The 144179-nt window shown below is 38.5% G+C and overlaps 2 protein-coding genes across 5 annotated transcripts; both read right to left on the bottom strand.

Annotated features, from left to right (window-relative positions):
- Positions 1-47628: 47628 nt before the first annotated feature.
- SLC26A7 (solute carrier family 26 member 7) lies at positions 47629-126498 on the bottom strand. Of its 3 annotated transcripts, XM_015855986.2 has the most exons (21): positions 126006-126498; positions 107674-107749; positions 106752-107049; positions 95618-95728; positions 93848-94020; positions 90044-90208; positions 84563-84715; positions 83350-83432; positions 81924-82071; positions 79535-79648; positions 76343-76420; positions 75363-75458; positions 67601-67707; positions 64252-64318; positions 59508-59645; positions 57641-57689; positions 54543-54643; positions 53188-53242; positions 52996-53099; positions 52755-52866; positions 47629-50936 (listed from the first exon to the last, which is right to left on the bottom strand). In XM_015855986.2, the coding sequence occupies exons 3-21, from the start codon at positions 106939-106941 to the stop codon at positions 50908-50910; spliced, it is 2073 nt and encodes a 690-aa protein (XP_015711472.1). In that variant the 5' UTR covers positions 106942-107049; positions 107674-107749; positions 126006-126498; the 3' UTR covers positions 47629-50907. The 3 variants fall into 3 exon arrangements, with proteins under 3 accessions (XP_015711472.1, XP_015711473.1, XP_032298683.1); XM_015855987.2 differs by lacking the exons at positions 107674-107749; positions 126006-126498 and adding an exon at positions 107153-107642; XM_032442792.1 differs by lacking the exons at positions 52755-52866; positions 107674-107749; positions 126006-126498 and having other exon boundaries at positions 106752-107639.
- A 1834-nt stretch (positions 126499-128332) lies between these two features.
- On the bottom strand, positions 128333-137185 carry OTUD6B (OTU deubiquitinase 6B). 2 transcript variants are annotated; one of them, XM_015855967.2, is made up of 7 exons: positions 137014-137185; positions 135806-135960; positions 133626-133721; positions 132767-133079; positions 131991-132049; positions 130700-130806; positions 128333-130444 (listed from the first exon to the last, which is right to left on the bottom strand). In XM_015855967.2, exons 1-7 carry the CDS (start codon positions 137102-137104, stop codon positions 130360-130362), a joined length of 906 nt encoding a protein of 301 aa, XP_015711453.1. In that variant the 5' UTR covers positions 137105-137185; the 3' UTR covers positions 128333-130359. The 2 variants fall into 2 exon arrangements, with proteins under 2 accessions (XP_015711453.1, XP_015711452.1); XM_015855966.2 differs by having other exon boundaries at positions 131991-132052; positions 137014-137184.
- Between the last annotated feature and the right edge of the window lie 6994 nt (positions 137186-144179).

Here is a 144179-nt window from a genome sequence, read left to right as displayed (position 1 = left end):
AGTAAACCAAAAGACCCATCTGGTTTAACAGAGACTGAAGGAAGGCAGGTGGCTGACATGTGATCACAAGTGAACTTAAATGGGATCAAACTATGAGCATCCTCTGAAGTCTCTGTTCAGATCACGCCTGGAGAGCATTTTAAGGTCCAATTTAAAGGGTTGAACAAGTAAAAAGATTGCTTACAAGTGCTGAGTGTACAAAGAGTTATGTCGTCTTTCTCTGAAATGTTTGTGGTTTTTTTTTTTCATTGTAAAACTTGTTATCATATGGGTCAGCCTATCTATTGTACAAGTTCAAAAAAATGCATGAGATGACATCTTTTGCAGTTGGAAACACCAGACTCAGCTTCGTAGGAGCCATAACGCAGCATTACCCAAGGGACCAACTACTCCTTGGGCCTGGGATGTTTGACTTAACTTTCAGTACTAGGAAAGAGTTTTGTGATGGATGAGTGGCACACAGACTTGGCTTGGGCAGAAGTTTCATTCTGAAAGCAGTCACAATTTGCAGAGCCTGCTGCTGTTGCCTTGAGAAAACTGAGATGGGAAGAGAAATGTTTTTCCATCTTGCTGGTACTGATCGCTGTCCGCAGCAATGTGGGTCATACTGTGGTCTCGAGGATCCCAGGAGAACAGAATCACAGAATTGTAGGGGTTGGAAGGGACCTCTAGAGATCATCAAGTCCAACCCCCCTGCCAAAGCAGGCTCCCTACACCATGTCACACAGGTAGGTGTCCAGGCAGGTCTTAAATATCTCCAGAGAAGGAGACTCCACCACCTCCCTGGGCAGCCTGTTCCAGTGCTCCGTCACCCTCACTATAAAGAAGTTCTTCCGCACATTTGTGCGGAACTTCCTATGCTGTACTTTCATCCCATTACCCCTAGTCCTATCCCCACGCACTACTGAAAAGAGACCAGACTCACCACTATGGCTACCACACCTCAGGTATTTATAAACCTGGATCAAGTCCCCTCTCAGCCTTCTTTTTTCAAGGCTAAACAGACCCAGTTCCCTAAGTCTCTCCTCATAGGGGAGATGCTCCAGGCCCTTCACCATCTTTGTGGCCCTCCGCTGGACTCTTTCCAAGAGATCCCTGTCTTTTTTTGTACTGGGGAGCCCAGAACTGGACACAATATTCCAGATGAGGCCTCACCAGGGCAGAGTAGAGGGGGAGGATCACCTCCGTCGACCTGCTGGACACGCTCTTTTTAATACACCCCAGTATGCCATTGGCTTCACTGCCCTCTCATTTCTAGCAAAGTCAGACATCCTTTGCAACAGACGAGATGTGCCTCATGAGGCACAACTACTTGTCCTGCTTATTGTGTTTGATCTGGAAAACACATTGTGAGGAAACAGAGATGCTGCCATAGGAAAACATATCTGGAAGGATCGAGCCTGTTGTTTTCCTTAGTTACTGAGAGGTGCTTTGAAAGACTGTTTTGCAGACCCTGTCTTGGCACTGTACTTTAGTGAGAAATAATACATAGAAGTGCTCTGCTTGGACACAGCCATATGTGCCAGGTCTGCTGCCTGTATTGGGCAGCTCTCCCAGCTGACACCACCTGGCCCTAAGGCTGCTACTGCTCAATAGCAGCAATCTATGAACTTCAAACTGATATTTAATATTCTTCAGATCAGCTAAGGATTCAATGAAAGAGTCAAAGAAAGAACTTAGGCTCCTAGATCTTCAGTCCCTGCTCTAATAAAGGAGTGATTAACATTACAGTTTATTATTACTTTCAATTTCAACTCCCATATGAAGCTAGAGGAACTGCAGAACTAGTCAGAATCCTATTTTCTGCCTGTCAGTTAAACATATGAAGTCCCAAGACAGTCTGACTCACCTTCATATATAAAAGAAAATTCTTTCTTCCAACGCACACCTGTGTCTTTCTTAAAATGTGTCTTTATTCTGAAAAGCAGCTGTCAAAAAATTTCATCCTCTCACTCAATAGATTCATATCACGTCTGAATTTATATCCAATGTATTTAGTACTAGAATATGTTTTTACGACATTTTTACTTTCACCTCAGTGTTTGCAAAGGTATGAGAGAAAAAGTGGATTTCTGTTCTGGCTCATGTATCACAAAATGATTTGTTAAATGCTTTCCAATTTTGGACCAAATGCTGCCTCCTCAACTATTCCTTAGCAAACTCAAAGGACAATTTATTTGCACAGGTTTAATTGTGAGCAGAATTTGATGTAATGAAGTTTTAATGGCAAAGCTGTATGAGCCAGAAAATGCACAGCTTGACTTTCAGATCCCAAGCTGAGTCTGCAAGTAGAGATGCTTCTAAACTGAGAAAATGTCATTCAAGTCACTCAGGCACAATAAATGTGAATCCCTCACCACCTTTTTCATAGTCTAGAGCATGCTTGTGTGAACACTAATGTAGGACTAAGATGCTGATGGTTATTTCTGCATAACCAGGATAGTAGTTAACAGCAAAACTCAATACTCACAAATGGCCAAATGTGTTCAGTTCTGAGCAGAGGTTCAGAGCACCAAAGCTGCCTCAACTTTCCAGTTCTACTGGCTTGGCTAAAGAATAATCTCTCAGACTGTCGTGGCTGCAGCAAGACTTCCAATCCTCAAGAACTCATCTAGAGAAGTAACTTCTAATAAACTCTAAGGGAGTAACAGTCTCTGAACTGGGGTGAAGGAGAATGAACTGTGACAACAGGCAAGGAGTTCAAGACTGAGTAAGTCTCTTATGTGATGACAGTACATATAGCAACATCCTTAGGAGAAAATGGAAAAGCAAAGACTTCTCAAGTCTTCATTTAATTTACTTGTGTGCTCTGAAGATAATGATCTTCATGGGTTTAAAGTCTGTGCACTCACCATTCCTGCCTCAAGTACATTCTCTAGGCAAAATCACCTAAATGCAGCAGATAACAGTATCTTTGTTTACAATATTCTTAGTATCCTAAGTCTCTTTGCCTCTAGGAATGCTTCCAAGCAAAGCCAAGCTGGCTAAATAGTCATCTGAAGAATGTGAGTTGGGAAGTTGAGAAGGTGCCAGGAGGTAAAAACCAGCCTTGGTAACTGGCTATCTTTTGTGCATGGGCAGATAATTTTATTCTACAATTAGTTGTCAGTCAGGACAACCATGTCACTGAGTAGAGCTATGTGTATCCCTACTGCAGCTTTGTACTTATTTCTCTGTTGTGATTTTAACATAAGATGGCATTTCCAAAGGTTGTTTTCTTAACAATTATTTACACCTAAACAAAAACATTAAAGAAAATTAATTATAGGCCAAATCTGATGTCCTGATAGATGATGCCATTTTATCTATTATCATCTTGTGAATTGATGAAGACATCTTCCAAAGTGTTCCACATTAGCTCAACTCGGCTGTCATGTAGTCAGTTCTAACTTTCCTAGTTTTGCAAAACTATTTTTCCCTAATATATTTATTAATTTGGACAAACGTACCACTGTTACTGCAGTGATGACTTATTTACTTAAGTCTGTGTAGTTCCGTGCTGGTTTATCAGCCATCCCAATGGACTAGCAGGCATTGACCTCAGTATCTTCAAAGCATTGTGTGAGGTTTTAGCTACTCATTTCTCATTAAACTCATTGATACTCAAGTTAAAAGCTGAACAGTTTCTTCTTGTTACAGCACTCTTACCTGTAGCTTAAAGACAGGCAAACCTGTGATCATCTTTTTCTTCAGGGGCCCTATGTTAACCTGAAATTCAGTAAATACAGTTTTTATTACATAACACAGTCTTTTCAAGTCAATGCAGCACAATGCTCTTTGTTCAGCTTCACAGTAAAATGACAGAATATACTCTTCTGACATGGCTGTGCATCTTTCAGTGATGGTGTGCCATATATGCTATGAATTTGACTCTCAGCAACTTTACTGCATATGCAGTGTATAATTAACACTATTTACATAAAACTTCAGTATTCTCAACATTTTCTAAATTCCCACACTTCCAGTTAAATGAATTCCAATGCCAACATTTTAACAATGTTACATAATAAAAAAATAGCCAACATTTTTTAAAAGCAGTTCCCCCGGGTATTTTGTCGTTGTTGTTGTTCTTTAAATTAAAAATAGATCCTCAAGGAAAAGTTTTCATCAAACACAAAATCTGTGCACTATTTCACCATTTTTATTGCATGTGTAACCCTAGAGTACCACTTTCCCACTGCACATTTACGCTTGCCTGGGAGAGGAGGAACCTAGTCAAGAAAGTGAGGGCTCCCATTTTCACCATGTAAAATGGTGAAATGAACTGAGATAGAGAGACAAGTTCCTACTCAGAGCACCCTGCTCACTCCCAAGGGAAAAAGGTAAGCAATGACTTCATTAGCTGCTGTTGGAACTCTGACCAGAGCTTCTTCCAGCCTGATTACCCAAAATTAGAGAATAATAATATAATAATAATATACATGCCTTATGTACCCATTTTCCAAAGAACACTCCAAAGTGAAGGGCGGTATCGTCTGATAAAACAATTTCCTTCTCTCTTTTTAAGAAGCTGTTTCTCTTCACAGACACATTAAAATTTGTTTTGTTGATTCTATGGCCTCAATGTAAGAGTAAATAATGCTACATGTATGAATTAGAGCTGAATTCTGTTAGTGCAGAACTTCAGATGAACTCATATGTTTTCTGCAAAGAACTGGCCTTTAACTGTAGATTCTTCTACCTAATTAAATTGGCTACTAGAAAGCCAAAAGTCTTTCAAGTAATTTAAATGTAGTAGGTAAGTTTAAATCCATTTCTAAAATACACTTAGATGATGATATTCTCAGTAATTAAATACTTCATCACTGGAAGCCATAATAAAAATGTACTAATTTCAGTTCACTGTAGAAGCTCAAAGGCAATAAATTATAACTCTCTATCACACCCCTTTTATGATTACTATTCTGCTATGGAACTAATGTGTTTTCTCTCAAGGCTAAGCGAATATCTTTCGTTACCACAACCTTATCAAAAATTTTCATGAGCCGAACAAAAATCAGCAGTTGGTTATGAAATGTGGATTTCTAGATTCTAAAACAGCAGTGGCAAGCAAAGAAGCTGGTTTCAGTGGTCTATATTTACACATTTTTATTTGCCATGTATTCTACTGATGGTAAATAATTACTTTCAATACAAGGGGAGAAGTACTTCTGACAAATGTTATCTTTCTGATGCCTACCTGCTTCTGAATGGGTTTTGAGATACTGAAGTCCCAGTGACTTATTGCTTTTAAGAATGAAGGAATCCTGGCTGTCCTGAGAACATTATAATTGATATTAGAAAAAAAAAAAACAAAAACAGCAGAAAATACAGAAAAAAAGAACTCTGTTCAGATATCCTTTCTGATATTTTTATTCTCCAAATGCATTATCACAGGTCCCTGCTCACAGATCTCTATCGCTCAGAACACAAAAAACAACTGGCTGTAGCTACTCTTTCCTGCCACATTCTTTCCTTTACTCTTTTCCACAACTCAAAGTACCTTCTCTCACTGCTGAGTCAGAAATCAGGTTAAGAATCAGTATTGTCTTAACTTTCTATAAAATGCTTTTAAAATGGACCACAAGAAGAGTTCTAATCCTTGCTCCTCATAGAACATAAACCAACATTAAAGTTGGTTGCATCACAGATTCATTTCCTAGACTTGTTGCGGTGATGAGTAACTTGTCTGCAAAGCTATGACTCTTGAACTCTATTTCTGCCTTTTAAGTGTCTGCAATGTATCCTCCAAATTGCTGTCTGAAGAGGAAGTGGATGCTTTGGAAACCATTAGGTTTCCAATGAAGAAGGGAGTGTTTATTTGGTTAACAGATTACAAGCAGATTTCAATGGCTGGACTGGAGTTGTAAGCCATGAAATGCAGGGTTTGAGGTAAAGAAATTCAGATTCTTACGTGTTCAAACTTTTTGCAAGACCTTGAGCAAATCATTCAGACTGCTATTAAAAGTTCAGTGTTCCCAAGGAGTTACGTCAAATTTTTTCTGTTGTTAGGAATGGCACATCCATCTCAAGGCATCATTCATAAAGATTCTTTAAATGCTCAGAAGTGTCCATATATTATAATAAGATCCTAGAAATTCTCTTGTTAGACTCTTCTTTATTTTTCAGGATATTATATTTGCATATGATTTAAAAAGCAAAAACAAAACAAAAATTATAACCACTCATGTAGAGAAATAATGCTTTCTCCCTGCCTAAACTGCTTCTGAAAAAGAGAAAAGTTTAAGTTTCTTTTAAGAGCAGTTATTTTCTGTTTCATTAGAGACANTTTTTTTTTTTTTTTTCATTAAAAAACCATCTTCTTTCTGTGGAAGTTTTGGTTTCTTGGGGTTGAAACACTGAATTTCTGAAAACCAAGACTTATTCCAGGACATTGAATCTCCCTCGGAGCTCTGCCAGCCGTTCACTTAAAGGGTTTTCTTTTTTTTTTTTTTTTTTTTTTTTTTTTTTTTTTTCCAGTGAAAAGCCACAAATACGGGCAGAAGCAGGTCACACATTATTTGAAGAGATAACATTTAATTTTAAGGACAAGGCAAGGAATCACACCGTCACACTTCCAACTGCCCTCCTACCAGTAACTCCAGCATCTATGGCTACTTTCTTCATAGCATCTTTTTATGAGCTGCCTTCAGGAATCTGTGTTCAAAAGACTCTGGAGACCTTAGGGGTTATTGCTGTCATACCTGAAAAACATTTGACCGAGTCAGCATGCTACTCATGCCCTTTGCAGAAGGAAAGGGGCAAGCAGGTCCTGCAGCAAATACAAACCAGGTCTTACAACTAACAACCATTAAATAGCACAAAAACACTCGAGTTTCTAACATGTTTACAAATTGCAAGAGGAACATTTTGCAGAATAAATGCAGTCCTGGAGCTTAATACTCATTCTACTGTTTCATTACTGCCCCTGTTTCATATTAGCACACCAAGCAATTTGTATGCATCTATGGACGTTTTAGTAATGTATACCCAAAGCAATTGCCAAATGTTATTCAGGGCTGCTAATACGTAGTAGTTCTAATGAATAATGTTTTTGTTAAGAATGTGGCAAACTGCTATTTACTCAGATGAATTCCAACCAACCATAATGCCTGGGTCTTACTTCTGAGGTACGAATGCAATAATTACCAAACACAATTCTAAAATGCAATTTGTTAACCTGGAGGAGATTGTGAGATCGTGACACACATTTAAAGTACCCATGAAGCCATTCTTGTTTTCTTTCCCCCAACAAGTCTTTGTTTACATAGGCAGAATCTTCTGTCACTGTTTCCACCAGTCCAGTGTCTCCACATCCTCTTATGCTGTATATGTCAAGACTTGATACCCAAACATGAGACATCAAATCAGGTAGCAAGACTACCTGGAAGATAAATGAGGAAACGAGCTTTCAAAATTCTTCAACTCTTCTTCACCTTCCAGCTTACTTCCAAAGCAAGCTGGCATCAGAATACATCCCAGATCCAATAGGGAGTAGTTAGCAAATAACAGCTGTAGAACCAAAAGCTTTGCGTTAGAAATAAAAGCTGTGCAGTTTGCTAGTGTGTTCAGTGAGAGAGCTGCACAGCACTATCTGAACTGGTACATTGAATTACTGAACCATAAGATATCCTGAGTTAGTAAGGACCCACAAGGATCATCAAGTCCAACTCCCGGGTCCACACAGAACCAACCAAATTCAGTACCTAAGTCTGAGCGCTGTCCACACATCCATGAAGCCCGTTCCATGCCCACCTCCCTCTGGTGCAGACCATCCCTCACCCCCAGCTGCCCCCCCCCTGACGCAGCTCCACGCCATTCCCTCAGGCCCTGCAGCCGCCATCAGGCCTCCCCCCAGCTCCTCTGCTCTGGACTACACCAGAAGCAGAGCCAGCAGACTGAGCACTGTAGGGATGGAAGGAGAACAAGAGCAATGCTGAGGGACAACACTGACTGGACAGTGATAGAAATACAAAATGCAATATGAAATCAATATGAAATTCACTATTTTTCTATGCATGAACTTTAAATAAACATTCAAGGTTAATGTCTTACTGCGTCACAGTGAACTGAAAATTCAATTAGAATGTTACAAAAATTCTGAGTAAATATTGTAATGGAGATGGAATTAGATCTAGCACTGACAAATAACAACTAGAATGGACAGCATTCCAAAACCAGTATTTTTAATACAGATGAAATAAAATTCACAACAAAATAGACACAAACAAAAAGATTAAGAACTGAAACAAATTCATTTCCATGGAACTAACATAGCATGAGCAGTACAATATTTTGGAGATTGGCCTAAAAAAGCTCCAAATCATGTGATTCTAAATCTAAACGTGGATCTAGATGATTTGTATAATGTTATATGTATGTCATTAAAGTCTATTCAGAACATGCACTTTCTGCTGTCTCTTTGCTGAGTTTCTACAGAGCTTGCAGGGTTGCAGAGATGCTTTATGGTGACAGAGAGTTGTATTTAAACTCATGCGCAGATAAGAAATTTGCAGCCTCATAGCTGGGAGACAGATGATGCTGCAGGTGCCTCAGTGCAAATGCAAGTGCCACACTATTTTTATCATGACTCATCTGGGAATTTAAAGAAGAGACAGCCTTTCCTCCTGCAGCTGAGGGAGGCCAGGAAAGAAACCTCTGGAGAATACAAGAAGCTGGGCTGGAGAAACATTTTATTTTTGTGTGACTCATAACTTTTAGTGTTTGAAAAGTACAGTAAATAGCGAGGCATGGGAAGAAGAGTACTTGAGCATATAAATAGTTAATGAAAGAAGGATGCTACATGTTATATATGACTGTTTGTTTGTTTTTTCCCCTCATATTGCTGTAGAGTTTTCGATTGCTAGATCAAAGTGATGATTCTTGGAGGAACTTGTCACTTTGTCAGGTACATGTCTGCAGAAAGGCAATCAATGGCTGAGGAGAGCAGTCTTTATAGCTATACAGCAGCCAAGATCTCTAGTTGTGACACCAGTTATTTTGAATCCAGTGCTTCCAGTTTGGGTCTCAGAAAAATAATTTAAGGCCTAAAAAGCAACAATTGGGAGGGAAAGTGTATGAGAGAGTTTTGTCCATCTACTGATTAGTTTGTTGTTGTGCTTCTGCAGCCTATTGCATTAGCCAAAGTGAGGGGAGGGCAGCAGGAAACTGTGGCAGACAGATGGGGGATAAGAGGCTGGTGGGCTGGTTTTGATTCCCCAAAAGTGCAATGTTAAGTGATATAGGGGGAGACCTGATCTGGAGATAGGAGATTTCTGTGGTACCCTGCAGCTTTACTTGCACAGACTCATTGCATAAGTGAGAGATTTTGTGTCTGGGGAATGCTCTTCTGATCAGAGGAATAGATGGTCTTAAGGTTTTCAGCCATACAAATAGGATCTCATCCAAACAACGTTTTCATCAGGAGAGCATGATGAATTGATTCAAAGGGGAAAAGAGACTTAATTTTATCAGAAAAGGTCAGTGTTCGTGCACGGTTTTCAAATATAGGTGCAGAAAATGAAGGTTAGGCAAGGCTGTTATAAATGACCTTCTCTTTAAACTCCAAGTAGTACATTAGTGTAGATTATTAGCACCCCCTCAAGACACTTTGCTGATTTTACAAGAGTTTCAGGACCTTCCCCAGGGATGTGACAAGGCCTGACTAGGACTGATAAGGCTGTCTGGGGCCTCTTCCCACATCATGCAAGGAAGGGACAGCCCTTGGCTGCCACATCTCTGAACCAGCCCTGAGCCCAGCAGCCACACTCCTGGAGGGGGGATGCCTTTGGGACCTTTGTTGCCCCTTTTATGAGACAGGTAAGAATTCCTGAGAATGCCTTTCTTTTGGCAAAAAGAAAGGAAAGTACTACCCTTCTGATGTCATATAGCCTAATGGTAACTGTCCCATCATATGTGACTTGTTCCTGTGATCCTTTCCATCTCAAAAGGATGGAAGACAGGACTATCATTAGGAAATAAAACATGGAACAAATTGTGCGAGGAATTATTTTCCAAAATTATTCAGTCATGAGCCCTGGAATCATCTCTATAGCACAGCTCCCAGTGAATCTCATTCCCACATCGCAGTATCTCCTGCTGCTTTGCAGAAGATGATGAAATAATGTGATTGGTCTACATTGTTTGTGTTATTTTACCCCAGAAAGTATAATCTTGTAGTGCCTTAAGCATCTTCTGCATTTCTTGGGTCCTGATGAATTTTGGGTGTGACTGTCTGCCAGGGGAACACTGGAGATGTGAATCTTGCCCATGAAGGCATGCTTTTTACCTCCATGCACCCACCACACTGGAGTAGCACTCCGGGTAAACACAGGGGATCCAGTCTGGAGGATCTGAATCCCACTCAGTACTTTCTACATTCAAAATATAACAGGCACTGCCTGGAGTATTTTAACAGACAGCATTCAAATTAGATGTTGAATACAGTTTTAATTCTCACGTATCTCTTCATTTTTGTTCCTTCACAGACATGACCGAATTTAGTTACATGTCATTTCTATGACCCCAACTATGTAACCTCTGAGAAACTAAATCTTGAACAAGTCCAAGTACTCTCCTTTGGATGCCCAATGGAAATTAGAAAGTCCTGAATATTCAGCAACTTTTAGTCCATAGCGTGTTGTCTTATGGCTCCAGTCAACAAACTCTACCTTCCAGAGCACTTGGCTTCTCTGGCCTCCTGGCTTTCAGAAAACTGCACTGGGAATTCAGAAAACAAGGAGCAGTCAGATCAGTGAGCCTCAAAGGAAAATAAGACTTGACATGACTTGCTTTGTATCACAAAGGAAACCCATGTTAAATTAGGACTCGGTTTTCTAAACTTGCATTTGACTAAACTAATGATCAAATCATTTCTTTGCCTGCAGGTCCTTGAATCAGACCTCAAACTTCTTGGAAAATTATGCATGTATCCTTCAGCTAACAGACCCACTTCAGTACACCATCATAACTGCACACCAGAGCATTCTGTTCTGTTCATCAAATGCGATGAATACAGAAAAGAAGTTTGAAGTTCACGTAAGCAGTCTGCTTCGAAGTGTGCACACATAGCAGCAAAATAAAAATCTTATATGTAGTCTTAAATACAGTCATTTTTTTCTTTAACATATGAAGGATGAAATGTGAAACCTACATTTTGGCTTTCAAAATATGTAGAATAATTTTAAAATGTCTCATCCAACTTTTTAAAGTTGTTAAAGGAGTACACTTAAAATCTCCCTCCTTCAGCAACATGCATGCTATTATTATGTTCCACAAGCAAATTAACTATGAAAGAACAATTACGCACTGCCTTTCATGTTAGGTGAGCAATTTCCAACTGTGGAAAGTGTAATAAGTACATTTCCTTCTGAGAGGGGTGTTTAGAGTAGCAGTGTTACACATCCACTCTGTCCTTACATTTTCCTAGCAGTATTAATGCTGTAAGGAACTCAGAAGAGCCAGACTTATAATCTGAAAGCCAGATTTTGAAAACTTCACTCATCTATAAGTTCTTTCCTCAGCTGTGTCCAGTGTGTTAAGAATCCTGAGTCTGTGAGATACAGAAGTGAAAACCATCTGGTGAGTGAGAGTGCTTCAGCCAGAGAGGATTCAGAATCTCTTGACACTACCAAGAGGAGTTTAAGACATGCTATACAAGGCTAGAGCAGATTAAAGGCTGATGAAGGGACATGGGTAGGCTCAGCCCCACTGTGCACAGGGTAGGGGCACAGTGAGCTGCCTGCGGTGCCAGCCAGAATGATTAGCAGCAGGGCTGCACAGAGGACCCAGTGCCTGCACTGCAGGGATGTCCCCAGAACACTGCATGTCGTGTAAGTGACTGGGAAGCCAGAGGGAGGTCAGGACACTTCCATTCACCTGCCAGCATCATGGTAGGGCTACAGGACAAAGCAGGCAAATCCTAAGAGGCCAGGTGTGAGTCCACACTTGCATCCTCCTTAAAACAGTAGCCACTTCTCCATGCTGTGGAAAAGTTGCGTACAACAAGGAATATGCAGAGTGACAGCAGTTGGCAGCTGTTTAAGCCCAGGCAACTATTTCATCGTTAGTCTAAGTACATAGTCATTCAAACTGATCACATTTATTGCTGATTTTGTTTATACTTGCGTATACTAAGGGGTTTCGAGCCAAGAGTAACTCCCTTGTTCAAACCCAACTCATTTGCAGCAGAAGTGATCCTCAACTCTGCTGCATCTGTGTGCACCCTTGTGAAAACAGAGAGTGGGTGGCAACAGCAGCGGGAGCACTGCCAATCTTGTCTTGCCAACGCGGATATATGCTCTAAAATATCCAGGGCTACTGTCTACTGTACATGGGGAACTGCGGTGAAAAGGACAAGCAGATGTGATTTACCTAATTGATGGCCTAATTAAGATCTGAAGAAGAGGTGGGTGATTTAGAGCTGTTGGAAAACAAGTTATTGAAAGGATTGGAAATTAATATAAAAGGTCTCAGTCAAAAAATGTTTTTAAATGTTCCAGACCTTATTTTCTACAAAAGCTCTGCCAGCCTATGATCACCACGTTCAGACCTGAGCCAAAAGAGCACAGCTGGGGTTGCCACTGAATTTTCTTGTTCTCATCTGCTTGATGTGATGTTTATCCCTTAGATTGTGGCATTAGCCTGTAGACAAAACAGAGTGTAATACTTCTTTCACTTCAGTGAAACACCCGCTCTTATTATAGCATGTTTTGTTCAGCAGTTTCCACTCAGATGAATTCTTAAGCACTTCAAAACTAGTCACTGTGGGCTGGATGTAGCTTTAGGAACAAGGAATTGCCATGCCCAGCCATGATGTGATCCCTCTGGGAGTTCATATCCTCCTTATGTCTGCCAATCTATGGGTTTATTTCCTGCTTCTATTTTTCCAAACAAAAACAAATGCCAGTATCTCATAATGTCTCTAATTCTAGCTACCAGTCATAAATCCAAGCAGCACTGTTGGAGAAGCCAGCAGCTGGTACCCATCTCTAGGCCAACTGAGTTCCACTTGCTTATTATCTCTTGGACACTTCTTCCTTTCTTTTTGAGCTGTCTTTTCTTTATTTATCCTTTGATCAGCAGGCATGCTTTTTGCTCATCAAAGACTTATCTTCATTTTTGTTGTCTATCCTCAAGTCCAATTCTGTAGTTCTGGTGTTGGAAGTCACCAAGTAAAACAGAGAATGCTTCAAAGGTCTTGAAACCTCAGGATTCTTCTAAAGCCTGAATAAAGTCAAGATTGACACATTTCAAATGAATACCATTACAAAATGAGAGCAAGAGTTCAGTTGAGCTCTACAAGTGAGGTCCCTCAGGTGCATACTTGGACCAGAATTATTTAATATCTTTGTCAAAGACTTGGACAAGTATGACTGAGTGCACCAGCAGCAAGTTAGAGGATGGTAACTATCTAAGTGGTGCAACTGATGATCCTTGGAGGCATCCAAGATCAAGCTCTATGGAGCCCTGGGTAGCCTGATGTAGTGGGAGGTGTGGAGGGAAGGCAGTAACTGCAGGTGACAAAGAAGGATCTTGCACAGTCTTTGAGCCACTTAGCTGTTTAGGAAACCGTTTAATCCAGGAAAGCTGTGGTGATAGCATCCTGGACAAAGCTAGCTTTGAAGTCAGCTTGAGTATCACAACCAGGAAAAGGAAGTGTATGAGAGACAGCAAACTTGCCTTACTGTGTAAAATGAACCTTCAAGCTACACTTATTTGTGTCTGGATAGCTCATTAAACTCTGATACAGTGATTCGGCTTGTTGTACATGAGAATCTCACATCTAAGGGATACTGCCTTTGCTCTGATCAGCAGAGACTGGAAAGACATTATCTCTTAGAAAAAGATGATCAAAGAATTGGGGTTCCTGCATTAGTCTGCAGGTATTTCTGTCTGTCTTCCCACATAGAATTACCCAGATTGGAAAAGACCTCGAAGATCAAACCACAGCCTAACCAGAGTACCCTAACTCTAAAAACCCTCTGCTAAATCATATCCCTGAGCACCACATCCAAATGGCTCTTAAACACATCCAGGGACGGTGATTCAACCACTTCCCTGGGGAGTCTATTCCAGTACTTGACTACCCTTTCTGTAAAGAAGTGTTTCCTAACATCCAACCTAAACTTACCTTGGGGCAACTTGAGGCTATTTCAACTCATCCTGTCACTTGTCACCAGTGAGAAGAGACTTGCCCCACTCTCACTGTAAGCACCTTTCAGGTACTGGAAGAGGGCGATAAGGTCTCCCACATGTATCCATAGCAATCAGATTTGATATGGAACTAGAGGTTTCAAAGGTAATTAACATCTTTAAAGACTATGGCCAGTTAGTTAAGGGGGCAGAGATCCTGCAATACACTGAAATGAAAATAGCCAGAGAATCTACCACAAGGAGAAAAGGAAAACTAATAAACAAACCAACAAAACCAGTTTTACCCTAAATATCCATCAAAATAACATCTTCTCAGACACCAACGTAAATGTCAAAGCATAGCTTAGTAGAAACTCAGACTCCAGTAGTTCTGATGCTCACTGAATAATTTGTTCTCTGCGGGAAGCCTTCTCCTTTGAACCTGCTTTCCCAGCCTGGTCAAAAAAAAAAAAAAAAGAAAAAGAGGTTTTAATGATCTTCCCAGTGCACAGCTTGCCTTTAAAGACTTGAGAAGTTGTTTCTGAGAAGGTCTTGAAAGATATGTTTGCTGATGGTTGAATCTATTTGGAGTTTAGGTTGATTCTAATTTACTTTTATGGTGAAGAAACATGTAGTATTGGATGTTTTTTTTTTCTTCTACATTTGTATTAGAAAATGAAATATAATGTATCTAATAACAAGCATTATCCTTGTTTTAGTAGCCCATGGAGATCTAGCACATAAAATGAATTAGCACAGTATCACCAAGTGCTGGACTTTATTCAGTTAGCTGAAGGTTATGCAAAATCATAATGAGAACTGCTAATTTAAGCAAGAAGCACATTAGTCTCCAGTCAGCCTTTTGCTTCCTTCTCCTCAGCACTGTGTTTATTTCAGTAAGCCTGTGAAGTTTTGTTGTCCAGAAATGTAGCCTATATACTTCTGAGAAATATGAGAAATTGTTGCTGTGGCTTCACCACTGGTTTTGAAGTGAACCAAGCTGTTTGCTGTTTTCTCACTGCTAATTCTCCCATGTTTAGAACTGATCGCACTCAATGCAGTATAAATGGCATTTTTTAGAAGTTTGGACACATTTAAAGAGGAAACTGCATTTTAATTTTTCCTCTTATCCAATAAACTTTTCATATTAGAAAAAAAGAAACTGGGAAAGATTCTTCATGAAATATTCATTTACTGCTAGAGTCAGGAAGGTACTTGGCATATACTTCTAACTCCTTTAGACTTGCCTTCCTCACTTGCTGCTTTAACCTGGAAGTGCTTGAGGTACATGGGCTCTACTAAGTCTCTGACACAGGGAACTTCCAACATGCCAATGATGCCAAATAAAATTTAAATCTTGGAAGTTCTGGGAAAACTCCCCAGCAAGATAGCAGTAAAGCACTGCCAAGGGACAGTGAAACTGCTCCATTTGCTAAAAAGGGGGATCAGCCCTACAAATTCTGCCACTTAAAACCAGTGTTTTCTTCCTATCTTCATTATAATCTAGACCATGTGCTAAACTTCAGGTTTTCATCCAAACTCTTTTTCTGGTGAAGACCTTGCATCTACCGTCATCTGATCCCACTGAGAAGTACACAGCACAGTTGAGCTCAGATCCCTGCTGGGACCTGATAGTGCAGTCATGACCTGTTAAAAACTTGCCTGTGATAATTCTCCATTCAAAGCAGAATTTTACAGCTTTCCATAAATCCTGTAAATTACTAAAAACAGCTTATAGGATCTGAAAGCCTTTGCAGTATTTATCTACCCAAATTTGGAGAGATTTTGAATGTTGCAGCTCAGAAGTCATTGAAACTGTGACTGTCTGGACAACAGATAATTGAGAATATATTAAAGGGAACAACCTTATATATATATATATATATAAAAGATACAATTTCAAAAGCACCTTATTTCTGCTAGAAGCCAAGTACATTTCCTCTACACTCATCTCCTGTGAGAAATATCCTGGAATTTTTCCCCCTGTAATGTTAACTAGTCTGCTGTAAGAGAAAGCCCAGATCACTTTGAAGTGGTAAGTATGCTTAAATTTGCTGCAGGCTTCAGTATCCCCGAGGGTCCTAAGGCCTACAAATTATTTTTACTCATTTAAAATGAAATAGAAATTAGAAAAAAAAAGCCTCAATATAACTAAAAAGAAGACACCGGAAAGCTTTGTACCCCCTTCACACTCCCTGTGGTATTCTGTCCTCTATCTAATAGGATCTCCCCTATCATTTGTTCTGAAGAAAACCATCCTTTCATTCAGAACACAGTAAAATTTGACACATGGTCGGGAAAAGGCAAAGATTATGACTGCCATAACTCAGTGTCTGATATGAATTAAGGATGTTGGTATGTTTGTTTGCATATTCTGCCAGTAGTGTATCTCCATACATTCTATAGAGAAGCTCCAATGAAACTGCTTTTATATAGCTACTTACAACTGCACCCACAAGTATATCTGCAGCAAAGGTGACTTGTTTTGATGCAAGTAGCTGCAGAAACATTGCAAGGAAGTGCCAGAATTACATTTTCTCTTACAGGAACAGCATTCAGCTGACAGCCTTCCCCCACCTTCCTTTCTATCTCTTCTTGTACTTGTCTGACCAATGCAATTGAAGATGTGCTTGTTTGCATGGCTGTCTGGCCCTCCAGTTGCCCTATGAGAACAGCAAAAATTATTGTTTTGAGATAGTTCTCTCTTTAGTTTGTAACTGATTTTAACTCAGGGAACAAACATGTCAGCTGGACATTTCACACCAGTAGATTAAGCATCACAACTGCATCCTCCAGCCTATGGAAAGGTCCTACTAGTTTGGCTAAATATTCTTTAAAAAGGAGTAGAATTTCTTCTAGGAAGTGCTTGTTATGACGTGTTTGGTTTAGGTACCTGTCCTACCAGCTCTCCTTAATTTCCATACATTTATTCCACCTTTCAAGTATATTAGTTCCCATGGCAACCAGGATGCCACTGGTACGAGAAAATGCAAGGAATTCTTAATTTCTCTTTAAAGTCCATGTATAAAATGGAAAGTTATTTACACTATGGTTATCAAATAAAGAAAGTGTTTATGGGCCAGCTTTGGATTCACTAATGTGGGTGGGACTTCTGCTACTGCCTTCAGTTGCATCCAGTATGGTCCTTATGCTGCACGCCATATGTCTCGCTAACCACCACACAATCCCTCACCCCAGACTGCTAGCTCTTCTCTTTTTTGGAAGAAGAACTAGTGAGACTGATTCATGCGAAGTATCCTCATTGCTTATAATGAAGATTAAAAGCATAATTATTTTTAGGAGCTCCTCAGTGGTATGAATTTTTGGATTTCAGAGAGAGATGTCAGATGATCCAGTCCTTGACTTTTAAATAATGTTTTCCTCAGGTACTTCACTCTCTTCTGTTTCATGTCACTGCACCCACCTCCTACTGACTCCTGGCTGCCATTTTAAAGAATAGCTGGGAATTATTTCAGACATGTAGAAGATGGGGTGTGAATCAGTTCGAGATCTCAGTGGGCTGTGGGGATGAAATTGGCAATTGTGAAAAGCCTTCCTACACGTTTTCCATATATTTCATATGTCATCCCACAAAAGGAATGAAAATAGAGTCCCTTTTACTGAAGCTGTGAGAAGAAGGGGACAGAAATCAGTGGAGTGAGTAAAATGTGCCAGAATGCTTCCATTTTACACAAGATCTGCTCCAGAAAAACAGAGAGTAGTCATCTCCTACACACAATATTTCTTAAAACCTGTGCCACTAGACCATAGAGTATGAGAAGAATCTAGATGATGCTGACACTAACACAATGTTTTCATTATTTATCACCTGCAAATAGTGTTCAGGACAAAGAAATTCAGAAGTACCAAGATTCCTACCCTAGAAAGTACAAGAAAGCTAAAACTAAGCAGCCAACAGCATGATAATAAATATCATTGATATGTGTGAGATGGTAGATGGACCTCACTGGAGTTCAGGACAAGGTAGTTAGAAATGTTTGGAAGGAGGAAGAGACTTTCCTTATGCATCACAATGAAGAGTGACTTGTGTTAAAGGAGTATCCAAATGACCATGTAAAAAAGACATTTTCTGCAATAATTTCAGGCCTCCTAAAATACAATGTCTGAAGCATGCTGAGGTCTGGAAGCCTTTCTAAACCAACATGGCATCTGGTTGGGGCGATCCTTATGAAGGCAACTAAGGATCATATTGAGAGATCATATTAAGTCTCAAGAAACAGCATGTGTTTGTCAAGATCCATCTTTGTGGTAGTGAAAGGTGCTAAGATTTCAAAATATTCAGTGCTAAATAGGGAAGGCTACAAGAAGTTTTAATGTCTTATATTAACTTTCTCTTGAACTCTATTCAGCTCTGCCTGACTCCTTATGCAATATGGGACATATTGATATGTGTCAGTTCTGTCTGGAGGGATGTACCAAAAATATATCAATCTTGGTACATTATGAGACTGAATTGAATATTAAATTGTTATTCTACATAGGCAACACATTGCCTAGGTTGACTCACACATACAAAAGGAAATGCCTGACTTAATTTCTGTGTTTTTCATGTTATTTCTGTGTATTTCTGTCATTCTAAGAGGAATGTGGTTCACTTTCACGTGAAGCTTGTTTCTTGGGAAAGAGAAACAGTGACACCCTGTGGTTCAGCTGAGGGAAAAGTGTGTATTTTGTTATTACTCTCCAGATGTCATTTCTCTTTTTCTATTTCACTTACTAAGAACGTGAATTTTCACCATGAAGAAAAAACACCTTACTGAATAGATAGCCTCAAACAACACAAATGCCATAAACTGCCCATCTATGTTATTTTACTGGTGTCAGCATAATGAAGATATTCAGTGAAATTTCATGTTTAGCTGAATGCTAATCAAAATACAATAGGATTATTTTAAATTATGTAGGTAATAGTTTTAAAACCTGTGTGAAAACTCGCTTTCATGTGGAATGCTCTGGCCTTTTCAGACTTTAAAAACAAAGTCAAATGAGAACTAGAATCTAGCCCTTTAGAACTTACCATCTTTGGAAATTCTTTGATTATCATTGTTACCAGAATGTATTTGAAAGAAATGACCTTAATCAGAATATGATGGCAGATATCCAGGGTAAGACAAAATCACTAGCAGATGAAATAGTTGAGCAAAGAACGGTCATATTGATGGGGAAGGAGGGGGGGGAAGAAAGGAAATCATTCTGATATGTTGATTTAAAAGGTAATTTCCTTACATCAGACTCTTTTAAGCTGTATTTCTTTTGTTGTGATAAAACTTCTGACAACCCTATACTGATTGATAGAAATAAATAGAACCTTCAGACAGAGCTGCAAGATAATTTTCCCAAAATGATTCCAACAGAACTCCACAAAGACCTTTCTGATGCTATCATTGTATCACAAACCCCATTCCCATAGGAGAAAAGGACTGCAGAATTTCTTCTCCCCGGCATGAACTTCATTCATATACTGATGACATCCTTAAGAACTGAAGACTATTTTCTTTTTAGACATATGTTTGGGAAAAATTACTTCTGCAGTTTTCCTCACATCTTATTCACACTGGATTTTTCCTACAATACATTTTGCGCCACTCTCATGCTTCTCAGTCATGAGGTTGTCCCTTGCATTTGACTTGCTTCTGTTAAAAATCCAAGGTACAAAGAGTCACAGGTACTGTTATATAGCAGCACCCCAGTTTCTTCTATAGCCCTTTATGGTGGCAGCAATACGAAGAGCAAATGTTCTCCTGTCCCCTGACTTCCTAAGCACAAGTGGCTGAATGGATGGATGACAATGATGCAGAATGAAGTTGGAAAAGAAAAAAGCCTGTTCAAACAACAAGGCTGAAACGTGTTTCTTGAGCATAAGTGATTTTCTCCAGGGTTTCAGTTTCATGACTTTTCTTCAATACAAATAACCTCCAAGTGCAAAAGTGTGCACATAGGAAAGGTGCACCTCAACTCAATGCAAATGTTGCATAGAGTGCAGACATTTCTGATGGAAGGTGGGAATGCCAAACTACGAGCTGTAAAGAGAGCATTATTGCCAATGGATTACTTATAACCTTTCTTACCATTCACAAGGTACACACTTAGAAGCACTTTTTTTCCTATATGGAAAGCCAAATAAATAAGTAAATCCCCCCACATGGCATAGAGAGTATTCAGTGAGACTGCTAATTTCAGAGACAAAAGAATATGCCATTTAACATTTACATGTATTTCATTACGTTTGACTGGCATATGGTGATCCATAAGCTTGCTGCTAATATAGTGCTTGTGTTTTTTAATTAAATCGATGGTCTTAAAAAAGGTACCTATTCTCCTGAGTAAGGTATAATCTCTTCAATTTTGAATATTGCTTGGTCTCCCACCAGCACTGCAGTAGTCCTAAAATTGCTTCAGACTCTAGAAGTTGCTTCAGAATAATTTTTAAATATAGGCTTGTAAAATTATAGTAAAGGACAAAGCAAAACTATAACCAGGGATTTCCCCAAAGAAAAATGAATGAAAGAACAGTGCAGGTTATAATTCAAATTGTCAATTAAATCTGACTCAGAGGAGCTTGAAAATTAAGTTTTTAATTTCTAAGTACTCCTTCCACTAATCTGTTTGTGAACTTTAGACTGTCAGCTGAGAAACAAAAAGAGAGGAAAACTAGAATCTTTTGAACCAGGGATTTAATAACTCCCCCAGGTCACAGTGCTCATTATAAAGGGAATGAAGTGCTGGTTCTTGGGCAACAGAGCAAACATCTGCATCCTGCAACAAGCCAGGTGCTCTAAATCAGGGCAAAATCAAGGCAGCCCAAGCAGCAAAATCTGAGCATGTCCTCTGTCTATCCAGCCTGCTTGGGTCCCTGCTATGATTGTGCTTACAGCTGGAGCGACCTCCCAGCCGAATAAGCACACCTGGAAACACTGATGGGCAGCAGCTGTCTGGCACCCTCAGCGAAATTCCCAGCAGGCGTCAGGTGTTTGCCTGACTTTTCCTAGGGGAGCTGGATGCATGTGCACTGTGCAAGCTTTAAAATGTCATTGTTAGTTTGCGTGTCAGTGAATAACATTTAGGACTTGAATCGAAATGACAAGGGAGAGATGCGTTCTGCAAGAGGTTCTGTTATCGGCAAAAATGCTCACTGCATTTTTATCGTGAATTTACTTCCTGTAAATCTTTTGACATTCTCTGCTTGTGCACTGCAAAATGTTAATTCCCACACTACTGAAACCTGTGCACACCCATCGCTGTAAGTAATGTATCATCTCCATTAGATTATCTTTCCCAAACACTGGTTTCTCAAAGCACAGTACTGATTATCACAGATTTCATCACGTAATTCTGAATAATAACAGTTTATGAAGAGCTCTGTTCTACAAACTCTGTATTTGGTCACTAAGACCATATTCAGATTGCCTTCTGGCCCCTGAAATGAAGAGAGGCATTCAAGATGCTCACTGTAGTAGATACCTATGTATATAGAGGTTTGCATGCATGTATACTTTTTACCAGTAGTGTATGTGTAGGAATATTCACAATCCTGCATAAATTCTCATGAACAAAAGCTTTTACACTCAAATGTTTGCAAGCCAAAGGCAGAGCAAATGCCACCAAAGGTTGCTTTTATGAATGGGGATCATGTGCTTTTATTTTACTCCAAAGGTTGATGCGTCTGGGAGCTATGTTGCATTTCTTGAACAGTGCATTTTTGCTTTGATATGATTTCATTCTCAGCTTGGTCCAGGAGCAGTGTATTAAACACTTTTTTTTTTTTCCTTTTGCTATATGAACAAAGCGTTGGTTTTGCTATGCTGCCCGTGTCACAGTCTGTAAATGCACAACAGACATCTTCCAGCTTCTATAAAATCACCTTCTGGGGGAAAAGATATGCAAGAGAGGACATTCCCCATTTGTCTGGATTGTTCCAGGCATGTCCTCTTTTTACCGCCGTGCTGAATCTTAGGATGTAAGAAGTCCAAAAGCAACCAGAAATCTCGCATTGTGTACATGTGCCATATGCGCTTCTCCCGGTAGTTTATAGACTGTACAGATGACAGCATAAGCGCAATAAGTACTGGATCCATCTGACTGACTGTGTGTGCACAGCTGCACAGCACATGCACAGCACATCAGACATGCTGAGGATGGGATGCACTTCCAGTGCATGTGTAGGCCATCTGGGTGGCGCCTGCACACATATTTCTGGGCAGGAAACCCTTGTCACAAATGTGGCAGCCCTCACATAAGCCAGGAGCAGCTCTGGTAACAAGTGCCAATCACTGCCACTCTCCCATTCCCTCCCTTAGACATGTCTCCAACACTGCAGATTGGAGATGTACTACTTGTCCACATCACACTGCTGAGAACTGTTGTGTCTACATTTCTTCCAACTGTGCTATTCAATAACACCTTCTTTTCCCACCTCTACTTTAGTGACATCAAGATTAATTCACTGTGTATCATTCTTTAAAAGTGCCTTCATGAAAAGAAATGCACAATGCATTTAATTGCTAGGTACTATTGGAAATCCCAAGGGACTCATCCAGTTCCATGTTCTTGACCATCTGAAAGACAAGAACAGCCAGATTTAGGGAATGAGCCCTGTTATGCAGAAGACACACTCATGAGTCTTCTATGAGGAGACCAGGATCAGCCACTGATCAGCTGAAGACACCTCTTACAGAGATCAGCTGCATTTTGGCAAAGCTGCTCTGAAACCCTTTGCCACACGAAAAGCCTCCTGTAAATGATTTGGCTTGTCTTTGATCATTTCATCGGGTTATATGATATAAACATGACGCATTTGTTCCTTACTGTCACACACTGCTCTCAATTAGTCACCCACAAATTAGTGGTAAAAGTAAACAAACACTTTGCCGGTCTTTTTTGCTTCTCCAGTTTTATGTTCAGTGATGAGAAGAACGTGCTGTTTGGGGATGAATGATTTTTATTCTCCAAACTTCTGCTTTTTCTCAGGACGCTGTCTACAGAACAGGACTGTGCAACCTCAGCTCTGCTTTTCTGTACTGTAAATGAAGTTCAGATTTGACTTTTGACTACATTTACATGTGACTTTTGGATGAGACATTTGTTTTCTTGAAAGGTGCTTTACACCTATAGCTTTCAGCCTTAAAGTAACCTAAAGAAATATATTTGCCAGAGTTACAATTATCCGTCAGCCTTTCTGGGGAATAAGTACCAGTAAAGAGTGTGGCACCATACCCACATTTATGTCAGTTGGACATCATAGCAATTTCATTTCAAAAAAGAATATATGAACACATATACATATGAATACTTAACATATTTCCAGAAAAATCATCCAGTTTTGTGCAACTGACTGAGTACAAAGACAGCTGATATTACAGTTATTACCATAGCATTGCTATAGCCCATCTTACAGGTTTAAAATCAGTAAGTTAGAACAACTCAAGCAATTTTGACACTGATTATGGCTCCTTACAGCACCTCACTGTGCTGCAGTAGACCATCTGATTGCTATCAAAAGCTACAGATCTGTATTAAAGACATGCAGATTTGCTCTCAGAGATGCCACATTATGCTTCTCAGCATGTGCACCAGTGATAGTAGGTCAAGGGATAAAACCCAAGATGTTTGCTTTTTCATCTTGGTTGTGGAGACTTGAAAACCTTGGTTAATGGTATTTCAGTATCAAGAGCAGTCTCAATAGATCCACATCATTTTATCATTGTTAGATTATATTGATCAGTGGTGCACATTTTTTGGAGCAGGTGGGCCTGGTATAGCAAGTGCTAAGATGTTTTAATGACTCCGATAGTGCAGTTGGTGGATATACAAGCAGTAAGAGTTGACAGAAGATCAGAATTATTTTCTTTATATTAGCTACTGCATTTTAATGTAATTTGTGTCTACCTAGAAGCAACTATTATCTGGAGGAAGTCTTTAAGACATTCAGGTATAAACTTTAATGAAGACTTTTATGTTAAAAATAGAATTAATATTTGTCATACTTCCTTCTGGATAACTTCACATGTACACATAAAGGAAAATAAATCTGAAGAGGTGAAATTTATTAAACCAGGAATATAAGAGGCACTAGCATTGGCTCAACATGCAGAGTTCAATGTCTCCTTGAAATCTCATGTCTTGCATTCATTAAGTCTATACTTTTCTGAACCATGTGCGAATCCTACAAACTGCCTCACATAATTCAAATCTGTGTGCAGTTAAGAGGAAAAAGCATCTTTGCATTGAAGCTTACTTACACCATAAAAAAGAAGTTATATCTGATTTACATCACTGCAAGAAAACAATTTCTGTTCACCCTGCATCTAGATCCAGAGATATTTAAGTAGCTGAGCTTTCTTTGAGCGACTGAATAGGGGCCAAAATAAGACTTCCAATGAAAATCTGCATTTTCCACTTCTATCAGTAGCAGCAAGACTTTGCCACTACCTACACATCCTACATCACCCACTATGACCACCCAGCTGGGCAGTTTGGTTCAGCTGTGGCTTCCAGAAGGCACACATCAGTGAGGACAACAGTGGCCTTGACAAGCCTTCATGCTTTCAGAGCCACAGCCAGCATTGTAAAACAGTAAAAGTAAGAGCCACATGGGGAGTCAAAGGTAACCATCATCATGCCCGTGCAAGGGAACTCAGCTGTCGAGATCACCATGACCTGGCATTTAGTCAGGTGTACACAAGGAACACTGCAGTGTTTTCTTCCCCATTGCTTCTCCTAGCCTTCATGTTGCTGGCACGTCTGCTTGCACAGAGAAGAGAGCAGCTGTGAGCACGATCAGAGTAACCCGAGGGAATGGAACCCCAGTATAAAGAACATGCTGTTTTACTCAGACACTTTTTCATAAAAATGAGAAAAAAGCTTAAAACAACATGTATGTCGTTGATGTAGTTTCCCTTGGATCAAAAACAGAGCCCTAGAAACATATTTAATCAGTTTTGCTGTCCCTAGGGGTGTTAATATTTGGCATGCTCCCCCTTTCAATTAAGAGCTGTTTCTCTTGTTCTTAAATAAAACTAGCCAGGAAATTTCCATGAATGCTTTCTCATAGAAAATGCATTTTCTGCAAAACTGAACTTTACTTTGAGGAAATATTAATATTCCTAGAGGCTTCTGAGTCTTTACTGCTCAACACTGACTCCAAGGGAGATGTTTTGTTTAGTTAAAGCATTTCAGGTCAGATCAGTTAAGCTTTGCTTCACAGCCACAGAAGTCATAGCAGTGCCTCATGAGAGTTCAGATAACACTTGCCCCAGCTGCTGAAGTTTTCTGTTATACACCATAGACATTCCTGAAGCTGAAACATCATTAAAGACCTAGTTCAGTTGGAGATCCTAAACCACACTGGAAAAATGGAAACACTGCATCCAAGCCACAATTCCCCAGAGAAGCTCATAGGGACAACATTTTAGTAGAAGTCAAGACACGAAAATTAGACATTTTTATTTGGAAGTGATAAGGTATTTAACTTCCATTAAGACAATTGAAAAGATTTGCTGAAATGTGTTTTAACTAGTTCTGTAAAACAAATACTGGCATTCACTGCTTTTGTCCTTTTAAAGGCAAATAAAAATAATCCTTCAGGGTTGTTGCTGTTCCACCTTTATGTGTGAAGAAAGTGTGAAGAAGCCTGGCAGGACACAGCAAACCATCTCCCAAATTGCTGAAATTTATGGTCAGGATGGACCACCGCCTCTTTTAATGCGTTCTCCTGCACATCACAGAGTACTGCATCTTGTCCAAGCTTCACATACTGAGAGAGTCTAGTAACATGTGTGACTAAAGTAAAACTGATGTTGAGTAAAAGCAAGTCTTCCAGAAAACCATTCAGAATTGTTTAGGCAATATCACTGGGGTCTATTGTTGTTTTTTTCCCCTTTCTGCTCAGAGTATACTTCTTGTTTCTTGCTTACTTCATCCAGCCGGAACTTCCATCTGTAACACTTGTTGTGGCCCTATCTATTGGATTAAAGATTACTTCTACATCCATTTTTCTTTTTCCACTCAAGCATACTGAGATTCAACTTTGTGAATGCAAAGTAACTTGTCTAACTATCAAATCATTTTATCTAATCTTTTACGTCATTTTCCTTTCCCTTTTTCCATTTGAGAAACATTTTGTTTAAAAAGCTGTTGTAAATGTATGACACATATACTTACATTACTTATAGCTGTGTACACTCTGAGGAAAAGTAACTCCAAGCTGAAAAGTTTCTCCAAGCTGACCTGCTTGTATCCTTGGGGACTGTATAAGTCACTTGGCCTCATCATCACAGCAGTAAATTGTCATGAACTTTAATGAATTTTCTTGTCCCGTATCTTAAGTTCCTTGCCTTATGGCTTCAGCTCCCTTCCATATATTTCATAAACTCTGATAGGGCATTCTAATTTTTTATAAAGTACTGCAATTTTCTCTTGGCACATTTACCATACAGGCATAAACTTAATATATTTTATGCTCCAAAAAGTAATCCAAACTTTGACTTATTTTTATGTAATATAGACAATTCTCTTGAGAGAAGGATTTTTATGAAGAAGTGTTGGTATGTCCATTCATTCTTCCCTCTCTTCTCCATCTCTTTGACAGAACAATACAAAAGCAAGACGGCCAGAATACAGTCAAGTAAAAGGGCAGTGGAGATAAGTTTTCAGTTTTTTTTTTTCCTTTTTTTTCTTTCACTTGTTTTCCTGTTCATTTTTTTTAAAAAATAATTTATTTATTAATGAAATTCTACAAGAGTCATGGTTTCATAATATGAATATATAAAAACATGTGTGTGTATGTATAATAATATATATTATTATTAATAATAATGATAGTAACTCAATAATAAGCTCCATAATGATGGCAACTCAAGAAGAACCATGAGCAGTAAAATGCCTTTCCACAGGAAAGGGCTGACCAGAAAATAGAACAGAAGAAAGTTTATAGAAAGATGGAATAAAAGGTCATCAAGAGAATTGTACTGAGGAGACTGTGAAGAAAAAGAGATCTGCAAAGTCAGAGCTATGCAGATCACAGATACGCTCATGTATCGTCACAGAAATAAGTGCTTCAGCTTGGAGGGCAGTTAATTGCTGGATGAGACAGAGGTCCTAAAACAGTGACACTCCCAATCACATCTCTGTGCCCCCCAGAACAATCTTGGCCTGAGTCACCGATGACAAGGATTCTTTCCATGCACTTTCTAATCTTAGGTACCTAAGTTGCTTCTAACCCTCACTCTTTAAATTATCAATTGTTACAAAGCTACCCACAGATTTCCCACAGATTTCAACAAATAGAAAATTTCACCCACAGTGCATTTATTCAGCACAATTGTCAACAGAAGTTCTACAAGTACACCCCTTTCCAGAGAGAATCCAGTTCTCTCCTGTGGCCTTTGGTTCTGTATCCAGCAGAGATGGCAACGAGCAGCAGGACTACAGGGGAAACAAATGCTATGGGATTAAGCATACCCAAGCAAGGTCATATTTTCAAATACCTGCATTTCAGTTCAGACAGCATAGGGCTGATAGAAAGCAATTACTCAGAATTAACTATGAGTGACACTCCTAAGCTTTCAGCACTCAATGTTTGGAGGGCACACAAACAAAAAGCAGTCCTTGATTTTTCATGCCATGAACCTGCAAGGAATGATCACTTTGCACAAAGTAGTTGGGAATTGGCTCTCCAGGATTTATTAGACCTCTTCTCTTATATGTCAGCCAGGGATCAAATCATCTTTGTTTGCATTTTTTAAGTTTAAGGGAGTAGTGTATGGTCTGTATGTTGACTTTGTGAGTACCTGTGACTGTGCATACTTATATGTAGAAAAGCTTAGTGTAAAGCTTGGGATAATCATTTAAATATTAGGCAATTCAAACAGAAAATTTCTACTCCTTTCACTTCACTGCAGAAAAGCATGACAAGGAGCAAAACCCCAAGCCATGCTCAATGCTGGATTCTGAATGCTGGCTCTGAACTGCCAGTGGACATTACATCAGACAAGCTGTGAGCACAAACGAAAGTCTAAGGAGTTACAAGGTCAGGAAAGTAAAAAAGAATCAGGGCCACTGCAAGCTTTATAAGTCAGTAAAGGAATTTTAAAGCCATATGCTGCTTAACAGGCACTGGGGTAGAGGGAACGTGAGACTGGAGAAATACGATCTGCAGATCAAGTCCCAGTAACAATTCTGGCAGCAGCAACATTCACAACCATCTGCAGCCAGTTTAGCAAACAATCTGGAACACCACCAGGAACAAATTAAAATAGTCAATCCTGGAAGTCATGAAAGCCTGTATGAACAAGAGCCTGAGCAAATGAAATGGTGTTTTCTTGAGAATATCTTGCAATGTTCTCAAAAACATCAAAAGATTTTTTTTTTTCTGCCTTCTCTTTCAAGTGAAGACAAAAAGCTGAAAGGAGGCTCATATAAGCAAGCAGAGGGAAAGGCGTTTCAGGACTGGAGCTCCAAAGCAATCAAAATGCCACAGATCTCACTGTCAGTAATATTAATACAAGGCAGGAGGAGTCCTCATGTACTCCATGGGGCCTCAGACCCGGATATTCCCCTACACTTTGCACCACATGTTGAGTGCAGGAGCTGGGAAGCAAGTGTGCTGAGAAATCCCACGGAGAGGGGTGTGGGTGAGAAAACTGGCTAGCATCTGTGCTGCTCCAGCACACAGCAACTGAGCTCTTGCTACATGGATTTCATTGTGCAGCACCTCCCAGTGAGGGGGGGAAATGTGCTTGTGTGTAAGAGGTTAGGAACTTGGGACTTTGCACCAACAGGAAACGGAAAAGGGAGAGAAGTGGAAAACCAGACTTGAGTAGAAATTGCAAGGAAGCACACCTCTGCTAATGCTATCCAATGTAGAGCATGGGCTTATGGTTATCTGGGGTGGCAACCTGTTGTTGTGCCCTACACGTCATGATCTCAGTGGTTGAGGCCAAACACAAGGACCTCTCAAGGAGCTCTCTTCCCAGGGCAGTCTGGCCTCCAAGTACAGATGGGAGCACAAATGGAGCAATCTGGGCCCACTACTCGACCAAATACCAGAGTATACAAGATGCAAGGTTCATGCAGGCTCCTTATGGAAGAAGACCATAGCATGATACAAACGTGATGTAACCAGGGGAACGGCATGAGAACAAAACTAATTTCAGATTAATTCTGTGCTGAGCTTTGTATAGTTTTAGTCACACACTTCTCAGTTTAATTAATCTGGAATTAATAGATACTAAAGCAAGGTTTTGCCCAACTTAATTGTAGATGTAGGTCCCACCATCTATGCTGTTGACTGGCAAGGGTGAGCCTTGTTCCCATCTTAAGGAGGATTTATGTTCAGTGGCAGTATTGCAGCAGTGCGGTGACAAAACTGGTTTATTCCCCAGCTCTGTCATTCCATGACTTTGATGGTGAGCTCCCAACATGGCTCAGGCAGCCTCACACCCCACTGTAAAGAGCCCTGTGAATCCCATTGGGCAGCTGCATCATCACTCCTTTCCTGTTGGCTCTGTCATGGCCGCTTGTAATCTGGTCCTAAATCTGCAGTAAGAAAAAAAAATAAAAGCATGATTTATAACCAAGAAAGTGTTTTCTGACAGACTGGGCTAGAGGAGGGGAAGCAAAGCAGGCACCTATAAAACACTATTTCAATTTGTGTATCAAGACTTTTATTAGCAAAGCTGATGGCAAGCGGCACTCCAAGCTGATGAAGTTCACTATAAAAAAGCCATAGAGACCATTCCCTGGCTTTTTAATTGTCCTTTCTAAATCACCCATGGTATGAATTTTGGAATTAAGTGGTTTAATAGCTGACTCAACCGAATGGTTTTGATGATGGTTTTATTCAAATGAGGAACAAGCTGTGCCTGCAGCGCACAGCGGCTGGGGAGCAGCGGCGGCAGCCCTGGGGGCAGGCGCCAAGCGTGACGGGGGTCCAGGAAGTGTTGTGGCCCCACGCAGAGCCCGCCTGGCTGCCAGGCCCTCGGCAGTACAGGATGCGGTGGGACCAGTGAGAGTCTCCGTAGTCACTGGGGCTCGGCTCTACCTTTCCCCCATGGATGAAAGGAGCTGGGTTTGCCGGGTGGGAGATTTCAGGGGTAGGCTGAGCCCCTAGCAAAGGCTGGTGACATCCCTGCTGCTGTTGTGTGAGCAAAGAGGAGGTGAAATTTGCATTGCCATGAGGCCCTGAAAAGCCAAGATTGCTCCTTCTCATGGAACAAGGAAACAGAGATGGGTTTAAAAGCAGAAATGAAGTCTTGTATTCATCTTCCCTCATATGCTATCATCTCCTCACTTCATGGTCCAATTTCAGTACATCTATATACTCCACTATAGTACAGGTGACAAGACAGTTTTGTACCCATTCAGTTCAATTACACAGCAGTGCCGCACAGACTTGGAGAGCAAGATGTATGCCAAGAGGGTGCTTGGTGGAAGTAGAAATACCAGACATACCACCCTATTCCTGTCCCTGTCCCTTCCTTCTGACCTTGCATCAGCAGCAGGAGGGATGCAATAGTTTGTCAAGAGTCACCCCTGGTAGGCCCAAGACTCCATCTCTACTCTCAGTGTTTAATCACTAAGAAACCTTAGATTGTTTTTAAGACTCTTATGATGGGGGACTGTCTTTCATTAGGTTCTTGCCATAAATGATCTGCCTCTGGAGAACCAGAACCTCCCTGGTCACCTACTGGGGAACATAAGCACTAACTTCTTTAGCAGGATGGTGTTGCTGAGCACCCACAACACTGATCTACATCTGGTTGACCATGCCATGACCTGCTATGCTCTGTATGTTACACAAGATTGTTTGCAGTCTTTTTAGAACACTTTATTCATATTCATATCTACACCTAGCTTTCTTTGAAAACTCAAAGAATTTGGAATCAATCAAATAAATGTCTGAAAACTCTTATATATTACCATTATTTCTCATTTTGTTTCTGTAAGGTTACCAACCCTCCATAATACATAACAGTATGCAGGAAACAAAAATTTTTTCCACAGCTGTTAAAACCTCAACAAATTAATTAGAGAAGTAAAAATAAAGACAAAACTATTGAATTTATTACCCAATATGATTGCATATTTTTGTTCAAATTAGATAGGCCTAAGTAAAACTAACCAATCAGGATTCAGCGGTTTGTGAAGATACACCAAGTCCTCAGGAATAAGACATAAACTGAAAAATGAAGTGAAACTGATGTTAGGATTCTTCTTGTTTTTTCACTTACAGCTTTCAGCATGAAATGGTCACCATAGGAAAAATGAGTTTCTTCATTCACCTCTTTAAAGGAATATACTTTCAAATACTTTCTGCATATGCTGAGAAAGGATGAATTAGTGGTGGATGATTATAAAGAGGAAATGGATCAAACTAAGACTCTGTCCCATACTTCCTAGTCATTTCTGAGACATAAATGAGGTTCTCACAGCCCTGGGAGAAGGACACCAGAAACAGCACCACAAAACTCATGGACAAATGAAGCTTTACCCCCAAAACGCACACATGGATGGCAGCAGCAGGTGCATTCTGCATTCATAGAAACTCTGCATGAATGTTGAATGAAACTCTGAGGACAAACATATTCTTTATTGTGATTTATTAGCCAAATTATTTTATTACTAGGAAACATTTACATAAAAACATAAATTATTGTAATTAAGTAGTTAGAAAATCATTGATTAAAAGTTATCTGATTTATATGGCATTTCCAATGTAAAATCCATTCTATGAAAGAATCATAAATTATTTTCTAAAATTTCCCTATGTTTCTGATCCCCAGAAGGGGCAATTATGATTTGAACTATTCAGAAATCTATTTGGTAACGTCGCATGAAACCACCGTCTCTCCTGTGCACTGACATCCATCAAACAAAATCATTTCAGCATCATCAATCACCTCATAAAAGAAATAATACATTTATTGTGATAGTGCACAATCAATATCTTCTGCTTTGAAGATAAATCTTATTTCAATTGTCAGACAGCAGGAAACTATTATTCTATGAAAATATTCTGTTTCATTCAAAGCATCTCTTAATTAAAATTTATGACAATTTTATTAAGAGTGTAGTTGGGAAGGCAATTTCTTTTGTAAAGCTGAAGCTTTACAAACTCACCACACTTACTCTGTGGTAGAAACAAAAAAGAACACAAAGATGTTTTCTCCTGCTCATAGCTTGAAGTACTTCCTCCTACTTATATGACTCCTCATACTACTATTATCAGAGATAGATAGCTGTTATCAACACTGTTATCAGTGATAGAATCAGACAGATTCTGATCGGTGCTTCTATCTCCCAACCAGATACTTTAAATATGTGTTTTCCACTCCAGTCTAATTTTACTTCAGTCCAAAATTAGTATTATTAAAACCAAGAAAACCAAGAAATTGCTTCAGACAAGATATTTTGCAATTAATTTGGCATCATTTTGGTGTTAAGCTAAGAATCCTTACTATTTCTAGTAGAAAATAAATATCCCTTGGAAATAAAAAGTCACTTTCATTTCAATGTCAGGCTTATCAGTATTTCTAGATGCTCTTGAAAGAGAATCTTGGAAGAAATCTCCATTCCATTCTTTTCTTACATGCTCTAAATAATTATTCTACTGGCCACTGAAATGCCAACCCTTGCACAGGTGAAATACTGCACAGTGTGAACATTAATGACAAAAACTAAGATGACTTAGATGGAAATTTCAACAGTTTGAATTTTTGTCATTGTAGTAATTTCCCTGGCAAATATTTCCTAGCTAAAAGCAGTAACTTCTCTGATTTCATTGAAAATATGCTTTGCTATAAAATGCTCTCTGTAGTATTTTATGTAAGAGTAGAAATATTTTATGTAAGAGTTCTCTCAATTAAAATGTGATTTTTCCCCATAGTTCTTTCCTTTCTGGCAGAGAGTCCATGTAAGGTTCACAAAATCAGAGGATTAGTGCCATGAAATTGAAGTAATTTATACAAATGGAGATGTATAGAGATGTTACCATTCTGTAATTTTACAGCAAGTGAAAATCCGTGGATCAAATATCTAAACTTAAAATGTCCTGATAGTGAAATAGGAATGATTCACAAAATCATAGAATCACCAGGAAAAGACCTCCAACCTCATCCAGTCCAACCATCCACCTACCAAAAATATTTCCTCACTAAACCATGTTCCTTAGTGCAACATCTCAATGTTTCTTGAACACCTCCAGGGACAGTGCCTCAACCACCTCTCTGGGTGGTTCATCATTCATCATTCCATTAGACAGTTCACATAATATATCTCTAAGTGCATCCAAGATATAAACGGAAATAAAGCTTATGGTACTGTTAGACTTCAAGACAGCCCTAATTGATTTCAGTGGGAATTGCATTTATGTTTCTAAGGGGAGATTTCAACTGTTCCTATTAAAATGCAGAATCTCTACACAGAGTGTTACAAGAATCTGAAAGAATGGTCAGGTTAAGTTTTTCTCAAGAGGCCCGAGGATGCAGCAGCTGACATGGAGTATATAACAATAATTTGAAAAGATGAGTATACACATTTCTCAGTAGTGGTGCACTTTGGATAGCAGGGCTCCATCAGAAGCTGTTCTTGAGTTTGTGCTGGTTTCATTTCCAACAGATTTCTGAAAGAAATAACAAAGCCTAATGGGAGAGTTAATGCTTAAGAGTGCTGTATATTTTTGTTTATTTGGAACAGTTCTGTAGGCTGCCTTGTTGTGCTTTCATGCCCCTGTTCAAGGTACAGCAGTGTGTGTGTAATAATGAGCATCCTTAAGGGCCAAGGGCTTCTAGCCAGCCCTGCAGATATCTGTGCTGTCCAGCTGTACTGGAGGAGATGCTGCGTGTGACTGCTGGGCCTGCATCTCTTTCAGCTCAGCTTACTGGCCCAGCTTTTTTGTCAGGGGAGAACCAGCAGCACTGCAGTGGCCTCTTGGGGTTAAATCACACAGCATCTTTTGGCTTTGGCAGATTGAAGATTGGCAGGTCAAGACTGGCTGCAAGTCCTGCACAGCAGTGTGCATGTAGGAGAATGTAGGGGGGAATGTGCAGTAGTGCTCCCTGTTTTCCTCTCAACAAAGGCCAAGTCAGTGGGCAGTAGGAAAGCAAGCAGTTTTTATTTCCTGCTTACGTGTTTTTCCTCAGGGTAGTATACAGTCAGTGAAACAACTCATATCAGTAAGTTCAGTGTCTGCTGGGCATTAGCTGAGACAAACACACACTCTATACTTTCAAACTTGCCAAGTAACTTTCTTTTATGCTATGGTCTTCTTGCAAGAAAATCCAGTCAATGTCTTAGAGGAAGCTTGTCTGTCCCATTTCATCCATTTAGTCGCTTGACTCTCTGTAGATTGCTGCTGCCTCACTCAGGATCTTCTATGGGCAGTGGAAGCATAGCTAAAAGCCCAGAGATTTATGACTTCAATTGTTTAGCTCGCTGGCAATAATGCATCATGATAGAAGCAATTGTTGGAACAGGCAGCTATGATACCATTCTTTTATGAAAAACTGTAGTTTGAGATAAGAAAGGCAAAAGAAGTCTCTTGTGAATATTATTGTCCTCTGGAAATTATCCCAAAAAGATTTGCAGTTTCTTTATGGACTATGGCTAGAGTTCATTGATCCACAGACTATCATCCTGAAGAGCAGATTAAAAACTGATGGCCACAGGTCTGCTCATGGCTACAAATCTCAAAAGAAATGAGAGGTAGCACAGTGGTGACTGACCACAAATAAAAGCCTAGAAACCATTTTTAGTTTTATTTTTAATTCCTTCTTTGATTTCTCTGTTGTTTCATACGATGTCCATTGTAGTTAGAACTCAAATAATATTGATACAAAGAAGGTTACTATCCCTATCTATTTAGTGAATGGCTCTGGCATGGTCACATTCTGCAATGAAGCAAGGAATCACTAACACAGGGCAATTGAATTCTAGTTAGCAAGGAGCTGCTGGGTACTGCTGATTTTGGTGTGGCAGCAATTCTGTCACAGGGCAGGGCCAGGAGCAGAGGTTTTACACCATGCCATTATAAAGGCAGCCCCAAGGAGCACAGCTCCCCAGAGCACTGCAGAGTGGGCAAATGGAAGGTTGTACATTAGTAATAGCATGACACAGCAGTATGCGCTGCAGCTGGTGCAGGCAGGTTGAACAGGGAGAGCAGAACAGCCCTCCTCATTTGAAGAACTGGCTCCCCTGTTTGCTGCCTCCCAGACAACAAATCTAACCATGGTCTCCACTAGGCAGAAAGCTCTTGCCAAAAAGAATGCAGTTACCCAGACCAAGTGCCTGCCCAGAAATGGGGCTGTTTTGGTCTCTTGCTGCAGGGAGTGCTTGAGCCTGTTGCTGCCCCTGCACAGTGGTAGGAATGCCACATGCATGAGTTGTGAGTGGGTGGAAGATCTGTTCAGCATGGTGGCAGAAGGGCAATTGTCATAGGCATCTCCCTTCTGAGAAGAATGGAGAGCTCGATAGGTTGGCCTGACCTTAACCATAGGGAAGTATGCTGCCTCCCTGGGGCCTGGGTCAGGGACATTACTAGGAGACTCCCTAGTCTGGTTCACTCCTCTGATTATTATCACCTACTTGATGGTTCCAGCCAGCAGCCATGAAGTCACAGAGAGAAGACTGAGGACTATCAAAATGGACCTCAGGGCATGGGAGTGGTTAGTGAACAGAGAGGGAGTACAAGTGGTGTCTTCTTCTGTCCCTTCAGTGGCAGTGACAAATACTGAGAGGACTGTGAAAACACATCTGATAAGAACTTGGCTGAAGAGCTGGTGCCACCACAGGAATTTTAGCTTATTTGACCATGGAGTGGTTTACTCAGCACTGTCCTGATGGGCTGCTGATTGGGTCCATGTGGGTCATAAGGGGTAAAGAATTCTGTCCCAGGAGCTGTCTGGGCTCATCCACCCTTGTGAGGCTCTATCTGAAGCATTGTGTCCAAGCCTGGGGACCAAGGTACAGAAGAAATACTTCTGAAGATACAGAAGAGATGTTGGAGGAGGTCCTGAGGAGGACCACGAAGATATATCTCTTCTATAATGAAAGGTTGAGGGAACTGGGCTTTTTTAGCTTGGCGATTAGAAAGCTCTGGGGAGACCTCATTGTGGCCTTCCAGTACTTGAAGGGAGCACATAGGCAGGAGTGGAAACAAATTTTACGTGGTCATTTAGTGATAGGATGAGGGGGAATGGCTTTAAACTGAAACAGGGTAGATTTGTGTTAGATGTTATGAAGGAATTTTTTACTCTGAGTGATGAGGTGCTGGAACATGGTGCCCAGAGAAGTTGTGGATACCACATCCCTGGAGGCATTGATGGCCAGGTTGTATGGGGGCCTGGACAGCCTAATCCAGTGGGTGGCAGCCATGTCCATGGCAGGGGAGTTGGAACTTGATCTTTAAGGTCATTGCCGACCCAAGCCATTCTATTATTATTCTATGAAGGTATGCAAAGGAGAGTGAAGTAGATAAAACTATATAAATGCATGAAATTATATATATATATAAAAAATCTTAAAAAAAAAACAAAAACAAAAAAACAACAAACAAACACTACTAAATCTTTTATGTTGGGCCTTTGTTAAATTATTGTGTTGGAGCAGCACATTGTTGGTGAAAAGATTCTTTGTATAAACTGACTTGAATTGATGATAGCACTTCAGCTTTAGTGGATTGGGTCAAGTAAAGATTAGGTGTAAATTATGTGTCCTCATAAAAATGATAAGTATATACTGCAAGATAAAGCAGTACAGAGGATGAATCCCTAACTATTTTAACTGTCATGTCAAAATCCTTTTTTTCACTTAATATATGCAGATTTGTTAATATTATAAGTAATATCAGTCCTCATGCATAGTACAACCTCACAGACCAAGGTTTTCCATCCTCCCTTTTCATACTGTTTGGAACACATCTTCTCAATTTATTATGCAGTTCTGCTCCATTTTGAGCAATATTTTCTGGTTTTTTGTTTGTTTGTTTGGTTGGTTGGTTTTTTTCCCTTCTCTGAATTAATTGAAATGGTGAGCCAAAATTCCAGCATTTCCCAGAAAATAAAAATTCCAGAGAGTGTTAACATGCTTATTAAAGTAACTTATTTCAACAACATTCTTTTTCACTCTGATCTCAATATCATAATTCTGAAAAGATAAAAAATCTTCAACTTAAGATTGTAAAAATTCTGTATATCCAGTTATTATGCTAGATACTGTGTTTGGATGTTATGTTATATCAAAACACGCGTTACATATAATTTAATTAACAAAGGATTTGAATAGGAGAAATAAGGATAAAATAAAATAAATCTTGATTTGACTTTTTTTTTCAAATACATTTTTTCAAAAACATATTTAATATCTTGAGAATAATGAAACTGTAAGCTCTTCTATAAAATTGGTTTCAAGCAGCAAAACATGAGCCTGGTCAGGTGGTGACATTCGCATACAGTCCATTATTCAGTTTCAATTCTGCTTTTTACAAATGTTTTCAAACACAAATAAAATGCAAGCAGTTTTTAGCGAGTATCTCCTTAATACTCTTCATTTAATGAGCTCAGTGATACTAATTGCAATTCTACAATAATGCATATAATGCATAAACTGTGTATTCAACATTATTGTTAAAAACATTGCTGTAAATGGTTGAAGGAATCGGGTTGCTTTGTTGCTGTTCTTAGATTGAGAGTATTTTTATTTTTCATTTATTCTTGAAATGTTTCCAAGCACAGCTGCATGTACTTCAGACTTGGTACCAATGAAGAATAGTGTCTGTAAATACCCATTCTTCAGATATTAGAAGTATTTAAGCGTAGAAATTGATTATGAAAAATTATTTTAAAATATTGAGTGTGCTTTAAATATGCATTTAAGTTGGCTAGGTTTCTTGTTTACCATGGTTGAAATATGAAAAATAAATGAAGAAACACAATCTTCCCACTTTAGTTAATGTTCAGGAATCAGCATTAAAGTACTGGGAGGTGCCAGCCCTTCACAAGCCCACCTTTGTTGGCATATCCTGGAATGCAAAAAAACTTGAAAACAAAACAACATAGAACTTCTGGTCATTACAGCTCTGTCTTCTGAATTCCGAATTCTTATGATTCTATCTGGTCTACTGGTTGGCAACTCTGCACATAGCAGAGGGGTTGAAACTAGATGATCATTATGGTTCTTTTCAACCCAGGCCATATTATGATTCTATAAATTAAAATTTGGATCCTGTAAACATCCAAAATATCAGATGCAGCTCAGAATTTCAGCAGAAAAGGCAGTGTGGTTCTTACCTCCCATAAATTAAACTCATTTTTCCCCAGGACATTGTAATTTCATTTGCATCATTGTTATTCTTCACCAATGTGGAAGGGTTTCTTTCTCATTTACAACAGACGGAATTGACAATTTGCTATCAAAATGTTTTCTGTAGTGAAAATTACTTTGCAATTAACATGTAAGATTTATTAAAAGAATTCAAGCATGTTGAGCCTTTTAATTAATGATGCAACAAAACCCAGCAAAATAAACAAACAAAAAACACAAGCAACCAACCAAACAAAAAAAAACCTCAGAAAATCTAAAAAAAAAAATAAATCCAAATACATGTTCTGTTAATGGTAAGCAAAAGCAATTTTATATGCATGTTTCTGTTACTTGCTGAACCAATTTCACTAGTGGAGAAAGGTTTTCTTTGTGTGTCTGTTCTTATTGTGAAAAAACAGCAGCTTTTTCCCCCAAATCCATCCTGAAAGTGTGTGAAACTAGATTAAAATGTAAGGATTAATTTCTTCTGACATACTTAACCCCTCTGTAACCATCTCTAGTTTATTATGCTGCAGGGTACTATCAGAATTCACCTCCTCGCTATGGCAGGGAATATCTCAGGCTCAACAAAATTTCAGGGGAGGGGTCATTGCATGAATCCAGCAGTTCTTCAGTGATGTTTTTTGATAACCAAAGATCTGATCTCTGTCATGTTGATAAAGATTGATTCTTGGGAATGCTCTGCTGTTTCTGTCATTGCAAGGTCTGGCTCCTCTCAATTGCTGGCCTGAAGACAAGCCTCACTGCCATTATTCCAGAGGTAGCCCCACAAAATCATTTTTTATAAAATTCTCACAATTCAAAAAAATTTTACGTCTGATAACAAATTTACCCTGTTTTCACTTTTCTGTGGCTGGATTTTGATGTAAGTTACACCAAAGGACTTCTAGCATTAAGGATCTTCAACAGATGAAACCATGAAGGATGCTTTTACTCGTTTGTACTTCCAGACTCAGGCTAGGCAGCATGTGAGATTCCCATGAAGCCTGAGGTTGGATTCTGAATGCTCCCCCAAACCTTCAGACTTTTCTAATGCAGAGTTTGGCTCAGAGTATTGTTTGTTCAGTGGTTAAAAACCATACTGAACAACAACGAACAACAAAATCATCCATAGGCTGCATTCAAATCCTGAAGTGTTTATTATACAAACAACGAAGGGCTGTAATCAAAGATACCTGCTGTTAAAATTGCTGTTATGACCACATTTTTAAGTAAAGACGCAATTTTTCTGTAATTTACAGTGTCTTATGTTCTGGAAAGCCAGATGACTGTTCAGCCAGGAGTGGCAAGGAAAGTAAACTGTCAGTTCCTGTCTCCAGGGATCAGCTGATGATATTGATTGTGCAGTGGTATAAAGAAGGAAACGAGGAAGTTGCATTAATTGTTGTATACTCATCATAGTATTCAGCACAGAAGGGTTAAAGAATGAATGCCTAATGAAAACAAGTAGAAAGAATGGAAAGGAATAATTGTAATTATTCACAAGACGAGAATGAAGAAAATACTTGGGATGTGTGTAGTTCTGTTTGTTGTTAATGACATTACAGACTACTAAGTCTAGGGAGGACTGAAATGTAATAAGACTACTTATATTCATCTATAACTTGGATATAGATGCTTAGAATTATACCTACATTTAGGAAATCGTTGGCAACATAGTAGTCAGAGCCTGTAAGTCATAGATACGGATGCAATGGAAATGACATGCTGGGAAATGTAAACTGTCTGAATAGGGCTCTCATGTCATTTGATAGATTGCCCAAGGAGCCAGACAGCCTTTGCTTTTCTCACTAACTGGTCTCTTGAACTTAAACATCTGTTGGGCATGCAAGGACATTTCAAGCACTAGGATAGCTGGTGGGAATATGTCTTGTTAACCCCTTAGTGTAACCAGCTTTGAGGATAAGGATCTACACTGTCACAAAAACTGGTTCAAGTTAACTTGCTGCATTCTTTGCATGCAAACCTAGACCTGGCCAGAGAAAATGAATTAATTCTCTCTGGAACCAAGTTTGCACTGATATTTTTAACCTTCCTGTGTTTTTACAGGAGGTATGTTGGCTGCAGTTCATTCTGCAGTGACCACTGGATTCACTATTGAGCAACTGTCCATTTTGAGACAGTGCAAAAGGACTCAACCTAATGAGTTCTTGCCTTTACTGCATTTCAAAAGAACTCAGATGACAACATAAATGAAATCAAATACATAAGAGAGTCCACAAACATTTTAAGGGACAGAAATATTTTCAATAGTGGAGCTTTTTTTTTAATATTATTTTTAAAAAACAACTCTTCTTTCATTTATCTTTTGGACTGTTTTGAAATATAGTGTGATTATTTTGTCCTTCCACCCTTTTACTGTCACAGTTTTTCTCTAGGACTGTTTTTTATCAGATAGGAACGTCCTGTACAATACAAAAAGCAAACATTTTTTTTTTCTTTTTCAATAGAAAAAAGAAAAATAATAATAATCCAAAGGTTTCACTGTGGAATGAGAAAGGGTCTGATGACATTTTCGAGCAGCCAGCAACTCATGCTGTCATGCATAGGGAAAAAGCCACTAAAATATCCCCATCTAAAATATCGCAAAATTATGTAGAGCTCAATCCTAGGGAGCCATCTGCCATGTGAAAGCTCCACTGATTTCTAAAGGCGTTCATTGCAGGCAGGCTTGCAGGACTGGACGCATAATTTGTCCCTTTTAGAAACTGTAGCTGTCGAAAAGATGCTTTCATCAAACCACGTGAGTGGCATAGGCAGACTGACAAAATGGCCATGAATCTCACTGGGCAAAAAAACAACAAAACAACATACCCTCAAAAGGAGTTTTCATGCTGGCTGAAGAAGTGCCACAGCTACAGGTGTGGAAATGAGCTATTTGTGAAAGGATATGGCAGGATGGCAGGATATCCTGCCATGCGTATGCATGGAAATCTGGCTGCTCTCTGGGAGATTTCTCTTCAGAAAGTGTGCAGATAAGATTCCTCCTCTGTAATTGCCCTTTTCTGAATTGTAAGTCCTTAAAACCAAAGTTAAACAACACCAGCCCACATGGAGGATTTTTTTTTTGTAATACACAAATATATATTTGTACATATACAAATATATAGACTGAGATATGCATATGGACATTTAATATGTTGGCATTTCTTGACACTTAAATTAGCAAATAAATGTTGATGGTGGATTATTGTGTCCTGCTTTGGGACAGAAAGGTGTTCTTGCAACCTCACGGTTCTGTGTTCTGGAAACACTGAATTTAGATGTGGAGGAAACAAGCTGCAGAAAGGCAGAAAGGCATTTGTTTTACAAATTGCAGCCTGATGAGCTCAGCAACAACATTAAATACCCATGGAGAGTTACTATAATACAAATACTAAATGAAAAATCATTTATGGCAACAGTGAAAGCAATGCCTTTGATATATAACTATATAAAGTAGACAAAATTCCATTAATTTTCAACTTGGGACAGACGGCATATTTGAATTTCCAGACATGCCAAATGGCAATTTTGGCTTCCAGTCTTTGAGATGTGGCTGATCTATTATGGGTGATAACAGCATATGCTACTTTCTGAGTCGGTTTCTGTTATGTCATGCGAAGCACCACCGCTAGTAATGGGAGGCATTTTTGCATTAGCTAAGTTGCAAAGTGAGTTTCATAATGTAGCAAATATTGGAGCTGCAAAGGTAGATTCAGTACTTGAGATGGATGTCAGATTAACAGTAAATAAATCAATGAAAGTAAACATCACTTGGCAAATCAACATGGCATGTAGTTTGTTCAGATTGTTTTTTCTCCATGTCAAAGTGTTGTGTTGTTTCTTGACAACATCCTTTAGCCTGGGAGAATAAAAGAAGATGTTTGGCCTTTGTGGGTCTGTGTCCGAACTTGTATGTCCTGCGGAGGTACAGGGCTGCTTGAGATGCTGCCGCGCAGCAGTGAACAGGCGAGGAACAGCAGCGTCTGAGAGCAATTTGATGGAGCAGATGTTGCATCCCGGCACTGCTCAGCTTCCTCAAGGCTCTGTCTGGTGTCATCCTTTTCCTAAATGAGTTTTCATAATGAATTTATTTGTTAATTGACACATAAAAATCTGTGTTAATATAGCGGTAAGGGCCTATCTTGAATTTACATTGCTGAGAAATTGTAGAAAATAAAAAACATGAGCTTGACTACCATCAAAACTTATCCTCTCCTTTCCATGGGGAAGAAACAACTGGTACAGCCATACTTTACACTGCACACAATCAAACATCACTTATTTTTTGCTGGTACTTGCTAAAGGAAATAATATTTACATTGGAATATCCTTTTTGATACTTACTCAGGCAGAGGCAGCATCTCCAGTCCCTGGTAAATGTTTTGGCAGATGCTCCTGGCCTTGATGGGCACAGCAGCACTAGGATACTATGGCTTCACATGGTGCCCAACCGGCAGCTCTGGTGTCACCAGTTATCCCTCTGCTTCCCAAGCCAGGCAACAATGAACATTTTTTATGCCTGACACAGGTGTAAAGTTGTTCCCCCTCTGTCTTTCATGGTTTCCACAATTTTGGCAGCAGAGCTAACAAAACACAGAAGTGGTTTTATTTTCAGACATAATCTAGGGCAGCTCCTTCAGTACAGTAGCCTAGTTGTTACCAAATGGCATGAGAAATCCAGAAACTAGCTCCCTCTTGAGATTATATGATTCAAATTTACCTTTTTCCTTCAGGTGAATACCCTGTCTGATAGTTGGTGAGGATACTTTCTACTAAAGCTATGGCAGGAAAAGTTGAAGCCTAACTTGAGAAGTTTGGACAAGGAGGAAAGACTGTTTTATTGTCTGGAGAAGTTACATGAATGGGAGGTGCTGGGACACCAATCTCTCTTCCCAGAATATTTTTTATATTTAACATTGAATCCCCACTTCAAAGATCAGAACCCAGGAACTTCACCTGAGCTTATTATGTGTCTGGGCAGCATTGAGAAGAACCTGGCACCTACTTCTCTGCTCCACACATCAGGCATATATATATACATGGATGCGATCCCCCTGAGCCTTGTTTTTTTTACACTGAACAGCCCCAACTCCATCTGACTCTCCTCTTATGTACTCATGGAATTCAACAGACTCCCTTGAACACACCCATATCTCTAATACTGGGAAGCCCAGACCTGGGTACAGTAGTTTTGAGGCAGATTTTCCTGTTCTGTCAGCTCCTAGTTTAAGCTCTCACACTTACATACACACAGCCCAGGTGGGCAGGATGTTACCTTTATTAGCTGAGGATCAGGAAGAATGTAGGTTTGGCAGTCATCCAAACTACATGGTTGTCTTTACCCTTATCAGTAAGGCTGAAAGGCCTCCAGATACGCTGTGTTTCCTCTGTGTTAAATTAGTTATGCTGTCCTCTGCACCATGCCTGCATCTGCACAGGTGGGCTGAAGGCATCTCTCTGCAGCACTCTGTTGTTGCGCTCCATGCTCGGTAGCACAAACCAAGGCACAGGGTGACAGGTCCACACTAAACACTGTCAACATTGCTTGTGGCTAACTGCTGACTGGCCCTGACTGACTGTCTAGGTCTCTTATCCTAGCTGTGAATTAATCACATTACTGAAAATATTTCTCCTTTACCTTTCTCTCCTTTAGTCAGCACACTCCTATTTCTATCCAAAGTTTTCTTGGAAACATGCCATGAACTGTGCCTGCTATTACCCCTGCTGGTTCCTGATGAAGTACCTGAATAGCAACACTGATGGAGAAATGATTGAAGTGCTTTGAGCACGGTGTTTGCAATGACTGTCCACAATACAGAGGTGGTAATGCTCAGGATACACCTGTTCCTCCTTATGGACCACCTGTCTGTCTGAAAAGGTGTACTCTTGTGAGGTTGGAAGGAGGCAGATGTGAGTATTCTTGTATATGTACTTAATGCAGTGACGGTTGAAACACCTTTAAAAGCTGCAATTAGTCTTACTCTATGAAATCTTACTCTAGGGAAAAAAAAAAACAAACACAAAAAACAAAACACAATAACACACCACACCAACTACTTTTATTGCTGCAAAGAAATTAAAAGGTTTTAAAAACTACATTAGCAGGATCTATGGCAGTGTGAGGAAACTATTCCTCTGTGAGGCAAGTGGCTTCTCTGCAGAAAATTAACTTTCCTGCTGACCAAGAGTCTGACAATAGCAAATGGTTCAAATTTTTATCATCTACCTCTCCCTCACCCAGTATCTCTATACAGCCTGACATCCCAGCTGCCCAACATGCTTGTCAGCCTTTTCACTTATGCACAATATCACACGCTCCCATTCCCTTGATATTTCTTCTCCCATCTGGTCTCTTCCCACACTCCACTGCCTCCTCCTTGTCCCAAGTCCTGCACAATCCCACAGTCCAGCTGCATCTCAGCCTGGTCTCTGGCTTTGCATCTGCACTGTTGCAGTTGTGCTGCAGCTACTGTTGCACCCAAAAGCATTTGGGCTACTCAAGGTGCAGAGGAGACTGTAGGAGAGAGGACAAAAGAAAGGGGAACAAGCAAAGACTGCAATCTCCTGGTCTGCAGTGTGTCGTGGGTCCCTTACAGTCACCATCATCTCCATTTCATGGGGTTAGGAATTGAAGACATTAGGCATACTGGAGATATGTGAAGTGGAGGCAACAACAGAATCAGGCCAGCAATGAACATGAAATACGATTGGAAGATTTAAACACAGATTTACTGCTGAAAATAAAAAGAAAATGCAGATTGCAAATGTAATATTCCAAAACCTGTTAGAAATCCGGAAATGTTGCAAGATCAAAAAAAGAGCTTTATTTTTTTCTCTTATCAGTTAGGATTGCTCTCATTCTATCAAAACATGTCTTCTCTTATGGAGGTTCTCTAAATTAAGAATTTGGCTATAGGGACCAAGCTAAAACAGAGTGAAATTCTAAAATTTAAAATGAGTTGCAGACAGTTGAAGAAGGAACCTGAAAGAAAATGGAAAGCATGTTTGAAATTATTAGTTTGTACTTCAGTACTACACTGGAGTATATATCGAGTACAGGACTGTGACTGCCAAATTTTGTTGGATAGGAAATGTCATTATGTCATTTCAAAAAATATATTAGAAGAGGCCTTTAGTAATAGAGATGTAGAATCAGCAGGTTTGCATAAGCAGAATGGAAAAAAAAGCTAAAGACATTACAGCTAATTACTGTACTGACTACTGATGATCCAGTTGAGATGGGCCCTAAGGCAAGCATGATGTTTGGCATCTGATATGTGATGTATGCAGACAGTCCTCCTCAAAAGTATGGGATTAGTAAATATTGTACTTCTTCCTTTATCACAGAGATGACACAGGATGCCCAGCAGTTTACTGATGGAATAGGCTCGAGGAGCAAGTCTGTATGAAGGCCTGTACTTGTGGAGGACCAAATCAGCAAGAGGACATGTGATAGCAAGAGGAGGTGTGTGATGTTTGCCAGCATGGATCCATATGGCTGCTGCTTAGGTAATACTGCTTCCCATTTCCCAACACTATCTCCATCCTTACTCTACCACAGATGAATTGTTGCTATAATTACTATAGCCTGTTCAGGCTTTGAATGTTTGAGAAATCAAGTCAAGTCCCTAGAAGTCATGGGTTTGATTTAAAGATGATTCTCTGAGATTATAAAATAAGGTTACCAGATGACATACACATACACACAAAAAGCACCTCTTTGATGGAACATGTTCTTTCCTGTCTCCTCATGTTTCTAAAAACTTTGGCTCTTTCAACCAGTTTGCTGGTTTGGTCTCCTCAGAAGCTACAAGCTGTCCAAATCTGTAACTAAATGAGAGCTGTTAGGAGTCATTCTGTGACGCTCCTGGCACTTTGTGGACTAACAGAGACCTTTTGTCCTGAACTGATGAGCAACAAACATTTTTAACCATATCACAGGATCTGTGGGCATCATCTTAATTTGTTCATGGTTTTGTTTATATAGTCTTTGATTTACTCAACAAAGCAAAAAATGTGCAAAAACAGCGATCTCCAAAATCTCTCAACTACAAGTAACTCCTTCTCACACAGAATATAAGACTACGTAGTTACTGGGAGACAGTGGGATTTGGGTGACTGTAAAGGGTGCAGTTTAATTCAGCACTGTGGAGTTTTATGGGATTCTTAAGTTCTGGTTGCATTTTTAAAGCACAGTGGGGATACAAAGCGTTTACAATCGCCGAGTCTGTCAGAGGGATAACACAGACATTTACAACCACCCGTGCAGCAGTATGATTCACTCCCTCAGTTCTTCTCAGACGTCTCACTCCAGAGTGGTTTCTTCACCATTTTGTGGGTGTCATCAAGTAGTGTAGGTCTAGAAAATAGCCTCTATGAATTTGTGGCATTGGAAGTCATTTATGCTTTGCACACCAGTGTAAAGTCAAAAATGTGGATGGTGCATTAATGTTGGCAGAGGCAAATACTTTTATAAATTTCCAGACATGAAAAATTAAGCTGCTGCTTTCAAGGCCAAAGTTATAAGGGAATGTCAATTTCTTTCTCATTAATGCTATCACAGTCATCAGGGATGTGAAAGAATTTACCTATAATTTCACCAGCACTGGGGAAGGCCACAGACTTTTATATACCATCAGTCTGTAAATGCAAAAGATGTTCAAATTGCAGTATATACAAAGAGGAAGTATTGGGAATATTGCTCTGAGATTTCTGTACCCCTCATGGAGGTAAGAGTCACTGCTAGATGCTATAATAAGAAATGTGAGGAAGCCAAACTTCTGAATATAATGTAATTTATCTCATTCGTAAGATCCAATGCTCAGGTCTCAAGAAAGCAAGGTATCTCATTACAGACCACTTAGTAAAATGTGTAGTTAAAAAAAAAAAAAAAAAAAGCTGTTAAGTATTGTAGTAATGAGGATGGTTTCCTCCTTCCACATGTGAATTACTGCAGTTTGTTTCCACATAAATTTATTGCTGTGTATGCTAATATTCAATGCTGAAACATGAAAAAAAAATCAAAATAAAAATCAAATGCATTGTAAAACATATGGAAACATGCAGATTATGTGATCTTTACTGAAAATCCATCTTCATGATGAAAGCACCATTTAGCATCCACTCTGGAAGTGCACTCATTCATTTATTTATGAGATGCTACTTTCTGTAGACAAAGAAAATCTCTTCCAAAAATAGGAGTGCCATATTTTCAAGGCATACTGTGTATTTTATTTTTGTAACCAGTAAATGTCAAACAGTATTCACACACAGTATTGACGCATTAATGTTTTCATTCAACAGTGCAGATACCTTTCCTCGTTACATTATATATTTATGGCACACAGAGCTGTCAAATAAATTATGTCAAAGCAGCCAAAATCAGACCTTGTGACACTTGAATCATAGAATCAGGGCAAATAACCTTTAAAAAGAAAGACATATGATGAGAATTAGAAACATTTAATTTGCATAAATATAATGTTAACAGTCTTTTCCTTATTACATATTTTATGCCTAATTTGTAATTGTCACTATGTTCATTTCTTTACATCAGTTTGTACTCAGTTTTTTTTCCTCATTGATTGCTTTGTTTTGGAATGTGTGAAACACAAATTCTGCAGGAAGCATATGATCAGATCCCTATTTTAACATATTCCAATTAGTACATCTTAAATTTGAGGGAAAACTCTTCATTTGCATAATGTAATATCTAACACTCACTTAGGATTAATTTCTAAAAATAGCTGAAAATTCCTAAACACGTCAAGCAAATGAAATCAGTGAAGGTATTGAGCATCTCTTGAAAATAACATCTTAATGTTTTCCTATAAAGTGCAATATATACCAAAACGTGCAACACTGAAACATGGATTTTCATAATGTAGATGATTTGTACATTTTGATTTAAGGAATACAAAATGTGAGCATGGAGTACACATACAGGAAGCAGAATGAACAGCTAGACTTTCAGAATTTCTTAGTGCCCAGAGCCCTTGTTGGCTTTGTTAATTGAAACCATGCAGATCAGCACGTTAGGAGAGGAGATACTTCCTCAAGCCTCTCAAACCTTCAAAACCAGCAGGAAGCCAGGGAACTCAGCACTTCTCAGGACCAGGATCTTGTAATGCTGCTCAGCCTTAGGCATACAAGCACAATTTAAAAACTTCTGCATTCCTCTGAATTGTCCCTATGATTATCCAGGTAAATAAATCTAGAATATACAAAAATGAATATCTGTATCAAGAGAGCAGAATAACAACACTCCCTTATTCTTAGTGGCTGTATTTTATCTCAGTTTTTAGAGCAATACTAGGGCATTTTAATGCTAACTGCTCTGTGCAATCCCTTTGCTGCAGAATGTGTTTGGCTCACTTCCCCTCCTGACTCAGAACAAACACAGAATGATAGAATCATAAACACACCAAGATTGGAAAAGACCCCCAAGATCATCCAGTCCAACCATCCACCAATCATCAATAGTTCTCCCTAGACCGTGTCCCTCAACACAACGTCCAAACGTTCCTTGAACACCTCCAGGGTTGGTGACTCCACCACCTCCCTGGGCAGTCCATTCCACTGCCTCATCACTCTTTTGGAAAATCAGTATTTCATAACATCCAGCCTGAACCTCCCCTGGCATAAATCGATGCCATACATGGTGTAGCTAATTAGAGATTTGGGGTACACTCCTACCTATCTACAGTCTAATACTTCTTAATGAGCTTGAGGGAAGTCAGTGGACAGTCTATACAGAAAAGCATTGAAGTTGTTACTAAACTCCTTATCAGGCTGAAATTAATACTAAACTCCAAAACTAAAATGTTTTATGTGCTTCCTTGAATCTTCACAAAGAATCAGGCAGCTGTTGGTCAGTTGGTGGAGCAAACATATTATCAGCAGAGATTTGCAGAAAGTCACATGGATGAGACACTCAGTATCTCACAGCCTACAAGCAGAGAGATCAGTGATTTCCTGGCAGTCAGCTGAAGATGAGTGACAGTCAGCCATGGAGTTTTGTAAATGTTAACAACTGAGAGGGATATTTGAGGGGGAAAAAAAAGGGGGGGTGGGGGGGGAAACTAAATCAACACTGAAGTAATTTGCCTTCCTAGATTACTGGTAAAAAAATAGATTATGATCCCTCACCTAGTAACAGTTGCTCTGTCAAGCAGCTCTGGTCTGAAAATGCTCAAACTCAGTACTAATATTTTAGAAGCAATTGTGCAGCTTCCTTTGCTGCCCATCTTCTACCTGCCATCATACATGCCATGATGCTCTGTACTGCTGAGATACGATTGTTGTGGACACTTGCCAGAAAGAGAAGCTAATTGACAATCTATAGTCTCAAAAATAATATGAAAAATAAGTTAATTGTATAAAATAAAATATATTACAGGAATATCATGAGTATCCCAAAAGCCAGAGTTGGAATATAAGCAAATTCAGAGTTAAAAGGTAAGAAATGTATTTCATTCCTGATTCTACCCCGAGAGACAGTCAAGCAGTAATCACAGCATAAAAACAATTTGAATTATAGTCTTACACTGATTAAACACATTCTTAAACAATCCTGTGCTACAGGAAGGTCCTTGATCTAATGCCTGTTTCAAAACATCCATTTAACACTTTGGACACTTGGACAACGAACAAAACTTCTTACACGATCAAATTCCAGCACTAACCAATTACAGCTCAAGCTGGAAATGCAGACTACTCAGTGCTGAAAACAACAAAAAGTTTTGGAAAAACATGACCAGATTTTCCTCTTCAATCTAAGATAAAGAATATGTGTGGCACTGAAAATACAGCAAACCATTATAACAACTCCTGACATCTACTAGAGAGGGAGACAATCCAACCAATATTCATATGCCTTCTTTGAACAAATAGCGCTTCCACTGACCTTGGAAGGCATAAAAAAATCCTACAATAACCAAGTACAAAAAATGTAAGGATATGTTATCTGTGCTGTGATGCTGTTACTGTAAATGGCAGTCTTGAACAACGAAAAGGGTAAATAACTCCATCAGAAACAAAGTATGCATTGGCATATGGCTTCCCCAAATATAATGTACCGATTATAACACTGCTTTTAAGAAATCCTATGGTCTCATTATTCCATGCACAAAACTATGGATGCGTATTACAACTAAAATTTACAATAGAAGATATCTAAAAGAATATATCTGATAAACACAGTCAGTATCCAACATCTGCTTTCTAATAACTTGTCTATAAAAGTGTATAAGAATATTATAAAAAACACGGCAGATCAACTATAGGAACAAAAGATCTTTTCTTCTGAATGGCAGATCTGTCACTACTGAGTGTACTAAACATATGGCACAGAAAGTAGCATCTATGATATCTCCTGGAGGAAAAAACAAAAAAAGTTAAAGAGAAACCGTGGTGTAGTTCATTCTGCATATGAGCTGGTTAAACTGTCCACATTGGATGGCTTGGCATCACACTTCACTCTGTTCGCTGAACTTGCTGTATTTCTGAATTGTGAGAAACAGAAAACAAATTATTACAATGTTTTCTTAGAATACCATATAAAATTTGCAGATGAAACAGTGCTAGCTTGCAATTGCCACCATTAAGAAGACTTATAAATCAAAAAGTTATTTATGATGAGAATGAATGGCATAAAGCAATAAATATGTCTCTTATCAATGTAAAAATGAACATGGCACGACATCGACCTTGGATGTACATAAGACTACCTTTACCATCCTTAATGCAGCAGATATGCAATGGAACCAAGTCCTCTTGCCTCTAGCTTTCTTCCACTAAAAATCTGATGTGAGTGTGTCAGAAATGGAAACCCAGGCAGAGCACTTTCCATAAATCTCCACCTCCTGCTCTTTTGTACCCTGTTTTGGCACTTCTTTTCTCAAAGTTCCTGCTTACCTCAGGATCTTAACCCTGGTCACAGCATGGTGCTGCTAGTGAGATCACACTGCCACTCTACTTCAGCTCATCTTCTTTTATCTTCAGATGTGAAAGTGAGGAACTCATTGAGAAACCATATTTCAAACAGCAGCATGCTAATGCCTATACTAATTACAGTTGGAATTTCAGACTATATTCAAGCCTTTCAGACTGCACCACTTCACCAGTTTGCTCAGGAGGTGATAGAAGCATGTTCTCAGGTCATGGCAAAATGGACTTGAGCTCCTTTTTATTTTGAATACTTCTCTTATTCTTTCCATGCCTGGCTCCAATAAAGCGGGAATACCAGCTATCTCACAGGAATGTTAGGAAGGTTACCTGGTGTCTATGAAGAATGCAGACCTTTTATAACACAACAGTCATTCTAATTCATCTAATCAGGCAGATTATTTTGCAGAGCAACAAAAAGAACTGTTGTAAAGCACTGAAGAGAACATACTTCTTCCAGTTAATCCTTCAGACCAACAGAGCCAAATCACCTTATCTGGATATATCAATGGAAAGTGATCTTTTGTTTTTGGTGGGTTTTTTTGTTTTGTTTTTGTCTAAAGGCAACTCTAATTTTATTAGTAACGTGTGCCAGATCACGGTAAAGGGGAAAAAAGTGAAAACAAAAACTGCAGACCATTATTAGTTTAATGTCCCTTGAATGGGGTTCCAAGAGGAGCTTTACTCTTGTTTGGAATCATAAATACAACCACAGGAAAGCACACTGCTTATAATGCACGCTCAGTTATCGCACTGGGATTACAACAGTAGAATCACCAAAGATGGAGAAGACCTCTAAGATCATCCAGTCTACCTACCACATTTCCCACTAAACATTACAACAGAAAAGACTCCTTTATAAGAAAGGCCCTCGTTTGTAGTCTTTTAGCAAGTACTGCAACACTTATTATTGAATAAATAAATATACGAGCAAATGCACTTTCAGGCCTCAAGCCTCAGTTTCCAAGACAAACTTTCTTCTTCATTTTCCCTCTAGCTCTCCCTTCCACCACATATGCTTTCTCTCTCCTCTTTCCACTAGTGAGCCAACAGAGCACTCTACACTGCAGGGCAGACATAAGTTATTAGCTCCAAACAAACCTGCCAAAGATCCAAAAGTGTTTTGGTCAGCACAGTACTCGTCTTCAGTTTATCTCACTTCTCTCTTACCTAGCACAGGTGCACCCTAGGGCCATTTTACTGTGCTAACAGAGATATGCTGCTTTAAGCAATGTAGGCTGAAGAACAGTGTTGATATGCAGTGTATGACAGAGTAGAAGATAATTTGCCTCACCAAAGGCTGCACTGGTTATTCTGAGATGTCATTACGCTTTCCAATGGAGCATGCACCCAGATTAATGAACAGAACAACACACCTGTGGATCCAGCATAGAAGATGGAGAAGTTACTGCAAAAGGAGAGAAGAGGACAGGAAGCAAGTGCAAGCAGGAAAAACGTGGTAAATGCAATCCAGAGACTGAGGACTGGCTGCAGAGAATACAGATACAATATTTCTGCACAATAGGTTCACTGAATACGTGACATTTCCCCACATGAAAGCTTTATCAAAGCTCAGTGAGCACCCAAGACCTCCCCTACCCTTGCTGTAAGCCTCACCCTGGGAATCTGACTGGCATCGATTGCTGAGGAAACAGACTCAAAGAAGATGGAGTTTTCAGATTCGAGATTTCCACCATACTGCAGTGCTTTAATCAAGGAAGCTGTAGCAAAACAAACAGACGAGGACTGATAAAGTAGCAAGGACACATAAATGTCACAATAATAGTTTTGCTCTAAGTTGATACTTGCCTTTGCAGCATGCGAGCAACACTTCGATGTGTCTATTTTTACAGTCCATGTAAATCTATAGGTGTAAAAATGTGAAATTAAGAAAAAAAAAAACAAAAAAACAAAAAAAAACAAGAAAGAAAGAAAAAGGGTTTAAAGTATCAACACCATACACAATAAGAACATATTCAAATAGGCAGAGTATGATGTGCTGCTGCTCAGGCTATACTGACAACAGCCACCAGAGAGAGCCCCTCCATAATACAAACACCACCGAACCATGCTGAGCAGGGAAGCATCATTTTCTCCCCGTCCGCAAAGTGCTCTACATCTTTGCTTGTAATAAAATCAATATGATAAAAATCTGATTAATAATGTACCCTTTAAAGTAACATTTCTAAGATTTTTTTTCCAGTATACCCTTTTTTTCTGCAAGTTTCCCCATCTCTTCACGGTAAGATTACCTACCAGCCCCTAAAGTCAAGTATTAGACCTAGGAAACTTTGGAATACGTAGACTCATATACTCATAGAATCCTTAGAGTTGGATGGGACCTTTTAAAGGTCATCTAGTCCAACTTCCAACACTCTGTCAAATAAGTACCACAGCCAGCATGCCACTTTCTGCAGCAGTTTGTTCTTTACTCTTTCTCTGAAAATGTGCAGTTTCAGAGACTAGGTATTCAGTAAGCTAGAAAGTAATGAAAAATGAAAATAACTCTAGAAGAAGAGTAGGGCCTCTTTTTGACAGATTAGGAAGCATCCAAAGCAGTCCCTATTGATTCAGTGAGAACAACATCAGTATAAACTATTTTTAAAAGGACCCAGGAGCCTGTTCCACACTAAAAATCCTTCTAACTCCAGCAGCAGTGATGATATTCAGGGAAGGAGTGTAACATGTTGAGCGCGTTCTTCCTATGGGTAACTCAGTTTTGTCATTGAGCCACCTCCATCTATGCCATAGCAGAGGGCGGATTTGTGTCCCACCTGTGGGATGACCTCATTGCAGCCTTCTAGTACCTAAAGGTCACCCACAAGTGTAGATAATGGCAGGACAAGGGAAAATGGTTTTAAGTTGAAGGAGGGGAGATTTAGGTTGGATATCAGGGGGAAGTTCTTTGTTATGAGTGGTGAGGTGCTGGAACAGGCTGAGCAGAGAGGCTGTGTATGCCCCGTCCCTGGAGGTGTTGGCCAGGTTGGATGGCACCCTGGGCTGCCTGGTCCAGTATTAAATGTGGAGGTTGGCAGCTCTGCCTGTGGCAGGGAGGACTGGAGCTCAATTATCCTTGAGGTCCCTTACAACTCAAGCCATTCTGTGTATTTATGTGCATATTTATATATTTTTAATGTACAGAATGCATCTGGTATTACTAATACCTGAAGCAACATGGAGACTCCAGTGTAGTCAAAGAAATTCAGTCCACTGCAGTCCAATATCAAAACACATCGCTCACCCTGACATTGCTGCAGCGACTCACCTGCACATTTGATGGAAGAGAAAATGTTAATAACAAGGGATAAGTCAAGAAATGTGAATAAGAATAATGAAAGTTCAACAAAATGAGCCCAAAATATCATAGTGAAATTTGTCAATTGCATATTGGGATATGCATTAAGCAAACGGCACTGTTTAAAAGCACAAATGAAGTACCATCATTTGGGATGAGGTGATGACAGGCAGAATACATTATAAGCAAGATGTATTAGATAGAAACAGTCTCTTAACGACAAAAAAAGAAGTTCATCTTCACATTTAAATATCTAAATGAGCCGGGCTTGTTTGGGAAAGTTCACATGGGATTCAGAGAGCAAATATCTTTTGCAGATTCTGATTCTGCGTTCATTTCTGTAGCAACTAAACACTTTCTTATGCTTTAACTAAAATTCTCCTATAAGGAAGAAAAGTCTGTAAAGTGGAGTGTTTCGTTTTACCTGTTTTTTGTCTGGTTATTTTTCACATATATGCACTATTATATATTGACACTAGAAAAAAAAAGTTAAGATTTGTAAAGCTCTTATATTCATTCTTCAACCCCTGGCCACCTTGTGCTTAATCTAAACATATACTATAGTAAGTGTGTCCTGAACTACCACACAGATGATTCCTGGCTTTCATAAAAGGAAGATAAGAAAATAACGTACATCTTATTTACACTGCTCTGTGGACAAATAGCAGCTTTAATATCAGTTATCATAAAACATAAATTCAAAAAAGGAGAGTTCATTTGAATGCAAAGATAGGTTAATCGACATGGTTTTGACACAGCAGAGGAAAAGACTTTAAAACCCCAAAGAGGTGTAGTATTTCCCTGGTGAGTAGATTTATAATGGTGCTAATTCCTTTCTGACAGGAGTCTGAGAGTCGGAGCTTTTTGGGTTTACACCTCCAGAGCTGTGCTGTCCAAAACACATGAATAAATGCCCTGCAAACAAAATAAGGATTTTCAAAGGAAACCTGCAGCCTGCCATTACTGTAGTGGAAACCCAGGATTTATGGGATCTGCTGGGTTGCTCACTGTCATTTTTCCTACACACCTCCTTTGTTTCCAAAACAGAAGAACCTTTTATCTCTGCTACTCATTCCTTCACAAAGCACATACACAATTATATCTGCAGGTTCTGAAAGTTTTACTTTAAAAAATGCCCTGGGGTTGATTTTCCCTTTTTGGTTGTTACACTGCTTAGATAAAAGTTAATGTTTGATGGTTCAAGAATAGATTTTAATTTACTGTAATTGTACATAACGTACTTCAGAATAGCAGGAAAAATAATAAACAGAAAAGGAAATAAATAGGAAAGGACGGAGGATAACAATACCAATTGCTTTAGCCTAGAAATGTTGCATCCCAGTATAGAGGCTGAGATCACCCTACACATGAACTGCACTTAGCTGGTTTTAGACTGGTACAGTATGAGAAACTTCTAGTATTACACTCAGAAATCTCTTCTCTGACAAACCTTGTGAAGGTCAAGCCACGCTCACACATGTACAAATGCACAAACATTGGCAATACTGGACTTGATCTCACAATACTCTCCCACCCAGCTGGCATCCTGCATTTCAGTGGAGGGTGTGCAGGTAGAAACCTATTGCTTCTCTGAACGACTGGGAAAAGGCAGCAGAAGCTATTTAACACAGTGCTGATATAGACAATGTCAAATCAGTATTCCCTAGAGGTAGAAAGATTTGGAGAAAGCTGCCATGCTTTCCAAAAAAACTGCTGTGCAAATAAGGATTATGTCTTCCCTTCCACTCATTCCTAAAAATTTAAGCCCCTTGTTTTATTATCCTTTGCTATGGATTTTTCTTTTACTTCTTTTCTCTCCAGTTTTTAAGTTCCCATGAAGTGTCACCCTACTCTGCTCAGTACAAGATACAACGATTAGTTCTCATGGAAACCAGAGATGAGGTCTTGTGTTGTCTGTCATTTCTGTAACTTATCCAACTTATCCAAAAGAAGATTGAAATTCATGCTGACAAGACCTTCCAATAGACTTTTCACAGATACAATGCTGTGCACTTATTTACTATTTTACAGTACAGCACTGCACAGTCCTCAAGAGCCATCATCACTACATTACTGCGTGTTGTAGAAAGCATTCTATCGCACCCAAGTAAAGTAAACACTGCAATATCATAAAAATGTCATGAGCCTAGTTAATAAGTGTGAGCTGTCAAAAAACAGCCCCCAGATCAGATTCCCTACTGAGGTCTCAATGCTTGTATGTGTTTTAAATAAACACAGCATTTGAATTCCCTCCACAGTGAAGTCATCTGTATAAAGTATCTTCTGCAAAAGGTTGTTGCAGCTGTCCCAGGGGAATGTGCGTGCTCTGGTTTGATTTAAGCCCAATAAATTGTGGGATGAGTAGAATCATCCAGCATAATCCCTAATTGAAAGCAAACTGTGTAATTCTGTACTGTACTGGTGGCCATAGTGTCACCGATTGTTCAGCTGACATTTATTGTGTTTTTCTCTTCAGTGCCTTCAAAGACCACAATGACATCTCATGGTTCTAATCCCATCCTATCTTTGTTTTGCATACTAATGTTCAAGTCTCACCACAAACTAAAAAAACAACTCAGGAGCAGAGCTCAACAAAGCAGTTTATTAGGCCTTTGGCAGAAGACCAAGGAAGGTAGCAATGTTCTTAGCGATTCTCCCATTATTATATATATGGTGGTTCGTGTGAAAGAAGCAGACTCCTATAGAAAATATATTTTCATTGGTTCCTCACTTTTGAAATCTTAAAAAGTCAGTCAAGAACAGAATAAAACCAGGACCCATTACGTCAAGGTTAATGGAGCTTAACAATTGTTAGCACTCATGCATCACTGAATGCTTGATCTATCTGAAAAAATATAAGTTTCCAGACTATTTGAATTCACCTAGAAATAAATAGAAAAATCTGGAGCTATTTTGCACACTTACATCCATCCTGGTTTTAATATAATGTATAGATAACAAACTCACCATGACAACTTCCATTGGAAAATGAGCAGAGTAAAGTGTTCTGCTCACACTGAAATAAAAGCAATGAACAATTAGAATACCAAGGAAAACAAATCCGATGCAGAGTAACCAAAGAAAATCAGTGCTGCACAAAAGAATTATGTTTCTCTATATAAAGTTTAGCTCCTTCTCTCCAAAATCATATTGTATGCAACAGTCTACTGGATATATTTGCTGAGTAAGACTTTTGTTATTCTTCTAAAGCCATATCAAGTAGGTGTCTCCCTTTTTTTTTATTCATTTTTTTTACCCGAAACAACTCAACTCAATCTCTATGATGTCTGGATCCACTTTAAAGCCTGTGTGGAGAAGGAGGGCTTAAGAGTGATAGAAAGATGGGAAATATGCTCTTAAAAGGATAAACCAATGATAGAAATTTTACAAGATTATCTTCTGACTCACTTTCCACTGGATAAAATCTCATTTAAATTTTTGTGCGAACAATTCTGACGCATAAACTTATTAACAAGTTACCTTTATCCAGATAAATGCTTTTGTAATCATTTCCTCATCAGTGTTGTCAATATAAGTTTAAAAGAGAAATGCAGCACAGAAACAAAATTCAAAGCACATTTTTTTCACTTTCATTGTGTTATGTAGAAAGACAGTCATTTCACGAAGGTACCAAACACTATACGCAGTACTTCAGGTAGCTGCACTGCCAATTACCTTCTAGAATAAGCAAAGGATAACATCTCCGTCCATAGTAACTTATAAATGAACTTATAAATTGACTTACTAGCTTACTATATCTTATTAAATTAAAAAATAATTAATCCAATGCAAATCTTAATTAACATCTGTCAATTTAGAGGGTTTTTTTTTATCAAACTAATCAGTTCAGCTAACAGAACCAAGGGGAAATGCAGCAAAATTTCAGTGCTGAATTTTTGAACAATGAAGAATAGGTATGGGCAACACAGCTCTTCAGCAGGCAACAGCAGAGGTTGTGGGCCACTATGGTCCTTTTCAACCCAGGCCATTCATTGATTCTATGATTATTCAATTCTTTATTAACAAACCATTTAGGAAATGGCTGTGATTTCCTCAGTCCAAGTCATCAAACTGGATGAATTTGGCTACAGTTAGCCTTTTAGCTTATTGTATTTAAATGCTTTCATCGTAGTGATAGAAAAAATGATATGTATTTTTTTTTCTCTTCTAGGGAACATTGTAGGAATTTGCAGTAGTTGAGTGCAAATAAACTTGAAAAATGCAATCTTTTCTGGGACATTTTCCAAAAAAACTATATATATATATATAGTATTTGTTTTCCAATGCTAACAGTATAGAAAATGGAAAAGAGCATTACCTTAGAGGAAAACCTGAACCTATTTGTACTGTATTCCTAATTCTATTGGAATTATTTGTAGTTAGAATATGAAATGAAACATCTACCTCTGTAGAACTCATCTCCATTAAAAAATAAATAAATAAATACATAAATTTTAATAAAAAGCATTTTATTCAAGTAGAATTTTAGTTTCTCATCACTTTCTTGAAGTCACATCACTATCTTAGCCAAGTTATGTAAGGATTGACAGTAATTCTAAAGAGTTTGGTGTAAGTCCTTTAATGTCTTTTATAGGACAGAGATAACAGAGAAAAAATATTTTCATGTGATTATAAGAAAAAAATATATATAACTGTATTTACTCTGATTAAAATTAGATTAAATTTATTTAATCCCAAATCAATCATTTGCAATATTACCTTTTTTAAAATAATCTGTTTCAGTATCTGATGCCATTCTCTACGAAATGCAGGGACAGTAATGATGACCTTCAGCATTGTCACCATGATAACTGAAGCATGTAGCACATCCTACCTTGTTTACATCTTCCCATGCCTGGCTGCTTGTGCTATCCTTCTGGATTATCTTCATCAGGTCTGCATGAAACTTTCTGGCATTGAGAAAGACTAATGGGTTGCTGACTGAAACTATCTTCACCTGTTTTAATGATTCCTGTGGAGTGAAATAAACAAAATGCTGCAAAATTTATCTTCGTTTTGGAAATTTATACAAATAAAAGTGATTTCTTTAAAAATCCTGACAATTCCTGTAGATCTACCCAGAATTAACTTTGTGTTGTGAGGATGTTAACAGATAGCTGCCTTGATCAGCTTCCATGCAACTGGACATAAGGAGGAAATAAGTAATCTACAATTATCCATAACTCAAGTTAATACAAAAGCAAAATCACACTCATTACAAAGCACAATACCAAGAACTATCATCAGGCAAATAGGAGGAGCACTGTTTCGGTTGCCATAATCTCTAGACACAGACAAGACGAGGGTTACAGACTGGGAACATCCTCAATTGTGCAAAAATATGTATTGGTAAAAGTAGACTAAATTTGGGATTATACACTGTGTCTGGTCTGGGTAACACTCAAAGTGTTAACCTCAGCCACCTTAAGACTATCACAGTACAACAGGGATATTCATAGAAATGAAAAAAGCCAGTACTGACTTCAGTACTGGAGGGAAAAACCACCAGCCCTGCAACCCTGGTTCTCATACCTCCCTGAGCTAGAGCTGAGAATCAATTAACAGATACAGCTTATAGCTGAAGCTCCTGTCTGGGAAATCTTCCTGGAGCCACTCTCACCTCACTGAACTCTTCAGCAAGTGTAAATTCTTGATGGTCCCACATGTACCCAGTGGATGCAGACTGAGTCTGAGGGACACATGTTAACGTATCTAGCACACACAGTCAGCAGCACACTAAGAGGTGGATTTATAAAATGCGGTCAAAAGCTAGTAAGAATGTATATGTATATATATGGATTGCTCTGAAAGTAATGCCTTCTCTTTATTTCCATGTAATCTGTAACAAAGAGCACAACACCACCATATAATAGATCAAATTCTTGGCTATAAGTAAATAAATAAATAAATAAAAGAAACAAAAAACAAAATCTATTTTTCAATATAGTCACCACAATTATCTATGCATTTGGACCAGTAATGAACAAGAGCCTGCATGATGTACTTGTAAAAAACTGCAGCAGCAGAAGTGACCCATCATTTCACAGATGCTGCGACAGTGTAATTCTTAGGAAAGCATTGCCCGCACAGTCATTGTGCTAACATTAACTGTTTGGTCTCCATAAGTGTTGAGAAAGCATCAGTGAATGTCAGTGGGTGCCATGTTTTTCTGCATAGAGGAATTTAGTGACACAACTTTGCTTCATATGCACTTCCATGTCAGATGCCATACTGCCCCTCTGCTGCCATCTGTCACACTGCAACAAAATGTAATGGAATACTGGTGGGAAGTTTAAGCCTCTACTATCATAGCACCAACATCAGCCTCTGACACTGTGGGCCAACATAATAAAAGAGGAGGCATTACTTTCAGAGCAGGCCTCATGCAAATATATTATATTGGGTATTATCGTCACCAGCTCAATTGACATGCAGCTTTTGTAAGTGGACAGAATTGACCTAATTCTAATCTCTGTTCCTTGGGAAATAATCGTATTTCTGTATCATAGATACCAAATACTTGTTCCCTATCACTGTTTGAGACAGACATAATTCATTGTACAGCAGCTCTCACTTGCTTTGGTGTCTGCTGCTTGTATTTCAGACTGAAGAAAGGCATGTTGGCTGTTACAGTCTTCTGCTTTTCCAAGTGTATTATCTTATCTTGTAAAAGATACTACATACACTTACAATGTTATTTGATTATATTCAATTAAATAACTGTATTAAGTTTTTATGCATCTAATGCTGCAAAAGAGGAATAATAAGGATCATGTACAGCCTGTAAAACTTACCAACATTTTCAAGAGCATTTTCTAGCCAACTGGCACACAACCAGAGATCTTTAAACAGCCATAATAACTGTACAAATATGGCCCAGTTGGCAAAAACACAGTAGAATTAATTTGCCTTTTAGGCATGTCTTTCATGGAGGCAGGGGATCTCAAGATTATTTGTGGAAGCTCAGAGCATTTTGCAAGTAGATGATGGAACAAGAGGATCCTTGAATCCACAACTGAACATTAAAAGTAAAACAGTAAAAATTCTCAGTAAAAATTCAGTAATTCTGTTTATTTTCACTACTGAAATATTTCTCAGTACCAACAAATAAATAAATAAATAAATAATTTAAAAAATCTGATTTATGCAAGTGTCAAATCCCAAAAATGAGCTACTTGTGACAACGAGTAATCTGAAGTAAAAAAAAAAAAAAGAGAGTGAGATTTTGAAAGAGAATATAAGCTCCAAAAGTTTCCTAACAAAAGTCAGAGACGTTTAAAGTTACTTAACTAGGTCATACTCAAACAGAAATGCATTTGACACAGAGATCACTTCTGTAGTCATTCAAAGAAGCATGGGACTGCACTGAAGAAATAATTTTCCCAACAGACCTTCAAGCAAAATAGGACTGGAAATCTTTACCACAAACCACACTAACTACCTCCTTGTTGCAAGCTATTATTCAGACTTCTGGGAACCAGGCAATCTCCTGGACACCACCGCAGCAGCCTTCATACAGACTGAAACATTCCAAACATCCAAAACTGTGGCAGTGAAGCCCAGTCTACATATAATGATTCGTGCAATTAACCTATGCAATTACCAATCTAATTATGGTAAACATCACAACACCAAAATGCCTCAGTCAGTCAAGTGGCAAAGCCTAACTGGCAATTAAAATGGACCAAATTATATGAACTAGGCTCTAAATGAGGGACAAAACAGAGAGCAATACATGGCTGAAAGCAGAAATACTCTGAAATCCCATGCATTCCCTTAAAAACTATCCTACATGGAGATTGGTGTGGAGACAAGTGAGAACTTAGGCACCATCAAGTAGACCAAGTAGAAGATTAAAATAAAAAAAATATAAAAAGATAGATGTGGAAAGATCAAAGTCTCTGATGATAAAAAAGGTGAAAGATGTGAAAGATTGAAGCTATAGAATCATATAATCAAATATCTCTGCAAGAGAAAGGATATCTACTGAAAAACATTCAAGCAGAGGGCAGACTTAGGTATAACCTTTTGTCTAGAATGGGAAACCCAAATTTGGCTTAGTTATTCTTGACTCGGGTTGAGGTCTAGCTCTTGACTTAAGAAGAACAGTTCTAAGAAAAATGCATTTCTTTTTTGTCATGTCCTTGCCCAGAAAGGAAAAAAATGGTCATTATAGGTGGCTTTTTCCCTCTCTCACTCAGAAGGATGCTTACAATTGCCCCTCACACTTTGCAAAGCTCTCTCTGTGCTCGGGTAAGAATTCATTTTAGTGAATGCCTGTGATGCAATTTGTTTCACACAAGCATCTAAACACCCTCTTGATTCTTTTCCACATTAAAGTGCCTTTGCTCCTATTGATGAAATAATCCCTATAAATCCAAAGGCTTTAATGGCAGGGTAGATCATTAAGCTTGCATATTTTTGTGTTTAAAAAGCACTGTTACTTATGTCTAAGCTGTTATTTACCAGAGGAACTTGGATAACTCTAACATTCATACATTAAAAATTACCCTAAATGACTACTGCAACCCAGTGGCTCCATAAATTAAATTAAAAACATTTTTTTATAAATCTTAAAAATATTTTCCTTTATTTGTATAATAAGCTCTTGAGCAATTTGCTTTCTTAACAAAATGTTATTTCCCCAGTGCCTGCAGACATCAGTTTGTTATTATTGGTGGCTGGCATTAATCTTAATGATTAAGAAGCTGCAGAGTAGTTAGCTTAAATAAATAAATAAATAAATAAATAAATAAATAAATTAATTAAAAAAAAGATGCATGGAGATTCATACAAACACTGTGTGAATTGATACAAAAGCAAATACAAAATAAAAACAGGCAAATCAAATTTTGGTAGCCCATCTCTGACAAAGTTATTCTAACAGTTTCCACAAGAATGAAAAATGATATAATAATTGACAATTGGGCCAGCCTCAATAACAGTGTTTTGAATTAATGTTTTAGAGTACTCTCCATTCTCATGTCCCTCTCACATTCCATCACTGTTCAGCATGCCAGAACAGTAAAACCACCCAAGTGAAGCTTGGATGTTAAGCCCAAGATAGCTCTGAGAGAAAACTTTTGCCAGAAAAAGAATATATTGAAGAGAGATTCTTAATAATGAGGTAATAACCACTGAACACATTACATTTAACCCTTCACAGTCATTAGGAAAGGAAGGCAGACACAACAGAACCTGCCATGATGGAGAGTTCAGCATGTCCCAGTGACTGGACGCTGTGCTAGAAGAACACATGGTTCTACTCTGCTGTAGGCTACTGATCTAAAGTTTCATTTTGGAGGAGGAAGGTCACCTCTGTGGGTTGTTACCCATCTCTTCTTACCACAGGCTTGACAAAAAGCAGCTTGGATGGTAATTGTAATGAAAATGACTAAAAGAATTTAGAACTTCTGGCTGGTAAGTCCAAGGTTGTACAAAGCAAATTCAAACAACAGTCTTCAAGAGAAATGCTTCCATCCATTTATCACATGAGAATAGGCTTGCCTGAGCAGTGAGGTGCACGGGGAGGAGAGGAGAGGAGAGGAGAGGAGAGGAGAGGGTGGAATTTAACTTACACAATTATCTTCAGCTTTGTATTTATATTCCACTTCTTTCATATTTTTCAAATTCAACGTCTTTGCTCTGTAATCAATACATACAGAAAATACGTGACTCAAATCATTAGTAGACTTGAACATAAAGAGCAAGATACCCCAAAACCATAATGTAGAAGTTTAAATGTATGACAATTATTTGATAATCAGAGGGCTGAAAGCACCTCTACTATGTGCACAGGCTGAGAGAGATGGGGCTCTTCAGCCTGGAGAAGACTCCAAGGAGACCTTAGAGTGGCCTTCCAGTATCTGAAGAGGGCCTACAGGAAAGCTGGGGAGGGACTTTTTATAAGGGCAGGTAACAACAGGACAAGGGGAAATGGCTTTAAACTGGAAGAGGGTAGGTTTAGACTAGATACTAGGAAGAAATTCTTTACTGTGAGGGCTGTGAGACACTGAACAGGTTGCTCAGTGAGGCTGTAGATGCTCCCTCCCTGGAGGTGAGAGCAGCTCGGCAGAAAAAGACCTAGGGGTCCTGATAGATGAGAAACTTAACATGAGCCAGCAGTGCGCTCTGGCAGCCTGGAAAGCAAATGGGATCCTGGGCTCCATCAGGAGAGGGGTGGTCAGCAGGGATAGGGAGGTGATCGTCCCTCTCTACTCTGCTCTTGTGAGGCCCCATCTGGAGTACTGTGTCCAGGTGTGGAGCCCTCAGTACAAAAAAGATATGGAGATTTTGGAAAGGGTCCAGAGGAGGGCCACGAAGATGATCAGGGGGCTGGAGCACCTCCCCTATGAGGACAGGCTGAGGGAGTTGGGTTTGTTCAGCCTGGAGAAGAGAAGGTTGCGGGGTGACCTCATTGCAGCCTTTCAGTACCTGAAGGGAACTTACACCCAGGAGGGGAGTAAACTCTTCAAAAGGGCTGATAATAGCAGGACTAGGGGAAATGGTTTTAAGTTGAAGGAGGGAAGATTTAGGTTGGATGTTAGGGGGAAGTTCTTTACTAGAAGAGTGGTTAGGTCCTGGAACAGGCTGCCCAGTGAGGTTGTGGATGCCCCGTCCTTGGAGGTGTTCAAAACCAGGTTGGACGGGGCCCTGGGCAACCTGATCTAGTAAATGTGTATGTTTGGTGGCCCTGCTAGGCAGGGGGGTTGGAACTACATGATCCTTGAGGTCCCTTCCAACCCGGGTGATTCTGTGATTCTGTGTGTTCAAGGCCAGGCTGGATGGGACTGCGAACAGCCTGGTCTAGAGGGAGGTGTCCTTGCCCATGGCTGGGTGGTTGGAACAAGATCATTTCTAAGATACCTTCCAACTGAAACTATTCTATGATTCCATGACAATGCAATCCATATGTAATTTTCTGCATATATATTTTTCTACTTATAAAATTTATTTATCATAATGATAGTGCAGTCAAAAGAGTAAATGACAAATTTCAGAATTACAGCATATGTCTTTGAAAATTTAATAGAATTTTATTTTATTCAACTGCAGATGATAAAATTTTATTTTAATTTTCATTACCATTTTATATCTGGCCAGAGAGCTGGTCTCAAATCAAGGTAGATAATACATAAACTACCACTTCAAAAGTTCAGAGATTTAATTAACATTTTCTTCCTTTAACTAACAATGATTTATTTGTAGTTAAAACTGATGCATGTTTGTATGATAAAGCAGAACACTGCACTCTAGCTGCCAAAGTGGAGGAAAAAACAGTGTCCATGTGCTTTCTATGTGATCAGCAGAAAGTTGCTTTGAACAGACCGTTCAGCATATGACTTTCTACATCCATACATCCTTTGCAGGAATGCATTAAGGTGCAGAACAAGAAGTCTATAAAGCTATCTGTCATCTGAGATCTGTGCCTAAAGCTAGGCAATGGGAGAAATCCCAGAACTAGACAAGGCAATGCACAGGGAGTATTCACAGGTACTGGGGTTGGCTAAATGAAGCTTGCAAAACTCAGCTGTTCTTTCCTGTCTGCATAAATGTCACTGTAGCTTTGCTGTTTGTAATGCACCCTGATAATGTAACATACCATTTCCAATACTCTGATGTCTGAACAGAGATTTCACAATAAATCATCGTTATTTTTTCATGCTTTAGCTTCTAACTCTTTTGCAACAGTCATCAGTGAGAACACGTTTGTCCATGACTGGCTGACCTACTGTATGTTCTCATGATAACCTCACCTGTGCAGTATGATTTTTAAGGTTCTTAGCTCTTTTGCTGCCCTTAGATTGCGTGGACAATCCTGTACAACCTGATGGAAGACCACACTAAGCAATGAAAAGAGTGTTACTTAGCTAACTAGTGCAGGTCCAGACTGAGGTTTTGTTCTGACAACAGAGGATCCTAATTTTTGTGTCAAATATCTCTCTCTTTTCTGTTGCAGATCATCAGACATCCAAACACAGTGTGTAAATAGCATGGAAACTTACTTTTTCCTTTACCAGAAGAATTTACCAATAGTTTTCTGAGAACCAGGAGGTTACCAGAAAGGTTCTGATTGCTTCAAGTAGAAATCATCTGCTATAATTTGCAATTTTGAGCTATTTTCACGCTGATTCTGCAAATTATTCTGTAAGAACAGAGCTCTGCATAATTTTAACAAGCATTTAATCGAGCTGTCTATATTGTATTTAATTCCTGTGCAATTAACTGTTCTTGCAAACAACTGCCTGCAGGCAGCAAGTCATTCACAGGATTGGTGAGCTATGGATTAATTCTGTAGTATGAAATGACCATAAATCCCAAACAGTGTTTCCCCTTTGCTCTTAATCAAAATTAGCAAATGAAAAATTATATGGAAAAAAAAAAAAAAAAAAAAGAATATATGAAAAAATAATATCTGAATTCGTTTCAGCTCTAGATACTTCATCCTGACTTCTCTAATTCATAGTTAGTGTCTACAAAGCACATGTCAGGAATTAGAGAATGTCATGCAATTATCTTTCATTAATGTGTTTTAGCAAGGCAAATACCAGCTTGCAACTCCTGCACAGTGCAGTATCTAGGAGCTGATAAAGGAGCTTTGTTACTAAGTCTTGCCAGAAATATTCTTCACGATTAAGAATATGAAATGAAAGAAAAATGTATTGTTGGCTATCCCAATTGACTTTATGCTAATTTCACCTGCTAACCGAATGAGATATTGTACTACTAAGTGGCCCTGCCTGGGCAAGAGTTGGACCAGATGGCCTCCAGACATCTCTTCCAACCTTGGCCATTCTGTGCAACTCAAAACTGAGATTTTACTGTTAAATTTAGTGTAGTGTAGGTAATATCCCAACAGTGAAGCAGTGTTCCAGAAAGAAGACATAATTATGTGGTACTAGAACATTTCAGTAAATTACACCTCACCTGGGAAAGCGGAAAATCACAATTACTATCGTGCAGACAACGCCATACAACAATCCCACGTTAGCAGCAAAGCAGATTGTGAACATGTAGGTAGTAACCCATATGCTCTTTAAGGAGAGAAACAGAAAGAGATAATTAGCTTCCATTTTGTAACGATGTACATCTTATGAGTTAGAAATAATAAACACAAACACAATAGTTTCTGAGAGGTAAACATTCAGGTGTTTGAACTGGTGAGTATCTGAGTTATCATCAAAATAACATCTCTCCGCTTCAAAACACATGCAACAGGATCCTGATCTTCCTGGTGCTCACAGAAGATCATTCTGGAGGTCCTTAAAATAGTACATGTAGTTGAACTAGCAGCTTAATTTGGAATGAACTTGGTTGGTTGGTTGAAACTATAACTGATTATTCACATTGCAAGTTCTTGCTACTTTCTTTACAGCACACAGCTAAAATCCTTCTTCCCTTTTACACAATGAAGTACTCTAAAGGTCACACAGAGAGAGCTCTTCTCCCACTAATTACTTAAGTGGGAATTATAATTTGCAAGGAAGTTAATTAGAAGTGGCATTTATCAGAATACAGCTGACTAAACCAACTCTAAAACAATTAAAAATTATTGAAGAATGAATCCATTGACATTAAAATGGTAAGTTTTCTGACTGCTTCCCCATCTTTCAATGTTTGATTAGCAACACTTTGGATTCATTTTAAATTTAAGTTTTTAAAAAAATACAAAGAATATCAGGAACCAAATTCACTTCAGAAAGGAATTTTAGATTCCTTTAAATTCCAGATTTTTACATTAAAAGGAGAAAAGTATCACTGACTTGGTTTCTTATATAGCCCTAATGTCAGGGATATTCAGTACATATTTCCTTCCCTGAGGGATCCTTCGGCAAAGACTACCACCTTATCTTCAAATAAAAAATGTTAAAGAAGAATGGAAAGTATTTTCAATTCTATGAATTCATTGTTCTCCACAGGTGTCCATTTCAACCATTACAGCACCCTGTGATAACGTTTGCACAAGAACAGATTGCACTGCAATGGCATAATCGCTATTAAAATGATCCTTTCTGAATCTTTCACTGAGCTTAGCAAAACCAGAGACAACAGCCTGCTTTCAGCCTAACCACAGGAGTTTTGCTCAAATAGATTTAAGAACTGTTATTTCATGAATTATAAAACGTAAACCATACTGTACTAACTAGTTTGTACTTTACAATGCACAGAGGGCTGCATGACTTCGCTGAGTAACCTTTTCCTCTCTCATCTTCAAAATTCTTAATGGCTGCAAAAGGTTTTGCAGACTTTTCAATGACCCAGATGCAGAGGAAAGAGGTGTCTCATTCAGTGAAACAGTTCTCAGTCTCCAGCAATATCTTAAAATGAGATCTTATACAATTTTTTTAAATATCTGTAAGGAATACCTTCATGAGTAAGAAATGTTGAGTTCTGACTAATCAACAAGAAATTATTTCTACAGTTTACACAGTTACAGGGAACTTTTCTGAATAGAAAAGGGCTATCATAAGAACTATGAAATTCAAATTCATTTGGATCAAGAGTTCTGATTAGGATGAACATTTGACAAAGCCTGACACCAAGCAATCTGCTTCTACTGCAGAGCCTTGTCATCACATTATTCTTGATATCACATCTAATTAAATCTAAGCTACAAGACCTTCAACATTGTTCTTAGTGTCTTAAGAAAAAAAGGAAGGATGAAATCCAAATAGAAAGCCTACACAGGAAAAATCAAAGCCAGAATTTTTCAGGTGCTGCTGAGTGCTGAGAAAACTAGATGAGAGCCCCTTTAATGGACATTAGCATTGTACAACTTAACTGTAACCAGAGATTGCCATTTTAAATAATATGAGCCAAAACAATCATATTCTCATTTGCCAGTCACACTACACTGATTTATATTGGCCTAGAGTGAGTATTTTTTAGGTCATCAAACTTGCAGCAAATGTTGATCTTCTAGACATTTTTTTTTTAAATGTATGTGTTATCATAAGGTTCAACAAAATAAGTCATATAGAACACTTCCTATTTCAATCTAGTTAGTACATACTTCAGAACAGATGAAGTTTAGCCACTTCATTCCTCAAATCTTGGAGGATAACATATTATAGGTACATGTTATTCTCAAAAATCAAAACAAAATCAAACTTAAAAATATGCTTGTACTGTATCAATTGAAAATATTCTAGAGGGAGAAAAACAAGTATGAGATACAGATTTATGTTGAATCCTTCATATATCAGAAATCATCAGAAGTACTCGGAGATATTATCACGGCATACATGTAGCAGTGCTCTCTGAAACTCTGTATGCAGTGTGTTTCTACTTAGACCTTTCAAATTCATAGGATGTACAAATCCATCATTGGGGGAAATCTGCAATAGGATCTTGGAGGGAAAAAAGAATATAAATAGGAGAAACGGGAGAATACTCTCTAAATCAACGACTGAACAATTTAATACAAAAATAGTGTGACGGTAAATGTTACTGTACCACTTTGAAAACTGATAATGGACTTCTTATTGTCAACAGAGTTAAACAACTATTGCCTATGTAGGGATGACTCATTTCACTAAACATTAGCTATCTACAGGATGCATGTCTACAGCTGAGTGAGCAGTCTAAACGATCTGTATCTATGCTCAATAGATATTTGCTCATCAGGGAGGCTTACATTGGTGCCTTGTTTAGGAAGAGTTGAATCATATCCTAGCATGGCTTCACTGACCAACATTTTACTGTACTTTGTACTGTGAGGATGTGAAGACTTGCTCCAACACTACAATCACCAGCATTGATTTAGCCAGGGGAATCCTGTCAAAATCCTGTTCATTCAGCATTTTCCTTGGCAGAGATGCTGGAGTTTAGGAATAAGCACAGACTGCAAGGAGGCTGTATAGCATACCCATGCTCCAAAGTCCTTCTGCAGAAAATTACTGATGCATGCATATGTTCCTCAGAGTACCCTGCACCAAAATTCAGTATTGAAGTGCTCAAGTGAAGTCCACTGCAGTGATACAATAGAAAATGCTTAACAGTAGAGTAGCTTTAGCATGCTTTAGCAAAATTTTCACAAGCATTCCATACTCAAGAGTTGGAGAGGGTATTTGTTTGTACTGACTGCCCTGGAGACAAATGGACTGATATAAATATTGTTAATTAAAACAAGTGTTTAAGGCAATCACACTCTCAATGGATTAAGCACTTTTAAACCCCATCCCACCCAACTCAAACTAGCTACAGCAAAAGTAATATAACTCAGGGTAGCACGTCCACTAATGCAGGAGGAACAAAAATCTTCCTACTATGCCATGTTAGAAACATTCATCTAAAATTTTCATTAAAGAAGAGCTGGCTTGCTTTCTACTCTTCAAAAATTTGTTTATACAGCAACGTCCTCTGAGCTCTCTCATGAAGGAGGGTCCCACCATGATGAATATATGAACAAACCTAAAAGGCCATCTCCCTCATGAGGATGAAATGTTAAAACATTCTAAAATACATGAAATTACACCAGTGGGCTCCAAAATTCCAAAATTCCATGAAGGACCTTCCCTGATCCCCATACTCCAACCTATTTTGACGAAACTGGTGGTGGCTTTGTGTCTCAAAAACCTCTCTGGAAAGATGCTGGAGGGCAATTGTCAAAAGTAAGCCCCATCTTGTCACTACCTTAAATTATTGAGTTAGTATCATTCATTATGCCCCTTACAAATCAATATATATGCATACATATTCAATTCATGCATCCATGAATACCTCTCACATCATACATCATGGTATCACAAAAGGAATGCATAATTTTTACCATAAATTGTCTCTATTTTATTATTATTATTTTTTTTTTTTGCCTTTACAAGTCAAGAGTAAAACTTAGCTGTCTCAGCTCTGGTCATTTCCTGACACTCATACAGAGAGCGTGATGTTAGAAAACCTTGTTGGGCTTTTTTCTTTCTGGACATGGTCTAAGTTTTCTGCATATTACAGATAAGGAAAGTGTTTAAAGTAAATTTATAGATGGCATAGAAGACAACTGGGATAATTAATTTAAAGTGGAGGTTGAAACATATAGAGCTTTCATGGAGAAAAGTGATGCTATCAGACAATGACATATCCAGTATTATCCTGGAGAAGATGACAACTCCTGGCTTGAATAGTTGTACTCATTGCTGTATAAAGTTTCTGGCTGGATGGATGGGCCCAGAAAGTAGCGGTGAATGAAGTTAAAACCAGCTGGTGACTGCTCATGAGTAGTGCTTCTCAGGGGATGGTACTGGGGACTGTCCCGTTCAATATCTTTATTGGTGTCCTGCATGAGGGCATCAAGTGCATTCTCATTAAGTTTGCAGATGCAACCATCTGTCTGGTGGTAGTAAAGCCATTTGGAGGGACCTGGATAGGCTGCACTGCTGGGCTGAGGATGATAGTATGAGCTTTAACAAGAGCAAGAGCTGAGTCCTATATTTCAGTTTCAAAAAAGCTTATGCATTGCCGCAGGCTTGGGGCAGACTAGTTAGAAAGCTGCATGGAGGAAAGGGATTTGAGTGTTAGTAGCTGGCAGAACATGAGCTAGCAGTGTGCCCAAGTGGCCAAGAAGGCCAACAGCATCCTGGCTTGTATCAGAAATAGGGTTGCCAGCAGGAGCAAAGGAGGTAATCATTCCCCTGTACTCAATACTGGTGAAATTGCACCTTGAGTACTGTGTTCTGTTTTGGGTCCTTCAATACAAGAAAGACATCAAAACCCTGGAGTGTGTCCAGAAAAGGGTAACGAAGCTGTGTGGGGGTCTGGAGCACAGGTCTTATGGGGAGTGGCTGAAGGAGCTGTGATTGCTTAGTCTGAAGAGGAGGCTCAGGGGAGACCTTATCACTCCCTACAATGACCTGAAAGGATGTTGTGGTGAGATTGAGGTCAGCCTCTTTTCCCAGGTAACAGCAAAGGGGTGAGAGGTAATGTCCCCAGGTTCAGCCAGGAGAGGTTCAGTTTGGATACTGGGTAAAATTTATTCTCCAAAACAGTGGTTAGGCATTGGAATAGGTTGCCCAGGAAGGTGGTGAAGTTTTCAAGAAAAGGTCACTAATGAAGTGACATGGTCTGGAGCTTTAAGAAATTAGGCTTGCAGGAAGGATATGGAAATCAACTCTCAAAATGATAACATGAAAAGAGAGATACATTTAAAAAGTCCAGATCAACTTTTGGTGGTTCACCAAAAAAGAGGAAAAATTCAAGAAAAATCATTTACAGATCAGTGTACAAAAGCACAGATAATTCAGGGAATAACACCTTGGAAGCATCCAAAATACGAAGACATCAGAGGGAGGAGAAGTGCTGCATTGTGAACAGTTATGTGTACATACAGTTGTTTTACAATAAATATCAGTGGAAGCTTAGATCTGAAATGATTGAAGTCATCTTTGAAGATGCTGTGAATGACAGAAAACCTTCACCGAAAAAAGAGACCTTCATGTGAAAGTTGTGAGTGACAGGAAAGGACTCTAGAGAAAGAACTGTGGAGTTCTAGCTGGAAAGAAGTTGAATGCAATTTGAGAGATGGGGTGTAAAAACAGGTATATTCCTGAGGGCTGATAAAAAGAAACAAACCAAATTGAAAGGAAAATGAAATACGTGGAGTAATATTTAGCTGCTAACATATTATATCAGCCTGCTCCTTCAAACTTGGCTGCTTCTAAACATTAAATCTGCAAGAAAATGCAATCCATGGCTGAATGGAGAGATTCCAAGCTACCTTTTATATGTCAAATAATTATGTTGTATAAATCACTGATCAAACAGTAAGTATTACTCATCCTGTTCATGTTCATTAAGAAGTTTAAGTGTGAAAGAACAAAGTAACAAAAACTGTAATGATCCATTTCCATGCACTATTTGCCAGAAACATGAGCATAACAAACCTATCTACTATGTTACATAATACATATAGAGAATCATTTCCAGAACAGCTGCTAATTATTTCCAAATGTTTTGTCAGTGTTTTTCTCTTCAAAGTGCTCTGGATAACCTGGGTATTGGAACTGATTTGTCTCGAAAAAGCTGTCAGTTCTGGGGTGAATCTGTCAGGCCAAAGTCAACACCACTGAAGTTATTCAAATCACTGTACATAGTGGGGTTCCTCAGCCTAGGCAGCAATGTAAGATCAATGTTCGTAGTTTTACATTAGATTAATGCTGTTTAAAGCAAGATGATTTATCCTGTCAGGCGAAGGATCGATGGCACAACTACTTGAAGATAAATCATTTTTCAAGCATATTCAGTCAAAAAGATAAACCCCAGGAAGCTCTCCCTCCCTATAACCTATCTTAAAAATCATAACAGATGCCAGAGATATTATAACTATTCACTCATCCTTTTCTGTCAAAATCACAAGAGCAAAAATCAATCAGGTTACTCTACCTATAAAAATGCACCAAGTCTAGCAGAATATTCTTCTGAAAATCTTCACTTATGAAATCATTACATAGTTGGATGAGCTATAGCTCCCTCATACCAATTTTCTGAGGCCCACTTTCCCCAAAATAATTTTTGATCCACACCATCCAATGTTTTTATCACTGGGTTAGAATGAAGTACAGCACAAGTAGAGGAAAATACATTCAGAATTTTACTGTTTGAGGAATGTAAGACTTCATGAAAGTCAGAGCTTTTCTACTGGATGACACAAAACACATAACTCTAGTCTTCTATCATGGAATGGGAGAAAAATCAGGTAGTCAAACCTGAACAGAGCAGGTTCACACAACTATGCTTTCCACTGTTGAGCGACATTCAGTACTCAACAAAAATATAAAATAAAAGAATAGATGTTTTAATCAGCTGGAGTGGCCTTTACTGAGGGAGAATGCTAAGTCACTTTGGAGTACAACAAAGTCCGGTATTATCTCCAGAATCCTTTACCTCCCACAAAAGAACTGGGGAATAAGGCCAAGATACCTTTCTGAGTATTTGTTAATTGAAATTGCATAAACAGGACTTACAAAATCATTACAGGATGTCAATGTGTTTATATAACCTAGAAAGCAGTTAGAGGCTTGGGTTCTGATAACTGACCAATGCATTCAAAATGTCCATGGAAGAGAATCAAAATGTCTTCCTAAACATGACTCATCTTTAATATTTGCTGGGAATTCTGTGCAAATGCATGTCAGACTGCTGAGATCTTGTATTAAATTGTTTTTTCACACTGTTTCTTCCTGTCTTCTCTTTCTGCTCTATTTCATCTCTCATACTGCAGAATCTTTCATATAATAAAATAATACATTTTTGTATCTGCTTGCAAAATCTCAAAGAGTTTATTAACATCATCCTAGGACATACATCTTTCTGCATCTTTAGTGTTTCTAGTTTTGTTTGTCCTGTACAGTCATTCCATATACACAGAGAACAAAGATAATGACACAATAATGAAAGCATGCTAACTGGCCAGAGTAGGAATACAAAATTAGATACATATCTGCCCAGATCTGTATGTGTATACATCTTCAGCGTTAAACTGTGATCTTTATCAAAATTTCTTTTTGCTTTTTCTTATGCAGACAATTGATATTTCTGATGCTCCCATCATGAGACAAAAATTAAGCTGATAATACACAAAAAATAATAATAAAAATGATTTGCAATTATCTCTTCTAGGGCCACACATCTATTATAGTTTATCCAGCAAGTATTTTTAATGGCACTCAGGAAAACCCCAAGATTAGGTTTCACTTACCCAGTCTATTTTATCCACATTCCAATATTTTTTCAAGTCACGGAACTGCATTAGCATCCCCTTCAAGCCCACAACAATAATGCTTGCTAGCACACACTGGCAAAAGAAAAAAAGAAAAAGTTCATTATGAAATTAGTAGAGGAGATGAATGTTCTTTCTCAAACCCAGTAATCATTATTAAAAGCAAGTTATTGAAAAACTGGTGATAGTGTTTCAAAAATGGTATAGAGAACAAGTATCCTTCTGATGCAACAATAATAGTATCAAAAGCATTTTTTCATTCTTGAAGGCATTCTAGAAGGCGCCCGACTATGAGAAAATGACAGAAACTTTAAGACATCCCAAGTTATCCATGTTTCTCCATTGTTCTCCAGATTGCAGAAGAGGAGGAGAAGGATGAAGAAGTCTTCATGGGCTCAAGAAGGATGGGGAAAAAGTAACTTGCAAAAGGGAGATGGGAAGGGGTGAAAGAAACCGACCATACTGCTTTACTGTCTTAGTGTAAAGGGTGCATTCTATGACAGAGATAAAAGAACTTTAATTAAGCTAAGATTGCTATCTTCAATCATGTGTGTTTCATTTATTTGAAAAGCAAAATCATACATCATATGCATTACTGGAGTAAAATTGTGGATCTTCATTAATTTCTATTCAGCTCCATCAACTTGCATCCATAACAATTTGGACATAGATTTCTCACATATTACATGCCAAAGGTAAGTATAAATGTTTTATTTTATAGCTATGTGATAGCCTATATATGGAGCTATATATATGTAAAATCTACATGTATTATACAGTCAACTCTATATTTTACGATTTCGGGACAAATTCTACCCTTGCTATTCTCTTTTCCATTGAAATTAAAGAGGGTCATTTCAGATATAGTACCATCTTTCCCACAAAGAAATTCAGTCTTTATAAAACGTTGGAAGTGATCTTTAAAAAAAAAAAAAAAAAAAAAAAGATAGGTACCATACCATGGGCAACCAGTACAGCATTGCTCCAACTGTGTAGATCACCACAAGAACTATTGCACAAGAGATAAGGCAAGCCACCTAAAACAAATAAACATGAAAATCCAATCACTCAATCACACACAAAAGTAAAAAGCTTTATAGCCAAACACTGTAGACAAAGGAAAGAATAAGATGTTGAACATGCCAGGTATTTATAGGTTGCTTAACTGTGTAATTTTGGTTTTTATCTGAGGTAATTACCTTTAGCCAACTACAGTGAAAATACAGTAAGGATGCCAGTATCTGTGTTTGACCCTGATGTCAGCAGGCAGAAACCACAGCCCCACTGACAGAGTTGTTAAATGGTCTGTGTGTTGTGTAACATCTCATTTTAGACTTATTGCAGCACACACAGTCATCCTGTAACATGTTTACAAAACTGCACTCTATGTTGCATCACAGCACAGATCTGGCATTGCACTGAGCAAAAATTATATATGAAGAACTGTGTCATGAGTTTTGCACTGGAAAAGTTTTCTAACTTCTTTCACTGGGATCAGAACTTGAAGATATTGTGTTCAGTGAGAAACCACCAATGATGAGCGTGTTATAGAAGCTATGTATTTTACTTTAGAAAATGCAGCAGCAAATTGTAGAATATTATATTATATATATATATATATAATGATAATTAATGAAAGTAACATGAATCTGGACAAACATGTGGTCTATAGATTATATGTTACTTCACGGTGCTCGTTGTATTAATCTGATAGAGAAAATTAAAATTGTAGTCTCCCACTCCATTCTGACCGTTCACAAAATATGGCATTTCTGGTCTTGCTAATAAAGAAATAGTAAATCAATACTATCATTAAGATTGGAAAAGACCACTATGATCATCCAGCCCAACCATCAACCCACCCCACACCATGCCTGCAAACCATAATGGTCAATGCCACACCTCCACACTTCTTGATCACCACCTCATCAACTTGACCATCAACTCCCCAACAAATCCTGGCTAGGAACACTTGAATAAGTGCTAAGATACAGTCCAGATTCACAGAAGGTTTTGATGGTAAGTAGACAGATGCTCACTTTATTTTTATATTGATACAATTTTTCCCCACTAAAATAACTGTTTCATTTTAAGAGACAAGTTGTTAAAAATAAAAACAGCTAAATTGTTAAAAGAGTAGAAAATGAAAGCCATGAATCACTTCAAAATAGAGAGACGGGGTGTTTGCAGAAAAAGGGATACAAAATCTGCTGGTAGAGTCACAAGGAACTTTTGCCTTTCTCTGCCTGTTCAAAACATACAAAACAAAGTGTTGATTCTTCTGGAAGGACATTTCTCAGTCGATGAAATGGTTCTTCACTTCTGTTCTTTTTTCAGAAAGAATATCACTGAAGAATAAATTACATCCCTGAATCCAAAGTTTGGTCTTTGGAGAAAAGCAGACCGGGCACATTTCTGTCATGTCTCTTTATGGATACAAAGGAAGCCATTGCTTTTCTTTTTGATGTGATCTGACAAACATCTATGATAGATGTTTTTAGTTGATCATTCTACCTAGACAGCTCCAAAAGAATGGGCAAGAGTGAGTATATTGCTTTCTAAGCCATAGGCAAAGAAGACAGGTGAGAAAATATTATAATTTGAAGTACTGTCATAATGCTAATGCATAACCACACTCTAATTTGTGGATGCAGATTCTGCTGTACTATGAAACTTCTGGATAAAACCTAGCAGATATTCATTGTTTTTACCACAGACTTCCCACTTTGACTTCAAGCCATGGTGGTTTCTTTTTCCATCTTATATTTTGAATAATTTTCTAATGGAGCCTTTGTCTGTATGTTCCATACTAAAGTGCTCAGATGCCCTATACACCTTCATGCTAATTAGCTTTCTCAGAAAAGCCATGATGCAGTAAAACTTTAATTTGGAAAGGAAAGATATGAACAGGTAACAGAAGAGAATGTCAGTGATGGTGAGGACACATGATACAACATTGAATCTAACTCAAAAAATTTGAAGTGGATAATAGCAAAATGGCAGCTAAACTATTTGCATATGAATGCTTTTAAAGATGATTATTTGATAAATTATTCATTATAATTAACAGAGTTCAGAGAAGTGTGTAGGCTAATTAGCAAGTAATTAACATGCATAGTTTTGAAATAAAACCCCGTATCATTTCTTAGTATTGTGGTGTCTGCAAGAGAAACAATTGCAGGATATAGACAGGAACAGTCATCACCTACAGACTGTGCTTTGCCTTGTCAGTCACATCTCATTACCTTTCTTTTCATAATTAATGACATTTACACAGGCAAGGGCAGGAGTTATAAAAGGACAAAGGCAGCAAACTCTTGAGGAAACAGCATTTATATGGCAGGATGGCCATGATGGTCTCTTGAATTTCAGAATAATGTCAGAGAGGCAGTGTTCAGTGCTCACCCACATGGTGCCAAATCACACCAAGTTCACAGCATTTAGCTGCCTCTCTTGCTCCCAGGCACAGATTGGACAGGTTACAACAATACAGAACCCCAGTGAGCATTTTCTTCAGTTGCAATTCCCTGTTTCCCAAGGTACTGCCATGGGAACTTTGGGGTTTCATTCCAAACAGAAAGAGAAAGTAAAACAAACCATCCTGAAAAAAAACTATATGCCATATTTGTGGGCTGAATGCATTGTGTGAGTCAGAAGGAATACACCAAGACATAGGACAGAAGTTAGGACATTGTTTCTTTTAGGAGCATCTCTTAAAATTACATTCATTTCCTTTTGAAAATCATACAGGATCAGAAATTATTATTTAAGAAACAAACGAACACACGCACACAACACTTTAGGTCAGCCTATACCAATAAATCCACCAGATACCATTAGAGGGCACTTTTGTTACAGTGCTGACAAATTCGCACAAAACTGAAAGGGCTCCTCCATAGTTTCCAGCAATCTGAAAACACAACATCCTCACCTCCATACTATCCCAGACTACAAAGACTGTATCAAATTAAAAAGGTAAAAATGCATAAGTGTAGCCATTAGTTTTTCTATTAAGGCTGCTGACAAACATGTAATTCCATGCAGATTGTTAAAACTGATAGGAATGGTGGAATGCAGTGGATTAATCAGGGCAAGCTCCAGTGAGGCAGCATGGTCACTGCCCTTTGACTTACCGCACTCTATTGCATTACCTGTGTTCTGGCTCCCGTACTGTATAATAGTGCTGTCCGTCCCATCGCCGCCGCGCTTGGTATGCAAAAGAAAAATGAAGGAATCACGTTGCTGAGGCCATGAGCCAAAAGTTCCTGCAAAGTTGTTAAAGAGAATGAGATTTATTTATTTTTTTTCTTATTGCTCCATCATTTCAATGCTTCTTGACAACAAAGGAGTCCTCAATGAAAATATTAGCCCTGATGGAGGATGGCCTTAATTTTTAGGGCAAAACATAACATATGAACATATCTTCTCACCACTCAGAAGTAACTTGAAAGGTAGAGCTGCTGAACTAGATTCATCGAAAACAGGAAACATATTATTTTTTTCACAGAATAAATGATATTGCTGAGTTTTGAACACAGAATTCAGTAAAAATATCTCCACCTTGATCCTCATCTGCTTTGTAACAGGCCAGAGGCTCAAGTAGTGGAATCTGGACACTGACCAGGTTTTTTCTGGCTTATGACTCTACGGGAAGAAGATGGTCAACAATTTTATTATTTTTTTTTTTCACATATGCATTAGGGAAAGTGAAGTATGGTAGCAACATTATCTGCATGCTCTCTTTCATACAAAATGCAGATATGTACAAATAACTATTACAGATGAAGAAAGAATGCATAGGAAGTTCTGCACAAATGTGCACAAGAACTTCTTTACAGTGAGGGTGACGGAGCACTGGAACAGGCTGCCCAGGGGGACTGGGGAGTCTCCTTCTCTGGAGATATTTAAGACCCGCCTGGACGCCTACCTGTGTGACGTGGTGTAGGGAGCCTGCTTTGGCAGGGGGGTTGGTCTCGATGATCTCTGGAGGTCCCTTCCAACCCTCTGTGGAATCTGAATCACTCTGTGATTCTGTGATGAGGCCCTCTCATATCTGAAAGCTGAGTTGATCAGCTTGGCTACCCAGCACTAGCCTCCTGCTCTACACTGGGAGGAGCATATCCATCTCCTGATGGCAATTCATCAAAGACACTGGTGCTTGAAGTCAGAACTGCTTGGTACACATGTGATGTTATATCCAGCCAGGGAAACACCTCATGGTTGGTCAGTCTTCACAGCACCAGAGAGAAACACTACGAAAGTCCCCAGATAGACTTGTACACCCACATGACACCATGCAAAGAGCTGTGCCTGACCCCTGAATGCAGTGCAGCTTTACCACCATGCTGCCCTGTATGCTCTGTTCTCATGTAGGTTTTGTTCGTTGCTCCGTTATCCTCTGCAGACATATACATCCTTTAAACAATTTCTGTAGTTAAGCAGTCAGAGTTACCAGTTTTCCAGAAGTACAAAAGGACAAGCAGGCTGCTGTGCTCACTTTAGTGCCCTCCAGGCACTACAGCACATTGCCATGAGGCATAACTTATACTAAACTCTGCTCCCTAGAAAACACTGCTCTGCAGCACCACAGAAAATATGGGCATAATGCATTCATTTAAAAAGAAATAATTTAGAGATCTGAGTAGATAACAATATTGCTGCTTTATTTTCCAGAGATAGCGGGAGTTGCTAAAGATACGCACTGATGTAGCAAGACCAGTCAGTCTAGATGGGATGTTCAGATAGGTCTCCAGCTACAAAACCAACTGCTCTTCACACATTATGTCATCTATCCCAAACCATTTAACAGGAAGTTGGGAGCAGAATTCTCACCGCACAGCATTAATTACCAGTTAGGAGTGTTTCTTATCAGGGTTGACTATATGGATCCCCACTCCATGAGTTGCCTACTCACCGTGGCCAGTAGTGAGGTAGTGCAGGAAGAAATTATCCCACTTCTACTTAAGTAAGCACACTGCAGAGTGGAACTCTACTCAGAGAGCTCCTGTGGCTGCAAATTTGGCAGTGCTCTCTGAAAACATCCTGCGCCTTTTATTATAACAGACCTTAATTTCAGATGAGTCTTCTTCATTGTATAATCCTTATTTTATAACATCAGATATGACGTTACAGTCCTACGGCTGTAGGTACCTAATTTATTTCTTTCTTTTAATTAGTCATTGGTTTAAAATCTTAGCTGGGCTTAAAGATTTCAGCTGCCAGAATAGAAGCTGTCTCACCTTGAAACACTGGGAAAACAGATTAACACCTAAACTAGCTGCAGTCTGCATGAAAAGCAGCATTATGAGATTATCCTTGAAGGATGCATTTCCTCAGAAAGTGTGGCTCATCCGAATAGGATATTCTACAGAGTTAATTTGGACTAGATTCGAGTTCCACAGTAATCACTGGAAGGCCTCAGGATGTCATACAGAATTTATCCTTACTGGGCTTTCATCAATAACACTCCTCTAAAATGGTAAATCAGTTTCAAAGCTTACTGACCTTCTGGACTCCTTAAGTAAAGAGAAAGAACTTTACCTGGTTATCATCCACAGCATACTTAAACCTTTTAGCAGAGCTTTGGGCTAGAGCAAGTGATGCTACATAACCAACCAGTGCTACCCCAAAAGCTTCTGTGACTACTTCAGGTAAAATATTCATGGGTGGCAGTTTGGGTGGTGGCAGCCTGTAAGAAATAAAGATAGCCTCAGTACTTCTTCGACCCATGACAATATAAGAGAAACAGTCTTTGCATGCATGGTTAATTTTGTTTAATACTTAAGACGTTTATTAAATTTTAGATTAATCAGAACAGCATTAGTATTCAGCACCTCCATCAGTATGGAAACTCACTCCATCTAATGATGATTTACTAATGCTATAAAAACCTGCAGTTAAGAATCAAATCACACCAAACTATCTCTACTCTACAAAAAGATGTCAGATCTCCAGAGAGCAAATTCTGTTACCTCAGATCTCAGAACACCTGAGGTTTCTAATGACCTCCACTGATGAGGCAGTTAGATATTTCAGGTAAGCACCTAAAGATATGTGGGAAGGATCCACCTTTCTGCTTATGTTTTTCAACACTACAAAGCCTTGGTATGCGAGGTTAGACAGAAAATAAGCTTCTGATTAAAGCTGTATCAGTACAATTTAACTGTCCATAATGCATATCAAAAGAAGTATATGACATTGTTTCAGCCTCAGAAACTCGTAGCCTGTAACAGCATACCCTAAAGAGTTAACGATTTTCTCTCTCAGCAACTTCCCATATTTTACATAAGTGCCAGCTGCTACACATGCACTCAGAGCTTGCCTTGTGAAACTTAGGGAAACCCTACGATCTCCAAGAGGGAGATTATAGAACAGCTGTGCTGTTCCTTACCAACCCTTGGAGTATGAACATTCTCCCTAACACCTAATCTAATTGTTTTCACAGCTAATTATACTGAATATCTCTTTCCTTCTTTTCAAACTCATGGAGGAAAACGTATCACCCATAGTCAGAATGTTCTATAGATTAAACATAGCTAAATCCTTTCCTTCAGAAGCCATACTTTCTAAAATTATCATATAAATGAGTAGAGAAGAACTAATTGTAGCAATCTTTAGGCCTTATCTCACTGTAGTTCACTGTTACAAAAAACACAGGTAGCAGTAATCATGTTGACTGCCTACGTCATACATCCATTAGCCATCATCAGGTATACATTAGCCACTTTATACGGCATAAAGTAATGAGATAACTATGAAAACGTACAAAAAAGTCTGCATTTTTATGTCTATATCAATACACCTTGTGAATGCGAGACTGAATGGTGAGAGAGTATTCAAGAAGGTCAGGAATGAAAATGATAGATTTTGCCATTTCTTACTCCAAAGAAAGTACTCCAACCTCCTCACAAGATGTTCACAGATCTAAGCATACTGAGAAGCCACAAACTAATAAAAATCATATTACCCTTGAGGAATGTGCCCCACAACATCTAGCCCGTAGACGTATTCCATATCAGCATAGCAGCAGGCAATGGATGTAGCAATTATCTATTGGGTTCAATATAGAAAAAAATACATTATGTTTCTACTGCTTTCTGGTTCTCACATAGTCCATGTTACTACCAGAGCTGAGAATATGACAGTGTTCATGCATGTGTATTTACAGTAATCCAGTAAGACAGGGAAGTATTATAATTAAAATAAATAAATGTGTAAATGTAAAATAAGTAAATGTGGAAGTGAGGCAAAAGAAGTGATCTGGACACAATTGGAATTCTAGAAAGTATGTCTGAGGAAAGACTATGACAGAGGAATTTAGATGCTCAGTGTTAATAAAATCAATCTGAAAAGCCTCTTGCCAGTCATCATCAAGCTGCCCCTGTGCAGCCTCAAACCACTGCCATTCACAACAGCAGTTTAAAGTAATTCAAAACTGAGGCGCACCTGAGTGTGTGAATCAGCTGATGCTCTCCGAGCAAGAGAAAGGGTTCTTTTGTAAACAGCTTTTCCAGCAACAAGAACAACAACAACAAAGTAATTGTGATGATCCACTTTGAACTAAGCCTGTATTTTGTTGTTGTTGTTTTGTTTTGCTTTGCTTTGTTTGTTTTATGGTTTTGTTGTTGTTTTTAAATTAGTTTTCTTCTACTGGTCTAGAGCAAAACAGAAACCTCTGCCCTAGAGCTGGCTACTCTACTATAGTTTAATCCTTAACAATGAGCTTTACTAGACAATAGAGAATTTCAATTTTGCCTATGCTATATGAAAGGAAAACTTACAGAAAGCAATAATTTAGGTATCTAACTTTGATGCAGATAAATAATATGAGGTATCTAAGTCAGACCTACTCAGCACAATGCTTGCCCAGAGTTATATCAGTTACTTTTCATTTTCTACATTAAACTTCTTATAGTTTAACATTCTAGACTTCATGCACTTGTAATTATCCAAATAAGCAGTAAAAATATTATAAAAATTGGGAACATATGTCACTTCTTTCTTTATTATTTAGCCAAACTCTTTCCTGTTATTGCATTTAATATACAGCCATGAAAGTTAGTTATTCATTTCATAAGTGGCAGGTGTGAGCAACTATAGAAAACAGAAAACTTCAGGGAATTAGTTGAACTGTTGAAAACTCTAAAAGCAAAAAGTCTGATATTTGGCTTCCTACTTACCAAAATTAGATCGATAGGAAGAACAATTTTAATGTTTCTTTGAAATTTCTCATTCAATTCCTTAACAAGAACAAGCACCACAATGCTCAGCAAGGAGAGAAGTAAAGCCTCTAGTTGAACCGATCTGATATTCTCAAATATGTAGGCATAAATCTGCAGTGATTGAGATGAACAATAGATTATATTCATAAATCATGGAATATGCAATTCCAGGTCACATGCAATGGTACTTTCTACACTTCAAATGTCTGAATGACCTGCGAGAGTTGGATCAGTATCCAAGAGCTGTGTCGTCGATAATTTATACATTCCTATTGATTGTAGAAGCAAGAAAATCCCAGCAAATCTGATATATCTCCTTTCCTTTTCTAGTTTCATTAACTTCAGTGAATTAAGTGAGAATAGCATAACAGCATTGAAACATGTACAAAGATGCATTATCTGTGTCCACAGCACATGACATCCACCAACTCTAACAGCAAATGTTAGGTCTGAGGAAAGAATTAAAAAACAGAAAGAAGGGGAAAGAGAAGAGAGAGTGAAATAAAGAAAAAGGAAAGAAAGATGGAGTAGTGGCTGTGAAGGAAAGCAAGAGATGACTGTTCTCTTCAGGGCCTTCCCTCCAGCACTTAGGAGAGTTCATCTAAAGATTTTGTACAGAGCAAGATACAGTCCATGTCCCTGTTGGCTGCTCATGGCTATTCCACTAACAGTGCTTCATGAAGCATGTTTTGATCAGGTCCAGATGCTGCACACACTAATTACCTGACATGCTTTGTGTGTATGCATTGTTGGCTATTTAAAAGACTTATGCTGTCTACTCAGCTCTGTTTCTGTCTCTAGCACAAAGTTTTAAGTTAAAAGCTGCAAAATAAGTTCACTACTTAGAGGAACAAAGAAGCATGAAAATGAAAGTAATTCACACGCTTAATAAAGATGCAAGGTGGTGAAAAAGTAAGGTAGGCTTAAACACTTAAATTCTGCATTAAGATTTTAGGAGCTGTTATGTAGTCCAAAAATGTAAGCTGTATAGAAAACAAAAGTTAAAATCTAGGCTGTAGTTTCAGGCTGCTTCACAAGTAACTTCCCTCAAAACCGCAACATGGAGGATAATAAAACCAGGCAACTGATGCTTGAAATAAAATATAAGTTAATGTTATTTTTTTTCCTATCAACAACTATGATCCCAGATTCCAGGCTGGACCTCTAAATGGTGACAGAAAAACAGAAGAAATGTAATTCTTCTCATAAAGGGAAGCCCTCTCAATTGAAATATAGGCCATGGTTTTTTGATTAAGGATGAATGGCATAAACCAGCACATACATTTATCCTATTCCCAAAAACTTGCTAAAGTTACTAAATAACATGGTGTACCTATGTCATGAGTATGGTAATCAAACCAATTTTTGATAATGTATTTCCCCACTGCCATCAGACAATGTGGACTATACCTTAATGTGGCTTGCAAATAGTCTGCAAACCCATAATCTCCCAAGGATGCATTTTCATCCTTGGGATGGTAATCTACTGGCTTGGTATCCAGTAGAAACTGTGATTAGTTAGGACAAATGAAGGCAATCTAGAAAACTGCATTGTAAACTGCACCCACAAACACAGGGACGATTGAGCTATATCAAAGATAAAGCAGTAAGAAAATAGATTGATTCTTAATCATCAAAGACAAAGAGATGTGGGTTTTTGGTTTTGTTTTCCAAATGAGTCTTGTCAGCTTTATCTATCTATGTATTTTGCATTTAATTTAATTTGCTTAGACAAAGTGAGATCTAATGCGGGGTGAATAAATACAATTTTAATGAAAGATCACTAAGAAATATGCATGAACTTTTAGAACATCTTTACTGACAAGTGAACAAAAAAGAAGATTCCATTTATTTTATTATTATTATTTTTTAATATCTAGCCCAAGATTCCAGAACTTTCACAGCATCTCAGAATCCCAGGGCAGCTGCAGCTGACAAGGGCCTCTGGGTCTATTTGCTTTCCCTCAGCCTTCAGGCACTTCTCCCCTTTGCCTTCATCAAGTGAAAATTATATGCAGTGGCCTCACAATCTCATCTCCCAAGAGAGCCAATGGACTTACAAATGCCCAATTTTCTAAAATAATCCCTGACCTAATTCTGTTCTACCGAGGTTATATATTCCATGCTCCAGTCATCATTCAACCTGGCCTCAGGGACATGGGATTTCTGAAAGCCAGAGTTAGTGGTAAAGAGTGAGGCAATGAATGCATTCAGTAGCTTGGCCTTTTCACTGCCCACAGTAACAAGGTCTCCCTTTTCATTTAGCATAGGGACCACATCTCCCTTAGTCTTCTTTTTGTCACCAATATACTTGTGTATCAGCCACTCTTGGTGTATCAGCCGCTCTTTCCCTAGCCAGATTCAATACCATCTGGGCTTTAACCTTTCCCACGTGATCCCCGACTGCTCAGGCAATGTCTTTGTACTTGGCCAAGAGTAACTATCCTTGCTTTTATCCTCAGTATGCTTCCTTTTGGTGTTAAGCGTGGCCAGGACCTTCTGGTACATCCATGCAAGCATTCTGGCATTTTTGCCTGACCTCCTCTTTGTTGGAATGCATCACTCTTGAGTTAATATAAAGTTTTATCATACCTTTATCAGACTGCCACAAACATTTTACTTGAACAGCCTGATGTATTATTTGATGTTTCTCTCTAAACCCTACCCTTCAATATGTACTATACATCAGCGAATGAAAAATCAGTACTTCAGAGCTAACAACAAACAGCCGTACCCCCAAAGGATGGCATTTCTAAAAAAGATATCAGAAATATCAGTGTTTGTGAGAAACTGAAACAAATCTGGCAGTAATATGTATAAATTTTACATCAGTTACCACATCAGACTCCAGAGCTACCGCTGACTATTCCCTGGTAATCATTCCCTGAAGCCCTAAAAACACACTTCATGGTGATATCAGCAAAGCAAGGAGAGCGTTTCACAGACCACTCACTGTTTCTTCAGAGGAAAAACCTGCATGTGGTTAATGTGTACTATAGCCAACAATCTACACTCTTCCATTCAGATTTCATACTGTCCATTAGATTCCTGTGCTCATCTAACATAAAAGCATGACCACCACAATACAAGCACCTAAAACTCAAGTTACAATTGTAATCTGATTCAGAAAAAATATTTGCAAATGTTTTCATCACAAAAATCACTATGAATTCAGTATTTTACGTATTCAGACACACATTTTAATGACACACATATACTTATATATATTCATATATATTTAGTTGATTGTCTCTTGCCTTTATGTTTACTGTTACACTCATGCAAAGAATTTTAATAGAAGCAATGCGGTTATATGAGTAATTATGTGAATTTTAAAATAAGTATAAAAAAAGCAACTTTCTAACTTTGTTCACTTATGTGTACACACAAAATGTCTCTGTTCTCATGGGAAATTAACTGCTTTGAATTCCAACCAATTTTCACATAATTTCAAATGGTAATAATGCACACCGTCATGGTTTACACTCTGGAAGCAATGTGCATTCTGATAGATCCAAAGATTAGCTTTAAAAATGAGTATGGAAACTGAAGCAAATAAAATAAGAAAAAGAAAAGCAACACATTTGTTAAAATGCCTGGTTCTATTTGAGAGTAGGCAACCTTGTTACAGTTCAAAATATGTCTCTTTTTGATTTGATTTGATTTGATTTGATTTTTTTTAAGAAATACAACACATTGTATGGGAAAATAATCATGCAGGCAACTACTGTGAAGTGGGAATGGAAATAATAGAAAAGAAAATATGAGAAGAAGGGAAAAAGACTGGTAGTGGGATACTGTGAACATGAAGACTTTCTCAGCCAACTTGCAGCACAACCACAAGGATTTTGCAACCAACTTGCAACATAACCACAAAAGACCCAATTTTGCCAAGCAGGCTCCTTACATTGCAGGAGTTCACTTTGTAGTGCTGTATTCCATAGAAACTTGTGGAAGGATGAAGGGCAAATACAGATATGGCTTTCTGTTTTCAGATATGAAGTAAAACTTAATGATAGTTTTCTCATCCCTTGTGAAAACCTGATTTCACATGCAGCCTTCCCTCACCATTTTCTTTCTCACCTTCATCCAACCATTCCCATTTGTAAAATCTCCAGTGGTTCTGCAACATGCAGCTCAGTTGCAGTATGGATTGTAACCATACACAGCGAAAATGAAATGTAATAAACTAAATAAGCTATGTGTAAACACAAAAATCCCAGAGGCTTGATGCAGGTGTAATATATTCATTCCCCATACACAAAGCTCATTTTTACATATTTAATTGTGATCTCACGTGCTGTAAAAGAACACTTTTCAATGGCTTGCTCTACTTTCAACCCTCCTGTTACACTTTATTAAACATCCTTTTTTCTTGCTTTCTCAACCCAAAGGCTGTCTGAGACAAAACAATGTGAGTGGGAGGTGGTTTGAAGAAAGAAAACAAAGAGTAAGCAAAAACCTAATCTCTGGTTTCATGAATTTGGAGTAAAGAACATGTCAAGAGACACACTGACAAATTCACTGCTGGGGACTGAAATACTGGAGCTTCTTGAAGCAATCCAGAAGTCTAAACAGGCACCAGAAACATTCCAAAGCATATGCATGGTAAAATTGTTCCTTCTAAATGTGGAGATTTTCTCATTTGTTATTATTTTAAATTGTACTGAGGGGTTTTTGTTTATTCATTTGTTTTTACACAATTCTACAGAGAAATTGAAAACCTTAAAAAAAAAAACATATCAAGTTTTTTAATCTGGAAAATGCCCTGAGTGGTTTGATTTCAAAACTGAAGTGAAAGGCAAAGAACTTGCAAAGAAATTTTTTCATATACATTAAAATATACAAGGGATAAGGGAATAGATTTCTTTCAAAGCATTTGAATTACCTCATTTATGATATCATCATCACACCAATGTGGAAATATTTCCTTCTATCACTGCTGTTCTTTATTATTGCTCATAATCTGTGTTTTGATTATTTCCTGGCTGTTGTACTTAATGTTATCAAATCTACAAGATGCTAATATGCCTATATGTAAGTATAGTCTCCTTGGAAACATTATAAAAAAACAACAATGGCTGCTGGCATTCTATATTAAAAAGCATTTATGAAAAAGCTTTTAAAGAATTAACAAATAATTTAGTATATGGTGAATCTTTCATTGCTAAGGCTAATGAAGAGAATTACTGATGCTGTATACACATATACTGAAAACTTGGTTTCTGAATACTTCTAAAATAAGCCTTTCTACCTCTTCATCAAGTTTTCCTAATCTGTTTCTACAAAAAAAGGAGTAGCAAAATGAAGATTTTGGTATTTCATCAGTTCTTTCACAAATATACATCATAAATATATACTAAAAATATATTAAAATTAAGATTTAAATTTAATAAAACATTAGCTAATGAAATAGCTTGTCTCTTTTACTGGACTCACTTGAAAAAATCCTAGTGGTCCTGATATGTACGGCATTTTCAGTCCCAGCAGGTATTTCACTTGTGAAGTCACAACATGTGTCGCAGCTCCTGTGGTCATTGCACTGATCACTGGTTCTGTTAACAAGAAGGTGGCATGGCCCAGCTGCAGAGTGAACATCACTACCTGGAGAGCAAGGGTATGTGCATTAGCAAGGGTGATAATGTGCAGCTTCCTGGAGACAGAGCAGTGAGATAGGTTCCTGCTAGTAAACTGTAAAGTAAATGAAGTTTGAAAGCAGAAGTCCTTTGAAAGATGAATATAGCTAACAGTGGAACCACTGAACCACCTGCACCATCTCATTCACATCACTGCTTTACCAGACTCTAACATTAAACTTAGTAATGAAAGAAGAGTTGAAGAAAATGTTTTCATACACTGCTTACTACCCTGGTCAAATATATGATTCAATATGAAAAAAGCAAATATTGTTAAAAATCATTCCAGTAAGAGTGGTGCTCAGACTCATTCCTGTTCCATTGATATTCGACTGACTACCTAGTTGATACTAGCTTGTCCATAGTATGATTACCAAAGCTACCAAATGTATCAGGTGCTGAAACTACAGAGATATGAGCCTTAAGCTGAACTCTGCATAATTCTGTAGAGATGTACTCTGTCCCAAGCCACTGTAACATTGGTGTCCTCATCCCACAGCTTTTCCACTGCTCGGGCAGATCCTAAGCTTCCTGATATCACACTGGCCCCACACACATTCAAATACATGGATGGTCAGTCCAGTACTTTGAGTTGCAACAGCTTTATATGTTGAGATTTCCAGTTTTGTAGGTATTCAGAAAAGGAGCTACTGATTTTTCTTCAGAAGATGTGGCATCATCCTTGTTTACAGAAAATCAGAGATATTTGTACAGTTAAGCATCCTGTTTCAACAAACTTCTTAAAATTATAATAAAAGTAAACAACAGAAGTGGCGGGAGACAGGATTACTGTGAAAAACAAACAAACAAACAAACAAACAAAAAAGCAAACCTGAAATGAAAAAAGAAATTCTAGAAAAGTATTAAAACTGAACGTGGGACTGGGAGAAAGATAATGCAAACGGAACTTTTTGTTGCAGTGATCTTTACTGTTCCATAATTTGAACGTGATAGCTAGAAGAGGATGGAGAGTTAGCCAGAGAGAAATGAGTAATCGCAGAAAACCAAACCCCTCTATGTTCATTAATTCAAATCCTTTTAGTTCTCATCCACTTTCAATACTTACTTCCCATGACAACGAACTCAGTTTATTATTGTTGAAATTCCACTTTCATTGTGTAGTCAATTTAACTTTATGGACAGTAAAAAAAATTTTATCACATAACAGGCTCTTTGGAAATGACTAATCTCCAAATTTCTGTCCAAATTAATTGAGTCTGATAATGTGTTACCTGTTGCATGAACTCACTTTTGGAGTACAAACTTTAAAACCCTCAGAACTCTGTTCTGGAAGGTGCTGGGTGTTTTTTCTTTGAGCTCTACTGAGAATAAGATGTGGTGGTACTCTTTCAGATCATTTGGTTCTTGGGCTAAGAAAATAAGGTCAACCACAGGGAATGTGCTTAGAGTGCTTAGCCAGGCTACTGGAAAAACAGTATCAAATTCCTTTTCTAGCCAAGTGGATTCATGTCTCAGCTTATTTTTTCTCAGAGGGAATCAGCTGTTTTGGAGAGAGACACTTCATCCCATGAGAAGAAAATGCCCAAGTTATGGAACAGTCACAGCATCAGGTTGTTTTTTTCTTACTTTTTCTTACTTTTTTTTTCTTCCTTTTCTTTTGGTGATTCTATTAATTTGATTAATTTTTGCAATTCAGGATGTCTTCAATGGAAACCTGTTTCCCCAAAATACGCCATATTCTCACCCCATAATGCCATATCTTATTCCAAGTTATCCATTAACTTCTAGTTTAGTCTGATGAAAAGAAGCAGGTCACTGTCACAGCTCTCAATTACAGAAAGATTTGTAGTCTCTTTATCTGGTAATTGCAGCAACTGCTAGCCAGAAGACTGGAATCAAGCTGACAAAAATGAACCTAAGATGATGGTAAAATTTATTCACAACCTTGATCTGGACTTCCACTCAAATATCTCTGAGTATCCTCTGGGATATGGGAAATAAGGATTAAAATCTTTTCTCTGTGTCCTAGTATGATTCTCTGATCATTTTGCTTGCATGAAGCATTAGTGGCAGCACAAGCACCAATTTTATTAGCAGGACTGTAATAAACATAGCCTTAGTGATCTCGGAGAGAAGCCCATGCACTTGGCTCAGCTCCCCGCCAGACACACTTTGAAGATCCATTCAGAGGATTTTCTAGTTCTTGTTGCACTCCAGCTTGAACAGGGCAGAGGCTGAGATAAGTCATCTGGGACAGTTTAAGGCATATGAAAAGGCAGTACTTTTCAGAATGAAAGAGAAAATGGAAGCGGATTTACACACCTAATGGGATTCTGCTAAGAACAATTTTCTGCACTGGATTTTGACCTTAGATCAAATGCAGTCACCAGCTTCCTGCTGTAGGCATTTTGTCCTCTAACACACGAGCAGAGATGATGTAAGAGATTGTCAGGTTCCGAGCACAGCACTCCCAAGCATGTAATGCTCAAAGGACCTTTTTCTGTTACAAGTGCTCTGCACATGATGCAGTGGTGTGATGCACTCACTGGCACAAACAGACATATACAGAAGCCAAGCACAAAAGCAGAACACCAAAACACCAGGATGGCTGAGGCTGGCAGGGCCCTCTTGGCCATCTGGCCCACCCCTGTTTCATCAGGGACACCCAAATTGGGAGCCCAAGCCCATGGGCAGGTGGCTTCTAAAGATCTCCAAGGAGAACCCACAGCTTCTTGGTAACCTGTGTGATGTGATCAGAACTAGATCTACTCTGTATGCCGCCTCTGGGTTTCTTCTTATATGGCATATTTAAGTAAGCAGTAAAAGAATTAAAACAGCAACAGCACAGCAGAAATGAACGCACTTCTTGATACCTCCTACCGACTAGCATAAGTACTGGATATGCCAGTTCTGGGTTCTTTAGCTCATCCTTTATATGGTGGATGGACATAAAGCACCAAGCATGGGGATCCATCTTTCTTAGGAGGATAGGTACCAGGAGGTGTTGCAATGTCAAGAGCTAAAACATTTCTTCCATTTAAATATTTACAAGGGAAGGTAGAAGCCTTCGTTGAAGACCTAAGCAACCGGCACTGGGTAAAAGAACTCAGTGTTTGTGGTCAGAATAGGATAGAGAAAAAAAATTAAAAAGATCTCTGATCATTTGTGTAAGCTTTGCTAAATTATTTGAAGACATCTGTTTTACTAATTTATTATGCTTTAACAATGGGTCTGTGAACTCAAAAGGGAATTTAAAGATTACTGAATACTGCATAGTATTTCTCTTCAAGACAACAGCGACAGAAAACCTCAGGAATATGTCAGTGCTTACCAGAGAGCTGATTCATGTTTTGTTTCCAAAGGAGAAGGAAAGGGAGCACCAATAGTGACTGAACATTATATTGGAACTGACTGAATGTGGTTTTATTTCATATTGCAACACTCTATGAGCTTGTACAGAGACAATTACTACATCTCAACCAAGGAGCAACAGATTCTTACACCAGATTCTTACACAGTTCATCATTTATGAATACTAGGCCAGACCAGGGTCAGCTTTTCTAAGTGAAAAAAATATATTACAAATGCCATACCTGTCACAAATGCTGAGCACCAGCAACACCAAGAATATGTGTTCGCCACCTACCTGAATGATTCCTCCCAGAAATGAAACTGCTGCAGCAACTCCAATTCTCTGCATTTCAAACTCTGACAGGCCCAAGATTCCTGAATTGTTGTTTGCAGTGAAATTACTGCCAGCGTAAGGAACAAGACGTTCAACTGCATTGGCAGATATTAAGGAAGTTAAGGCAAAAGTTCCTGTAAAGAAGGATTCAGTATATAAAAGGACAGTCAGAGGCATTACTCAGGCAAGGCACAAAAGCCTGGTCACTTTCTGCAGGCCATTCCCTACATAATTCCTAACATAGTGTAGCAGTTGCACTAGTGATGTTAGCAAGTTTTTTAGATTTTGTTTATGGACTAGAATTCATGAATTTGTTGAATCTCTGTTTGAACTTGTTCTGCCTCTGCAATGTCCTCTGGGAGCAGGTTCCAGAAGTTTAGCATCTACCGTGGTATATCCTTTAGACTACACTTACTTCTAAAGTGATCTCTCACCAGTTTCATTGAGCTATCTGTACTTCTACTATAGCAAGACATGGTGAGTACAGTTCTACCCTATCTAGCAAACTTCCCAGCACAAATCTCAGGGCACGTACAAGGGACTCCTCTATACTGAAAAATGACCACCGAGTCCTGTCTTATTCTTCCTACAACTAGCTAATCATTAATAAAAGAACTTTCTTCTATCACAAGGGCGACTTAGTTTTGTTAATAACCTTTGCTGTGCAACCTTATCAGTAACTGTTTGAACATTTTGATATCTTATATTCAAAATATTTCCTTCCACCAGTTGCTTACTGGCACTTCTTTAGAGTTTAGTGAGATGGGATTTTCCTGTACAAAAGTCACACTAACACCTTTCATACAGACACTGATTACACATAACTTTCAGTGATCTTACAGTTTTACTGTAATCTGTAGAAATAAGGGTGAAATTCAGGTTTGCAGTTACCAGGAACCAGAGCCTGGTGAAATAAGAGCAGTAACTCAAAAATCTTGTGACCTTGTCACAGAATGCACTGGTTATGCTTTCCTCAGAGAGCTATCCCACCAGTTTCCCTCCTAGCCTCCTGATTTTGATGCATTTAGGGAACTTTCAGACATCTGATTGATCTTCCTCTCTGTGGCATGTTTCATATTCCTCTTTTAGGCCTTCTAATCTTCCTACATACATTTAACCTACCACTTTTCACGGCTTTCCTGCTCACTTCATTTAGTCACATTTTCCATTTTTTAAGCACTAAACTTTTCCATATGACAGAAATATTAATTATCCTGTCATGTTGAGGCATGAAGGGACTTTTGGAGGATCACACTTTTTTTCGATGACGTGACATATACTACTTGGGTTTCTAATATTTTTGAAAATTGCATTTTGAAGCAAAATTCAGGATATTTACAGGTATCTTGAAGCAGATTATAATTGATTAAGATTTTAAAATCTTAAGAATTATAGAGTAATAAAAATATAGAGTAATAATAAAATATTAAAAATCTGGGAAGAAAAGATTTTAGTAGTTAAAATCCAAAATGCCTTATCAAATGACATTTACAAAAGAAGAGCAAGTACAATATAAAGCTACAATGACAGAAGTAAATCCAGTGTATCCTTAATGGGCTTTTAAAGTACATAAACTGGGGAAAAAAAAAAAAAAAAAAAAAAAAAAAGTTGTAAAAGGAAGCACAAAAACATTTAATGTCTGTTTAGTCTTCAGAGAATATTCCTCCCATTGATAAAACTTTTTTTTCCAGTTTCATATATTTGAAAATGTTTAGGGTAAAAAACACTCACCTGTTGCAACATGACGTCCCATTCCAAATATGGCATATATAATGACAGGGAAGAAAGATCCATATAAACCAAAAACTGGATGGACTGAAGAGAGAGCAGCAAAGGCCAATCCTATGGAAAATTAAATGGGGTTACCTCCATGAATTAAGATAAAATAAAATGATTCTACTTCCAAGTTTTTGAATGCCCATGATTTTAATAAAGGCAGGGGAAAAAAAACACTTCCATTCTCAAAAATCTTGAGATAGGCCAACTACTTTACTGAGAGGATCATAAAGAATTGATAAAGGTTGTCCATCTACAGCCTATCAAAGTCATCACACTTTCTGCTGAGTCTTGGTCACGAGTGGAAACAAACAGGTCACATATAGAATCTGTGGCATCAGCTATTGTATTTCCAGATTGTCTCCATCAACCATTTCAACCTTCTTTAATAGAAAGCTCTCACAGGAAGATGCAGTGCCATTCCACCTCACCCCAACAAACAAGGCTTTGAGTCTGCCAGAGCAGGCAGACAAATGGTTATTTCTTACAAACAGTTCAAAACCTATAATTTTGGTTTGGGTGGAGACCCTTCAGTTTGCTTTTTTCTAGTTTCTTGAAGAAAAAAAATAATAGAAGAATTCCAGAGTTCATTCTCTATAGGTGGCTGGGGTTTTTTTAATACTTCAGTTGTTAGCAGCTTTTTTCTCTATTTTAAGCTGTGAGTCCAGAAATGTAGAAAGTATTTTAATAGTATTTTAAGCCAGATTTTAATAACATGGAGGGTGTCAAAGAGTATATTTGCTTAAAGGCTTTCAGTGGCAGTGTAGAACACTTTAATTCAAGAGCACCTTTCTTGAATTTGGATTTGAATCTGTGACAAAGAACAATGGAGGGGGGAGCAATAAAATGCTGAAAGCCCAGACTTGTCCAGGCATTTGTGAAGCAGCCCCAGCAGCTCATCAGTAAAACATCACGAGAAGAAAAGGAAAGGGGAGGGGAGAGGAGGAAGTACTATAAAACACAAAATTTGGATGCCTTCATTCAAGTGCAAACTGACCTTGTTGCTCTTCTGTCTTATAGTTAACACACCTACTCATCAGTTTTGCTTTTTTCTCATCTTTAGCACATTGTTACCACGAACCAGGAAGATCTCTGAAATTACAGTTCTTGACCAAGAGATGTAAAAGACCCAAAAGCAACAGAAAAGGGTGTGCCTAAGGAGAATAAGACAGCACAGAAGAGAACTGTATGACCCTGTGCTAACAAAAATGAGCATAGGAAAAATAAGAGAGGTTGAAAAAAGAGACTGAGACTTTTAAGGCCTGTTCAGCACTGAATACCTCTTCCATTGCTAATATTTTACTAATAAAAATGAAAACAAACGAAAACTTTGTAAGTATTTACACAGTACTCACAGAAATATTGTATTCTTGCAAAAGAGCATTATGCAAAACTAATTTGTTTTCCTCTCCAGAAAAGAACAGAGTAAGCAAAAACTGTATAACTCAGGCCATATTTTTATTATAGCAACATAATTGAAGTGAAATGAGATCTCTGTGTGAGAAATAAGAGAAATCTACAAGATTCACAAAGGAATGCTGAGCCAGTTGCATATCTATCAGCCATATTGGGAAGAGGTCAATAAATGCTGTTTGAGTCAATTGGAAAACATTTCATTTTTAAATCCAAAAATTCCTAAATCACACACTATGGAACAGCTGCATCATTCCTAGAGAAGTCACCTCTGCTAGTTCTTTAATATGCTTTCTGCCTCACATTTATTAAGCATTTGGCTTCCACAAGAGATTATAAGGGAAGCACAAGAACTCCCTCTTCAATAGGAAGTGGTAACAACTTTGAAATACATGATTTAAGATATTGGCAATTTTTTTCAAAGTCACATTACATTCATATAATTTTTAACTTTGCAAATAAACTGTGTTTATTTTGGACCTTGAAGTTTTCTGTATGAATCCACATGGTTTGTTTTTAACAGGTTTTCACTCTAAGAAAAACATTCAGGAGAAGGTTAGCTTTGAAGATGTACAAAACAAAACTGTTGGTTACAGTAATATACCGCTGGCTAAGCTAAAATACTCCCAGAAGTAGGACCATAGCTCTTTTACTATTTGACATTTCCATTTCTTACAGGCTTAAGAGCAGAGGACATTGTTTTTAATCTCAGTATTTACAAGGAAAACAAAGGTTCAGCTACCACAAAATATTGTCATCATCTAGCTGTGAAAGTCATTTCCTTCCCTCCCCTCCCCCCCCCTTCTCCCGATGTGTTGATTTTTGTGTTTCCTAAAACAGTCTGAATAAGAAACATTTGAAAATTACATCCTGAATGCATCTGATCTAGTATAAACTGTAGAAGTTGTGGGTAGAGAGCACAAGAAGCAACACTCCTTGATCACAAACAAAAACACTGCCAGTATCTCCGTTTGGCTCTCTAAATGATGTGGAGAGAGATACAACATGAACACCACCATGTTCTGGGAAACTGCAAAATGTGCTGCCCTGCCTAGCAAATACCAGAATCCATAAAGGAATTCTGCTTTGCTCACAGGCTAACTTTTGGGAAATACAGCTTGTCTGCAAGAAGATAATCTGAATATAAATCTGGCCACCATTTTTCTTCCAGCATAGTATTTTTGTACGAATTTTCTAGAAGTAGTGGCTCATTCTCTTCAAGGTGAGGTCATTGCAATAAGGATAGAGCTAAAATTGCAGCTTTGATTTCAATCTTGGCTCTGCTTGTTGGCTTTATTTCCTGTTACTGAAGCACATCATTTGTGTGTAAGAGTAGAGGAAACATTATAAAATAGAATTAATAAAGACTTCAGGCTTTCTGATTAGAGATATAATGTTCTAAAATTTCAAATACATTTTCAAAATATAAGCAGTCATATATTTCAGATCACTTCATTAATTTTCATATTAAAACTTGCTACAATGCATTCCATATGCTCAAGAACTAGTCAAAAGACATGGAACCTTTTTAACTTTTTTCACTCCAAATAGTAATAATACTTAGATCATAAACAAGGATCTCACATAATCTTCACTAGTAAAATGGAGAAGCCTTGATGGCAGTGACCTGAAGGTTTGCACATCAGAATACAAATCCAATGGGAAGATATGCAAAGAAAGAATGAACAGTAAGTTCAAATAAAGCACATTAATATTGTGAATCTTTTTATTTTAACAGAATTCTTATCATAACATTTGTGTGGTGCTTTTTCATTGAAAGTCATGCTGTCTGGCTGGCACCAGAAGAATAACAATCATGATCTGCCATATTGGAAAGCAAGAGATGTGGTGCCTTTACTGGTAACCATCAAAGGCAGTTAACCGTAGAATAACAAGATGGATGCAAATAGAAATAAGCTCACATCCCACAGTTTGACAGTTTCTGCTAACTACACTGCTAAATCCAGTCTCAAAACAAATAAAACTATTTTCCATTAAAAAAAAACACACCAACATTATTTGACATATGACCAGTGAGTTAACAATTATCTGCATCTAGAAAAAAAAAAAAAAAAGGCTTGTGATACAATATCAACATATGAAAGGAAAACTATACTATGTCTTTTGGAAATTAGGTCTGCAAACCAAACTAATCAAGGAGCAGGAAAAGTAGCAAGTCTACAGTTTATCTGTGGATTTTCAAAATTTTCATCATCTACTACTAAAGCGAAAAGCTTCACATTTAATAGATTTTCTGTCACATATACATTCAAACACCTTATGGAACTGAAAACTTTTCTTAAATGTGACTCTATTAAGATGGCTAAACTTCAAGTTTAAGGAACCCAAAACAACACTCGTACATATTTTCCACCCAAAATGCAATATACAATCTTGAACAATCTCTTACACTTAAAAAAAAAAGAGAGAGAAATGTAGAATTAACACACATTTAATGAGCATTCTATCAAACCCCCTAGGAAAACCAGCAAATCAGAAAAATTTATATCATAATTTTTAATTTATGACTCCACTTTAGGCAATTTTTACTGAGTTAAGAAAAAAAAAATCACATAAAACATTTTAAATATTATATTTAATAACCATTTCTTAATGCAAACCTACAGTTCTGGAAGATTATTTGGCACTGTCTTATTAAAATGCATCAGCCCAAAATGATCCAATAGAAATAATATTTTCCTCCAAAAAATTGGAAGCTCAGTATTGGTTCTCTCAATGGAACATAAATACAACTTATGCTTGCAAGATCTGTTTCTTTATTGGCATCATTTGCTGTGGCTACACAAATGGATTGTAACTTCTGCTTGACTTATTTAATGACAAAGAGCTAAAAGTCATTCTTTATTTCTTCTTTCATTGAAAGCATGAGAAAAATGAAGAACTTAAAAACAAAATATGAGGACAGATTCTGCAAAGCCTACCACAAAACTTTCAGGCACCACAGAGTACTAAGTTAGCGACCATTCATTTTTTAAGGGGATGCTTCAATGCAGTGAATTCTCTAGCAATAGACCTTCAACCCACTGGGATTTAAGCATCTTAGTGGTATTAATCATACAGTATCCCAAATGAGCTCTCCTCATCTGAAAATTTCATTGAAGGTATATTTCAGAAAACACAGTTCTAGTATGTTATTATGCACATCTCCAGATACGGACACTTGTATCTTTCTGATAAAAAGGTGTCAACTGGATCAAAAGATATGATATACAAGTATCATGGTAGTAGAAATAAGTAACCCATGTAAATTATGAATTCTCTATTAAAGATACTTTGATGCCTCTATATGCAAAAAAGTTTTGAAATACCCAAAAACAGACAGTAAGAAAGAGAAAAGGGAGGAGAAAAGGGGGAAGGAAATGGGGGAAAAAAAAAAAAAAAAAAAAAAAAAGATAGAGATAGAGAGAGAGAGAGAGAAGGGCTTTAACATAAGCAGAGATTAAAGGTTTACACTTATTTTGGATGAATTTGACACAATATCTGAACATCACAGAGACTTTATAAATTACTGTATAGAGAATCCTACAAATATTGCATACTGGTCTGCCATTATTCATGAAGAACATGGCTATCTCCAAAATAAAATGAAATAAGTATTCTTAAACAGTATTTTTTCTATTTATTTATAAAGAGCATTGTCACAGGGAGAAGGCTCTGCATCTAAGTATAAACTGAGAATCAAACTAGGATGTAGCCTTTTGAGATGCATCAGCACTATGGAGAAAGAAAGCCCAATCATGACTGAAGAGACAAACCTTAACAGAGATGAATCAGACGTTATGAAATCTGTGAAGAAGATGCCTATTTGGAAAAACTAGTGGTCAAGGACCTCAGCACTAACAGTTTTCTTGAGCTCTCTGCTTAGAGGTGGAGTCATTCATTACTTTCTCCATGGAGTCAACACTCCCTGGCTTTGTCGGTCTCTGTCCATGGTGCTCAGGCTCCTCTCAGGCACCAGAATGGCACATATGCACAGATCATCTGGCCACACTAACTCAGGTCCACCTTTTATGTAGGCTCCAGAGGTTTCACAGGTCATTCAGAAGCTAAATTTCCATTTCTACCATTCTGTCAGACTGATCTACATTAGCACATGTAATTTGAAGAGTCTTAGTAGAAATGATTAATACTGCATGCACAGCAACATCAATTTCTTAATCTTTTGCTGGAAAGCTGTATAAATATAAAACACTGTCCCTCATTTACTTACTAACACATTACATTCCATTATCAGCTTACATCATTATTTTTTTATATTGGAGAACTATAACAGAGCTCAGATGGAGACTTTCTTACACAAATCATTTATGAACTACATGGATTCTCCAATGCATTCTCTAGGAAACTTTTCTGGTTCTGTTGCCAAATATGCTTATTAAGATTCATCTACACATGCTATTTGTATGCCAGATGTATATTTGCAAGACAGATCTGCTCCTTAATAAAATTATTAGCTCCAGTTAGTCTGCTCAGAGTGTATTTACATCTACATTTATGGTTTGAACCTGGGGAAAAAAAACCACACAAAAACAACAACAAAAACCCTCCACAAAAACAAAACAAAAGACCACAAAACAAACAGACAAACAAAAAATCAAACAACAACAACAAAACAAAACAGCAACCGTCACCCTTGAGAAGATACAGCTGAGGTTCTTCTGTGGAAAGCTGAAAAAAAAAATTGGCATCATACCTTCCAAAACACTGGGCAACAATTCTAAAATGCATGAAGGCTGTATATATATATATAAACAACAAGGTCTCCAACCAGTGTTTAGGAATTAGTCGTTCAGCAATAAATCCAACTCAAGACTAAATTAACTTTAATTAAAAAATACAAACCACGGCAATCCTCAGTGAGTTATTATTGGACATGGAGAATGAAAATGTTGGCAGGAATAACATTACGGATTTCATCAGATGCCATTTATGTATTTTACTTTTAGAAGAAACATTCCTCAAAGGTCCTCCACACCCTCTCACCCCCCAAAAAAACACAGCCCACTAAATCCAAATTAAGCCAAAGCATTTCTTCCTTATGATGGGTCACAGGAAAGCCAGCTACTGTATAACACTACATACAAATTCTGTATGAAGTGTATCGGAAACTTTAACTGCTTTACAGTTCAGACACATCTGTGTCCCCTAATTATATAGAGAACTGGCATTCCTAAATAAGTTACATAAACTAATATACATATTCAAGTATGTATATAACTATGAACTCAGCTGCATGACTAGGGGTAAATTTGCATTGCCTTTTTCTGACAAACTCAGATCAACATTTTTGCAGACCACAGCAGTCAGAGAAGCTTAATGATGGGTTGCAGTATTACCTACATGGCTTCTAGATGACAGCCTGCATAGACAGTATATGAAACAATAAAAAATACAATATGATACAGTACACAATAGCAATCCAAAGGCACAAACTGAGATGGGTATGTGATTGCATAATGCAAATACTGAAAGAAGCCACAAAGGTATTTTCTCGACAACATAAGACCAGATGAAGGATTGGAAAATTGATTAATCTGAGATAGACCAACAGCTTGGTAATGAATAAATGATGCCAACAAAGATCATCTATGAAAGGCCTTGAAAGTAAAGATGAATTACTTGCTTAGTGCAATAAAAAGTTGGCACAGACTGTGAAAATGAGCTAAACTGATACATTCTGAACTGATATGTATGGGCTACAGTACATGTTCAGGAGGCTACAGGAAGCAGGATGATGGGCTTATGAGATTTAGCTGCATGAAAAAGACTACAGCGTAATGCATCTTAACATTATCATGTGAGAAAACTCAGGAAAATTCAGGTACTGCTTGATCAAATTACACTTCTTCTCCAAGCAGATGAAATCCAGGTTATGTGAAAAAATCACAAGCAAAATTCTGGTGTTAATGTGTCAGGTTAATGAAGGAAATAAAGGAAAGAAAAATAAGACCTATCTTAAACTATTTTATACAGTTTACTACCCACAATGCCACAGTTATAATGGCTAGGAAAACACATCACCTGAAGTCTACGTTGTCTGTGCTTAACACCTGAACCAGTCTCCTGTTGTGCTTCTCTATCTAATCAATATAATCTTCTCAGTAACATCAATTAACCTCAACAAAGTAGATGCCTGGATTCATATGAATCACACCTGGGCTGGGTTGGCTCTGGACAGCAGCTAAATATCCCTAGCCTGCTCTTTGCTCCTCTGGTGTACAGGGGTAGGAATCAGAAAATCAAAAGTGAGAAAGCTTTCAGGACAAGATAAAAACAGTTTAATAAATGAAGAAAATAGAGAACCAAGCAAACACATACAAAGTGCTGTCAAGGCAATTGTTTGCTGCCTCCCAAAAGATCAAACACCCTAAGTTTCACTAACTCTTACAACTAGATCTCCAGTGACTTCTGAGGTAATGCAAGAACAGCTTCCTGACAACTACAGGGAAGAATATTGGTTATATTTACACAGTTTCATTTTGGAAAGGAAAAATAAAACAGCATATTAGGAACTTCTAAATAATCTTCATGGAGACAGTAATTGCATTTGTGTGTATTGGAGAGGAGCAATGAATAAATCAGAAACAAAACTCTTCCTATTTCAAAATCATCTTCATGTTGATGGAGTATTAATGAGTTTTAAAAGGGAAATGAAGCGCTAGTCTGAGAAGAAAATAGAGGATATATTTGTTAATTTACAGACTTGTTTCTCTAGTCTATCAAAAATACATTTTTCAGAAACACAGACAAATCAGTAATTACTAAAACATGAAAACTCAGATTTCTTAACTACCTGTTAAAGTATGTGACAAGCATCAATATGGGGAGACAATGTTCATTATAGATTCTAAGGTTATTTTTCAGCCTTAAGTACTTAAGAGTAAGAATAATGATTCTATGTTTGAAAAATGAGGTGTTTAGAAATGTGTTATTAAGTTATAGTTTTGTGCTCTTGAACTAATGAAGCCTAGTTTCTTTTGTTGGTTTAGACTTAAGGTTGACTGCTTTGCAGTCTGAGACAATGCAAACTTCAACTGAATCTTTTCAGCAATTAGAGTATTTGAAGCTCCCGTTATCACTTTTTGAAATTCATAAAGTCTATTTTCACTGTCTATATAATTTATAGAAACATAATTAAATTGGATACCTCTTCCTCTCTCTTCTGTTGAATTAGTAAAATGACTCTTAACATTAAAGGACATGCATAGTGACAGTAGAAGTATTGTTTCAATAGGTAAATAGAAGAGTTTGGCAGTGAATTCTGTGTTCCGTTAATTAACTTGGCATTTTTAGTGGGCAACAACAGGAACACAAAGAGAAGGACTGCTTGTTTTCAGCCATGAGTTGGTGTGAGCCCTCATTCTTCAGAAATGCCAAGCAGTACATCATGGTAATCCTATTATTTTCCTTCCCATCTTTCTACCTTCCTCTGTCTTGCCTCCCATACTTAGAAATTGGATCTGTTGGTTACATGGGATGTTGTTGATCGGTATATTCTGACCACATGGTTGAACGTGATTTAGTTGTGTTTTGATTAAACTTCAGTAGAGGTATAAGGACAGTTTCAGAAGATCCACTTTCTGCAGAGACTGTTTATTTGATAATGATTGTATTTTTAACTGGATAGAGAATTTCATTGAGTATTCATAACACCTAGTACCTTCTAAAGGTCTGCACAACTAGCAACAACCGAATATTCAGGTAGCATGCTTTTCTCATACACTGTTCCAAGGTTCTGCCCCACAAGACACAGTTTCCAGCACAGGATTAGTTTCTAGTGTGCCACTATAGAACATATTTAATCCTAAATTAAGTAGTATATGAGCTGAAGTAATTTAATTTTCAAGTACCTGATGTGAAGCTAAATTACTGGGTTTAAAGACATAAGTCACACTTAGATACCAAGATTTCTGACCATGAAAATCACTGAATGATCGGCAGTAGCTCTATAAAATGTTGTCCAAAGTAGTCATAAGAACAGCTATTCTGAACTACCATATATGTCACTCACTGAAAATGTTGTATGATGGTAATTGTAAGGCTTACAGCACCAGTAAAAGAAGTAATGCAGCAAGTTCTAGAGAAGTAAGTTGTTCTTAAGTTACACCACAAACATGATAAAGCATTCTGGTATCTAGCTCTCCTCCTTTTCTATAACCTAAAATCCTTCTGAAACCTGAAGAAGCAGTGAGGAGAAAGTAAGGGAAAAGGTCAGTAAGAGGAAAGAGCTTCAATACACTCATATTCAAAAAGATTATTTCTTGATATCATAAAAGTAATACAGATTTTTCTTTCTCAAATGTATCTGCCACATTAAATTGTTTTTTAGTACAAGACTCAAGGAAGTTCTATTGAAAATTACTAGCCTTATAGAATTGCTATTTTTTATGAATTTCAGCAAACTGTTTTTAAAGTTTTAATTACAATTATAGTAAAGGCACATACTAGTGAAATTGGATATTTTACAGTGTTATAGCATTAAGGTTCTTAAAGTTCAATCATGCCAATGCAGATGTTACTAATTACCTTGGAAGCACAAATGCTTACACAAGCCAGTTGTTTTCAGCTGCAGCACAGTTCAGTTAAAGTAGTGCTTATAATTTAACAGCATAAATGATAGTTAAGCATAGACAGTATGGTGAACTTTTAAGAAGTAACATATATATGTAAAGTTTACATAAGTGAAGGGATTGAAATGTATGTGAGGCAGATAAGCAGCTGGGATTATCTGAGACAGGTATAAAATGCTGCCTAAAGAAGTGACACTTCAAAAGACATGTTGAAAACAGACCAAAACATTTATTTCCCAGTAGCAACCACTCAGAGTTGAAACCACTCAGAGACTCAGACTGCTGGGACTTTTGTTTTCTGCAGGTTATTCTGCAGAGTTTTGTTTCTAGGAGTTTGTCCTTTTTTTTTTTTTTTTTTTAAATTTTTTTTTTAATTTTTATGTTTATGAAGCCAAAACAGAATCTAGCTCCACTTCACTTTATACTGCTGCTTGACAAGAAAAGTGATAGGTAATGTAATACAGCACTAAATCAACACAGAGGCAGAAATACACAAGCTGTGTGCACACACTCTCTCCGTGGTTCATGTCTCTGACAGAAGTGCCCTTTAGTACAGAATACTGTTATCTTTTACTGCTGAGCACTGGGCTTCCACAGCTAATATTATAATCACAATTAATACTCCTGAGCAGATTTTCTTAAAATGCAGACAACATGTAGATATATAACAGTGCAATTACCATGTAGATACATTTTATTTTTCATATGAAATAGAAAAATGTGGACATGGAATTGAAAAAAACTCGGATGTAATCATATGCTGTGTGAATAGAGTTAATGCTTCCTTATTTCTTGTATTAAGTGTGAAAAATTGACAAAGGGATGGAATATAGAGGAAGTTTTGGCTCACAGAAATCTATTCAAATAACACCATGTATTTCCATCTGCACTTGTATATACGTAAGAGTTAAGATTTTTTTTTTTTGTATTTTTATTTAGATCAAATCTTCTTTTGACAGATAAGAATATAAGATGCCTTAAACAAAGTTTTAAGATAATATGAACAGGAGGAAGGTGCAAAAGAAAACCAGGCAAATCCAGCAGGATTGGATTTCAAGATATGAGTCTCAGAAGTTTAACTGTACCTTGAGTCACCTGCTGGATGGCCAGCATCATCCCCGATACCGCATCAGGAACCAGATTTTCCTTCCAGTCATAGATGGGCACCCACTCCAAGATGGGCAGCCGCCTCACGCACCACTCCTTGATATCTTCACAGCGAACAGCCCGGATCTTCCCCCACATCACACTCCTTCTCCTCTCTGCCCCCGTCATCACCAAAACCCCCAAAAGAAGTTCTTTGTGCAGAAGAAAGGGTGGCTGAGAAACCTCCCCGATCTGGGTTGTTCTCCAGGTTTCTTCTGAGAATTTGTGGTTCCAATACTACAGGAAAAAAAAAATACAGAAAAAAAACACCACCAAACAACACAGGAGCGCTCACATTTTCTGCAGCTGTGCTCTCACTATGCTCAATAAAAACACTTACTAAATGCAATAGTTGTACAAACAGCCACGTAAAGCACTTAGAACAAAGCTCACATTTTCAGCTCGTCTCCCCTCCTGTCAGTTCATGGCTCTCCCCCGTCACCTCCTGCTTTATATTTGGGCAGTGCTGTGCTTTTGGCCTCTGTCCAGTGGGAACATGAGGCACAGCGGGGTGAGCGCTTGCCAGGGGCTGCGTGGTGCTGGGAGAGGTGCCGGACCTGGGGACATCTCAGGGCAGCTTCAGGGTCACAGCACAGCCAGTGATGCGCTGAGGTCAGGAATGGGGCTTAGCTCCATCAGCACCGCTGCCTCTATGGGCAAAACAGAGCTCAGTTCACCCAGTAATTTTTAGTCAAGAAATAACCTCTTGCACTGAGTGTACAGGGACAAAGTGATTAGCATGCAGAAGTCTAAGTGTCAACACACTTAAATGCTTTGCTCCATGTGGGAACAAGGGCACAGGAGAGCCAGAGCGTCTGTAACTCTAGATGCCAAAAAACCCCTCAGATTAAAATCCATTACCTGCGTGAAAGTGTCCTCCCAAACACAGTAAGCAAGAAGAAATTCCTTAAGGAATCATCAACAAATTCATCTATTCCTTTGGAAAACACAGTAAGCAAGAAAAAAAAAAGAATAGGTTAAGTATTTTATTTGTACTCATATAAATTTACATTTTAATGTTTAGATTAAGATGAACAAAGCTGAAGCATTATCCATTCCTGATTTTGATATTCTGCTCAAAACACTCATTTCAAATGAGATCTTAATTCTCATTTCAGATAAAAGTTATTTCAGTCCTTGAAATTATTGAAAAAAACATTACAAGAAATTTAAAACAGCAAATAAAAATATTTAAATTTCATTTTTAGTCTATTAACTCAATCTTACAATATTCTGAAGCCTGAGTCAATTTTTTAACTGCTGACATTGATGATTCTGAAACAAAGCTCCAATTTTGGAAATATTTAATTACACACTTAATTTTTCAGATTTAATTGGAGCTTAATATAACTTAGTCTCCCAAATATTACCAAAATGGTTTCTTATGATGTATATTATAATAACTTGTAAAAGCTCCTCTTCAGTTTTTCTTATTCTGAATGCTATTACATCTCCTATACTGAATCAGTACAGATACTAGATAATAGATAGATAATAGGTCTTTGCATATTTTCAAATGACCAGAAGTGGGCAGGATTCCTCCTAGCTTCAGAGCCAAGAGCTTCTGTCAGCCAATCAAGTTTTTTGATTAAACATTCAGTATCTCTAACTGTAATGGTATTTACTAAACAAAAATGCATGTAAATACATTTCTACACATACATATATATATGTACAAAATGTGAGTACTGATGTAAGATGGACTAGTCCCAATTTAATAAAAATATTGGTTCACTAGGAGCTATGAATGAGTATTATGAAACAGTCAGAAAAATATCACATTATGAAAGCAATAATTCAGGATTAAACACACAAGAATATAATCCCCCAACTTCTGGGTTTCTTGTGGCAAATGCTGAAGCTGTTTGAGAGTCTGTAATTAAGATTTTCCCACCTGGTATTTGCAGAGTCAGTAAATTTGGACAGTTTTGTCAATCCCAGATTGATATCTGAACTCCTAGGATTAGCTCTGTCAACAGACCTCCAATAACAAGGGATGGTTTCTCTTTCTATGGCTGTGTGCGTGAATGCTTACCGCTAATGCTTGAAAATAAACACTGCTTGTTGGACACAGACAAAATTGCACATGCAAAGACCTTGGGATGTCCAGGCTGGTGTGGTATTTGTGTGGAAATTTGATTTTACTCCAGCAATTGCTCTGACGAGTAAAAGACAGATTGAGGTATCATTAAATCTGAAGTTGATCAGCATCACCACCAGTCATGGAAAACATTGTTCCTCACTGTAACTTTGAAATTAATTAAGTGTTCATACCAACACCACAAAGCAATACATCATTTACAACAGCACAGACACAGAAATCAAATTGTTTAAGGGATGGCAGATGCACAGGTGCACAAAACAGAAAAGCTCTTTACTACTAAGTAGTGCAACCTTAAGGAATCATCAACAAATTCATCTGTTCCTTTGTAAGACACAATACCCTAACTGAAATACATACTGCACCATACCAAACAAACATTTTCACACCAGGTGGCTTTCATTAGCCTACAAACCTGTGATCAATAAGCCCCTAAAGTACACAAACACGTCATTCTTTAAACTGCATTACAATGTCTACCAGGGCTGTCAGAGCCTCTCCTTCCTGAAACAGGTGCATAAAACATGGAATACTAAAGGATAAGCATAAGAAATCCTTCATTTTATGCATTTAAGTCAGTGTGTTCATGCAGACATTTGTAAGGTTGGATTGCTTACAATTAGCTTTATTGATGGTCTTCAGTAGCTAACACTTGAAAACAAGTGACAAGATGCTTGTTTTTCTGGAAGATACATAAAAGCACTATTCTAATAGTGGACATACATACAATGCTAAAAAGATAACTACATAAGCTGATATTTAGAATGCAGATATAACATAAAAGGAAAAAAAGATGCTGCACTACAAATTTTGTAGGATTCTCGTGCTTGGTTTAAGATAGCTTCACTGAGAAATGGGGTACATTCTGCAAGGGCAAACTGTATTTTCATCATTCACTGGATATTTACATACATGGTTGACACATAAAGTTAGGAGGTTTGATTTTATGGCCCTGACCTCAAAGGATGAAAAAAAAAAAAAAAAAAAAAAAAAAATCTAGCCTAAAAACAGAAAAATTCAGGCATCCCACATCATATGGAAGCAAGCTTTCTAGGAAATCACTTAACTTTTGCTCAAGAAATGTTTTTAGTCTTCACACAAATTAGAAGGAATTTTCAATTCATTCAACTATGAATATGTTTATATGTCCTTCAGAAGTTAAATGAAGCTCTTTGTACCTTAGAGATTCATGATCCTTGAGGTCCCTTCCAGCCCAGGCCATTCTGCAATCCATAGTCCAAAGATTCCTAGTGAATCTTTCAAAATCAGAAGAAATGCTTTCATTTGCATTTAAGTTTAAGGATACTCCTGATTTCGAATACTTAAGCGTGGTTATCAATTGAAAATGATCCTAGCCCTTCACACAAGAGATTAAGCCAAAACCTAATCCCTTCATCATGCAGCACACTCAGGAGACACTGTGGCTTGCCACAGTGAGAGGATCCGGAGTTATTACAAGATAAAGGTGAACCTCCAGGCAGCATAGAAGTCAGGTCCCGACCCACACGGCTTGGGTTCAGCTTCAGGATCTTGCCTGGAAATGGATTTTCAGCACTCTCTAATTACACCGTACTTTACAAAGCTGTGTGAAGCAACACTGACATCCAGTGTCTTAGTTCGGTATTTTTCTTCTATTTTTGCAAGGCTCGAGAGCACTAGATAGACCAAATTGTTCCACTATGTGACAGGTTTTGAGCTGTGTAACTTTCAGTATACAGCTTAATAACGCAGTATGGTAAAAAACACAGCAATAGAAGTATTATCCGCTGCATTTAAAATGAATTTGCCTGCCAAAAATTGAAGACCAGGGATAAATTAGCAAGTACTGAAACAGGAGCTCCTAGTGCTCAGGAATAGTCTGCTCTCAATGAGCCTAATAAATGAAAAATGCAAGCACAGAAGAGGCAGAGAGTTTTATAGTGTGACTATTCTCTTAAATTCCACTCCTGCTCTGTTATAGCTGCTAATGAAGAAAAAAAATAGTATGAATGTGAAGTGATAATGAATTATTTTAGAACACCTAAAATGAACACGAGACACTTTGCGGTGCCTGTCTCTTATGGAAAACATCTATAAAGAAAATCTCATTTTTTCCTTCTTTCTTAAGATTGCTTTTAGCCGCCATTGGAAGGTAAACCATCCTTCAAAATAGTAAAAAATGGTTAATATTTTATTTTATTTTATTTTAAACTAGGGTAAGGTCACTGAACGAGCTGTGAATTGAGTTTTGTGAACTCCCATATTTGAGAACATGACTTTATAGCCAAAATACACAAATATGTATATGCATCGTATCGGTGCTATCAAACACAGAAGCATTTTGTGGTAACCCCTAACCTTGACACTGTAGGACACAATAGAAAAAAATATATATATGTAAATCAAATTGATAAAACACTTAAGTCACAAAAGATTTGTTATTATTTTGCCTATCAAAATGTTCAGACAGAATGCATAAACCAGATTTCCTGATCTCTGGTTGCACAAACCAACCTCTAAGCCTGATAAGGCCAGATGACTTTTAGCAGTGCATGGTGGCAGGACAAAGGGAGATGGACACAAACTGAAGCATAGGAAGTTCTGCACAAACACATGTAAGAACGTATTCCCATTATGGGTGATGGAGCACTGGAACAGGCTGCCCAGGGAGGTTGTGAAGTCTCCTTCACTGGAGATATTCAAGACCCACCTGGATGCCTACCAATGCAGCCTGGATTAGGAAGCCTGCTTTGCAGGGGGCTTGGACTTGATGATCTCTAGACGTCCCTTCCAGTCCCTACAATTCTGTGTTCTGTGAAGCCACACAACAGATGGAGAACACTTCAGATTTGGATGCAAATAGCCCCAAGTTCAAGCAACATCTTTTCACTTCAAACTTTTCCGGCTGGCTGTGAGCAGAGGCTCAATGGCTTCAGTTCTAGCCTTGATCTCCAAAGAACGAGGTTCAAATCCTCTGCTCACTACAAATCTTCCTCCACTTAAGATCACAGGGTGCTAAGCAGTTAAGCTTCTTGAAGAAGTATCCATCCAGAAGTATGTGAGATTTGTCCTGGGTTCAGGCCTACCCATGGCATTGGGACATCAAGGCACTGATGCATCGGGAAGACCAAATCCAACCTCCCGTGACAAAGCTTGCTGGAACTGGGGTGCAGCAGCCTTGCCAGTTAGATAAGCAGCAGATAGGCCTAAAATGTAATTGTTCATATGGTACGACACACTGTTCCCAAGCCTTCAAAGGACTTGTACATCCAGTTACTTTCTACCTGAGTAAATCTAAGGTTCTCATTAATTACAAAACATTTGTGTTCAATGATTTAGAAAAGAATTATCTGGGAACAGCTATCATGAAACAAGCATTCCTGAAGAATTTTATCTCCAGATATCCTTAGTGTCATAGACTCATTTAGGGGAGGAAGGCCCTCCATAGGCCAGCTAATCAAAATACTTCTTCATATATGGGATAACTGCAACATCAGATCAAGTTGCTCAGGACCTTGTTAAGGAATGTTTTGAAAACCTCCAAGGATGGATGTTTTCTAATGCTTAAACTCCCACCACATTTGGCATTGACTTTCATATCAACCAACAGCACATGTTGATTCCAAGCCTTCAGACACAAAGAGTTTATTTAAGGACAACAGAACAAACTTCACTTTCAGTCTTGGATCCTCAGCAGTGCGTGACTAAGAAGGGCCGCACTCAGTGCCACAGCCACTGTGAGCCTGTGGGAATGTTAAAACCCAGAAAACCTTAACTGCTATTAGGATCATGAACAAACAGATCAATAAAATGAATTTCACAGAAGAGGAAAAGAATGCTGAAATGTGAAATTACTGCTCTTTTGCTTCAAAAAGTAGTGCAGAAGGATACACTTTTCTGTTGAATCCTCAAGGTTGCCACGTCTTCCCCAAAAGACACATTAAATTAAATAGTATGAACAATGCAGAAAGTTTTACCACTCTTTACCTCTCTGTACTGAGTGCTACATTGTCTTATAACAGAGGGATAGACTATTAAATTGAACATTATCCCAAAAGTAAATTTTTGCTCTGACAGTGTTACAGATAAGTTACTGCGCACTGAACAATGAGCAATACTTTACCACCAGTGCTTCAGCATATGAAATCCCTTATTTTGCACCCCATTATAATCGTATCACACTCCTTTTCCTGTGTAAAAGCCTCTAAATGCCTCATTTCTATCCACCTTATTATACAATATGGCACTACTACATATTTTACAGAGGTATGATTCATTCTAAGAGTTAGTTAGAAAAACTGTCAGCTTTACAGTCCATGGATCTTATTCTTTGGATTAGTTTTATCCAGCTGAAATAGAAACTCAATCACATAACTGAAGAAACTGTTTATATATAAAACAATGTATTAATCTGATGCGGTAGGTTGTCCTTACATAAATCACAATTGTAATAAACTTTATAACTAATGACAAAAATATGGCCATTCAAAAAGGAAAGGCTACAAAGGGTAGCAATTAAAATTTAGATTAATTAAGCAGCTAATATCTTATTGCCCTCTGAGACAGTAAGCCAGTGGAATTCCAAAGTGGCAGTCAGATGAATTTGCTGAAACTAAGGAACATCTAAAACAATTCCCCCCAGAAAGAAAGATCTAAAAGTATTAACACATTCATACAATCCTTGGTTTTCTCGTGGCAATTCAAAGTGTCTTAAAACATATTTTATGACACTACTATCTTGTAATCTGCATACTTTACAAAAACATTTCACGTGAAGAAACATTACGTTTTAAAAAACTGTTTCATTTTCAAGCATGAGCCCAGAAACACTTGAATGCTTCCCCTTCCATAACTTGTTTGCTAACTAGACTTAAAAATGTTCATCAGGTACATATGAAAACACATAGTACATATTGTGTACTATGCTATCCTAGGGGCCAAGAAGTTAGAAAGAAGATGAAAACTGCTGTGTTAACAATATTCTGTAAAATCAGGTTTTACTGATTCTAAATACAAACTGGAAAGATATATATAAATATATACATAAGAATATTATTTTTCTAAAAATTTTAGCTACTAAAGAGCACAGCAACCTCAGAAAATTCATACAACAAAGACTTGTTATGAATATCTTGCTTGCTTCAATAAAACATCTCAGCCTTGCTTGTGACCTAGTAAACTACACACATTAGGTTTGATATGAAGTACTTTAAACTACTCCATAGGTGTGTCTACGGCTATAAAACAAATTACAAATGCTAATGGTTAAGAAATAAGTCAGAGTAAGCCACCAGGTGTACCTGCCAACTGCTGAGAAGTCGGGAGCCTTGCTGTTACCACTCCGGCACTTTCTTCCCAAGTGTTGGGCACAAAACCAGTGCAGTCTCTGAGCAGTCACCCAGCACACAGTGATACTGCATGCCAGGTCCTTAACAAGCCATGACTTATTCACGGACTACATCCAGACAACTCTATATATTTTGTTTGAAGCTTCCACTATATAGGTGTATATTCCCTCATTCCAGAATTTAAATTTGCCTTCAAAACACAGAATGAGATAAGAACACAACCAAATGCAGCTGCTTACCCATTTTATGCCACTGGGTGCCTTTTATGCAACCAAGTATATGAGAAAAACTTGCATGGCCTGGACTCTATCATTTGAGCAGTTTTGCTTCTATTTTCAGTGCCCTATATTTACAGCAGAAAAATCTATTGTAGATCACCTCGAGCAATGCATACTGTCCTTGTACCTCCACTTCACCTGTAAGATGTAATTCTATTCACTCATTATGTGAATACAAAGACTGCATTTATGAGTCATGAAATGATAGAATAGTTTCAGTTAGAGAACGAAGACATGCTTGTTTTGCTGCTTTCTTAAGTCTCTGCTGTTTCTCAGATTAGATGATTTAAAATTAGACACAGTTCTTTCCCAGAAAGAACAGAATGATTTTGCAATCAAGTCAGTAATCTATGGCTTGAATTGTTACAGCTAAATCTTAGGTGCAATATGGTGTCCTGAGTAGGTAGGTATAACTCTAGACTCTGTCCTAGAAGAGGTGAGCCAAAACTCTTGGTGCAAAGGACAGAGAGGGGAATTAAAACTAAATAAACAAACTTTAAAATACAACAAACATCACACACATAATACGTATTGCTTCTCCTGGGTATATGAAAATGGCAGCAATTAGAGAGTGAAGAACAGATGGTAAGGATCACAGAATCATAAGGACCTCTGGAGATCACTGAGTCCAACCCTCTGTTACAGCAGTTCCCCACAATAGGTCACACAGGTAGGCATCCAGATGGGTCTTCAATATCTTCAGAGAAGGAGACTCCTGTTCCAGTGCTCCATCACCCTCGTTGTAAAGAAGTTCTTCCTCATATTTGTGTGGAACTTCTACTTCCATTTTTTAATGGCTGCTGCTCCTTGTTCTCTCATTACACACTACTGAAAAGAGTCCAGCCTCATTCAATTGCCTCCCACTTTTTAGATTTTTGTAAACATCGATCAAACACTTCTCAGTCTTCTCTTTTCTAGGCTGAACACACATAGGTCTCTCAGCTTTTTCATATATGGGAGATGCTTCAGGTCCTCATCATCATTTGCCACTGGTTGCGTGCTTAGTGCGTATGTGGCATACATATTAAACCTCACTTGGAAGAGTGGGGAAAAAGGACCTTTGGTCATCGATGGCCCACTAAAAAGAGACAGTTAATTCATTTTTATCTGACAAAATTTTCTGCATTTTAATTAAGTCATGATTTTAAGATGTTTGAAGTGGGCAAGAGAAATCCACCACATGCTTCACAACTGTTGCAGGACTACAGTTGGTTTTGCTAATAATCAGTACCAGTCCCAGCTCCTAAGAAGTTGTCATTCCTCTCTTGTTATGGCAGGAGAGCACAGACAGTTTGCACCCAAACAGAAATACACTAATTGATTATACATACATTTTCCAAATGCACTTTTCAAAGTAATCAGGAAGTCTGTGCTTTTTACTGTATTTGCATCAAAAAATAAATATATATATGTATATATAAAAAAACTTTTAAATCATCTTCTCAGCCTCATTTTCTGTAATCCCACAAACAGTGGGAACACAAAACCTAATCCTTACTGAAGTGAAAAAGGCGTCCGAGGGACTAAACTAATTCTTGTAGCAGTTATGGAAAGATTTCTGCAGACTCCAGTGATTGCTTAATTGACTGTGGAGTGCTTTGTTAAATAAAAAATGCACTTGAGCATATGGCAGGATAGTTTGCTGATTCAGGTGCTCAGTGGTTGCTTTTGTTTAGTTCCTTATTTTCTTTAGCAACACAAACCACTTTCCTCTGTCTTTCCCCTCCTACTTTTGAAGTTTTGATTTTTTAGATCCTGTGTTGATTTTGATTTGCAGTTCATTTTCTTCTTCTGGAAGAGGATGCTCTTTCTCTCATGCTCCATACAGACATTTTCCTTCCACCTTGTTAAAGCCACTCTCATGATCTCAAATGTGCTGATGGGATGGGATTTTCACTGATTATTTACTGATTTTTCTTCCCACAGGTCAGTTGTTCAGTTTCCAGCTTTGGACTTATTTCCCTCCAGCAAGTCTTTCCTTGCCCTACAGCAATGTACAGTGTTCATAACTAAGAAGTTCGTCAGAACAGTGGCTCAGGGAGGGCATATATAGCACAACTTGGTATCTGAGAATAACTCAGTTCAGTGCTTTGCCATACTTGGTGTGTATATTCAAACATTTTCAATGAGCAATATGGTAACTTTGTCAGGTGGCATCAATTTATCGTCTTCAGCTAAAACTTTAGTCTCTGTGGGCCAAAGTTATGATCTTCTATTACGCTGGAGGGAAGGAGCCCTCAGCATTAAAGGAGCAAATGTTACAGAGAAGTTGATGACAAGGAAAAACGGTGGCATGTTCTGTAGCCTTTCATTTACACAGTCAGTAAAGAATAAAAGTGAAGTAAAGGGAACCAGTATTAATAGACCAAAGATTTGGGCAGCTGTTAGACCACAACTGTGATTTTCAGCTCTTCCTTTCTTTCAACTCCTGCTGTTTCAGGCCATCTCAGACCCCAATGTCTGATAAATGAGAGCCCTCTCTGCCAGCAATTACTTACTTTATTTGCATGTATAATTAATATCTGCCACCTTTATATTGCCTTATTTGCATTTGTGCGGTGGTTTTTAAAGCGTGTTATTTAAAGAGACAACAGCTTAAATCAATGTCATGTAAGATCCTATAAACCTGATGCTGGAATGAAGCTGTTTCTGACAATGAAAATGAGATAAACAGTATGAATTACAGCACCTACATTCAACAACAAAGCCTTCATCTGACAGGATTTCTTTTTAAATCTGAAATATAGAGAATTTTTAAAGTTCTACGAATTCTACATGTATATATATATATGTATATATATATATATATATATATACCTGCATATGGGCAGGTGCAGCAGTCCACACAGACATTTACTCTGGCACAGCACATGTGTAGAAGTTAAGTTAGTAATAATTTTTTTTTTCCTTGTCACAAATGGATTTGGACTTATGCCCTGCATGAAGGAAAGACACTATATAGATTGGGTGAACTATATAGATTAGGTGCACACAAGATATAAAACTGACATAGGTTCTCTTTAAACTCTTGAAATAATTGATCTTTACATCATGCCTGATGTTACCTCCAAGACTAGTCAGGTATGAAGGTATTCTGGCTCTGATCTTCTTAAGCTTTAAGACATCTATAACAGCAGTAGTCATTAGTGAAGTAAATTCAAAGTAGCTTTGGAGCAGCTGAAGAAAACTCAAAAGCACAACTCTGAGTTCAGGCACATGGAGAATCCTACTGACACCACTGACAAGTCACGTACTTGAGATTAGGAATCCCTGAACCGACTGTATCAGTGTACCACCATGATTGTTTCCAAAGGGTGTGAAATGACAAACAGTTGTAATTTAAGGGAGGGAGAAATGACAGAAATAAATTGATTTATACCAAAAAAAGAATGTGAGAATATTTTTTTCTCCCACATGAAAAGACCCACAGGAATTAAAACAATGAGTATAGGTACAGAAGATAAAACAATTCACGTTATTTCAGTGTTTACTATAAGGGATAGAAACCTTCTATATAGTAGTCCCAGGGGAGAGAGGGGGAGTAAATAAATAAATAAAAGCAGCAATAAAACCCCCAAACCTCTGTAAAAATTCACACCTAATCCATTTACCTCATTTTTTTTTCCCTTTCTTTCTTCATTTTCTTCTTTATCAAGACATCTATGCACCAAAATCTAACAGGCAATTTATAAATGTATGAAAAGCAGGATTTATAATGGAAATGGCAAAATATATTACAAGTAACAAGTGAAGCCAAAGTCTGTAAACAGAAAATCATTAATCAGGATATCACGTTAAAATACATGGATCACAAGAAGAAGCCAATCAAAAAGCAATCATATTTCAGTTGTTTACAGCTTACCCAATAAAACCCTGAGTAATGCTTAAGAAATGTCATCCACTTGATCTATGCATTGCTAAAGTTCCAACAGCCAAAACCACCACCATTACAGTTACAAGGAATAATTATATATATGCATAGATTACTACTTCAGAATTAATTTTCTCTCCATCTGGTGTACATCTTATTTTGACCACAAATTAGGTACTATGCTAGGAAACTAATTAACAATCATTGTAAAGAATACCAAAGAGAGCAATCTGATTGATACACTGAGCATATTCCTTCCTCTCTTTGCACCGCAGTAGCAGCAAAGACCATGCCAGACTGGAGCACAGCAAAGATCAACTATTTTAATTTTCTTCTCATAGTAAAAATGAAAAAGGATTTTTTTTAATGCATCATTATTTTGCAATCACTTTCCACTAATTTTTACCACAGATGCTGCTGAATTCTTATTCTTTCAAACACTCTGTAAATACTGTTAGCTTTTTAAAACAGATTACAAGGCACAAAGGTTTCCAAGAGCAAAATCTAAACTCGGATTTTGTCTTCAAGACATTTAAGCCATTTAAAGACCACCAGGACAAAGACCAATTCTAACTTCTGTGTAATACTCAACACAATGGAAATATTCAGAACTGTTACATTCTTATACACTTCAGAATTCAGTACCTTATAACAGAAGTTAGTATTACAAGATATTAAGGAATTTGCTTCTTTAAACTATCTAAATGAACAATATATTGTAGTAGCAGCAATGTAGTGGCAGCCAGTGGTTGTACTTCATGTCCAGAGCTTCTAGATAACCACTGCCTTAGTTCAGGGTGATTTGCAATTAGCTTCTTAACATTTATTTTATTATGCAGCTGCTGATGGCAACTCTGTAATTCAAATGGTTTTATAGTTAAAGTGGGAATTCTGCCTTAAAAAAATAGTATCTCTTCTTCATATTTGATAAGTTTGTATCTGCAATCTACAGATGTTTTCTGAGACCACAGAAGCAACTTAGATTTTGTTTAATTTAGGGAGCAGGAATTAAACTATCATTGCAAGGCAGCGTGACAGGCCTGGCTGGCTGGGAGTCTGTGGAAAATATCTGCTCCAATCAATAGTCTAAAGGTCGAAAATGACATTTCACCTTGGACCCTCAGTGACCATACTGAGGCATTTTTAACTCATCCCTTGAGACTTTGGCACTGCTCCAAGTACATGAGTAAAATTAGGAGGAGGGTAAGGCTACTTCAGTTCTTCAGCATAGTCAGTGCTTCTGTACTATATCCTATAAGTCTATGCTTCCCTACAGACCACTAAAAATCCTCATGCTGTGGACTTTAATGTACTTACATGCCTTCTATAAAACAGGTCACCTTCAGCTGGCTCTACATAGATTTTCTAAGGTGCTGACCATCTTCAGCACTCCCTGCCAACACCCACTTTGGGACTCAAAGTATTAATTATCTGATGTCTTCAAATGCTTTGCAGGCTTATAAATGATTGAATAGAATGTACTGTAAGGCCTCATTTGATTAGGCAGATGTATAAGAAATCAACCAAAGTCCACCAATGAAAAGCATTTAAGTCCACTTATTGGCAGTTGGACTAGGTGATCTTAGTGGTCTTTTCCAACATTTATGATTCTTTGATTAATCCAGGATCCTCCAATTGATCTTGAAATCCAGAAATTTGTGCCACTCCTTTTAAATCCTCTTAGAATTTAGAAGAAACACAGGCTTATGCACAGGATGTCCTTTTTCTCAGTGCTATGCAACAAAATGCTTCCTACAGGTTTACAATTCATAGAATCACAGAATCATGGACTGGCTTGGGTTGAAAAGGACCACAATGATCATGTAGTTTCAACCCCCCTGCTATGTACAGGGTCACCAACCACCAGACCAGGCTGCCCAGAGCCGCATCCAGCCTGGCCTTGAATGCCTCCAGGGATGGGGCATCCACAGCCTCCTTGGGCAACCTGTTCCAGTGCTCCACCGTGCTCTGTGTGAAAAACGTCCTCCTAATCTCTAACCTAAACCTCCCCTGTCTCAGTTTAAAACCATCCCCCATTTTCCTATCACTATCTGCCCTTGTAAACAGCCCTTTCCCTTCCTGTTTATATGCTCCCTTCAAGTACTGGAAGGCCACAATGAGGTGTCCCCATAGCCTTCTTTTCTCCAAGCTAAACAATTCCAGTTCCCTCAACCTCATAGGAAAGGTGTTCCAGCCCTCTGAACATCTTAGTGGCCCTCCTCTGGACCTGCTCTAAGAGCTACATGTCCTTGTACTGGGGGCTCCAGGCCTGGACACAGTGCTGCAGATACTCCCAGTACTCCAGATGGGCCTCACAAGATCTGAGTATACACAATTCCATCTCAGTTTCCTAACCGACGTACACAATTAACCTGACTGCATTTTCTGTTATGCTATTCATCATACTACAGACAAATCATTTAACCTGTGACCTTATCTACCATAGCAAAGCAGTGGCCTGTGTAACTAACACCAAGATGCACCTGTGTTCAACTGATAGCACAGAAAGAGCAACCATAAATCACAACTCCTCATAAAAATTAAGTCTGTGTAAAAGCACATCCTTTACAACTCAGTGATGAACAAAAACTAAGAGGAGATGGAACAGGAAATATCAAATCAGGCTTTTGTTTTGAAGTGACATATCTGCTTGTATTCATTGGCATACAGAAGAGAAGTGTTAGTGCACTTAAGTGGCTGTGTGCCTGTGACTGAGAAGCCAGCCATGTCCTGTTGGAAATCTTAGGCTAAGACACTGCTCCAGATTCTTAGGGAACGTGAATATCAGCAAATTCCAATATATCTCTGCAAATCTCTTTCTGTCCAGAGATGTGGTGGATACTCCATCCCTGGTGATGCACAAGGTCAGGCTGAAGGGGCTCTGAGCAATTTAATCTAGTTGTAGATGCCCCTGTTCATTGCAGCAGAGTTGGACCAGACACCCTTTAAAGGTTCCTTCCAACTCAAACGATTACGTGAAATAAAATAAAGCCAAACACTGTGTTTTTACTATTATGAAATCTGTTTTATTTGAACATATTCAGAGCAGGACCAATCACAGCTAAAAATAAGGAAATTCATTTTGTCTCTTAGAACTTAAATATATGGTGATAATATGCATATATTAAGCAGGGTCTAGCACAAGTACCAAGCTTAGCTGCTTTTCACTGCCTTCATTCTGTCCAACCTGGTGAGGTAATTTTGCCTGGCATGTTATAAATCATTGGCAAGATTAACAACGATACACATTAAGATGATATATGTTTTATTGCTGCTCAGCTAAACATGTCAGCTAAAGTAATTATGGCTATGAAACTGCATTTATTTTTCCATTGTGTGATCCTTTAAGTCACTCACATATGAGATGAGGAATATCCACTTCAGTCTCTTTCAAAAGCAGTTATTAACAGCATTACATCATTTAAGACAGAGTTGAAAGTTCATTACCCAACACACAAGTCCTAAATTCTATGACTTTAAGAGGATCTCGGGAAAAGTTAGGATTATCAGCACTGGAGAAAGTAAATATGTGTAAAAGTGTGTCTTGGGGACTGTATGGTTGCAGGAGATGGCAAAGGAATTTAGCGCCTTCACTTTCAAGTTGCTCTTTTCATTACATATTCAGTGAGTAATAATTGGGAGCTGTAAAAACAAACTGATTGGTATTCATTCCCTGGTCTCAATCCAGATACTCATGGATGAAGCCCAGGTTTTTAAAAGTTCATTGCATGGTGGGAGCCGTTACTGGCAGCTGCAGCAGAAGCATTAAGCACTGACTGTGTGGAGGAGTTGTTATCTACCCTAAGATAGGGAAGTTCTTTCAAAAGAGATGTAAGTCATGTTGAATGTATAATGATTGATATAGTTTAGCTCTGAATAGTCACTGATTTATTCAGCACCGCATAACAAAATCTTCCAGAAGTGCTCCATAATGGTTGGGGCTGGAACTCCATGAAATAAATAGACTCGGGGCAAATTGCAGAAGGACAAGGCATTATCTAAGTGAGACAGCTAATGCTGTGTGACAAAGCACATTACTGCAGTCCAGCCCTGCCTTACGCAACATTCATTAATGAGATGCTTTGATAAGATGTACAGCTGCTGCTAAACTGGAGAGAGCTGCTGTAATACAGAGATCTTTGGAAATACAGATGGAAAAAAACCTAACTGAAATTGAAGTGGAAACTGAAGTGTGAGATTCTCACCATTTGCACAGACGTGGTAAGCGCGCCTCTTTGCATGGGATATGCTCCCAGGTGAGCGCTCTGGGAGACTCAGGTAAGGACTGAGAGCAAACAAGGGGACTTCTTAGGTAACAAGTTCAACTGTTCCCAGCCCCATTAAAAAGAGACGACAAGACAGTGCTATAATCCCTGACAGTTTTCCAGTAAAATGATTTATGTGAAAACACCCAAGTATGAGAGCTCAATAAAGAAAGGAAAGGTTAGGGATAAGAACGGACTGAATTTAAGACCTGTCTAAAGAAATCCGCATCAGACCATTTTGTCCAATTGAGCACAACACACCAACATCAGAAATAACCTGAAAAGCCAGAAATATCTCCCAAGCTGTTCCAGTCTGTCAGTTGGCTCTATTAATTCAAGACAGTAAGTAAGCAGAAAACCCCATTAACCCCTTCCTTCACTATGGCCCAGGAAACAGAATCCAGAGAAGCAGTAAAACAACACAAACTGAGGAATCCTTCAGAAGTGTCATCCCATTGACCAGCTGGGCCACAGGAATATGGCAACTGCAATCAGAAACACACAGAACAAATGTTTCCCCTGTCTGGACCTAGAAAGTTGCCAGGATCCTTTCCTCCCCTTTATTTTTCACACACAGAATTTTTTGCCCATTTTCAATAACTACATTCTTACTCCACTCCACCTCGCTTTTTGTTCTTTGTTCTTTTTAAACAGGTTATCAACTTTTTAGAGATAAAAAGTAAAGGAGAATTAGTACATGCCACTTATCTTGGTGTACAGTCCTTCAAATATTTGGTAAAGTATCCTTGAGGACACCCACTGAGTGAAGAAAATGTTATGACGTGCATTAACCTTGTGTGCTCAGCATTGTTTCCAGAGCTGTGCTTGGGTGTTACTCTTTTGCTTTAAAAGAAGGAAGAAACAGACAGAATGTAGATTTCCTTAATGCCCATGGGAAGATGAGTGGTATCTGTTTCAAATTACTGTTTCCTGAATTGAAACATAGATGTATAGCTATGGCTTATCTATTCCTAAATTTCTGTATTCCAAAACCAAATGTTTGTAAGATACTATATGCAGGATCACAATTACAGTTGCTCCCACAATTTTTAAGCCTCTTCCATCAAGGTTTACTGATAGTTCCATTCTTGACAATGCATAATTAATTTGTACGGTGCTTTAATTAATAATCTATCAAGTTTCATTTGGAAGCAAGAAGTGTTTCTATACTAAGATAGTATACTATTCCACTGCTCTGTTATATGCACTGAAACAGTTCTAGATACCAAAATTTAAGTACATCTAAAAATAAGTTAAAGCAGAAGACATTTTAATGAGTTAATGGCAGGTACTCTGAGCTTACTTTGCATCTTCAATGGGTTACTTTTGGTGATTACTGACTCTCCAGCAAGCTGTCACTCAAGCAACAAGATTAATCTAGCAGAGCAAATGAGGATTGGTTGTCTGATTAAAATATGTGAACTACTTATTAGAAGCTTTAAGGGACTCTGTGCTCCTAAAATCTTTGCAAAGGAAGAGGAGCTCTAACTTAGCATACTGCACAGAACCTCTGCCCTTAATTATTTATGCTTTTATTTTGTGGATCATCTGTTCTGTTCCTCATGCTCCTACTTCCTTCAATTGCTTTTTAATGTGTAAAATTAATGTAATTTTTAAATGGAAGCAGCCAAACTGCTCAATTATTGATATTAGATGTTGCAAACTTTTTTTCTGTTGAAAGAAGGAATAAAAGGGAATGATAGGAACCCACTGCCTTAGAAACAGCCAATCAGTATCATTCTGAATGAATAAGTTTGTCCTCTTTAGATTGTAGCTTCTTCTCTGTACTCAGCAAACTCAGTTCCCTCAGTCTCACTGTGTTCATCTTACAGGCAACTCCATGGCCCTACGGTGAACCTTCTGGAGCCCATCAACTCAAAACTGGGACTGCTCTTCCAGCTGCAGCCTCACCAGTGCCAAGCAGAAGAGGATCTGCTTGCTATACTCATAATGTCGCCCACAATGTTGTTTGTGTTATTAATGGAGAGAAAGCACTGTTGCTTCAAATTCCACTTGGTGTCTGCTGTGACATCCAGCTCATATATGATGATCCCACAGTAGACCGGGATATAGATGAATCAGTAGCTTGTCTCGGTTTCTTTCCCTTCTTAGAATCATATTTTAGCAGAAAAATAGAACCTGTGGAGAAGCACTTGACCCACCAGTGTAGATCTCGCTTTATAGTACTTTATAGTACTTTCCTCTTTGGTCACTATTATATTTTAGGATTCTCTTCTGAAAGGATCAGAGTTTTGAGGATGAGGTTCCTATCAGTGCTCAAGTATTTGGCAACATTCACGAGGAGGAAGAGAAGCCTTGAAAGACTTTCCTTTAAGAAAATAAAATGAGACGTCTGAGGAGAGCCCAGGGAGCTTGGGGAAAAATACAGTGGGATGTTGAGAACAAACAAATTAAAAAAGCATATCCATCATCATCTGAAAATTATGACTTTCTAGAAAGCAAACAAAATTAAAACCCAGACAGGTATGTACAGACAAATCATCTCCATAGATACTATTCTCTCAGAGCATCTGTAATTGGAAATAAAAAGGAATTAAATCTTGTTTGTTTCTAAATTTAAATGAACCATTATAGGCTTTTAGCCCATTAAAAGTGCATTAAAGTGTAGCTGACTAGATAAAATCATATCCATATTTTAGGTTTTCCTGCTAAAATCTGTTGGGTCATCACATGTTCCTGACTAACAGTAGCAACTAATGATCATTCAGGTTGACCTAATTTTGCCCTGTATTTTGTACTGGAGGCATGAAGTGAACAAGGGAACTTCTGTAAAGGAATGGTGATTTACAATATGCTTGTTTCTCCTGGGAGTCAAGGCAAACAAAGTAAATGGAAAATGTAACTGTTATATGGAAAAGCCAGGAAAACAACTGTGAATTGTTTACATGAGAAAAATGACATCGGAAGTAATTACATTTGACCTTGTTTAAACAATACATTTTTAATTATTAAACTCCTGCCTGTAAAAACATTTTTTTATGTCTGAAAAATACAGCCATGTTTTGCTAATCTTTGTAGTTTTCAGCGTGTCTTTATTAAACACACATTTGCTATCTGCACTTTCAAGTGTTTTTGTCTAGGCAGAAACTGAGCTAATAACTGAATACATTATCTAGTCAAGCCTGTAGGAAGCACAATTAGAGAAGTTCTCAAATATTACGTTAGGAATGCAGGGGAAAAAGTGCATCCTGGAAAATGGTGGTGCTCATGTTGCTTGTCAATCATCAAAATTCTAATGCCTTGAATTCCAACGTCAACATGCTGATGGACAGAAATAGGTCATGTGGGTGTGCTGCAGTCCTCGAGAAGCTGAGCATGCAATCAACTTACCAGTGATGGAATCTGATTGCAGTGCCTGCAACCAAGGAACTTCTGGTTGGTCCTGCAGGTTCTTCAAAAGGCACTTAGAGGGTCACCCAGTTGTTCCGAAGGCCTTGCATGTCTCCCCTTTTATACTGGCTGGTGTGTAGCCACCTCCCTGACCCTGACCCACAAGCTGTGAACAGGCTGGTCCTGGTCCCACAGCACACGGCACTGCGCACCTGAGCTGCTCTTCCTGGCAGAGCACAACCCTCCTCCTCCTCCTCACCTCTCAGCTGCCTGTGCCCAACACACGCTAGTCCATCTTTATGACAACATCCTAGATCTGCAATGGTCCGCAGGCTTCCATTATCAATAGCTAAGACAGTTTTCTGAAGGGACTGTCCTGTTAAGAGCTCCTTTTAATTAAAAAACAACCATAACAAAGCAAAACAAAAAACACCCAACAACTACTGCAGCACTATTCCTACTGACGCCATCAAGGCTATGTCACTGAAGACAATGGAAACTAAAAGCCATCCAAGCAGAGAGATGCCTTTATCACAGTGTTTGTTACATGTCCTTGCACTGGAGGGGGAGGCTCTCTGTTATGTAGGGGAAAGTTATCACTCCTTTAGAAATAAGAGTCTGCAAGAACGGAGCGCACTATCAGAAGCATGACATCCAGTTTCTTCTCTTTTACAAAGCAAACAAAACTTGTTCTGTGATAGCCACAACTAAAGCAGAAAAAGTAAACTTTCAGTATAACAGGTATTTAATTTTCCTTGAAGATCTTTTTCATTTTCCAAACAGTGCCATTTTGCAAGTAGGGTTTAAAACGTTCTTACTCTATTCTCCAACTTCTTGCCTGTCTATAAATATTTTTCATATTATTAAGGAAATTATGGGCCAGTAAAAGCAGTCACTGTGGCAAACACCTGTCTCAGTTTCTTTCCCCTTTTTTAGAACCATATTTTAGCAGGAAAATAGAACCTGTGGAGAAGCACATGACCCACCAGTGATCGCTTTGTTTCTGGAAAACACGCTTCTGGCTTCATTTGCTGCCTCTAGGCTAATTTTACAGCTTTTCAGTCAATACACCTAATGTGTTTAATTTGGAACACAGAGATTACCTGGTTTTATTTGTGATTTTACTAGTCTTTGGTCCATTAACAGTTCTTCTTATGATACACCTATTTATAACATACAGGGGCAGTTGCTGAGATTTTAATTGTATCTGAAAGTACCTATACCATATGCCTCTTGTGATTAATCATAACCCATCTGCTGCTTTTATTAGTTCCTCAAAACAAAGGAACTGGTGGGTTAGTGCTCTTCCCAGAGCCAAAGAAAGCAGAGAAAATGCCTTTTACATTTCAGGTCCTATTTTTAAGTCTGCTCAGCTGCTTACATAGATTAAGTAATCAACACAGGCTGCTTGTCATCAATAAATGCATCACAGGAGATCAGCTGGAAGATAAAGGGCAGCTTGTGTCTGAGAACTAAAAATAAGAAGTTGCACAGACAACAACTGCATGGCTTACAAGAAAAATACCACCTGATATGTTGCCTTTTGGACTAACCAGATGATGCAGGTGGGACATCCTCACACCCACTCTCACAAAAGCCTTCAAGGTGGCTCTGGGGCACTTGGGATCACAGAATCACAGAATTGTAGGGGTTGGAAAGGACCTCTAGAGATCATCGAGTCCAACCCCCCTGCCAAAGCAGGCTCCCTACACCATGTCACACAGGTAGGCGTCCAGACAGGTCTTGAATATCTCCAGAGAAGGAGACTCCACCACCTCCCTGGGCAGCCTGTTCCAGTGCTCCGTCACCCTCACTGTAAAGAATTTCTTGCGCACATTCGTGCGGAACTTCCTATGCTGTAGTTTCATCCCATTACCCCTAGAATCCATGCCTTGTGTATGATGGCTGCTGCAGCCCTGAATATGTCACTTCCACACAGCACAGCAATACACAAAATCAGATTCATTTGACTTGAAAGGGACCTCCGGTGGCGCAGTGGTAGAAGTGCCGCTTGCAACACCGGAGGCCCGGGTTTGAATCCCCCCTGTGGCGCAAGTGGTAGAAGCACTGCTCTGCTACACACGAGGCTTGAATCCCGGGGACTGGACTCGATGTTCTCTAAGGTCCCTTCCAGCCCGCACGAGACTGTGAGACCTGTGTGTTCCTGGTGATAACTAAGTAGTAAAAATCAGGTGAAAGGTGATTTCATGTTTCTGAAGCCACAGTGCCTTTCCATTCTGAGGGACTTGTTATTTATCTCTTATGTTCTTACTATACCTGACTATGTAAAATTCACGTACAGAATTAGAAGCGACCACAACAAAAACTGCCACATATAAACCAATTTATTACATTTTGGCAAAGTCCACAAAGCGCGAGCAAGGATCTTTTGCTCACTCTATTAAAACATTCTTTTTCTTTATACAGATTTGTAAACATAATAAACAGCACAAACTGTTAGTACAGGCATTCCAGGATTCTGACATTTTCCTCTGTCAATGTAAAAACAACAATGGGAACCCAACAAACCAAAGAACTTCTTTCACAAGGTATCTATGAGAAGCAGCGTATGCATTTTGTATCATGCCGATTTTAAGCAGCATTGATAACACTATTTGTTATTAATATTTTTAGCAAAATTGATAGTGGTGTTATGAATAGGGGGTGTCTTTTTCACAATAACACCTGACTTTTTTTGTTGGAAATTAAAACCGTGGTTTCATACAGGCAAAGTAGTAAATCAACTTCTGCAATAGAAGAGCTGCTGTAAACAGTGCGATATTTGCTATATGTATCTTATAAATAAGGATGCAGCAAATTCTTGATCTTGATAATACATGGTTATCTAAACCATTCTCAACAACTCTTAATATGTGTTCTGGTTATTCAACCAGCACCTCTCTGCCACCCATAGACCTCTGCTATGACTGCTTTTTTATTTGTACTTTTCCCTCTCTCAAAGTGCTTTAATTCAGACATAACCTGATCCATAAAGTGAACGTAGATCTATTTGATTAAGAGCAGATTTGCAATTCTTAAGTCCTAGGAACATCAATCCACCTGCTAAATTCACCAAAGGATTACAATATGTGTACTGTTACCCCATAACCTTCAATTGAGGGCATTTGTGTTTAGATCTGACAAGAACTGCTTTTCTTCAAAGCAATCTACTAGCACTAAAATAATGCAGACAATTATGATGTTACTGGCTACAGCTTAAAGAACAACGCTTCTATTGTTAAAAAACAACTGATTGCAACAGTTTGCTGCCAGTTTTGAAGTCATAATTAGAGCAACCACAGGACAAAAAACTACCTTCCCAATGTAAAAAGATAAATGATTTAAAAAAAAAAACAAACCTTTCAAGTCTTCTCTGTGCATAAGGAAAATATAAATTTTGCATATCACCCTTCAAGTTACTGATGAAACAGAAGGTGGTGATTTTTGCACTTGTATGCAACCAGCTGTTTTAAGCCATATAAAATACTGCATTTTAGGCCACGCGTAGATCAGCAGATCCATACATGATGAGTTCAGGTAAGTCTCACTACCTGAACTAAGGAAACTGAGGAACTGCTTGTAAGATTTCTGCACCATCAAATACACAGATGAAAGATGAACAGCACAGCTGACTCGTCCATGTTACGGTGTGCAGTCATCAACAACAATTCCCTACCTAAGAGATTCAGTACTAGGAATAGCATCAAGTATTCCTACTGCAAAATAAAAGTGAAGCCCTCAGATCCTGGTAAAAAACTTGATCAAGTCTGTAAAAGTTTAAGACACTTTTTGTGACTTCTTCAGTCAAGCTCTTCTCTGCCCAAATAAAGGGGATCCCTACTATCGTATTAAAGCCAATTTCTGATGGAACTAAAATGCATCAAAGAATACTCCACCAATCTAAACAAATAAATTATTTTGAAGTCCTCAACTCTTCCGTGATCATGAATTTCTCCGAGAAATAATGTAACAGAAACCTTTCTAGTAACCTTAATTCTTTAGTATATTGCAGATTAACCATTTGCTGCTGAGCGTTTTCACCGTGGCATGAGATGAAGTTCTATGAAAAGAAAAACAAACCAACCAACTGACAGAAAAAGAGTTCTGACCTACACAGTCACCATTTTAGAGATTTCACAAAAATGATTAATATCAACAAGTTCCCAAGTACTGTGGTGGTCAGAATTTTTTGTTGCTCTGTTTCAAATCACGAGGTGTTTATGATTCCCAGCAAAGCCTCGTATATCTTCATATTTTTATCCATTCCAGGTAGTTTTACATTCGAGTCCGTATAAGAATTGTCTGGAGCCCAACATATCAAGATGCCACTGTTACCAATGTGGATTTTTTAATACTAGCTGCCATTTTCTGTAGTTGCGTCTGTTAGAAGTTTTACAGAATTGTAATGTTCTCCTAATCCATAAGCATGTCTCATATACCTGAAAAAGTTAGAAAACAAATATTTAGTTTAACTAAAATATACTGCATGTCAAACACTAACAGCACAGTCTGAATAAGTTCATGTTTTAGCACAGACAAATAAATGGTCATTAAAAAAACAGCAACAGAGTATTAATAAAGGCGGGTTTTAATGTTGGTGACTTTCAGACACAGACTGACATAAGCTCTGAATGATAAAAAAAGTTTTATTATGTTTGTAAGAATTTTAAGAATGGATAAAATTACATACTTACACAAGTATTATTGGTTTGCCTGAATATTCTTCACCAACAACAATAGAAGGGGAATCCATCTGCACTACCTCAATAGGTGTTTGCAGAATGTGTGACAAAGCCCTTAGCTGTAAGGCAAAAAAAACCCCACACCATTCAGCAATACAATTAAATCCAAGTGGGAAACAGGCTTCCTATTTCATTCTATCAAACAAGAGTTTAATTATAATGTTTCAGACTTTGTTAGAAACTAAGTTTTATTAAAAAGCAAAATAGCTACATTGCCTTATTTATTGTCTTAATAGAAACAGACAACACTGCGCTAGCTACAGTAATAACTAGTCTTACAGAAAGCAGTAAAAAAAAAAAAAGGCCATAAACTAAGACCTCAAAGCTTATTACAAAAATCCAACATAGCTTCACTACAGTTAGCTTTGTTACCATAGAATCATAGAAACATTGAGGTTGGAAAAGACCTCCAAGATCATCTAGTCCAACTGTTATAGAATCATTGAATTGCTTAGGTTGAAAAAGACCTTAAGATCAACAAGTCCAACCACAACCTAACCATCCTACCCTAACTCTAACAACCCTCCGCTAAATCATGTCCCTGAGCACCACATCCAAACTGTTTTTAAACACATCCAGGGATGGTGACTCAACCATCTCCCTAAGGAGCCTATTCCAGTGCTTACAATCCTTTCTGTAAAGAAGTTTTTCCTGATATCCCACATAAAGTTACCCTGACACAACTTGAAGCCATTTCCCCTTGTCCTGTCACCCGTCACCAATAAGAAGCGACCAGCCTTGCTCTTGTTGTCAGCACCTTTCAGGTATTGGAAGAGAGCAATCAGGTCTCCCCTCAGCTTCCTTTTCCCCAGACTGAACAGCCCCAGTTCCTTCAGTCTCTCCTCGTAGACCATATTCTCCAAGCCCTTCACAAGCCTTGTTGCCCTTTTTTGGACCTGCTCCTGCACCTCCATGTTCTGTCTGTACTGAGGTGCCCAAAACTGATCACACTACACTTACCACCAGCTTGCACAAGAAAATGCTTTCTTCCCCTTAAGACCTAGTCTTCCCCTAACCCTACTGTGATTCTTTCTAACAACATTTTAAGCTACTGAATTCTTTACCTGTTACATTGTCAAACCAAACATCAGAAGACCAACAAAAATGCTGGCATGGGGAAAATTATAACCACAGAAGAAAATTATAAATCTGTTTCCCTGTGCCTACAGGCACAGTTTCCTACCTAAGAAGTCCTTTTTTGAAGATACCTCGATACTATGAACTGAGTGAATATAATACTTACTTCCAGTTGGCCACCCCATGCAGCCGTATTTGCTATATCATCACAGTATTTTTCAAATTCTTCTGTGGAGAATGAAAAAAAGACAACTATTAGTAGTCCTCTCCTCTGAGAACAAGCAATAGAGGAAAAATAATGGTTGTACAGTGAACAACTGGAACCTAAACAGTCCAAACACAGGAAAATATATACGGTCACAGAATCACAGAATGACCTGGGTTGGAAGGGAACTCAAGGATCCTGAAGTTCCAACCCTCTGCCTGGCAGGGCCACCAAACAGTCCCTGAAGGTAAAACAAAAAGAAAAGCAACAGAGGACAGAAAAAAAAGGAAAAGCGTAACTTGTTTTGGAAAGAAAAATGAAGACTGAAAACAGGAATAAGGAAAGGTGTGGGGGAAAAAAGAAGTTTACATTTTCAGCTTTTTATTCCAGGAACTGTTAGTAACAAAAAGCATGAAATTGCATATGTGTTTCAAAACTTCTTGTTGTGAGAGTCTAGAATAGAATATGAAAGCAGGTATTATGCTTAAGTCTTATGTGAGTCTGATAAGGTTTTAGTATCTTGTAACTGCATGTAGTTCAGCTGTTGTTTTTTAAATTCCAGATTAGCCAAACAGTTGTTAACTTCTACAGCACTTAGAACACAGAAGAACCAATAAACTAATGAAGTTCAGGAACAAATATATAACAAGTTAGTCACATCTCAGCTGTAACTGACGGCAAGAATTCTCAGAAATAACTATAATGTTTTCTAAAGTCTTTTATGCTACAACTCTTACCTTTGCTATACATGTCTCCAGTATTGGGGTTTGTAAGAAATGGCAGGAAGTCATCAAAGTGACTTTGAATATACTTCGCTGTTTGATTTCTCAGAGTTGCAACAGTCCAGGAATTGTGGTGATCCTTGAGCTGGTCTTCAATAGCTCTGTACATGCAATGGCCATCTGAAGGAATCTGTTTAATCTCCAAGTGCCTTGCTGCCAACAAGGAGGCAAGCTTCTGACTTTCAAGATGCCTTGCTCCTGTTAAATTTTCTATCTCAGCTTCAGCTATTCGTTCTTCTCTTTCTTTCTCCAAGGCAGCTTTTTTTTCCTTTGATTGTAAACATAAATTGTATCAAGTATTAGACTGCAGGATATGTCTGTACAGATCTTCACTTAGTAGTTGTAACTCTTTAATTGAAATGTTTTCTCAGTACATTGAAGTTTATGAAACCCCAAACTCACAAATTTACAAGAACTTTATTATTAAGGTTCTTTTGTTGAATCTGTGATGTTCTATTACTTTCATCCTTTCCACATATCCCTGTGTTATTTTACTTTATTTCTTTATTACTGCTTGCAGTGAAATTGTTACAAAACGGTTTGATTTTGATAATTTGTTTTCTTCTTTCCCTGTCTTCTCTCTCCTGATCTATTCAGACTTCCAGATGAATGTAAAGAAGTGCAGCTATTTTAAATACACTTACATATGTCTACACAGCAACTTCACAATTTTTCAAGGCACCCAGTAGGTGCAAAATCGATTTACCTGAATAAGCCAGGTAGCATCCCCTGTAAAATCATTACTAGTTACTACAGTTTATTTTAAATGAGAGGAACTTAATTATTTGTAAAATGTTTTGATGTTACATCATACCCGTCTCTTCTGTGCTTTTGATATTCGAGGATGCTGAATCTGCTGCTCCTGTCCCTCAAGCTCGAAATTTGCAACCCCATCAGCTATAGAATCTATCTGAAAAGAGAAAAAGAAGTGTTAAAAGTTCTTATTAGTATAAATAACTGAGATGAGCATCTCCTAAAACAACTTCAAGCTGTTTCAAGGTGCTCTCAGTATATATTTACAATGTCTTTACACAAAGATCAGCATAGCACAAAGCCTCTCAAAGCTCACAGTCCAGCATTTCACATCCCAACTCATCTGATTACCTTCTTCCTTTAATCTCAAAATAAAAATGGTTGTGAATTGCACAACTACACATGTTTTCTTACAAGCTTCAACACTGAAGCTTGAACACAGCTCACTGGCTGCAGGGGAGTTTTCCTCTCCTTACCTGCAGATACACGTTAAGCTGAAGCAGCGAGAGAGCTGTTACCAAGTTCTGTGCTAGTCAAAGCAGAAGGCTCCACCCTTGTTAACAAAGACTAAGTAGTAATGGGAAAAGACAAAGAACTGACATTTCTAAGACAGAACGTCTTACTTCCTCCTTAAGTTAAGAATCAGAAAACATTTGGATCCAGAAGGCACTGCAGGGACAGGTTTTTATTTGTTTTACAAGATTTACATAGCAAAAAGATGCACAGTTAGGAAATCACTGAAGGAGACAGATAAGCAAGGAGAACAGCATCAGTCACAGATAACCATGTTGTGCCAATGTTGTGCCAATTTAGCTGCAAGCTGTACTGCCATTTAGATAGAAGAAAGTATATGAACAGGCCTGCTTGTACCAACTGCATTTAAACTCAAGTACATGTTAGAAATAGGGGCTCCTTTCAGTACTAGATATACAGAATCAAGTCTATGGAATGTGAATTGTTTGCAATGGGAGTTTCAGTCACTTTATTTAGTAATTGCTAAAACATAGGTTAATTTTTATAAATTATTGAATTGAATGCTTGTATGTAGTTTACTTGTCAGTATTTCCTGCAGTTAAACCAGAATAATACTAAGCCTCTGTCAAAAATTAAGTGGTTTGCCACTGAACAGCGCACTGGAAACACTGAAGTAGCTACACTGCCAACATGGCCTAATAGTAGCACTTAAGTCACAGAATCACAGAATTGTAGGGGTTGGAAGGGACCTCTAGAGATCATCGAGTCCAACCCCCCTGCCAAAGCAGGCTCCCTACACCATGTCACACAGGTAGGCGTCCAGGCGGGTCTTAAATATCTCCAGAGGAGACTCCACCACCTCCCTGGGCAGCCTGTTCCAGTGCTCCATCACCCTCACTGTAAAGAAGTTCTTCCGCACATTCGTGCGGAACTTCCTGTGCTGTACTTTCATCCCATTACCCCTCGTCCTGTCCCCACGCACTACTGAAAAGAGACCAGCCTCACCACTATGGCTCCCACACCTCAGGTATTTATAAACCTGAATCAAGTCCCCTCTCAGCCTTCTTTTCTCAAGGCTAAACAGACCCAGTTCCCTAAGTCTCTCCTCCAGTCCCTTCAAGATGCTCCAGTCCCTTCACTATCTTAGTGGCCCTCCGCTGGACTCTTTCCAAAAGATTCCTGTCTTTTTTGTACTGGGGAGCCCAGAACTGGACACAATATTCCAGATGAGGCCTCACCAGGGCAGAGTAGAGGGGGAGGATCACCTCCTTTGACCTGCTGGACACACTCTTTTTAATACACCCCAGTAAAGTAAGAACTCTCATGACTACAAAAAATGTATTTGCAAAAGAAGAATGTCACCTGCACTGTTGCCAGAATTGCAAGGCCAATCAAAAGACACTTTTCAATTGCCTACTGAGGTCCACCAGTCCAATACTCGAGTAGCCTACTACTTACGGTAATCAGAATGACAATATAATATGTACTTTTATAGTCCTTGTTATTTATTAATAAGACTGAGCTATTAACTCAGCCTTAAGAGCAAAACCAAATGCTGTTCACCAGTAAGAACACAACTAAGTGCTTCTTCCAGTAATGTTTGCTCAATCAGCATCAAAGATTACAGAAGCTACTGCAAGGAAATACTGCGAGGAAAAGGAGAAATGCTTTAAAAAACTATTGCACATTAGTCAATCTTTTAAAAAGTTAAAGAAGTCTGAACACAAATTGCATGCATGCAACTTCAGCTGAAGTTAAGGAATATACCTTATTCTGCTCAGGCATAGCTTCCTTCAGCTGCTTTAATTCCTCCTTGTGCTTCTGTTCAAGTTCCGCCTCTAGTTTGGCGACTTCTTCAGCCAGCTGTTTTCGCCTCTTTTTATCATTCTTGGGAACAGCATTTTTCATGCCTTGAATTTTTGCTGTTAAATAAGCAGTGTGACAAAACATTACAGCAACTCTAGAGTCATGGCCTAAAGGACTGCTAGCTATAAATAAAAAAATTACATATCTCAAGATATCAGAATGCTTTAACAGTTCAGATATCAGGCTGCAGATCACACTTTTCACATTTTAAATTACATATATATTTCTTAACAGTTGAAATCATGGCATGTGAAGTGTACTACGGCACTATTATGGAAAGCAGAATGGTACTCAAGGAGTAATTCAAGCAGGCTCCCCTGTTGTGTGCAGGGCTGCCACCCAGCAGACCGGGCTGCCCAGGGCCGCATCCAACCTGGTGTTGAATGCCTCCAGGGATGGGGCACCCACAGTTTCTCTGGGCAGCTGTGGCAGAACATCACCACCCTCTCAGTGACAAACTTTCCCCTCACAATCAATCTGAATCTCCCCTCTTTTAGTTCAAAAGCACTTTTTGTTCTATCAGTATCGACCTGCATAAAAAGTCAGTCTCCCCCTTGTTTATAAGCTCCCATCAAGTACTGGAAGGCTACAAGATCTCTCTGGAGCTTTCTCCAAGGTAAACAAGCCCAGCTCCTTCAGTCTTTCCTCACAGAAGAAGAGCAACAGCCCTATATCATCTTAGTGGCCCTCCTGTGGTCCTGCTCCAATAGTTCCACATCTTGCTGTGCTGGGATCTCCAGACCTGGACACAGTACTCCAGATGTGGCCCCACAAGGGCAGAGCAGAGGGGGACAATCCCCTCCCCATCCCTGCTGGCCACCCCTCTTGTGGTGCAGCGCAGGATGCAATTGGCCTTTGGAGCTGCAATAGCACACTGCAGTCACCGCCGTCACCGCGGCCGGACGGGCGTGAGCGATGAGACGCGGCCATGCGGGCACCCGGGTCCCTTCGGCAAACACTTCTGCAGTGCCTCAGAAAAGAGCATCTCCCTTTACAACGCCAGGCCCCCACCGCTGCAGTCCCTTCGGCCTCTCTCGCTGCAGGTCGCCCCACAAGCCGCCCGAGCGGGCAGGCCGTTCCCTCCTGCTCTCGAACCCGGCCCGCCTCACCTTGCAGCTCGCGCTTCTCCCTACGCTGCCGCTTCACGAGCTGCTGCAGCGGCCCGCCGGCCTCCGCCTCCTCGTCCTCGGAGCCCTCCATGGGCTCCCGCAGGCCCGCGCCCACCGGACGCCCTCAGCCCGACCCCGGCGGGAGCCGCGTGCTTCCGGCAGCGCCGCCCGGCCCCGCCCTCCGCCCGCGTCTGGTTGTGGGCCTGAGAGTTATGCCTCCTATCTGTGTCCATGAGAAGTACAGCAGATAGAGCACAGCAGATAATAGTGCTGTTTGATAGAGCAAGCTCGCAGCCACAAAATGGTATTTTTCAGCAGAGCTGCCGCTATTAGCTGTACATTTTCACCCGCAGAGAACAGCGGCCTGCACGCTGTTGCATTAAGATCTGCTCCAGTGGAATACCAATGCAGTCCTCAGGTCACACATATTTGAACACCCCTCAAAGGAACTGAAGTCAGTGTTGGATTGGAGGGTATTAGACCCTCCATTAAGCGTGAGAGAGTCTTTCGTCCAAGACTCTTGCCCAGGTGTGGAGCCCTCAGTACAAAAAAGACATGGAGATTTTGGAAAGGGTCCAGAGGAGGGCCACGAAGATGATCAGGGGGCTGGAGCACCTCCCCTATGAGGACAGGGTGAGGGAGTTGGGTTTGTTCAGCCTGGAGAAGAGAAGGTTGCGGGGTGACCTCATTGCAGCCTTTCAGTACCTGAAGGGAACTTACACCCAGGAGGGGAGTAAACTCTTCGAAAGGGCTGACAATAGCAGGACACGGGGAAATGGCTTTAAGTTAAAAGAGGGAAGATTTAGGTTGGATGTTAGGGGAAAGTTCTTCATTAGGAGAGTGGTTAGGCCCTGGAACATGCTGCCCAGGGAGGTTGTGGATGCCCCATCCTTGGAGGTGTTCAAGGCCAGGTTGGACGGGGCCCTGGGCAACCTGATCTAGTAAATGTGTATGTTTGGTGGCCCTGCCTGGCAGGGGGTTGGAACTACATGATCCTTGAGGTCGCTTCCAACCCGGGTCATTCTGTGATTCTGTGATCTGTGATTCTGTGAGAGAGCAAATTCTTTTGCTGCCATGCAACAGAATGAGAATTACTAAGATCATTGCCATGGCTAGCAGGCTTAATTCCAACTTCTCAAGGCCTCGATCCTGACCTGTGTGGTTATCAACCTGTTGTGATAACCTGATCTTTGAACTGGTGGTTGGTACCAGACAACTATTGTGGAGTGTAATGTGGGATAGCAACAAAGGGCTTGAAAATACCGGAACAGGTTGAAAATAGAAGATTCAAAAGTGTGAATGAATCATTGAAAAAACACATCAGAAGCTATGAGAAAGACTCCTCAGAACATGCCAAAGGAAAGCAGCTGCAGTAGCTAAGCAAGAGAAAAACAACCAGACAACAGAAGGCTGAGACCTGAGAAAGTAAGGCTCTCTGTGATCACAAAGCATACTTATAGCTTTGGGGGCAGAGGGCAAAGTCTGCAATCTGTCTAGAAAACATGTTTCAAAGGGACTAAATTCTGAATTTGAGGAAACTGTCGTCATGGGATCTGCAGTCATGATGTCTCTGTGGGATTGCCAGGGCTGTATATGTGCCACTGCTCTCCCTGTCTGTGCCAAGGGCCCTGATGTTCCCTACCTGTTTGCTCCAGGATCCCTGGCTCCTCAAGGATGTTTATAGGACCATGTACATCAGGATTATGTACATGCATTTTCACCCCACCCTCCAAAACAAAAATCTATGCCTTTTTCCTCTCTAACACATAAATCAAATGCTTAAATAAAGCCTTACTGTGTCTAAGCTCAGTTTGGCTAATTGCAATTTGTGGGCAGAAAGAGTAGTTTAACAATAAGCTCATAATAAATTCTATTGACTAGAAGCTGAAATGAAAATAAATAAATAAATAAAAATAAAAGGAGAGAACTAAAATCTGAGGTAACTAATTGTGCTAATTGTGGAGCACTTTAGGGTATGATAGGTTCACTGTCACACAAGTCTTTAAATCAGGACTTGTGGGTGCTTCCTTAGAGATATGATTAGATCAACTGTAAAGTACGGGCTCCATGCAAGAAATGCTTCCTAAGTTCTCTCAGAAGAAATCAGACTGGATTTTCATAATGGCCCTTTCTAATAGAAAAACCTACTTTATTTCATAAAGAGAAACTCAATTTTCCCATCCAAGCCGCTGGTAATTATAAGATTATTTGTACTAAGCATATTGTCTTACTAGACATTTTCAGAATTAGGGGGCAGTTTTGAAATGTATCTCAGTATTGACAAGATAGTTGCTGAAATCCGTGACTGAGGGTTACCTTGGATAACATCTGACTAGGACAGTGACTTCATCAGCTGTTATGTTTTCTTTATTTCGTATTTATTTTCTGAAAAGGAAAGCATGCACAACTATTTGCAGCGTCACACTTTGGCAGCCTCTTGAGTATCTTCCTCCCAGTGATTTCCTATTCCTTAGTAAGCATGGTAAAATTCAGGAAGGTCTTTTGTTCACTGGTATCTTATGAAGAAATCAGAGTGGGATGTGTGGTATTTCTGGCACTGGGAAAATCTCAGTTGCTTCTTCAGTGCCAAAACCAGTAAGTTAATGCTGTGTAGCAGACAGTTTTCATGACAGCAGTAAAGAGCTTCCAAATCTTACTCCAACTGAGGGGTGTAAAAAACTGGTTGAGCAAAGGAGCTGCATTACTACTTTTGGGTACATTATCTAATTTCCCTCTGTTATCTCAAAGATGTTCCTTGCTCATCGGACATTAAAATAAATTACAGACTGGTTGCAGCCATACACAGAACTCTTAAAGTGGCTTTATTGTTTCAATGAGGTTTTATTGAGTTTTCTGACTCATGCAGTATGTAAACAGTAAATCAAGATCTGAGATACTGAATCAGAAATAGTTAAATTTTCCTTCAGTGCCATAAAACCAGATTGTAGTAAGGTTTGCAATTATTTTATGTAAATTAAGCATGCATTAAATTGCACTAAATCCTCCACAGAATGAGACACATTCTTATTTGCTCCCAAAATCTAACATGGCGTATGTGCACATTAAGATGTTTAGATTGTATATGTCAACCTTCTACCTTAAAAATGCCAGCCATGGGTCATAACAGTGTGCTGGTCATCAGCCAGCTGAATATAAGCCAGCAGTGTGCCCAAGTGGCCAAGAAGGCCAATGCATCATGAACTGCAAGAATAAGAGTGTTGCAGCAGAATTAGGAAAGGGATTGTCCCTCTGTGCTCAGAACTGTTGAGACCACACCTCAAATACTGTGTTCAGTTTGGGGCCCCTCACTACCACAGGAAGTGGTACCACACATGGAAGGATGTACAAGATGTACAAGAAAAGCTGGTGAAGGAACTAGAAAATAAAAGATGAGGAGTGGAATGTGAGGAAACTGGGGTTGTTAAATCTGGAGGAAAGGAGTTTGAAGAGAGACCTCATCACCCTCTATAACTCAATGAAATTTCAAAAAGAGGTTTACATGGGATATCAGGAAGAATTCCTTCATGGAAAGAGTGCTTAGGCAGTAGGATGGGCTGCCCAGGGAAGTTGTGGAATTGCCATCCCTGCAGATATTGAAGAGATGTGTGGACATGGCACTTAGGTACATGGCTTAATGGTGAACTTCATAGTGTTACGTGATGGTTGAACTCAATGATCTTGAAGGTCTTTTCCGACCTAAATGATGCTGTGATTCTAAGTGTCAAGACCTAATACTAACCCTATCAATAATCAGTCACAATTATCGGTTAAACAAAATTCTTTCTGAGTTTGACATTTTGGTGCTCACAAAAACAAATTTATTTACTTTTTCTATCTGTTGGACTAGAAAGTGTAAAAAGAATCTCAGGTTTCTTGTAAATTCTATGAATCACATCAGTCAAACAGCTGAGAAGGCTTAGCAGAGAACCTACCCCTGCTGTATGTATCAACAGTAATGAGGGGGACACAGGAGACTCAAGAATAAACCATCCAGGTTACAGTCCTAAATGCTGCTGGTCTGTGAATAGTTTCAAATGTCACCTGATATATATAAAGAAATTCACGTGTTTAGATCTATAAGTAGAACCTTCACCTACAAAAGAGCACATAGCACACTTATGTAAGTGTTTGGCTTGCTCAGTTTAAATGTTTGAGCCCAAGAATGAAGTAACTACCAGAACAACAGATTCTTAATTAGCTATAACTACAACCATAAAAGGGAGGTGGTTGAATCGCCATCCCTGGTTGTGTTTAAGAGCCATTTGGATGTGGTACTCAGAGATATGATTTGGTGGAGGGTTTTTAGAGTTAAGGTACTGGTTAGGCTGCGGTTAGACTTGATGATCTTCAAGGTCTTTTCCAACCTGGGTAATTCTATGATTCTATGTTATCAGAAACATTTTTTGTTGTGAACGTGGCTCGTAGGAAGCTGGCCTGAAAATGTTTATTCTCAGATTGTGTCAGAGCCTCTCATGCTGTTCTAGCAAAGCATGAAGGTGTCCTGCAGATTGGAGAAGCACGTTCTGGCTAAAACTGAAGCACAGGCAAGACGTGAGCTCTACCTGCAAGGCCTGGCTACAGTTAGCCTCTATGGGGCCAAGTACTGGAGCCTACCTCTCATACTCTCATGTGCCAGGTACTGAAGCAGGGAAGAAATGCATCTTTCCAGCTTTAAGTGTCATAAGGAAGAATAAAAGAAGTCAGAAAAGGAGTATGGAGGCCCAGACAAGGAGAAGAGACAAGGAAACCCTGTGAACGGATCATTGGCCTAGTGAGGAGGTAGATGGACAGCAGGATTGCAGCTGTGCAAAGAGGATGGAAAGCCTGGAAGCTAGCACAGAAAATGGGAGAGGAACTGGAGAAGGAACATTTGATAGAGGGACATTTTAAAATATAGGACGAACAGTGGGACTAAGGTTAGTAGGATAGGGTGACAGGGAATCTCTGATCCCTATCTCCTGTGGGTGGAGTAGGGAAATAGCTCTGGCAAGATGCAAGGCTGCAATATAAAGATAAACTGAATGAGCAAACAAAGAATTAAGGAACCATGTACATGGAAGACAAAGGGATAAAACAGGATAAGGACCTGAAGTGTACAACTGTACTGGGACAAGGAAATAGTTAAAAGAGATTTGCAAAGCAGATGGATGAACTCCAAAACTCTTCAGTGCAATTCCAAGGAGAGTAGGCTGCACAAATACACAAATACTGACTGACATGCAGAGACGTTGTTGTGCTCACTCCAAAGAAAACTATCACCCTATGTTCAACATTTACAAACAAAGAGCTGATTAAGTAGTTGATGAGTTTGGCAACAGACTTTTGTTTGCTCTTCCAGCCTGTTAGAAGGAACAGCCTCTACAGGGAGTGAGTTATGACTGAATTGTGGAGACTGATGAGATGGAAAAAAGCAACATATGATTAAACAATAAGGACAGTTTAATTATTTGAAAAGGTGTGGAGCATATGGAGGATACAGCACTTGGTAAATAAAGAGAATAGGTCAGAAGAATCTTAGGGATATATATATATATATATATATATGTGTGTGTGTGTGTGTGTGTGTGTGTGTGTATGTATATATAATGACTGTGGGGCTGCAAAAGTGGAAGTACTACTTCCAGTGTTTCAAACTAGTGTTGGCACAATGTCAACCATCTTTCAGTCTTTCCCTCAAATTGCTTTGCGAAGTTTTGTCTCTACATTTATAGCACCTATTAATAAGCACCTGTCAAACTCTGTGTACCTTTGCTGTGTGTCAGTATAATCCTATGGAAGAAAGAAAGAAAATCCAGCAGTTTCCGCAAAGCCAAAGCAATAAGTAAACAAAGCTGATGCCTACATCTATTCATCTTATTATGCATTTCACAAAAAGAAATCCTTTTCCATACCTAAAGAAAGCAATACATACAAAAACAAACTGCCATTACTCCTTCGTTGTCGTTGTTCTGGTGAGGAATTGTTTTTATTTTATTTTTGAGGTATGTTGCTTTTAGGACTTGAATCTGACCCATTTTCCACTTCCTTGGAAATGCTGAACTCTGAATCAGCATCTGCCTTTGAACTCCAGAGGTCCTCAACTTCCGAGAATGTGATCTCCAGACACATTGAAGAGTTGTTTATATTCTTGGTTAGCCATCTGTTCCAGTAACGTGCTCAGAGATGATACCATAGCACTTTAATATTGCAAGGATGTATCAGAGAACACAGATATTATAAAATTCACACAGAAGCAACATTTTTTGTGATCTATAATAGATAGCATAATAGAAAGCTCAAAGGATATGGTAGGTCATCTGGGAGGGATTATGGAAAGAAGGCAGGCTGGCTGGAACTGTGATAGTTGCCTGCAGGTAAAAAGTGAAATTGAAACTTTCTCTAATAGCTGTAATACTATATGCATAACGAACAGGAGCAGAATGCAACATCTTCCAGCTCAAGAAGAAAATGTTATAATTTAAGGGAGTAACCTGATGGCAAGATCACAAGGAAACTGGGCCATTGGGTCCCAACACTGTCGCACACCAAAAGAACTTTTGCAGAGATACACTGGAATAACTCTCTTGTGTTTTTTTTTTCTTTTCTTTCTTTTTCTTTCTTTTTCTTTTTCTTCTTTTTCTTTTTTTTTCCCCAGATGAAGAGATTATGGGAATCTTTTCATGCTTTATCTGCTGAGTAACCACATGCAAAGGCTCCGTATCTATTAGCTCTCCATTAGGAAAACTACTTCTGAAGATGCTGCAATGGAAGTTACACTCATTTTATTGCACTGTTTTCAATTGTATGGATCTTGAAACTTGTTTGTAGATAGTATTTTTTTTCTATTCAGTTGTTATCCTAATTGTACCATTTCACATTCTTTCTCCTTGTTATATGTATTGTATCTTTTCCCAACAATCTCAACACTGGTCAGTTGATAGGAATAAGTAGCTCACACCTCTGTTTTGACCTTCCTAAGGATAATAGTGGGATTTCCATCAAAGATCTGTATGTTATCCTTATGTTGAAGATCATGGTAATACTAGCATGCTTTACACTGTTCCATGTCAAGTGAGTATCCATACAGTCAGAGGTCTCTGCTTCTTCTCAGACATGAGAGACCAACTTTATCTGTGACAGCTGATGTCAGCTCTTAAATTTTACATACATATTCATTGACCACTCTA

Source organism: Coturnix japonica, chromosome 2 (assembly GCF_001577835.2).
Source record: "Coturnix japonica isolate 7356 chromosome 2, Coturnix japonica 2.1, whole genome shotgun sequence".
Taxonomy (NCBI): domain Eukaryota; kingdom Metazoa; phylum Chordata; class Aves; order Galliformes; family Phasianidae; genus Coturnix; species Coturnix japonica.
Note: the sequence above shows the minus strand (reverse complement) of the source record. Positions and strands in the feature narration are given on the sequence as shown.

What these genes read in the sequence shown, in the direction of transcription:
- SLC26A7 (XM_015855986.2), bottom strand. Translation starts at nt 106,941, where the DNA reads ATGACGGGGGCAGAGAGGAGAAGGAGTGTGATGTGGGGGAAGATCCGG. An exon ending in ATGCTGTGGATGATAACCAG is followed by an intron (nt 79,649 to 81,923) that starts GTAAAGTTCTTT and finishes ACAACTTTGCAG; the next exon opens with GAACTTTTGGCTCATGGCCT. An exon ending in CTTCTATGCTGGATCCACAG is followed by an intron (nt 50,937 to 52,754) that starts GTGTGTTGTTCT and finishes CTCACAATTCAG; the next exon opens with AAATACAGCAAGTTCAGCGA.
- OTUD6B (XM_015855966.2), bottom strand. Translation starts at nt 137,104, where the DNA reads ATGGAGGGCTCCGAGGACGAGGAGGCGGAGGCCGGCGGGCCGCTGCAG. An exon ending in GGAGAAGCGCGAGCTGCAAG is followed by an intron (nt 135,961 to 137,013) that starts GTGAGGCGGGCC and finishes CTTATTTAACAG; the next exon opens with CAAAAATTCAAGGCATGAAA. An exon ending in CTATGCCTGAGCAGAATAAG is followed by an intron (nt 133,722 to 135,805) that starts GTATATTCCTTA and finishes TTCTCTTTTCAG; the next exon opens with ATAGATTCTATAGCTGATGG.